This window comes from Rhea pennata, chromosome 11 (assembly GCF_028389875.1).
Source record: "Rhea pennata isolate bPtePen1 chromosome 11, bPtePen1.pri, whole genome shotgun sequence".
NCBI classification, from domain to species: domain Eukaryota; kingdom Metazoa; phylum Chordata; class Aves; order Rheiformes; family Rheidae; genus Rhea; species Rhea pennata.
This window is the reverse complement of record NC_084673.1, coordinates 11,385,446-11,507,500: the sequence shown is the minus strand read 5'-3', so window position 1 is coordinate 11,507,500 and position 122,055 is coordinate 11,385,446. Positions and strand designations below refer to the sequence as shown.

Here is a 122,055-nt window from a genome sequence, read left to right as displayed (position 1 = left end):
CGAATAGATACTTAACTGCATTTGTATTATAAGTAAGGGCATATTTTTGTTCTTAATACAGTGTGTTAGGACTGTAAAGCTATATGGAAATGTTTCTAGCTGTTTGGTCCATTTTAACATTTCTCCAGTGTTGTCATTAGATGATCAGTAAGAGAACTCCTGACTGTTGGCTTGAGGAGACAATTCAGGGCATTTCAGCCATGACTCACTCTTCAGTATCAAGTTTTGAGTATTGTCATAGCTACTTAGTGCATGACTGCCCTCAGTCTCTTTGTAAACCTGCCTTTGCCTTGGGGTGGAATCAGGCTCTCAGAACAGCCCTTGGGCTGTAGTTCCCTGATACTAACCATAATTATCTCAGTAAATTTAACTTAATGTCCTACCATGCAGCTCTGTTTTATCCTAGAGCAATGACAGTGGCAGTGGTGTCTGTTTCTAATCAACAGAATTAATTAAAGCATAGTCTGATTATTTAGAACAAAACCCACTGAGACGAAGTACAGAATTTACTTGCATGCTTACATGCCTCTATTTGAGGCTTACCATTTCCTGCATGTGGCATATTAAATTAAAGCAATGAAAGTAATAAAAATGTTATTTTGGTCACTTACGAGTTGTTACACTTTACTTCAGTAAGATAGATACTGTACCTTATGGAGATGAGTACGACTCTGAAGGTCAGTTGTAGCACAGTATCCTTGGGATACTTAGTACAGCTCCATGTGCATCGCAGCTAATCTCTATGTAGAACACAAACCTTGTGATTTGTTTTGTGCTCTAGACTCAAACCCACTCAAGCACAGAGCAGTATTTAGCATGAAATGTGCACAGTGTTAAGTTATTGTTTACCTAGCTCTGAGAATGAAAACTTACCAAAGAAGAAAAAAAGTTAAATTTTGTGGGGAAGAAGAGTGAGGGAGCCAGAATATACATGTAAGATTGATACACCTGTACCTGCCAGGATATGTCACGGCTCCTTGAGATCACATGGAATTCAAACTGCTATGAAGGAGTAACTGTCTTAAAATAGACAAATGATCTCCTGTTTTTTCACTATAGCTGCTTGACAGGGGTAGCATATGGTCTTGCACTGCCTGATCTTTGATTAAACATGCAGCCGTCTATGCCTTAAAAGATTCTAACACACATTCGCTTTGCTTTCCTGAACTTGACGTTTGCCTATAAGGCATGCAGCACAGAGTTCAGAACCAAATGACTGAGATGTCAAGCTTTCCAGGGAAGTAGAGTGTCAACATGGTAGACTTTTTTTATAAGCTTGATTGTCTGTTTTCTTCATAAAAATGGAAGTATTCCTTTATTAAATAAAGGAAAATAAATTAAATAAATATTATTATTTAAAAAATTAAATAAAGGAAATACTTCTTTAAAATAACTTTGAAAGTAGCTTGTTCAACAGTTACTCAAAAATAGTTTAAAAACAGTGAATACAAATGCTTAATAATGAGTAAGGGTACATTGTGATTTGAATTACTACAGTACATAGTATACTTTTCAAGAGAAGCAAATATCAGTCAAGTGATCAGGATGCCCTTTTGTTGAATGAAATTATGGTGGAGAGCACTGTATAAAATAAAGTGTTCAGTAAGCCTGTTAATCCATTTGAAATTTAATTCCTTCACTATAGTAAGATAAGTAATTGCCATGTCGGTAAGAACAATGTCTCTGCCTGTAGGCAGCTCTAACCCTGCAGCTGATATTGTGAAAACTAATGGCTATTTCCATTTATATTTTACTTTGTTAGTTCTTTTTAATGCTGAAAGGTAAAGAAGTATTATTGTACAATTCTTCATATTTTTATAGTTTTGCGAGTAAGCTAATTCTTGTAATAACTTTATACAAGTAAGAAGTATGTATGTTATTTTCCCACTTGGCTACTTAAGTCACGACATTGATAGGGTGATCTGCTGAAGTCCATACAATGAGTCTGATATTAAAGCAGATCGTTGCTCTGATAACTGCAGAGCATTGCTTTGAGCATTAGATCAATAAATACATACTGAGCTGCATCTATTTTTAGCAGAGTTCACTTTTCATTCATTTTCTGCTTCTTTGCAGTATAGACCATCTTTCATATACTATGCCATCTGACAAATTATTTATTCACATAGGTCCTAAGAAGCTTATTTTGTTCTAGTAAAAGTGAGAAAGAATTGCACTGATTAATTTACTTATTTTAATCTGCACAAAATCTGTCCTTAGGATACAGTATGTGTTGTTTATTAATGTCTCCCGTGAGAAGTCTTAAAAGATGTTTTTGTCACGATACAATTCATCAGCCAAGAATAAAATTATTAACCAATTTAATGTTGCAGTGTTAAAGAGGAAAGAGCTGCTTCTAGAGAACACATTCAATATACTAGGAAATTACTAACATTGTAAATAATTGTTGGGTTTGTGTAAGGGAATAGTTAAGAATACATCTCAGTCATTACAGATTTCTATTAATAGGTATTTTTTCTTTAGTTATGTTTCCTTGTTGATGAAAATCAGCTGTTTCTCTATAAATTTCTATCTGCTGACATTATTTTTAGAAAATGACTTTATTATTGTTGTGTTCTTTTTTCCTATCTTTCAATTATATATTGTATAAGAAGCCAGTAATCTTAAATAAAGAAAAACTCCAGCGGAACTTTCCCCAAAATAAACTATAATAGTCTGCTAATGAAAAAAAAGAATAGTATTTTGGGACAAACTTAATTTAATTACAACAAAGCAAGAAATTAGAAGATCTGATATGAAATGCAAATATGGAAGCACTTTCAATTTATGAAGTCTTGTTTTGGAAACCTAAAGTTTGTATTAAAAAGAACAAATAAGAATGTGGAAATCCCGTATCTACAAACATTAAAATTTGTAATACCAGTATCATAAATCTTGACTAAGTCAGTAGTGTAATGTCATGTCTAGTCTAGCTTTCTGAGTATACAAATTTAATACGATTTATTTCCTAGTACAGGTTTTCATACAATGATGATCATTGTTGTATTTATAGTATTTTACTAGTATTTTCAGGAAATGCCTTGAATAGAAATGGCAGTCAGAATAAATGCAATACGTTTCTTTGCGCAAAGTCTCTGGGAATTGTTCCACACAACATTTTGTACATGCAGCTTAGAGAGGCTTTGATTCTTTTTAAGGTGGAACAAAGTTGAGAATTCTCTGTTCTACACAGCATATTCTGCTAAAAACCCCATATAAAATCGTTGCTAAAATTAACATGTTGGCCTGTATGCTTCACGTTTTCTTTGTGATATAAGGAAGATTGATACCACGATTCTTCAGTTTTTTAGGCAGCAGAATAAAATACAGGAAGTCTGATAGTCCGCTATGGAAACATGCTTCCAGAGGTGTGGATAGGAGTCCACATTTGGAGTGCATATAAATTGGAACATCCTTCACTTAGTTGAAATTATTAACCACTGAATATGTGTTGATATATGCACATCTGAATGATGACTTGTCACAGCCTAAACAGTGTTCAGTTTTTTTGGACCAACCGTTTGCTCTGACTTTTTTATATTTTAAGAATATGTATGTCCTCACATTTATATTAGATATTTCTTTTAAGTATCCCTCTTGTTTATTACTCTGTTAGATGGATGAATCGTCTGGGCCTTGCAGCAATTGGTTACACACCTGATGACAAGGATATTCATCCAGATGAAGGTAACATTTCTGACAATATACTTAGAAGAGGAGAGCAAGAGAGTACACATCTATTCATTATGTGAACAAAATTGGACATTTTGTAACTGACGTGATTATTGTATGTGCCATGTCTTTTAAAACATCAATTTCATGAGAATGCATATCCTCTAAGAACTATATTTAATAGTGCCATCAGCAGAGAAAATCTAGAATAATAGTTTGAAGAAACATTTAACACAAGTGATAAACAGAATGTTAGGTTAAGACTGAGGTATGATCTCTAAATCAGAGACATCAGATTTGCTCATCACCTTAGAGTAATTCAAGATGTCACAGTCACTGAGCTCAGCTCAGGTGACAGACTTTCTCTCCACTAACTATGCTGGAACCTGGTATTTGATGACGGTTGAACTAAATGTTTAGCCTCTCTCTGCTTTGGCATTTGCAAGGAAGTTCTCCTTTGAAAGCGTTTGGCCAGAACCAATTTTTACATATAATAGGAATTAGGTGCCTAACCTGCTTTCTGTAATCATGAAACATTTGAAAGCTCTTCTGTGCATCTATGCATCTTTAAGCACCAGACATTTTCAGAAGTCTGTTCCTTAGTGACTGCCAAGCCACCTAGGTGACTCTGAAATGGTTACCTTTGCATGCTAATGATATTTTGAAAATGATGCATAGGCTTTCTTGTGAGTAAACCCACCGATGAAACCTGAAATTCTTTGTTAGCAGATTACTGGAGTGAAAGCGACCAGGATGACGTTGACGGCTCTCTAACACTGAAGCAGGAAGGCTCTTCGGCACTGTGTGACACATACCATCAAACACCCTCAGTGAGTCATAAGTACTACATCTGATAGTAGGTCACTAAAATATTCGTGTGTGCGTTGATTTGCAATTTTCTTGTTTTGGAATATTTAATTAAAAGGCAGAACAGAGACAGAGCTCACTTTAAGAACGAAGTACTGCTGTTTCGCACAAAGAACTGAATGTTTCCAAAATAAGCCATTACAAACATGGGAGGGGAAAATGTCTCCTTACACAGCTGCTTCTCCAGAGTTGTAACTGTTGCAGCTTTTTGTAGGATATGGAAAACTACACTCAGTACAGAGAGAGAATTCAAATGTTGATTTTACTACGGTGTGAGAAGAGAGTGCTGAATGGGATAGTTTGTGTTAACTGAGACTAGTTTTTATTAACTGAGACTGTATTTCAAGTATGAATATTGGATACTGGAAATTAAGATCAGATCCTATTCACACAATACTAGTATGAACTTTTTTAAGAAGAAAAGTGTCTCCAGAGGTAAGGTTTTTTTTACAAAATGAAGCTTATATAAAATACCATTCTAGTTACAGTATTTTCTGTAACAATATCATAAGATGTTAAGTAGCTGATAAAAATACTACTCATATACTCGTATATTGTGTATGGGGAAAAAACCCACTATTTTGTATATGAACAGGTTCTAGTAGCAGATAAGAACATTTCTAATATACAGAGCATAGACTATAATAATTAATCTATGTTTCTAAGCACAGATAGGACTGTTCTCTATTTTTCTTTCAGATTTTTCTTCAGCGTGAATGACACGATCCTCACACAGCCAGAACCAAAGAGTGACTGAGGCAACAGCATCACATGGGTGAAGTTCAGACTGATTTTCACCCATGTGATGCTGTTTTATCAACTGGGATACAGGTTAAGACCCTCCCTTTCTGTTTTTTCACTTTTTTTGCCTTTCTCTTTATTTTTGAATTAAAATGATGCACAGAGCCAGCAGAATTTAATTAAAATTATTCGATAAGTTCAACAGTCCCCCTCCCCCCCCCCACCAAATTCAAAAATCTTCCAGGATGCTGAAGTATTTCTTTCCTGTTTGGCTGAAATATTTGTCCCCTTAAAAAGAAATCCATTTATGTTTCCTTTTGGGATTTTCATGGATTTACAACACACTGCTGGACCAAGTGTGAACAGAATAGGTCTTTAGAAGACCTGTACCAATGTTCCCAGCACTGTTTCCAGCAGGAGTTGCTCATGGGCAGAGAATGTGCAAAACAAGAATAGGGAGTGGTTGAAATATAGCACTTAGAAAATGGCACTAGTAATGTTTTATTTAAGAGAGGTTTATATTATGACATATCAAAACACATATCAGTTCATTATTAGTATATGTCGTATAGTGTCCTACACAAACAGTGATTTTCTTGGGTCTCTTCAAAATGATGCTGTATAGTCAGATGCTTTTGTTTCTTTTCAGGTGAATTCTTCAAGTCCATTCCCTGAACCCAAACATGGTCGGCACTTTTCAAGTGAATCAACATATTCTCATTCTTCTGCTGAGGATTCTCGACAAGATGCAGCAGGAAGCACACACTCATCAGGATGCAGACCTCCCTACCGTGAAAGACGTTCATGGCAAGATCTGATAGAGACCCCATTAACCAGTTCAGGGCTCCATTTTCTTCAGACTGTTCCTCCTGATACAGAATATATGAGTGGTCAGCCTGGAATGTCACCAGAGAAACGAAGACAAGCAACATTACCAGTTCAGAGGCGTCACAATCATGAACGGGATGGGCCTTTCCCTTTGGCGGAATGTCAAAGAGAACATAGTTCTCATAGGCCGCAGAAGCAACGTAGTCAAAGCCTTCCACGAAATAGAGATGTCCGGGTTAAGGGGCGTATAAAGTCGGTGGAAGTAACAGAAGAAAAGACAGAAGAGAAAGTTCTTATTAGAAGGCATAATAGTTTCTGTGCAGAGGGTAAGTTTTTGGAGAGACTGGGACCGAGTCCCATACTGCCATAGAAAGCTGTAGCAATATTACCATTGTTCTCAGCAGGGCTTTTGTGATTGAACTGTTAAATTTTGGCAGTGCATCAGTCACTGTATTGGAATTTGTATCTAAAATGCCTGGGTAATGCTAAAAAAAACAACTTTGCTGCTGATCATATTGTGCCTTGTTTTATCAAACTGAAAATTGGAAGACTATTAGACGGTTATTTTATATACTGATTTGCAATATTCCTTGATACTTTTAGAGACTTTGTCTTATTCTCTCTGAATTGTTGGATTTGTTGTTGGGTTATTTATTTATTTATTTTCTTTCAGAAAACAAAAATGAAACTGGAGAGAGCACAGATGGTTTGCAAGAGTTATACAAGTCTCTGGAACAAGCTAGCTTATCAGCTTTTGGAGAACAGCGTCCTTCCACCAAGCAGGAGTTCCGCAGGTCTTTTGTAAAGAGATGCAATGATCCAGTTATCAACGAAAAGCTTCACCACATCAGAGTTCTCAAGAGCACTTTAAAAGTAAGGTTTTATTATTAGTTCTGTGTATGAATGATGTGAACTTAATGCATAATTTCTTAATAGTTCCCAAAGATGAGACTTTCTTTGTAGCTAAGAATTAAGTTCCAGAGAAACTAACAATACTGAAAAACAGGTATATTTTGTCTTAAAAAAAAGGAAAGAAAAAAGAAAGAAGAAAGAAAGAAAAGAAATTTAGCAGTATTTGCTGCTCTTTATAGGTGTGTTGCTGAAAGTGCCAAGGACTGAACTGTCAAAACAGCTTAAGCTGTTAGAGTTCCCAAATATAGGTAAAAGATTTAAGCATCAGTACTAGTTTCCTTAGCACTTTGTGTTAAAATGAAAGAAGGCATAAAATAACTAAGTACAAAATGTGGCATAAATTTGATTTTGACATGTACTGTGTCTTTCTGGAATTTGATAGGCGAAGGAAGGGGACCTCACAGTTATCAACAGCCTTCTGGATGATCCCAACTTAACATCAAAGAAGTTTAAAGATTGGAAACTAAAGAACTATGAGTTTTTCTTGGACATTTGTGAGTACAGTGCTGCTCTGAAATCACAAAATGGAGCCTCTGAACTTGCAACCTCAGCACCAATGCTGACACATACACATTCATTCATTGAAACTCACGTGTGATAGGACTAGTGTCATGAATAACTGCTGGGTGCCATGAAAAATCCAGTAAGAGAAACACTGTAATATTTATAAATAATGTACTCAGCAGTATTGTAAATAAGTTGGATAAGAGAATAGTGCCACAGGATGCCTACTACATTGCATGATAAGACAATAATATTCTTTCTGAATTTTTTGTTTTTTTGATCAACCTATGTTGGTATCAAGCTCTGCATTAGAAAGAAGCAGTGCAGAAGTGTAATTGAAAATTAATTACAGTATATTTAAAGTACTGTACTAAAGCTAAGTTTATAGTATGAGCTCCTACAATCATTTTATATATTTAGATATATATATATAAACATATCTATGTATATAAAATGTAACATAGTAGTGGACATTTGCTTTTAAAATGCCCTAAAATTCACATTTTCACACATCTTTCTTGAGAAAAATATAAAATGAAAACATAATGCATTGGCCACTCTTAGAGATGAACGTTTATTTTTGCAACATTTCCAGATAGTGATCATCTTTGCAAAGAAAGGACAGAGTTATCAAAATGTAAACTCCATCCCTATAGTGTGCCTTAAAATGTACACTGTACATCTAGCAAATAGATCCCAGTCTGGCCCTATGGGCATACTGTACATGCCATTTAGATACTGTGTTTGTAAAATAATGTGCCTGCCTTTAACGTGAATGACTATAAGCAAGGAGGTATGGCACAGAAGAAGTTAAGATATGAGTAGAACAATGTTGGTTGTTCGCTAATGCTGCAACTTAAACTGATTTTAATATAATCTGAAGTATTTCATGGTGGAAAAAAACCATCTGCGCTAAATACGGTAGCTACTGCAGGTTTTCATAGTTTATTCACTGTGAATTCAAGTGACACAAGCCTGTGAGTCACAAAATTAAAAAAGGTTCTCATGCTTCAAAGCTGAGAATTAAGTAAAAGAAAAACAAATCCTGAACTTATCAAATAAATTCTGTGATAGACTGATACCTAGAGCTGAGTAAATTATTCAGAATTATGTAATGTATGGCAATAATTTTTAACTGTATGTAGCCCATTAGTGAGTGGGTGTAAGTTACTCAGTACAGCATTTGAAAACCAATCTGTGTTGATTAGCTTTGAGAAGACACACAAGTCACATAGTGTATTTCTCTTCCTTACCTGGATGAGAATGATTTCTAAGAATCAGGTTTTGAAGTACATACTTGTATTCTTGAAAAAAATCAGTCATTCTCAATATTACTGAACATAAATTTCAAACACCTATTTCCAATTTATACTAACCACATACACTTGCTAGAATATTTCTAGAAAGCAGAACAAGAAGAATGCGGATACAGTTGAAGTCATTCACTTACAAATTAACACAGATAGTCACTGAAACATTTACACAACATTAATCTTGCTGTCTTTCCTATGTCAAGAATTATAAAATTTATAAAATTCAATATAATGAGGGAAAAAAATATGTCTCAAAGAGGTACTAGTATCAGGGAAGAGATTTAATTATTCATAAAGCCAGAACAGAACTGAGTGAACAAACCCTGTTTCTTTAGTACAGTCTGCACAAAGCAGCTGAAGAAACACAACTCAGATTTGGTTTATATTCCCATTTGCGCTGGCATTTATTTGAACCCCAGTGGATGTAGTTATTAACCAATAATCTGAAAAAAATCTAAGATATTATTAATAGAGAAGTATTAGTGGCAGTTGTTTTGAGTTTTTTGCATCTCACAAGCACTTGACTCATAGCATCATTGCAACAAATTCATAACAACATTTGCATAGGACATGCAAGATGAAGGCATATTTGGCCTGCTACAGCAATATTGAAGTGAACAGCAAAACTCTAGTGACTTCAGAAGAGCAGGATCCTGTTGTACATGGTTTACTTGAAATTAAGCATGCACTTGAGCCTCTCTGTAAGTACCTGAAGTGACAAAATACAGAAAATAGAGAACAACAGTTTTCATCAAAATCAGAGTTGCAGTATTCATGCAAAAAGTAACAACTCAATCTAAATCTCACTTGCACACCATCTCAGCATTTTAGTGCACAACTGAACAACAGAAGTGTTAACAGAGAACTCTTTCCTTCCTGTTGTTCATATCAGGTCTCTAAAATTTATATATATTTCACTATTTTAATACTACCCTTCATATAATGTGCAAAAATATTATGTAGTGAAGCAAGCAATAGGGTAAATTATATAACCTATTTAGAAACTAAAGTCAAGTGCAAGCAGTGCTAATGGTCGCAGATTAAGTTAAATGGATTGAATTTTTTGTATTCATAAAGTAATTTAAACATGCATTTTGTTTCAAATCTGTAACATGGTGTATGCTTTCATAATAAGCAGATTTTAAAATAGCTTTCAAAAACTATTGTATTATAACTGAAAGGCAGAAATGACAATTGACCACAAAATACATTCAGTGAAGTCATTCATAAACAATGAATCCAATTGTTTCTCTTCTGTAACAGTAGGTAGAGAGATACAGCTTAAAATTACAGAGAAAAAAACATAATTAGGAACACACATTTCTCAAAAATAATACAAATACAGTTAATAAACAGTAAAAAAAGAGTGAATCTCAATTTTCATTTCTCATTGTTCACTAAAATTTAAAAAAGAAGGTATTTTTGAAAAATTGAGATGAGACAACGCAAAATCCTTCCTAAGACTGAAAGACCATAATGGCTTTTGGTCAGATCATGAGTCTTTATTCTGTTCTTGAAGAGTAGTTCTCATCAAATATGTGAGATTTATTATGAATATTCAAGATGAATCATCTAAGATAGTCACAAGGTGAATTGAGATACTTTAGCCAAATTTCCTGTAATGAAGTTAAGATTAAGTGGGATAGATATTTAAACGACTTGTCCAACATTGCTCAGACCTTACAGCAAGCAAAATCGTATTTTTAAAGTAAGTAACACAAAGATTTTGCTTCACAAATGTGAGTCAGCATATTGGAAAAAAAGTCATTTCACAAGAATTTTGAGGTGCTTCTTAACATGCATATACTCAACTCCATATTACAGGCCTTCCATCCTCACCATCAGTTTCTTCTTAGTGTAGCTAGATACTAATAATGAAACTATACTATAGAAATTAATATGCAAAGTCAAAGTAGCACATACTATTTGGAGTTCTGTGATCTTTGAAATAACCAGAATGCCAAATCTGATATACATACTGTATTTAAAATTTGTGCAACAGATCCTGCTTGCATACTATATTAAAAAAAAAGGTCAAATTCTCATGGACCAAAAGGTGCTCTGATACACTGTACAGTGCATCTGAAATTATTCTGGTGGTTATGGTCACACATTTTTGGGTGAGAAAAGAATTTTATTTGCTGCTGAGTTCATCAAAGGAAATAAACAGCACCAACATTATTAGCGTAATAGATTACATGCCTGAACTGTTAGGTAAAAGATGGTTCTTAATATATGCAACTATAAAGAGAGAGTGTTTGGATGAGTTTTATTTGTTCAGATGTTATGAAAGTTACCTAACTTGGCATCTTTATTCAGAATTCCTGCTAGGTAGATTTTTAACCGCAGAAAAATCAATCATTGATCATTCAATCAGTAGACGTCCCCTGTACGTAGTCTTTTGTTACTGGCTTCTTTTATATATATATATATATATATATTTATATGTATGTGTGTATATATATATATATAAAATATAATTTATTTCATGCTTCCCCTAACTACTGATTTCCCTCCCTTTTCTACTACTCTCCTTCTGTGTTCTTTGAATTCAGTTCTTTGGTCTTTGAGAACTGTCTGTCTTAGCACTTCATGAGAGATCTTAAGATTTTTTTGTTTTCGTGTATCTTAAAATATTTCTGAACTTAGTCTAATTAATAGGAACAAGAAGTAATCAAAGAGAGAAGAAGTTCTTACAAAATTCTATAATAGAAATAAGGTCGTAAAAATACTGGGTCCATACTCTGCAACTGCGCATGTAGGGTTACATTTGCCCTCACAGTAATCAAAGCAGGTTGTTTCACTGCATTGGCAAAAACAATGCTACTGTGTCATGAACTTCTGATACAGTCCTACTTTCTCAAACGGATCGTGAACACTTCTTGAACTGCATTATGCTTTAGTACCATAAAGAAAGACTGATCATTTGCTAATGAAGGATCTCTGGAGGATGAGATGTGATTCCTTTTCCAAGCAGGGAATTCTGAATGTGATCAGATCTGGACTACTGTATTTTCAGCTAGAAATGTGGTGCAGATATGAAAATGAAATTACACAAATACCAAAGTGATGCATGGAATTGCTAGCTGTACATGGCAAATTAGCTTTATTCTTATTGTCCTCAGCAATTACAGCTTTTTAGACCAAAATAAGGTTCTTTGATTCAAAGTTTTGTGAATGATGATAAAGGTAACTTTGAAGAGGTTGCTTTACAGAGGCTCTGGGAATTGTTCAGTCTCACTAAAATTTGTAGAGTGTTACTGTTGACTTTTAGAAGATTTCACTTGGTCTGTTAATAGGATAGACACCAAACTTCTGACAGAAAAATGAAGACTTTGGTATTGCTTAACTTAATATAAGTCTGAGGAGAATAAAGAAAATTATTTTCTCTCTTCTCTCTTAAGTAATATAAAACAGACTTAAGCCCCCACACACATTATTGCTCATACTCTGCATCATGTAGTCTCACCTGTCTTCCAAAGTAATAAAAACATACTTCTCCACTAAAAACTAGTGGTACTTATAACCAAGAGTATGTATCTGGGGGCTGTTCAATCCTGGTAAATCTTGGCTGATGGCCTCTTGAGGTTGGACAGCTCTGCCAGACTGAGCTATTTTCTGATACTGCCACAGTGGTTTGGACAAACTCTTCATGTGATTGGGGCCAATGACTTTTAAAAGTAGGTCATTTAAAACAGACTTTGGTTTTGACAGGATGCTGGACTAAGACAGGATGTAGCACAACTGATCAACAAAACTTAAGCCCCAGGCATTGATCAACTTCCTGTCAGCTACACCCAAAGAACTATAATATGAATGATGTTTAACATATAGTTTTAATTACAGTCTAAACACCAATCTAGTAGCTTAAGTAAATCTTACCTCTCCATAGAGACTCAAGCTAGTATTTGTGGAGCTAGTCCAGGAAAAAATCCTCAAGGAGAGCATAACTCCTTCTGTGTAATTGGGACTCTACCCTGAAAACACTGTCCCAAGTTCCAGTAGTGTCATGTTGAAGAAATATGTGGTAAGTTTGTCTCATGAGGGTTAATTTATTTCAGCTTAGTTTTCAAAATAGGGAAGTTGGGCATTTATAGGGAAAACAGAATGGCATATAGTAATGCCTCAGTTTTGAAGTGTACATTTGTAGCAATTTTTCCACATACCACATGCCTTAGACCATTGAGCTTACAATCTCCTTAGAGATAAGCTCTATTCCATATTGCCAAATGATGTTTATTTACCCATAGTACAAAAATGGGTAATAACAGGAAAGATTTAAAGAGCAATATTAGCTAATTCATCCATTCAAAGAACATAAAGTTCTTTTCCTTGTAGAATATTTTCCTCATTAAAGGTAAGGTTGAGAGTAGCAATTTTCAGGCACGCTATTTCCCCCCTGTGCTTTTATCCCACATGAATTACCACTGTGTGACTGTGGCTCTCATTGGCTGTTAACTTGATTTGTATCTGAAAATCAAACCTGAGCCAAACTATCAGGTGATAATTGGAAAATACATTGTTACTTAAAATCAAGTCTTATTTTGTCAGTTGATTTTAAAAACTATGTCCTTAACTCCCGTAGTATATGAACACAGAACTTTAATCAGTTCCATCCATTAATGTGCAGGCAACCAATTCTCTGTTCTTGATAAAACTAATAGATGAATAAGCATTTTTTATTGAAGCTTACTTTCTACATGTTACAGTTTATACCATACTTCCATATTTAGAAGAGGATTAAAATAAATATTAAGATTTTATCAGTTTTTAAGATAGCTGACATACTACTGTGACCTAGACTTAATAGAAGTATTAAAAACTTTTTAAAAGCTACTGCCTGTCATTATCTTCAGGAAAAAAAAATCTGTATTCATGCTTAATGCAGGCCGGTCTTGAGGAAACAAAGAAACTTGTTTGCTTTTATTCAAATACATACAAGCACTAGATGTGACAATTAGGGACTGTGCTGAATGCATTAATGCTACTGTATGAACAGTATTTGAAAGAAAGCAATGTTGTATAAATGATAAAATATATGGACAATTATATTGTTTGACCAGAAATGCCCACTAACTTCTGTCCTCACATTTCTAGAATATTACTCATTCTCAGGCATTGGTGAGGGTATTAATATGGATCTTTTTACTAACTGTAAATGCATCTGTCTGAATGCTGCAGATTAAATAAGGTTACCACATTATACATACTAGCTCTATTGCATTTTTTTTTCACTAGCAACCACAAAACAGGTATGTCTTGTTCACTGGCCAAAATAACAGTGAGACCCTGTTACCAGTTAAGACTTCTGTTTTACTGAAGAAACAAGGATTTCAACTTAAGAATCTAAAAAACAGGTTAGGATACAAGAGAAGTGCACTAGTATTAATAAACTTTTTACTTTTGACACATACTGTATTACAAAGAAAATGTCCTTGTAAGATCATTAATTGCTGGGCCATAGGTGACTTCTGTCTAGTTTACTGAAGTAGCTAATAAAACTTGTATAGAGAGCCTTTTTTAGATAATGCTTACATGTATGAAAATGTATGACACCCTTGTACTATGGCTTGCACTTTACTTGCATTAAACTGTGAAGTAGGCTGTAGTAATGTCTTTGTATATTCAGGGGTTGAAATACCAAAGCACTAGAGTGTCATACTGCTGGTGTTCAACCTGTGCTGTTAATGAGATCTGAACGTGCTCACAATGTGTATTTTGAAAACCCCACTAAAATCTTTAGTAAATAATGCTATGGGGTCTCCATGGTCTTTGTTTCTTTGTAAATATTCTTACTATTCTTACTATTTCTTTAGCAATAGGAGGATAAAAACCAAACTTTCACTAGGACTGTTTTCAATAACAAAAAAAAATCTATAGCGCCTTGTATGAAAATCATGGAGACTCCATGACTCGTGGGCATTTTTTGTTTACAAGCAGTATGTATATATGTATTAGAGGCAGAACTGTTATTTATCACAAAGTTTTGTTGTGGTTAATTCTTTCTAAAATACATTTTCTGTCATTAAGAAAAATAAATATTTTAGTAAGAGCCATCTTGAAAAGAAGTTTGAAGCCTCAAAACTTCAAATATTATTAAATCTTCCATGTTTCAGCCTTGTTTATCTAATCAGCTGTGAGATGAACTGAGAGGTAATAGTAAACTGTCTATGCCAGGGAAAATGTCTGAGTTATATCATAGTTAATGAATATTCCGAAACTTTTATATAATTACCATCTTGATTTAAGCCCTTTCATGAGCAGGTACTACGCAGATACTGTAGTAAAGTCCCTCAGCTGATTTATGCTACAGAGATAGAAAATTAACTGATGTAGACTAATACAGGTAAAACTAGGTTTCAACCCCTGGATAATACAGTATTTCTTCAGTTTCACAACAGTATTTTTAATTTTATACTTGTCTATGTTGAGAGATGATCCAGTAGTTTATATAGGCAGTGAATGTTAGGTTTCTTTTTTCCTCTTTTCAGATGAGTTCTGTGTCAATTACTGTAACTGGCTGCATTTTTTCTATCACAGATTAACTTGTTAACTTTTTGTGTGTCTACAATGAAAATTTATGAATGGAAAACTTCACTGTGTGTTGCTCACTGGGCATATACCTCATGGTACATTGCACAGACGTGTAAGTTGTAAGTTGCACTGCAACATTAAAAAAGGAACATATTGCTCTTTTTTCAAAGATATTAACTTATTTAAGAGATATAGTCTGTACATTATTAAAAGAACATTTATTCTTCCTAAATTCAGACAAAGCTTTTCTTTTGAGGAAAAATGTTGTAAACTTCAGTTGTAAATTTGGACTTCAATAAACTGAATTATCTGCACTTAAATTTTATGCTTCTGTCTTTTTTTTTTTTGTCATTGTATTCTCTAATAACTATAATTAAGAAGAATAAATTCAGGCTTCTGTCCTCAATTTGGAATAGGCACATACAAAGCTATAACCATCTGATGCAACCAGTGCTCTGAATTGTATTGACTGTATCTTCCCTTTTTTTATCTTTTTTTAACAACCGAAACTTTGACTAGTTAACATAAATAACCCTTCAAATAATTCTTCTAGCTGTTTTCTTGGTCAAAATAAATACAGTTTATATGAGGTTTTTTCTCACTTTCATGTTTTAAAATGTGGGTATTTAAAATGTAATCTTAAATTCTTGCACGGATGTTAGGGAGAGAACATCACCTATAAGAAGAAAATGTACAATTATGAGAGATGTCAATTCACTGTACCAAAGGCTGCTACAAGAATCTTGGTGCATCTCTAAAGGCAGTATTAAGCGGTCATACTGCCTAGGGCCCTGTAAACTGTACTTCTGAATGACATGCACTTAGGAAGCGCGTAATTAAAGATAACTTAGCAGTGATTTAGAAGCTATCAGAACTGCTGTTATACCTTGTTCCCCAAGAATTGTTTTTATTTAGTGAAATGCATTCTTAGTGCTGGAATGTTGGTTTTATTCTTGTTAAGACACCTTGAATGTTAAGGTAAGCAGAGAATCTGCTGCTTGGAGGAATGTAAGCAAAGACATTTTGTAGTGTTTGGAAAGAAGTCCGGAAAACATTACCAAGTGGCTCTTTGAATCTTCATGTGGTTGTGAGGAGCACAGAATTGAGGTCATGCTTCTGTGGACTGACACGGGCTTATTAATAGGTCAATTACTTGCATTGTAACTAACGCATCAGTGAGACTTTTGCTTTGTTTTTCAGAGATGAATGGGGACACAGTGCTGGAGGTAGTGTTTCCTTCTGGGCCTAACAGTTGCAAGAAAGCTGGAAAGTGTTAAATTGGCTGGAAAAGGTAACGTTATCTATAAACCTCTAGGGAGAAAGCGCCCACCACATGCAGCGCGTTCCGGCGCGATGAACGCGACGCTTCCCGCGCTGCTGCGCGGCAGCCTCAGCGCGCCGGTCACGGCGCCAGGCTGCCGTTACACCGCCGCCGCGGGGAGGGGCGGCCTCGACCCCCACCCCCCGGTGCGGCCCCGCCTCCGGGCCCCCCTCAGCCCCGGCGCCTCTGCCTGGGGGTCCGCCGGCCGGCAGGAAGGCCGCAGCGGGGCCGAGCCGCCGCCGCGCTGAGCCCGCGCCCCGGCCCCGCCCGCAGCCGGCCCGCGCCCCGGCCCTTCCCGCTCGCCGTAGGCGCCCGCGCTGTCACTAAAATGGCGGCCAAGGTGAGTGCGCCGCCCGGCGGGGGGGAGCGGGCTGAGGAGGCGGGGGGAAGCCACGGCGGCCCCTGCGGCGCGGCGTCTCTTCCTTCCACCGCAGGGCGCGGGGGGGGCCTGGGGCCGCCCCACGGCACCCCGTGCGGCCTCCCCACCGCTCGGCAGCTGGAGCGACTCCCCCCGCATAGCCGGCCCGGCCTGCATCTCTCCCCTCGCCTCCCCGAAGCGCTGGGGCTTTCTCCTGGGAAAGACGAAGGAGCTGCTAGGGGCGGCCTCCGGCGCCCATCTGCGCGGTGACCTGGCCGGGCCGGCGGCCCGGGGCCGGGCGCGGCGGCTGCCCCGTCGGAGGGAAGGCCGGTAGGGTCACCGGGAGAGTGTCACGCTGCAGCGGTGGTAATGCCCCTCGCACTGCTGGGTTGGAGGTGTCTGCACAGCTGCTTTACTCCAGCATGAGGGGGATTACAGGGCTGTAATTAATTTGATCAGCAGCATCTCTTCTGCCTGTGACTAAGGGCTTAGATGAATCCACGTAGAACTTGTGGTAAAAAGATCTGGTTCCTGCATGCGGTTAAGTTGCAGAGCAGGGAGTAAAAGGTGTTGTTCCTCTGGTTGTCCTCCACCTACTTAAAGCTTTCTGAAATGCTTTAACCCATTTAAGAAGTGGAATGTCATCAAGATAGTGTTATATATCACTAAATAAAAAATGCTAAAATCATGCTATTAGTTTGTAACAGGGTCACAGATGTCTAAAGTAACTATAAATAGACATAATATGCTGTGTTTAAACCGGGTAAAATATGCCTGCAAAGATCTTAGGCTTTCTCTCAATGCGCATGAGTTCTCTTTTGCAAAGCAGTTAAGGTGTGTTTATACTTGCAAAGAAAAAGATCATGCAAACAGGGGTAGCCAAGGCAATGAAAATGAACCCTCTTACCTTAGGCTGAGACATGTAAGTGAAAAAAGTTGTATTTGGGTTGACAGTATATTTAGATGGTCTTGAGGTGACATAGCTTAGTACATAAATGTGAATGATTCAGTATCTTTGGTCAAGTGACATAATTTTCTGTATATTGTTATTTGCTATGAAAAGTTATTTTTTTTTTAATTCTTGTTTATTCCCTTCCCCCCCCCCCCAGCATGGGTTATGGTCTGTCAGGCAAAGATTAAAAATAAATCTGTAGAGCATTAGTAGCTGAGCTACAGTAGAACTGCAGCTGTTCCACCTGTATGTCTTTTTCCTATTGTTATCATCAAGACCTGTAAGTAAGTGCATATCCAAATTGAAATGTTAGATTCGGCCTAGAAGCTGCTAACAGTCCTCAAAACATTAATATTGCAGCTTGTTGATGTACCAGTGTTCTCAAGTACATTGCTTATTGCTATTACTTTCTGTAAATGAATGTTTACCACTTGCAATGTAGTATGTACCTGGAATTGTACACGTATGTTACTGATGAATGCTTCCATAAAACATTGCTGAGCATTGTCAATCCTTTTCAAAGTTTGGAGCAGAGGAGCGTGGTGCTACTGCTTTTGCAGCAAGCTGTATTTTATTTAAAATATCTTGTGAAACCATACCTGATGCAGTAGCACAAAGACTGGTAAAACAGTAAATAACTAGCAAAGAATTATATTTAATTGCTTAATTTAAATTGTCACAATCTACAAGGAATACATTTGAATACTGCCAAATGCAAGAAGCATGCACGTAAATACAGAATGTAAGCCACCTAGAGTTTGAGAGGCTTCTCTTTGTAAAGCAAGGACTCAGAGCAAGATTTACTTATGATGACCTCTAAGCCCCAGTATTAGTTTTCTTATCGTACGAGGTTGAAGGAACTCATATAATACACAAGATGAGGATCATCAGGCAAAAACAAGGAAGGAATCTCATCTTTACGTTATTGTAGTAGAGCTTCTACAACACTTTGCCTGCAAAACAAAAAGTATGCAGAAATAGTCTGGGAAGAAAGTCTTCAGAACTGAAAGGAAGCTAGACAAGTTTGAAGACCTTTAATCATCAATATATATATAAAAAAAAAAACTGAAGCCATCAAACTGTCATTGAAATGGACTTTGGTGTAGAGGGAGTGTGTGACTATAGGGCTTATATTAAACTTCTGAACAAAGTCGTAATAAAATTTGCTGTCTAAAAAGTAGACAAAAAAACTAGTGCTGATACAGTCATCTATGGATTTGCTTTATTGCTTTTTGAATACTTCAGAATTTGTAATTAGAACCAGTTTAATTATGTACTGTGTGAAAAAGTGTATCCTTGTATGTTTTTACACCTGCTTACATTTAAAGTTACGTGATGTTTCCCATTCCATTGGTAAGTGGTACAACTGGAAATTCTGATTAGTCCTAGATAGAAAAAATTTACTCTGAAGGTCATCACATACTGTAACAACTTACCCAGAGATCGTGTGGAGTGCCCATTCTTTGAATTGTTCCAGACTTGACTGAATGAAGCCCTGAGTAAACTGATCTAACCTGCTTTGAGCAGAGGATTGGTCTGGAGGACCTCTGGAGGTCCCTTTCAATCAAAATTATTCTAAATAATTCTTTATTCTAAATATCATATTGATTGAATTTTAATAAAATTTTTTACAAGTTCTCAGTCAGCTATGATGTTAGTGACTTCTAATGTTAAATAATAATCTCTTTTTAAAGTTAAAAGCAGTATGACCAAATGCCAGTTGCTAATACTTAGGCAGTTGCTGGTTTTTAGATAGTTATTGCTGGAATTAAATCTAATGTTGAGGTATTCCATGTTTAATACAAGCCTTATGATAAAACTTGTTTTTAATAAGCATTAGGATGTTTTAATGTTAGTTGCAGGAAACATGACAGATGTGTAGGCTGAAGTCATATGGGATAGCAGGTTTTCTTCCAGCACGTCTTAGCTGGATTTTTGAATTTGCAATCTTTGGGAAGGTTTGGTTACTTCTATCTGGTGCCTTCTAGCAATTCAATTAGTTTTTAATCCACAAACCTTCAAGTAACTAATTTGGGGTAATTCATGAGGTTTGTTTCTGCCTTCAGGGCAGACTTCATTATTTATGTACCATTCTTGAAGCAAGTATACTGAATTTGCAAAGTTTCAGAGAGAAACAACACTAACTTCATTTATGCAAATTTCCAGGATATGTATGTTTCTATTATGCTTTAGTTTATATTCTGCCTCTTTTGAGTTAAAGATGTTGCATTCTTTATAGTCATGTAGCTTTCTAACTTTTTTTTCTTAACGAAATCTCTATTTTTGATCTTTGAAAAGTTTCCACTGCTTTGAAGTGAATTGTTTGAAATGCAGAGACTTAAAGACAGAATTATCCAGGTATATTTGACAGCTTTATTATTATATTTTGACTGATCTTACTCTAATTCTATTATTAAAAGATATAGCTGTAACAATATTCTTCTGGAGAGCATAATTGAGTAAGAAATTTCTTAGTTCAGTAAATAATTGCTATTCAGAGTCTTTTGATCAAAAATAATGCCATGTCTGTTAGTTTACACTGTTTCATCCTTTGAAACAGCTGATGTACTTTTTATGCCTGTGAAAAAATAAGCTGCTAATGTTTTGCAGTATCATGGCAGTGCTAGGAGCATGAGGGCGGTTTTAAGGAAATCATCTAACTGTTACAATTGACCTTATTTTTTTCTATCCAGTACATTAAGCTAGTAACTTCTGATATCTGTAATTATGGTGATGTTTAGATCTGTGTTTATATTGAATTCATTACTGGAGGTGGCATCTGGGCGAATGGCTTTTTAAAGGACCGTTTAGTGAACTGCAGGTATTTAGATTTGTTGCCATTAGGAATTGAGTTTCATAGGGTTTAGGTCAGATAGGTTAATTCAGATAAAAACAGAGTTAAAATACAGAGCAGATACTGAACTAAACTGTTCCAGTTAAAAAAAAAAATAAATTAAATTATTTCTTGAATTTTTTTGAATAGAGGGTTTTTATTTTGAAGCAGTTACTGACTGATATTCTGAAGTTATTCTATTAGTTAACCATGTAATTCTAGTGTGTTCATGGCCTGAGTCTGTTGCAGTCATTTCTCTGTGTATTTCTCAATCTGTGTTATGTTCGCACAGTCATGCCATTGTTTAGTTCTTAATACCTCCTCTGAGAAGATCTGATAGGTAAATAATGTTTGATTTCTTTAGATAAAGAATGTTATATGAGGCTTCTAGAGTTCGATATTTTTATTGATTTTTCTTAACTTATGTTTTTTCTTGTTTAATGTATACTGTCCTTTGAATTTATTAATAATTGTTGTCTTAATGTTCCTAGTCATAAGGAGGAAGATGTAGTTAAGCCACTTGAGTGTAGTACAGGTGACAGGTTTTTTTTCTTAAGTTCTTTGCGATTTCAGTAAATAACAGTGAAACCTTATTAGGAACAATTGTGGCAGTGTAAGTTTTAGATAGCAGAGCTGTTTACTAGGATTTTTAAACATTCATGCATTTGTCTTCAGGCATCCAAAAGTAAGGCAATTAATGTCAGTCAGGAATTGCTTTACTTTCATCATTTGCAGTATAGCTTTCTTATATTCTGCGCAATAAACACTGTTTTGACTTTCTAAAACAAATTAATCAAATGTGCTAAGTGAAAAATATAACTTCCTTACACCTTCTCACTTTTAAATTCTGTTTTCTGTCTTGTAACTACTGAAAATTGGTATGTTGTCTTCACAGCATCCTGCACAGAAACAGGATGATAGACTTACGGGATGTTTTAGATAGTTTTCTTTAATAATGTTTAATAATAGTTTAAGAATGTCTATAATACAGACTTTCTTTTGAGGATACTAGTTCCTTCACATATCATATTCTGTAGCCCACACTGTAGCATTTTGCTTTAAACAATATTTTCTTAAAGACAATTATTGATGTGTTAATTGGTTCATATTTTGATTATTGCTTTTTTTTTTTTCTTAATCTGTTTTCCCGGAGCTTTGCAGTACTCTAGGAGAGCCTCGACTGCTGTGTTGCGGCACAACTGTGTCAGCAGAGCCTCCTGGTGATATTTTTCCGCTGTGGTGGTCATATTAGACACTTGTACAAAGGAAAAATGACAAAGTGCTCCTCAGGAGAGCAGTTGTAAATTAAGTTGTTGTAATTGTATTCGATCATCAGGGCTGCAACTCTTACGAATCAAACTGTAACGTTGTGCTTTCTGTCAACATGTGATTAACTAGTTAGAATGAGAAATATTTCACAATCCTAGTCGATACACATGATATCGCGTGGCTGAGTATTATATATAGAGAATAGATGTGTTATGTAGATTTTAATATATATGTTTATATATATGCATTATAGTGATTTTTTTTGAGCAGTTTAACTTGCATGTGATTGTTTTTCTAATGAACTTCAGATAATTCAAGGTGGTGCTTTTGTGTTTCTTTATATGCATTGTGTGAAACCTTATAACTTTTCGTTACTACAGTTAAGTGCTATGGAGCAAATCCTATTCCTTTGAAAGGGTGTTTCCAATTGATAGCTGAGAAAACAGTGAGGCTATAATGCAGTTTTATGCTAGGGAATTAAAATACTTACCCAAATCAGGTTTATTTCCCTCCTGTTCAATTTTTCTGATTTTATGCAACCACCTTCTCTGTATAGATACTGAACACTTTTCATACTTGTTTGCACATTTGTTGAGTTTTAAAAATGCTTCCGGTGATGAGCAGAAACATCTTTACCGATATGGAAGAAATTATAACCTAAGTTACAAACGTTTTAACACATTGTGGGTAGTTTCTTTATGTGCTATATGCCAACATGCTGAATGACAATGCTGATTGGAATCTTACGGCATGCTTTAGAAATATTTTTATATTTACTTGTTTTTGAATTTAAACCTATTGTAATATAATGTATTTTTTTCCAAACTAATGTTTTAAGTAGGCAAGCATATATTTCTGTAATTTACATTATAACTTATGTCATTTGAAATGTTAAGCAGGTGATTCTTACTTCCACTTCTTGCTGTGTAATTTGATTTACCTCTGACATGCAGTTATTCCAAGAAGTAGTTGAAGTGTTCTCTGAACTGGAAAGGAGGTGATGTTTTGGCTTATGGCATGGGGGATTCTTGGAAATAAAATTGACATGTTTTTGCTGAAACAAGAAGTAATTTGTTGACTTGGAAAAACCTGTATGTTGAACAAATTAGAACTTATTTAAAAAGATGATGGAGGCATCAGCTTGGCTTTGAACATGAAATTCTTCCTGGTGTTTTAGATATAATTGTTCTCAGTGATCCCTAGCTTTTTTTTTTTGTAATTGTTTTTTGAAAAAATACTTTTGAAAATACTTATGAATGATGGAAGAAGATTCTAAAAGGTATACTATTGTAAGTAACTTTAAATGTACACTGCAGTAAAATCTGGATTTTACTGGAATGAAATTAATTTCTGTATTAAGACTCCTTTTTTCCATCTCTCTGACCCAGATAGTAAAGCTAGCAGCTGTTTCTTCTGGTCTGCAATGTGCATCTATTACTGTATATGCAGCAACAGAAAAGGAATCAAAAGCCCAGCTGATGAAACCAAATCAGGTAAAATTCTCACTGCTTGTTTATTTTTAAAAGAATATTGGAAATTACAGAATAGCATGTCTTTCCATTGGATTATATTCCTCAGTAAATAAATCTAAATAGTATGTAATAATACAAATTACATTCTAAATAATTTACTAGTATAGCACATATAATCAAAGTATAAAGACAGTTACTATAGTAAGTTACGGAAGTTTCATCTCATTAAAAATTTCCAGACTTAAGCCAGATAGGGTAAAAGAGTATAATACTTGCTAATAATAGCATTTTCTATGGTATAATTTCTAGCAATATATGTGTTTTTCAACTGTTCTTGCTCATGGTTTTTCAGATACAAAATACATTTTTTTCATACTCTGTAATGCTGCTACTTAGGATCTATGTAATACTTCCTATTTTCCTTTCTAAAGAGTTAAACTGTAGTCATACTTTTGTAAAGTAATTTTCTAAATATAAAAGAGCATGATATGATGTGGAGGCTTTGTTTGCTCTAGCAGGAAGAATAAGGATTCAATGTATTGAAAAACACTATTCAGTAAATATTAATCAGTATCCAAAACTGTCTCCCTGCAGTAAATTTATGCTTTTCTTTCCAGCTTCCAATTTACTGTTCACCACCTCTGAAATCTAAATATGTTGAAGAGCAACCTGGCCGTTTGCAGAAGGGATTTTCTTCAGTAAGAAAGACAACCAGCCACTATATTGGGTGGTGCAAGGTAAGAAATACTTGCCTCTAAAGTTTCCTCAATTCATGACAACACTAGATAAAGCATTAAAATACAGCATATTTCACTCTGTTCTTTTTGCATTTTCTTGTATCAGCATAGACTTGGAAGTTAAGATGCAAAAATAAGCCTTTTTCCTTTATTTTTCTCTACTTTTTTTAAGGCCAAAGAACCTATATGTTCTCGCTGTTTTCCAAAAGTAGGAAGATCAAATACATTTTTTTTGGTCAATGTTAAGCTGGATGTAGGCTAACCCAACAGTGTCAGCTTCAGATATTTATGTGGTTAACTTCTAACAGAGTTACCTAGGTAACTTCTTGCTCGTGGAGTTCTACTGTCTGTTAAAAAGTAGGTGTTTGAACTGCTTAAGATACTCAGGTTGACCACTCTTATTTGTTGCATTTTTTGAAGTAAATTAATGGATACTTGGAAAAGCTGACAAAATGAGTGCTAGTATACACCTTGGGTGGGTCACTTATTTCGTATTTTATGCAATAAAACTATTCACTGAGCTGTGCTATGCATTACAGATACATACATTTAATTCTGTATTTGGCAAATCTGCGTGAGAGGTAGGGTTTTTTCAGATTAGCTGATACAGTTGACAGAAGCAAATGTTTTTCGGAGAAGCTCATTTTTCTAGCTATCTTTGGTCAAAAAACATATTTTTTGTTTTCCTAAACTTTGTGTTGCTTTATATCTTTAGCCTGTGACAAGCTGATAATAGAACTACTTCTTAAAAATTTATCTCTGAATGGAGCACAAATGTAATTTAAGGGTAATGCAAATAATTTCAATCCTAAAAATGTGCAATGGATTTCATCCTTTTAAAGTAAAGGGAGTGACATACCTATCGTTGTTGCATAGGAAGAGCGTTTGTTAATTTAGGAATTAAGTAGCTGTAATTATTTGTCCAACAAGATCAAAGCAGTTCCTACCACTGTCATCTCTGCCATCTCTTTAACTTTCTGCTCACAGAATTTCTGTTCTAGTAGCACTGATGGGAGAAGTAAGAGCTTGTCGTAGGATCTCCAGCACCATCTCTTAAATCTTCAGAAAGGACATCTACTACTCCATTTTCACATCATCTAAAGCAGCTTTTTAGCATGACTGCTGTTAGTTATATGAAATTTTATGTTTGTGTTTTCCTCTTAGAAACAAAATGAACTTGATTATTTTGAAAATAGCAAAGCAAAAAAAAAAAAAAAAAGTGTTCCTGTATTTTCTGTAAATTCTGATTCCATTGGTCTGTGAATACCTTGTCAGTGACCACTCTAGTAATTTGTAATTAAAAACAATTCAGTTATAAGTAAATGTCAAACTTTTCTATGCCCATAAACGTAAAGAAGTAAATTAGTATCTTGGAGACTGACTAGCAGTGACCCCTGGTGGTACAAATTCGGTGTTTCTGGAAACAAATTCAATGAAATAATTCGGGATGAAATTGTCTTTGTTAATTGTTCTCCTAAAGAACGAGTGCTTGCTTGATTTGTTCAACAGTCTCAGGACAACGATGCTTATAAGCGACTGCTGGGAGTTTCGTTGTGCTAAACCACACGTACCAAGAGGATATTTTTGTACTGAAAATGTCTACTTTTACAAAATACTTGCATTCATTTAATATTTAATATTTTCTTTTTTATATAGAATGCTTTTGTCTCTGTTAAAAATGGAATAATGGATTCAATTCAATTTGGAAAAGGTAGGCAAGTTATTTTACTTGGGGAGGGGAGTGAAAGGGGTCTGTACTGGAATAATTCCTACAAGTGTGGAAAAAAAAGATTAGTTGTATCGCTGTTCATTTCCTGTATCACTATGGAGTTTCAATTCTTTTCTCAAATGAGAGAAATAAGTAGTAGTTTTTATTCCTTTGATTCTAGTCTTAGATGTTTTGTGATCTTGTAATGTTTTTGTAGGTTTAGAATATTGTATGTACAATCAAAGTGTTAGGTTTTACTGTAATGCTGATGAGTAAAGGCACAGAGAATATTTCTTACACTTCCATTGCCTTGCATTCTGCAGAGTATCCTCTAAACTTTGAGGAAGGCAATGCTCCTTAAACAGGTATCATGGAGGCAATGCTCACTCTTACTATAATGTGTAAACTATTGAGTATTTATGTGATTCAGAAATACTTAAGTCCTCTCACAGTTTTAACTTACAATTCATTTTGTTCTTAGAATTGTAGAACCTCAGAAATGTTGACATTAGAAAGGACATTTAGAGATCGTCTAGTCCAGCCCTACTGCTCAAAGCAGGGTTAGCTAGAGAAGGTTGCTGAAGGGTCTGTCCAGTCAGGTTTTGAACATCTCCAAGGCTAGAAACTCCACAACCTCTCTTAATTAATAGCTTCTTAATTGTAGCACAGACTACAAATAGCATTTGCATTCAAGTTTGTTGTCAGAAATTACAGATAAAAGTATTTTTCCTTTAAAATAGTAAATTGAGAGATTTTGAAATACGGTATCTGTCTATAATAACTTACAGTAAAATAAACATGTAATATTTTTTCCTTTCCTATTATTAAGTCTTACTATAAACATTTTATAAAACAAGTATCTAAAGAAAAGAATTCTTAAAACTCTGCTGATATGTTTGAAAGATTTTTGATTAGAATTCTGGTCCTGTCTAAAAGATTTTAGAGTATGTGCCTAAAAAATAAGGCATCTTCAGGCAGTAACAAAAACCCGATCCTGGACTGTGTTCTACTTTGGATATGTAACAATTTTATTTCCATCTTTATTTCTGAAGTTGTAAATAAGAAGAAGAAATTCATACTGAATTGTTATGATACTTTTTTGTTATTATTGTTCTAAGATGCTTATGTTTACCTCAAGAATCCGCCACCAGAATTTCTTCCCAAAGTTGGAGTAATTACGATATCAGGCCTAACTGGCATAGTGCTGTCAAGAAAAGGTAGGGATTTTCTGCTTATTTTCAAAGATTATCATGCTTAATATGTGGCATATAGAAAGTTTAATGAACTAAAGATTTTTCTGAAATAGAGGGGAAAAAACTATGTAACTGTTTTTTTTAAAAAAATCCTTTATGATAAAATTTGAAGGGACTTTATTATTTCTTTTCTAACTTCATAAAATTGTAAAAATAAATCAAACATATACAGAGCTACTGAATGTTATTTATATGTTAAAGCAAATTCAACGCATTAAATCATTTATTTGATAAAGTTTTATGAATTATTTTACTTGGAATGTAGACCTGTATTGTGCTATTGGATACAATTTCTTTAGTAATCTGAAACGCATAAATCAGTGTATCATGTGAGTTATGATCCTAAGGAGTTGTTAAGGAAGCATAAATCACCATAGCTGAGAGGCAAAATACTGTTTTGACTAAAAACCTGGCTAAGACCAAATAGACAGAGCAGGATTATATGTAATTGTTTTTAATGGTGGAGTCAACAGAATTGCAGGGTAGACACTTTAACTTGAGTTTGTTCATTACTGGTTTTCAAAAACAGTATGTGTATGGGAGTGATTTATAGACAAATTAATATTAAAGATTATTGAGTAGAGTTAAAAATAAGGGAATTTAGAGGAATGCAAGGAATGTTGGCATTTGGATAACAGATGCAAGAGAACATACATTGGAAGGAATGGTTTCAGTATCGAAGCCAAAAGCTTAATTTGTACAGATATAATCTTCTCTCTTTTCAAGATAAATACTAGAGGAATGATACTTCACCTGCTAGAAAGCAATGTTCAGAAAATATTTGTCTGTATTAGCTGAGTATGTATGTGGCTGAATATTTCACAAAATAAAAAGGGTGCACCAAAATTTTGGCAGATTAGTAAAAGAATTCTTACTATATCCCTACTGTCTTTTTTTGATTAACAGTGCGGGGGGGAGGAAGAGACTCGGGCTTTAAAATCTTATTGACAAACAGGAACTTGAGGCTGGCCCAGCTGATGTCATGCTTGAACAGAGTCCCGGTTTCCAGGCTTCTGATTGCTCCAAATTCAGCAATTCATGTCAACAAAAGAGTTCACACGGAGCTACTGAAGAACCATAGCAGCGCCTAAATTACACTGACATTCTTCTCATTTTTCACAATATTGGAAAATATAATTGAGATTATTTCTGAATCAAGAAATCAACCTTCAGAATATCAGTGTTTTTCGCATACATAACTGTAGCGGTTTACTAGACTATAAATCGTATTCTGTCTTCCCTACTCCAGCCGTACTGAGGATATTTGATGTAAACAATGGAATGTATACAACTGCATAGTTTTACATTTCATTAGCATCTAATTATTTACATTTGGTTTTATACAGGTTCCAGATTTAAGAAAATGGTTTATCCACTGGGACTTACTACTTTAGGAATTTCAGTTTGTTACCCAGCTCAATCAGTAGTAATTGCTAAGGTAAGTTTACTTGTATTTTAATACTGAATTAACAGTGATTTTAGTCACAGGATTCCAGTTTCACTTGACTTAACTGTTCAAGGACTGAGAGTTGGAATTCAAATGGATTTTCATTAGTGCATGTAGTGCATCACAGATATTAATTGCATAAGTATCAATAGTGAATAAAATGGCTGAATTTAAAAACACAGTTGTGCAGCATCTCAATTTTAAATCCTCATTTCTCTAAGAACTAAATACAGATGATATGATTATTTTGCTGAAATCCAGATTTTTTTTATTTTTTGATAGATATTTGAAAAACTATATAATTGTGGTTTTTTTATTAGAATTCCCTGTTTTCCATTTACTGTCTTCTTGTCTACCTGGTTAGAATATTTCTTGGCTGCTTATGCAGAAAAGCTGTGCCTTATTTAATTTTCTGCATGTAAGAATTGTTTGCACACAACTGTCTTCTATACAGAAAGTGAATTGAAAAGCAGAATATAAAGTCTCAGTACCTCTTCCTTCAGTTTACAAGTATTTCCTATTTAAAAAGCACCTATTACTTCATAAGAAGTCATCTTAGTTTCTTGGCAGACTTTGTATTTCTGAACTGTGCTTCTTTGTGAAATCCTTGAAGTAGGAAAATCTAGTTCCAGTAGTTCTGTTTAGTTGTAGGATTTCACCAAGAATTTACTTAAATGATCAGACTTTAGTCTGGACAGAAAACTTTATGGAACATTGTTGTAAAATCTGTTTGAAAAACAAAACTAATATTGAATCTGTAACTTGACATCATGATAAAGCAGTGGTGGTTTTTACTAATTTTAATCTGTGTGCTTACACTTCCAAAGTGCTTGAGAAGATAATGCAAAGATCTATAGTGTAGTTAAAATCTTTAGGCAGCCTTTTATGTAACTGCCCTGAAGTGGTGTTTTTTTTTTGATATGCAAATCAATTAAGATTATGGTTTCTCAAAAGATAGTGGGACTTTCTTGGCTCATTATTGTAAGAATTAAATTTCAGGACTGGAATACACACAGATGAATGGGAATGCCACCCAGTATGCTGTGACCTAACTCAGGAGACCAAATCCTTGTTTCCTGTCTACTTACATTGTATGTGAACTTTGGCAGTTTTTGTGGTTGGAGCCCTGAAGTGCTTTATTTCTGTAAAGGTACTCCCTAGTTACTGCAATATTATAAAAATAATCTTCTAAAACTGTGAAAAGACTGATGGATTTTGACTTTTTAAAGACATGGGTTCAAACACAGCAAGACAAGCTCGGATTTCTTCAAAAGCTGATCCAGCCTATTGTGCTAACATTGACACACACTCTTCTCTGATCAGGTTTTTATTTCATTTCAAGTGGGTGAGTGTAGTGTGTGACTGTTACCTTTAGTTTTCTTACAACAGTTTAAATATTATTTATAATTTAGTATTTGTTTGATGTAGGAGAAACATGAGTTGCCCTACATCTTGAAATGCAGATGATTGAAATCTGTCCTACTGAGTAAAGGATCAAGCATATTCTCGTACAAACAAAATCTATTTCATTTGAATAGTCTGTGAATTGTAGTGTTTGTTAAGCTGTTGTTAAAATTCATTTTTAAAAAAATAGGTAACGGGGAAAAGGGTGTCTTCTGTAAGCCATCAGACATATGAAGCAGTACATTCACTGTGGGTGAAAAAGGAAGATATCACTAAGGTAGGGCTTGCTGAAGTAACGACCAGTAACTCATAAAAAATAAATCCAAAGTACCATTTTGCTGACGCTGTTTAAGATTACTAATGTGTGTTAAATGAGGCACAAAAACCCTCTGATATTTTTATAGCTACAATGTTTAGGTAAATGTTTGCTAATGTTTAATCAATAATATTCGTTACACCTTTCAGGCTGATAGATTCTGGGATTCCTTATGTACTCCCTCAAAACACACAAAATGAACAAGAGAACCCTGCATTTCCCTGTGAGCTCATTTTTGAGGTTGTCAAAAGATAATGCATTCTGATTCAAGCTCTAGTCTTAAGCTGACCACTGAATTTAAGATAAAGAAGATCTACAAAATTAGAGTAGATATATGACAACATTTTTCATAAACACGCAATGAAGGAAATTTCATAATCCTTTCAGGTAGTGCCTGTCTTTCTTACCCATTGATATAAATTGTCTCAGATTAAACTGATTTTTTCTTACCCTGTCCTCATGCAGCCATAGTAAACAGGTGATCAGTGACCTCTTTATAATGACCTCTTACATATGGAAAAATTATCATGAATTTTGACACGATCGACTCTCTCAAATAACTTCTTATAGAGCAGGCTTTCTAGCTTGTAAATAATTTTTGTCCTGTTCTGGGCTTTATCTATTTTACCTCTCCTTTTTTGAGTAAAGTGCTCAAAATTGGACATGTTACATAAGCTGAAACATTGCCAGCGCTAAGTAGGGAGGAATATTTACCTCCTGTAAATTACATATGGAACCTGAGTTAGTACATCCCAGAATTGAATTTTTTTTTTCTGCAACCCGAAAGATCCCCCCCATGGAAACCCCAATTGAAAACCCTTAACAAAAGCAGTACTTTCTAGGGAAAAATTCAGCTTTGTGTATAGTATGTCTTCTGCTGTTTTTAAAGAAAATGAAAATTCCTTGGTCATCTTTAACATTTAGAAGTTTGATTTGTATTTAAGAAGTACATTTTTATGCAGTCCTCACTTTTCAGTGAGGAGCACAAATGGAATTCTGAGTTTTGAAAATATGATTCAGATAAATGCCAAAAAACTGATATGGAAACAACAGCTCATGTGGTAAAGACAGTTTCCATTAACTCTTTTTTCTGAATGAAGTGTGTTCCCAAAACAATGTATTGTTTTTCATCAATAAAGAATAATTAGCTAGGGTGTTAACATAAGATGAGAAAATAAATCATGATAACTTTGGTAAGGATACTAACTGGTCTGTAAAATCTACATATTAGTCCTGTGTAAGACACCAAGTTCTTCATTTATGAATGAATAATAACTTAGACTTCCTTATGAAGTACTTACAGGGTCTCAGTGGGAAAAAAAAAAAGAAAAAAAATAGCAGACTTAAGTGTACACTTGTGACAAAATAAACTTCCGTATAAGTAAATTTGAAGTTACTCTATATGAACTGTGGATTTTTTGATGTGCTTTATTTTTTTCAGCTGTGTCCATTGCATGCTGCTGTCTTGATGTTACTAGTTGAATGTCATTTTATGATGTCATATCTGAAAATAATTTGCTAAAAGACAAGCTTTCAGATAACTTTACTTTGCAGTAATATGTTAAGCATATACCCATGCACATGTTTTTGATTTGTCTGATTCACAGCTGCAGCAAGAGTCAAAATCACTTGCACAAGAGGATAAGAAAAAGAAAGAAATTTCTAATGTGTCACCTGAATCTGCTGTGAAGTCAAGATCATTTGACAGACCAGAATCTTCTCCAGAAGAGTCCTCAAATACTAAAGATCCATTGCCTTCGTTAGCTGAATTAAAAGTTCCCAATATAATCTCAGGTACAACATTCAACTCCAAGTCAAATTTGTAGTTCAAAACTTCAAAACTTTATTTTGTAGTTATCCTTGCTTCAAAATAGAACAGACTTTCTTAGCATATTGATCTTGAGAATATATAATTTTATATATACCTCAGGGCTTCAAGGAGATGATTTTCTTTCTTTGGACTGTGCCACAATATCAAAATTATTATTTGATATTTAGTTTTACAAATAATATAGTCTACACCACAGGGAATGAAAGACAATCTTTCTTATTGGTAGAAATTACATGATACTTCTAAAGAGATAACATCAAGTGCTTTCATTAAATACTTATCTTGTATTATCTTTTGATGTCAGAAGACCATAAGAACAGTATTAAGGATTGCAGCTGGGTTTTTATTTGTGAAAGTGGCTGATGTGTCTCACTGCTCATTCCTCTGTTTTCGTATTGATTCTGTTATATCTTTAGACATTGGTAAAAGAAAAATATATAATTGACAAATGATGCACTGTAGACATTAATGTTATTTTGCTAGGTTTTGTGTGGTGGTGTTCTTCTTGCATCTTAAGTGGCTGAGCTAATCAAATAGTTAATATAACAGCATATTTAATATACAAGTATTTTGGTAGGCCAATTGTTAAGAAAAATAGAATTATCTATTAAGCAGAATTTTTTGTCACTGAAAAATGAATTTATTTTAAAATGTAATAATTCAGGGCAATTAGGGCAATTTAGGGAAATATTTGAGCTATCTGTTACACTTGTTTACCTCTTTTTATTGTATCCTTTACTAGAATTCTTTTCTGGAAAGCAAGCAGAACATATTTGGCTGAAGTTTTTTCTTTTCACTACTAATACATTTGCATCTTTCTTTGCTTTGTACCTATATTTTTTTCTGATTTAGTTAGTAGAATACTTTGATATCTTTTTACGTTTGCTTCAGGCCAAGCTCATTAACAACTTTATGTATACAGATATCTTGTATCTTTGCTTTCACAAGTTTAGTTAGTTCATGTCCCTAATACAACCAGTAAATGTCCATGTCCTTCATTAATCTGAGTTGTCAGAGATGTTCATTTTCTCTAGTGTAAACAGGGCAAGGGTTTCATGAGGACGTAACATCCATTATTAAACCAACTAATGTAGCTGGAAAAGAAGCAGACCAATATTGGGAGGCACAGTTCTAGAAAACTGACCTTTATATATCCTTAATTACATAATTACAATGTCTGTAATCATGCCTGTCTTAGTGCCTTGACATCCAGGATAGGTGGAAAGCCGTAACATTTTCGAAAACTTCGTTCACTGGATTTTGGAAATGAGGAAGTGAAACTAGATGATCTTTTTTGCATTTATTTGGAATTTTTATCGAAATACTAGTTGCTTGTAGCAGTGCAGCAGCTTCAAGGAAGATGCTGATTTAGTGGGATTTAGGAGACAGCTGTGCTTCTGCAAATGGTGGGCAAAGAATGAATCAAAGCTTCTTCCAGATCCCAAACTTTCCATTCCTTTCCATCTGCATTGCAGAACATCATTGTGAATTATATTTCCTCCCTCACCTGCCATGTTCAGGAAGTAGTAATAAGGTATAGAGAGTAAGAGGAAGGCCCACACTCCATCCACTGCTCTGCGCTAAGATTCACAACATGCCTTCATCAACCTGTATCTTTTACAGAGCTTTAACCAAAACATACGTGTTTTGATCATTCCTAAGTGTTTGGTAATGTGGTAATTCTTAGAATTGTTGGTAAGCTTTTTTCTAAAGCTCAAATATACCTATATACATACAGACACACACACACACACACACACACACACATATATATATAATATTTCTTTAATATCTCTAACAGGGGCAGTGAAGACTACAAAATTTAAACCTGACCCAGCATTTATGGACCATGGTCAATCCAGCCCAGAAGATGTGGATATGTACAGTACTAGAACCTAAGACATCTGCTTACAAATCGTTGCAAAATATTAAAGATAAGGGGTAGGGGAAAGGGCAAGAAGTAATCCTTGTGATACATACCCTGTAAGGTATAATTTAATAAGGTATTTTCTTATATCCCGATTTGTACTGTTGATTTATGTGACTGTATTTAATGAACATTTTGTTTTTCACTACTAAGAGGCAGTTAACAGACGTGTTATGCGTGAACAGTAATTATCTACTGAGAATTAGTGAGAATTCACTCATTATCAGTGTCATTAGTGAGACACTGAAAAAAATGATATTTGTCAGTGTCCTCACAGTGATGATTGTGTGCCAAGCTTGTTAATAAATGTCACTTCACAAAGGGTGTTTAAAAATGTAAATATCTCTATACTTCTGCTCATATGTTCCTGATTTAAAAAAAAGAAAGAAAGAAAGAAACCAATTGATTGATGTGGCAGAGGCTTCTGGTTTCAGTTTTCTTTCAGCTCTTAAATAAAGTGCAATTGTAGTACTTAAGTCACCCTGCTCAAATACTAGAACTAATGTATAGCCTATAAAAGATTTTTAGTTTTCAACTGCTTCTAATACTCTGAAGAACTGCATGCAAATTATCTAATCCATGAAACTGACATTGTTTGAATTTAAATAGAGTGCACTAGTCATGTTTAGAAAGTTGGAAACCACCTATGGTTTGGATGTTAAAAGTAGAAACCCTTTAATTGGTTAAAGGTGCAGATAAATATTTAAAAAAATGCAGAAGTAGTAATAAGCAATGAACATTCAATTCCCTGGCATTTGTATGCCATATCCGTTGATCTTGATAGGATTTCTGTGAAATCCTATCTTTTTGTCTAAGAGGGTTAGCAATTGGTTGTTTACTATAACGAAATTTTCAAGCATCATTTTTATGGTTGCGTGTATCATTCTAGTTTTGTTCATCCTTCATTTCTCTTCAAAACATTCTTAAAAGGTTTGGAATAGATCTGGTGATCTTGCCTGAGCAAAGCTCAGCTAGTTATCCATATACAGTGATAATCAGCCTACTATCTAGAGGTAATCACATTTGTATCAACTGCAGTATTTTTCTAATATGCAAACTGCAGAAGGACATTGTACTGGTAGTTTGTCCTTTGATCTATTGAATTGTCTTATCTTTCAATTAATGAAATATATGCCCCATGCAAACAACATTCCTAGTGTCGCTGTGGGACTAAAAATTTGTTAGAAAGTATTGCATAGTGGAATGTGCACAAAGCATAAATGATGACTGAGCAAAAGCACAAGTGAGACTTGTATAATAGCCTCACTTATGGTGAGATTATTCAGGTGTGGTTCAGGAACAGACTGTATGTATTGGTGTTTTGGAATCCAAATATCAGGCAAAGTGGTGTATCTATATGGAGTCCAATGGAAAGTAGAATAAGTACATTATGGGGTTTCAAGAAGAATTCTGCTTTGAGTTCAGTTAAACTTGCTTGGGACAGCTGAGTTAGAACTATATGTGTTTTGTTTCTTTAATCAGTTCTCAAGGCCTAGGCAACTGTCACAGTTCAGGCAGCAATTAGAGGATTTTAAATCAAACTTCAAGGAACTCCTGGGCAAGATATATCTGGTATTCCATCGGAGAAAGAGGAGTGGAAGAATTAGATGGCCAGGCTTCATATGCTAGCTCCAGGGAAACACAGGAAGACGTAAGGATGGAGGTAAAGATGATGAAGAAAAGATCATTTTCAAGTGCAAGACTGGATGGCAGAAATCATATTATGCATTTCCATATCTCACCAGATTCTGGATTAAAAATATGGGAAAAAACCTTCTGCTCTATTCCTAGATTTTATTTAAATTATAGCTGATGTCCTTTGAGTGATGTGCTACCATAAGTCAACAGTAAAAGGTGAGATGATCTAGATAATTTGTAGGAGTTTACTGTGGTGTCATAGTCTCACACTGTGTCCTGAATAATGCAGAGGAATTACTTCTCGGTGAACAGGGGAAGAAGTAATTTGGATAGCAAAGGTATGTCTGCCCTTTCCAGGCCAAGAGTGGAATTTAAAAGCCTGCTCTCTACCTGTAGTGCAAAATGGTAGTCTGTTCCTTTTCATATGTTGGGGCATTTGTGCTTATACATCTTCTCATGGTACAATCTGCAAAAGGTACATTGCTCTCCTGATGGTTAAACTGCCTAGAACTAGATGCTTCATGTAAGCAGTTCCTGTCACAACCCTTGATTTCCCAAGCAGTTCATGCTGTAAGTGGACATGCTGCACAAAGCTTTCTCTAAGCTGTATTCAGTCTCAAATTACTCCCCATGGCAAAACTGCAATAGAACTGTGCTTCATGGTTAAATGGGAATTGAGCAGTCTCAGATACCATTTTCTAGGAAATAACTTCAAAATTATTGCTCATATCCACAGCAATGGATGATGAGTGTGAGAAATACAGTTATAGAGCTCATAAAACAATATTACTGTGTGCAATGTTATTTCTTATCGGTGAAAATGAGGAGTGAGCCACGGCCTGAGAATGTGAAAGCTTTTTTCCAGTAATAAGGTTGTCTTCTGTCACTTTTGAGGTTTTTTTTGTTTGGTTGGGTTTTTTTTTAGTCACTTGTGATTCCTTTATAGTTGTTATTCTCTACACAGGGTGGTAACTTTTTCATTTTTCTATCAACTGATTAGTCAATAATACAAAAGTTCTTTAGAAATCTTCACATTTGACAAGCTGGGACTAAAGAGCTTGGGTTTCAATGCAAGCTGGGACTAAAGAACTTGGGTTTCAATGCAAGTTGAAACGAATGCAGTCAGAGAAGACCTTTTCCCTATGTGCAGCCAAACAAAATGGGGGAAAAGTATGAAAAACTTGGCATCTTGTTTAGGTATGTTCTCTCTTTCAGGATGACAGTAGCTAAACTTTAAATTGTATTTCTGTGTCCTAGAAAATGTGAAAGGAACTTTTCAGTAAAACCTGGTTTATGATACATTGAAATAATGCTTTAGTAACATCAGTCAATCTTTTTCATGTCCACCTATGTGAGACAAATTGTAAGAGACACTCATCATTCCAGAGGTACTTAATACCCCCCAAAAAGATGCAGATAACTGCAGAGATGTTTGGGCTGTATTTGCTAAAAGGAAGGCAGATTATATCAGGTTATTAATCTGATTTTGTGCAAATGATGGAAGGGTGACTGTGACTCTTCGTTACTCAGCTGCCATTCTGAGAAGCGTTTCTTTGTTGAATCTGAAAAGGTGCCAGCCTTCTTCCGTTGAAAGATCTGAAGCTCCACATCTCATATAATACTCCACAGATGGCTTGTTCCAGATAACTACAAGGAACTGCATACAGCTACAGTTGGTCTGCAGTGTTGTCTGTTGGAAAGTAACATAGTAAAGATACTATTCTACAATATTGATAATTAAAAAGCTGCAAAGATCATTGGCAATAGCATAAAGTGCTGACCACAGTATTCTACTGTGGTGAATTTTTGTGCTTGTTAACAATTTGCTAATGATACAGTCAGAAACTGAAAGAAATTTATGTTTGACCCAAGTTCTCTATAAAGAATTCTTGTCATCTTGTGTCGTATTCAGAGAAAAGGTAGGAGGCTGATTTAGACTACTGTGTTTATATACTAGGAGGAAGAAGGACAGTTTAAGCTTTAGTCCACATTCTAATGCCTGGGAATTGTAAGGATCAAATAAGTGGCAATGTATCATATATCAAAGTGTTGTCTCTCCTACTGTAGGCTAACAGTTACAGTTCTACTGTGTAATCTAACTGCCTTCCTAACTCTCCTGATTATCCTTCCCTTTCCTCCGTTATCAAGGAGGGTAATGTTCAACAGCAGTTCTCGGAGTAGAATAGATGGAAATGGCTGATAAGGCCTTGCGGCATTCTTTCAAAAAGCTCTGATTCTGTTTAACTCTGTGTACCTGGTGAATAGCACTTATGCTAAATGGTTGAAGAGTTAGGTGAATAAAAATGGGTGATATATAATGTAAGCAATAGTTTAATGATACAAAAGGGGAAAGTAAGCAGAACTTCAGGAAAGAAAATCCTCACTGGACAGTGGAGTGCCCAGTGGGTTATATAAAGCCTTCCCAAGGTGAAGGGAGAAATCTGTTGGGAGAAGAAGGGCTTAGGAATTAATTTGGTGTTGGGATTAAAACCAATTAAAAAACCTCTTGATGGGAGTAGTCTTGCACTGGTGGAAGTAGCACACCTACATGGAAACTTGTAGCCACATCTCTGTATTAATTTGTAGTAAAGATACTATGCAATGTTTGTATTGTTTGCAATCTTGTTTTCTTTCCACTGATCTTTTAAAAAGCAAAATCAAATGTGCATTATGCCATGCTCATGAATCCTCATTCTAAACATACGTGCCTGGCTTAATATCTTTAAAATTTCAGATCCGATGCCCAAACCTGTTAAATAATAGAAAAATTAACACATAAGTACATGTGAAAAGTTGCATTGTAGGACATGGATTTGTTTGTGAAACGCTTCTATTGATACATTTGAGAGGCATTTTATAGTCACTTCAATTACAGTTTGACCTAAAAATTCAGTAGTTTCTTTCGCATTACAATAATATGCGCTACACTATATGTACACTACATAGCACAATGGTACGACAAAAAATGAGAATATACGCTAATTTTTATGTAATGTAGATTATACTTTTGAAGAATATGTCTTTTAAAGAACTGGGGCACATAACGATATAAGGAAATATTTTTAATTTACTGCATGCTTTTCATTTATGGTTGATTGTATTAGTTATGTGGAGATTTTGGATTATTTATATTCCTTTTTTAATTTACAGAAAATTGATTGTGATACATTATTTTGCGATATCATTGTGAAGCACCTGAACATAAAGGGTGACAAGATACTTATTTTTGAAAATGAAATTTTGCTTTTGTATTTTGTCTCAACTGTAGGGTAAATTGTCAACCTTTTTTTTTTAATGCATTTTAAAAGTTAATTGATAATCATGATTGAATCACGTGTTTTGCTGCTATTGGAAAAAATCTTCACCAGTTAAGTTCTGAAATTTCTGTGACCTGCATTCCTGAAATAAATCGTCAAAGTGATATGCAGGAGATATTAATACTCAGTATTCAATTGTATATGCCTCTAAATTTTGAAATTTGCTTCTATTTACTTCTTTTGATAATTTCTTTTTAAGAATGGTATGGCTCAGAAGTGGGGGGAAAGGGGGGCTTTATCCATGTAGGAAGAATTACTCATGTAGTGTTAAAAGAATGAGACCAATAGCACTAAATTTACCTTGATAGGGTTCCATGATATAGAAGTCTTCCAGGTAAAGTAATTTACCAATCCGAGGATCATAAGTAAAGTAGTACATGGCGTAACCTACAGTGTAACTCCCTGAAAGAAGAAAAATATTGTGAGGGAGTAAGAAATGTCGCTATTTTACATGACAGATTTTATCCTTATGATTCCTGAATAACTGCAGTATAGCTATTCAAGAGTCAGGCTATGTCATAGTAAAGGTTTTGTGCATTTCTGAATGACGTTAAAATGCAGAAACTGTACTTAAAGTGGAGTACTGCAAAGTTTGTACTTACTTTAACTGGAAACATTAGCATGTACTGGAAAACATAAATGATATAGTTCTTATTTTAAATAATTTATAAATACAATATCTATAAAAAAATTTTTTGTATTGTAATATACTTTACAATAGTACACTGTTAGTAATATATTACTCATTGCATATCATTAATACAATGAAAATTTAATATTTTTATTTTTAATATATTTATATAATTTTGCTTTTATATATTTTAGAATACATATTTATAAATAAAGTGTAAGTTTTTATTATGAATAATGCTAATCTTTATTTCAGGGAATATACTTTTGACATCTGGAGATTCTAAGAAGTGAACCTTATATGTGCTTCTAAGCTATAGTCAAGAAGATAGACTGTAATCAAAAGCATTCTAGAAGTTATTTTATTGTTACCACAGCATTGATGAGCAAGTGTACAGACCAAACAGAAATGGTAAGGAGAATTACATCTAAAAGTCAGAAAATCCTATTGCTTTACCCATTTTTTTTATTTTATTTGAAGAAGCTTTAGATTTTCGAATCTTGTGACCAGACCTATTTTGTATTGCAGAAATGAGTATGTCAGTATATTCTAAAAGGTTGTAGATGGAGAAAAGGAAGTAGGAGGAAATAAAAGTTTCATCATTAAGAAGAAATAAAGGGGGCTTGCAGGAGTTCAGAATTTTCTGAGGGGCAGAGTCAGAAAATCATTATTCTAAGACGCAGTTCATTCTGTGACCGTTTTCTTTATGGGTTGATGGAAATTGCTTTTACTGAAACAACTGAAGAAATACCATGCATTTCTCATGCTGTGATCAGATAATAGGTCTGAACTGAAGCTGAATCATATTTTTAAGTGTTGGTAACCTTTATATGTTTTATTTGCAAGCCTTCAGACATTTGTAGCTTACTTTCTATTTGTTCCTCATTTTCAACCTCTGCAACTAAACAGTAGTAGAAAGGGTGTTCTCCAAAGCCATCTTGAAGCAAATCTGAAATTAAGATTAAAGCTAATGAGCAACTGAACAGCTACCAGCATTAACCTTGTTCTGTAATTTTATTTTAGTTGAATAACTCAGGCAATAAAATTAGTCCAGGCATAGTCTATGCCTAGAATGTAGTTGTAAAATGCCTAACTCTATTTGATACTGAACATTTAGAAGTTGAGAAGATAAGAGAAAGAAATGAGTACATGGAGTTTAATGCAAAAAGCTCTTCAGGTTTATGAGGGATAATCTTAATCCATTGTTTTATTTGTTGTTATCTAGCCAGGCACTGAAAAGAGAACCTTGCTGATGACCTCTGCAGTGGTTCTGTGAGGCCTAGCATGAAGTGCCTAGCACCTCTTGCATTCAGTAAAATATCAGCATGCAATAGAAAGTCAGTAGAATATTAACTATATTAAAGGGATTTCATGATTTCATTTAATTAGAACAGCTCACCAGATTAAAAAACATTTACATTTATGCATCTTTCTTTTAATCAAATTTAAAAGCACTGGGTAAAGGTGTTCTATTTAGCACACAACGTGAGGTTTCTATGTTTGAAAGTTAGCATTCAGCAGCTATGAACTTGAACCAAAGAGGAAATAAGTGTCAACTAGAAGAATATAGCATGTGTACAGACAGGAGAGCTGGCTAATATTCAGACATCTATGATCACTTCCTCCAAGCTCAAGAGCGGTGCATCACTATGAGTAAGAAGTGCAGCGATAGGGGCAGGAGACCTGCATGGGTGAGCAAGGAGCTCTTGGCCAAATTCAAACAGAAGAAGAAAATACACAGAATGTGGAAGAAGGGACAGGCTAATTGGGGGAATTATAGGAATGCAGTCAGAGTATGTAGAGACACAGCGAGGAAGGCTAAGGCCCAGCTGGAATTGAGTCTGGCAAGGGATGTCAAGGACAACAGGAAGGGCTTCTTCAAATACATCAGCAGCAAGAGGAGGACTAGGGGAAATGTGGGCCCGCTGCTGAAAGGGGTGGGGCCCCTGGTGACAAGGGATACAGAGAAGGCAGAACTACTGAATGCCTTCTTTGCTTCAGTCTTCACTGCTAAGGGCAGCCCCCAGGAATCTCGAGGACTGCGTCCAGTTCTGGGCTCTCCAGTACAAGAGAGAGATGGAGATACTGGAGAGAGTCCAGCGTAGGGCTGTGAAGATTATCAGAGGACTGGAGCACCTGCCCTGTGAGGAACGGCTGCGAGAGCTGGGCCTCTTCAGCCTGGGGAAGAAAAGACTGAAGGGGGATCTTATCAATGTGTACAAGTACCCGAAGGGAGGGTGTCAAGGGGATGGGGCTAAACTCTCTTCAGTTGTCCTGTGTGACAGGACAAGAGGCAATGGGCAGAAACTGAACCACAGGAAGTTCCGCCTGACTGTGAGGGGGAATCTCTTCCCTGTGAGAGTGACGGAGCACTGGCACAGGTTGCCCAGAGAGGTTGTGGAGTCTCCTTCTGTGGAGATCTTCAAGGCCCACCTGGACGCAACCCTGTCTAACATGATGTAGGTGACCCTGCTGAGCAGGGAGGTTGGACTAGATGATCTCCAGAGGTCCCTTCCAACCTTACTGATTCTATCATTCTACTTTACCTTCATGCATTGCTTCTAATGGCGGATCGCACCACTTTTAAAATTCTTTTTTAGTAAAGTATATGTGAATTTCTTTGCTCTTAGATGAGGAAGCTTAGTGTGATTCAGAAATCTGCTGTGAAGTAATGTAATGGCAGGGTGAGGAGGTCTTAACTCTAAAGAATCCACTCTGTTAAACTGCTGTGAGGTTGGGCCTCCAAACAAAGAAGTAAACTTTAAAAATCTGTGATATGCTCAGCATTGATTTTTATGGATAATTATTTGTTGAAAAGTAAAGGTTGAAGTTTACCTTCCTCTGTTAATGTAACTGCATTTGGTTTATGTTCATAAGCAGCTCCTTCCTGTCAAAGGAAGAAATCTGTGTTGAGATTTTATCAGTTACAGAGAAATTTCCGGAGCACCATCCTACAAACTAATGTGCATGGTAACTTCAGTCTGAAGTTAATCCTTCATGAACTTTGTGTGTATGCCAATTTACTCCTATATAGGTCATTAGAATGACAAGAGGCATTCACACAGAGGTCATTGTAGATTCAGGATCTTGTTTTGCACTCACTGTTTTTTTCAGGGAACAATTATTTCTAATTAATGTAGATTGAAACACAGGAAAGTGGACAATTTTGGCCTACTGCCAAAACTGCAATGTACAACACTGTGTAAACTGAGTACAATGCAACCGAAGTAATTCTTGGCATTAATATTGCACTTTTTTTTAATTAGAGACACTAAAGTCACTGTAATTTTGGAATTGAACTACCTGAGGAAAAAAAAAATCTATAGTTTCAAGGAGAAATATCATCCCAAATTCTCTTCAGTTTATTTCCAGATAACTCTGTAGGAAACAGTGATCTTAACTACTCTCAAGCTTCAGGAAATTTTATTTGCATCCTCGTGGCTGTCAAACTATCATTCAGTTAAACATTTTCATGCAAATGTGACTCCTTGGCTTTCAATTAAATGTATTTACAATAACTAATTTACTTCCTCATAATCATATGATTTGGCATTACTAAGAATAAGGAGTATTTCTAGATTAATCTAAGCAAATAATCAGACTTCAGGATCTCAGTGCTTGGAATACTAGACAAAGAATCTCCATTCTCATAGTGTATGTCAAGACCTTCAGTGATGGCTGTGCCTTTTTAGCCTTAACATGCTCAAAACACAGATCTTGTTGACTGGGATCTGACAATCGAGTTTCTCATATTCAGTACTGTCACAGCTGTGACAAAGGCTGAGAGATGATTTCATGGGATACCTTTCTGCTTACAGCACATTCAACTCCATTTATGCTGTTGAAATGCAGCATGAAATACAGTTCTAAAGCTTAGGAATGTATGAATTTAATAAGATTAAACTTTTGCAAATACCAGCCTTTATATCTTGAAGAGCACTGTGGTATCACTCTTGCATGTTAGCCTGTCAACCTTTATTTTGTAGGTCAGTATTAAAATACTCTCCCTTGTTTGCAGTCTAGTATACAGTGGAAGAATTGGAAAAGGCATGAAGCTGAGTGTGGTTTGTTAGTTTTATTTTTCCCTTTCCCATTTTAAACTATTTATTTAGAAAGAATGTTACAGTTTGTTGTTGAATATAGAAAATTTTGAAAGAACTTTCTAAAAGAGAAAAGGGGGTGAGGTGACAGTTTAGGGGTGTGCAGAATTGTCAGCTTGTTTGATTGCCATTCATCCTTGCCAGAGGATTTCCTCTTTCTCAGGAAACAAGGCTGAAAAAAGAGAAAAATTAAACCAGAAAACTAATGCTAGATACGGATATCAGTACAGGATTCTGTTTTTAGCTCCAGTCTCATCCACATTAGTTAGCTTGATGGCCAGCCTGCCCTGCAAACCTTTCTAAGCATACGTTCAAGTCTCAAAGGCTTGAGAAACTCTTCCTTCCCCTCTTCTTTCCCTTTGTCACCTGTTTCGTAGCTTGGCTCGGGCTGACATTCAGGGTACATGTGGCAGCTGAGGCCACTTCCCTCTTCCCAGAATTCTTTTGAATTTACAATCCTAATGTGTCTCTTATCACATTCCTTCCTGGTCATCATAATATAAAGGTCATTAAAGCTTCCTGCTCATCATAATATAAAGACTGTTAAAACATTTGAAAAACAAAGTGTTCACTGTACAGTGTATCTTATCAAACTGTTGATCTATAGCTTATTCATAGCTTCCTAGAAATCATCCATTAAACAAATAATAGAAATAATTTTAATGATAAAAGGAATATAAGTGATAGCAACTTGGAGTTGGAGCACCTTTTGCCAATCTTTGTTTCCCCTATCTACTCTCTTCTCCCTCAATTTTGCAGCTTCTGAAGTCATTAGCAGGGAGGAACAGATTTGTGTGAGTGCTTACAGAAGTAAAGATTGTGTAAGGAATCAAAAAGTAACAGGAGTTTGCTTTTATGGGAATTAAGTAAATGTTTGGATAAATACTTCATCAGTTGAGGGAACGAATGCCCAAAGAGAGGAATAGTGGATCGTGTTCTAATTTTTTTTTTCATGTCTCAGGGAAACTGAATGACCAATAAGTGTTCATGCATAAAATTACTGTCGGTGCAAAGTAACGTCGTTTAATGTAATGTAAAATTACTCACAAATATTCTGTTCTCAGTCTAGCAGCAGGTTGCACAGTTTGTTTTAGAACTCGCATATAGGCACAGCTCACCTATAAATAGTAGCTCTATCAGTTCAAAAATGAAATAGTATAGAAGTGTACTTTACTTTTAAATGTAGTTACATGCAACCCAGTTTTAACACAAAATATTGGTAGCACTGGGTTGAAATTATGTATCTTGTCTTACAGTTTATAATATGCAAGCTGTATGTGGAGTCACGGAAATCAAAGTTCAGAAATGTGATACAGCTCAGCATAACAGTCTATGCTGCTAGTTGAGTACCATCTCCTTTATTGTATATTCTGCTCATTTTTTTTCTTTTTCAATTTTAAAGCTTCAAATTAATAGAGCCTTTGTTACCTTTTTAAGATTGTTGCAAGCCATAGATCAGAAAATTACAGGTTTGGGGAGTAAGAAAAGGTTAATGACTGTGAACATCAGGAGAACTACTTTTGTTGTTTAATCATCTGAATTCATTCCCATATTTACAAATCACAGACAAGAATTTATGGGTTGAGAGAGCGGTTCTGTGCTTAAGAGTTTACAAAGGCACAGCATTCTAATGTAGATGGGGGAAGGTGACATTTAAATCATATCTTTTTATCTTTTGTATTTGGTAACTCTCTACGTTTTCTCAGCTTATTTTCCCTGGTACTTGCACTTGGATTAATTTTTGCATACTTTTAAAATAAAATCCTGAAAGAGAGAAGATTAAAACATCATTGAAGGAGGACAATCTTGGAGGAAAGGTAAGGAATGTATATGGGGGACAGGTAACAACTTCTACTGAAGTAAGTGAAAAGGAGAAGTAAATTGGCAATACAGAAAACCTTCAGATTGCTATGTGAGAGCTGTGAGCATATCTTGCATTCTTAACTGTAACATTGTCAAGATCATTTGAACAGTATAAATAACAGCTGGGAAAAATGCTCACTTTGGTAATGGCGAGGAGCAAAAAATTCTAGTACATATTTAAGAAGTAATTTAGGGAAAAGATACTACATCCCTGCCTCAGATGCCTTCCTCTGTCTTACTTTGATGAGACGCAGGATTTCGGGACAGTCCTGAGGTGTTGCTGGACGAATTCGAAAGTGACTCATGGTGCCAGCATCAAAGCCTGGGTTGGAAGAAACTTGTGCCAGCAGAGAATCAGATAGAGAGCTGAACCTCTGGGGTGTAACTTGGGATGTGGTCTTCCTCATTCAGCATGTCAGAGGGGAAACTGAGTAGGTGATAAACAGAATACTTCCTTCCTCCTCCTCTATTTCCTGTACTGAGGTACTGATTTGGTCTCACTCTTTGCCTCCGTTTTGGTTACATCTTATTTCTGCATCTCTAAGATCTTCTTTTTTCTTTTAAGCTAGGACCATGTAAGTAGTTGGGAAGTCACAATGGAGACTAGCATCACAATCCTTATCTTTCCCATGGCCTAAGGCTCATGATGGCAGGCTGCTGGAATTGCTAAAATCAAATCCTTAAAACTGAAAAAAGCAGAAGGCCTGTAAAATGCTAGACATGTGCTGTGTAGAGCAGCTGCTTGCAAATGTGTCTGCCCTGTGTTTTCTGTCCTACTTTCTGTCTGTCTTTTAATTTTTTTGTGAATCTAGAGGAAGAAAAGCAAAGCATACTATAAAGTCAATTTTGTTTCAGTTGCAACTATGGTCAGTTTAGCAGCAGGTTGTGATAGAGACTAAAGGGACTGAAATAAGTCTAAGAGTAATTCCACATTTGTTAAAAAAAAAATAAAAAAGGTTCAAAAAAATCAGAGTAGCGGTAGAATTTTTGTCTAGCCAATACAGAAATTTCTGAGTTAAGAAAAAGGTCATGAGATTGGAAATTATGAAATCATGCAAAATTCAAAAAGATAGCAAACAAGTTTTCTGTCAAACTGGATGTGGGTTGAAGGAAGAGGTGTCAATAACATACGCTTGTGCTCTAACATGCCTTGCAACCAGAACTGCAATAATTATTTTAACAAGACTTAATTTGTTGTAGGAACAAAAACGTCTTAAGAACACGGTCCTTAGGTTGCTTATCTGTCTTTGATGCTTTTTTAAAAACAGAATATATTCAAAGAAGCTTGTATTCAAATACATTTGAGGTTTGTTGTCTTTAAAAGGTAACATAACTCTAAAACAAGGACAAATGAATGCGTATGACAGACATCTTAGTGTGTGGCAATTCATGTCATTAAAGGGATGCTTTGCGTATGTATTCAGATATTGGGAAGTTCAGAGGTTAATGAAACATTTTTATGGAACTACTCAACGGTTGTAAAAAAAAAAAAAAAATGCTGAAGACGTTACCAGGAAGTTGCATCTGATGCAAGTTAATTAGTAATTCTTTATAGAGAAGGATGCTGTAAAACAAGCTCAAAATCCATGATCCTTGACTTGTTGCATGAAAAAACAGTATCAGAAATAAAAGTATGTTCTGCTACTGACAAAGGCCAGAAGAAACCGTCTGTTACCACAGTCAGCTTCAAGATGTCCAGTGTTAGAGTCTTGCTTCTCATTCTGTTGATGGCCAGTGATTCACTATGTCAACAAGCTTCAGAACGTAAGGAATGGTTGTATTTTTGCTTTATAGCTTGTCAAAAAAGGAGTGTTTCTATCAAATTTCTGGCTTACCTATGATATTAACATATTGCAATACCATTGGTTTTGCTTTTGATAAAATTCTCCTTATGGCTTTGGTAGAATTTATTTTTAAATATGGAAAATCAACAAAGATCTTAAGACCTTTGTGTGATAACTGCCTTACTTGTATGTTTACTGTTACATGTTTTGTAGTTCTTGTTCTCTACTGACATGGTGATGTTTTGTAGAGATACAGGTATACAAGGCAAAAATGCTTGAACTTTCACCTATTGTTCTGTATTTCTGTGCATTCAGAAGATTACAGCATTAAGAGCATGATAGAATGAACAGAAAAAAGAAATGTCTCTGACTTAGTGTATATAGTATTGGGCAGAATATTTTTTAATGGGAATATTTTATAGTAGCTTGACGGTTGGTTTTCTTACTATTTTTTCAATCATCAGTTACTGATAATTAGGTTATTTTCTATTCCCTCTGCAGTTTTTGTAACAGCACTAAAAGAATTCTACCACTGGTTGTACAGTTAACTAAAAAATGTTACTGTTTTTTATTTCCTGCCTAATATGATACAAAATACTACTAGGGTTTTTTTCGGTGTTCTGCACTTTATAACTATGAAGTATGATCCATATTTACGTTGTCTTAGAACATGCTCTGATTCTGATGCCCTCTTGAGAGAAAGGGATATGATGTTTTTAACTAAATTTGTATGAATGGAAGCCTTTGATCACTGTGTAATTGTAATTTTACATGGAATTAGAATAACTACAAAGATACGCATTTAGATTCTGATTTACAATAACTACAAAGATACGCATTTAGATTCTGATTTACAACAAATATTGGATTAGATTGTCTTGGGAAGTGGGGAGGAGGGAAGAAGACTTTTGCAGCTGAAATAAAGACTGCCTATAGCATATTCTCTAGCTCAGCAATGCATTGTTCATGAATTTGCTAATCCACCTGTTCGTAGTGTAGAATCTCTGCTTAGAGTAACAACACAGTAGCGGTCCTACCTATGCTTTGATATAGTTTTCTCTTGCCTGTTACCTGGATAGGTTCAGAATGATCTTGAAGATTCCTTCCAGTTTGGACCTTATGGCTCTGTTCTAAAGGCGTATCTTCTTGTTCTGAATAGCATATCCAAAATAATATTCAGCTGTATGGGTTGTTTTGTTTTTTTGAGTATCATAATAATGTCTGGCCTTGCAACGTACATATTTCTAGTTTTTATTCTCTCCTTGAATTTATATGGTAGTGTATTGCAATTGTTCATTCAGTTATAAATTGTATGTCAAAATTTCAGGTACATCTGCCTTAATTCATAGGCTTTACTGATTTTATACCAAAACCTCTGGTCAGCTTGTAGCCTGCTGATATGAATGATGATTACAGCATTCAGTCAGTCCTATATAAAAAAGAAATGGGTAGCACAGAATATAGGGTTTGAGTGTCAGACATAGTGAGTTTTGATGTCAGATTAAGATTGCTGAGGAGGAAGCTAATTTTAGACTCCAAAGTACTGTAAGCACTCAGCTTCTAGAACATAATTTACAGTATACAATGCTTGCACAGTAAAAGAGATGGGGCAGAACTCACATTAATGCAAAACAAATCCTTTTGTATACCACCTAAGGAATATTCCCAGTGCAAAACACACCGAAGGTTTTTTGAGAATTATATATAGAGGGTGTGACTCTCAATGGTTTTTCAGGTTTCATGATTTCTACTCTTTGCCAAGAATTCAAATGTTATACACAAGACAATTTAGATACAGCCACACTTGAATGTTATGATATAATTATGATAGAAATCATAATAATATGAGCTATACAATTTACTGGCTAATGAAGGATGAAGTGGAAGATGAGTGCAAGTTCCGAGTAAAGTGATTTCAGTGGGTAAATATTCATTCCTCAGATCATTTCAAAATTGTGAAGGTGCAAGTCATTGAAAAGTAAGATCCAGTATCATTTACAAAGTATGACACCTAAATTTCAGATGTAATTAGAAATATAGCCCACTAACAATACATTACATATATTTAATCACATTCAATAAATGTTTTTTTTATTATTATTTTGATTTACAGCCAACTGCAAAGGAGTTGATGACTTTCAGGACTGCCTGGGTAATACAGATAACTTCTGTCCAACTAATATTTCTTGTCAATGTAAAGATGAAAAACCTTTTTGCAAGTAAGGGTTGTTTTAAATATATGCTATGTAAATGCAGTTTATGAATTATATTATTAATGATAAACTAAAATTAGACCCTGTAATGTGTTCCATGAAAGTGGATGTTGATCTTCATTCACAGTCTGCATAAGCTCATAAATCTGCTACAAAACAGCAGATTACGGATCTAAGTGAGCATTTTCCTCTTTAGAATGTATGTAGATCATCAAATTCATAGTTTAGATTAAATGTAATTATTATGATCCTCAGTTTTGACATACTAGATATTGTCTCAGACATTTTACTTATAAACTGAAATAAGCTTTGTAATGACAAGTTACTTTTTTTCCCCGATTTGATCCAAACTTCTTTAGAGTTTAAAAATCATTGAGATACACAAAATTCTTGTTACCAGTTATGTTACCAGTTACTTATTTTCTTTTAAAAATACCTAGTCATTTGAGTGGAAAATGTTGTTCCCTTATCTAGTATGTGTCTATTTTTTTTTTTTTTTTTTTTTTTTTTACATAATTAGACCCATAGACTTATTGTAGCAGGAAGTCAACAAGAAAATACCAGTGTGGAAGTTCATCTGATTACTGGAATGATTCAAGGAAATAATTTCTCTATGACCTAGTTACAGCATTCTGTTGTTCATGTAAATACAACTGAGTTACCATTGTAGCCAATATACCAGGTCAGGTAAATGAGTATGCTAATATCAAGTTGTCTAAATGTTAGCTCAGTGCAATTCCAGACTAACAGAATGCTACATTCCTGAAACTATATATATATGATGGAAAATACGTGTCCATCTCAATATAAATACTACTGCACATAAGGTAAGACAAGTATTTTCACCACTAGGGATCCAATTCAAACTTCTAGAAAAAGTTACCCAAATCCAGAGTGTTTGCATCAGCAAGTGACTCAAAATCCTTTTCAAAAGTACCTGTCCATCACAACAGTGGCTAGGGACATTCCATTCTAGTGATATCCTTTCTGTTAGAAATGCAAGTGGTGCTTTGGGAGGAAAAACAAAGCCCTGAATTAAAGAAAGTGATTCAGTTTTAAAGAAAAAGCAACAGTCTCATCCCGTTATCATTTTTACTATTAAAAGCAGAAGAAGCATGTTCTGTGAATTCACTATCCGTTGTGTTACTGCTTTTTCATTGGAGATGCATCAGTATCATAGTGATAGATAAGAACATGATATTTCAGTTATATTTTCATAGGCTATTCTGGAATTATGCAAACTTTGTCATACTTGCAGCTGGCCAAAAATCTTTGACCTGAATCATGCAGTGAGTAGGGTAATATAAGCTATTTTCAATAAAGTTTATTTTCTTGGACTCACTGCCACATAGTTCTTGGTTCATGGCAAGTGACATGGCAGAGTGCATATGCACCAAATCTAGAATAAGATACGTAGATATTATCACAGATAAATAATATTTTCAGATAGTAAAAATATTTAGTCTCTTGACCCTCTTAGTATTTAATAAACATAGAGCAAAATATTTTTTTTTGTATTACTTATGTTTAAATTATGATAAATCTTGCTAAAAAATAATATTTTTATTCACAGATGTAATTACTTCAGAGTGGGCTGGAGGGAATATTGGTACATGGGGCCCAAATGCAACCAACTTTGGAACACACTGGATTTGATTCTAGTAACTGTTCTTCCTGCAGTGGCGCTGGCTTTCGTAGTTGGTGTAATATTTCAGTGTGTATACTACTGTAAAGGTAGAAAAGCCAGGTAAGTTATTCTGGACACAATTAGAAGTGTTTTTTATAATCAAAATGGAAGTAAAACGAAAGAAATCTGGTATTCTGATTAATTTTTAACCTCAGGATATTTAAAGCAATAAAATCAGCATATAGCATGCTCTGCCAAAATATTCTTTACATAGTTTAGAAGTAAATCAGGACATTTTACCAAAGCATTTTATAGTTACTCAACTCTTTACCATTGCAAGCAGAAGTTCACACAGAATAGGTCATTGTTTCTCCTCTTTAAGAGTAACCAGGTAAGCTTTAAAAATGAGTAAGTCCTTTAATTGGGTTACTGCTTTAACTGAAGGCTACCAAATCTGTCTCACTGATTTATTTGCTATTAAGCATTGGCTGTCTTTCTGCAAGTTACAAAAACTGGAATAAGACTAATAAACACTGACCAAGAGTCCTGCAGGTTAAACACTATTTCTCCCATTCTGTGATCCTAGGCACTAGCAGTTTTCAGCAGCTGATTGCTTTCAATGCTTCCCCCCCACACACACACTGATGTCTGTCCTAAGTATGTAGAAAATGTGAGGGGGGTGGAGGGGACAGTTCTTCTTTAATTGAACCCTCTTGGTGTATACTGTTGGTGCTTCCTCTATCATGGAAGAACTGCAGCAATGTGTAGCGCTCTCATACTCATTGTCACTGTACTTCTAAACCTATGATACGGCTGTTGAACAAATCTGCAGCGCAAAAAGATTAATGAAGAACCTCAAAACTATTGCTAAAGCTGTAAATTCACATTGAGTTTTTCCCACCACCAGGAAACAGACAAATCTTCCACACCATGAGTCACGGCATAATCCTGCGTATTCTGCTGAACTGGATGATAACTTGGGACATGTTTCTCAGCAGTTGCCAAGGGTAAGAGAAGAGATGTCATTATGTGGTGCACATCACGTGCTCCTGATTCCAGTGGAAGTCAGGCATGATTTTGTGACCCAGTAAAATGGTATACAAATAGCGTAGAATTGTCAGCTAGTGAAAAAGGATAATCTGAGTTTAAAATCTTTATTTAGTCAGTGCTTGGTTTCCAAGATCATCTCAGTGCATATGAGAAAGTGAAATTCTTCGTCAAGGATCAAGTGTATCTAGTTTGTACTAGACAAGAAAACAAAGAACTAGGAACTAAAACTTTGTTTTGCTGCTCACTTGTAATCATAAACAGAGGAGCAGCTAGGGATTTTAAGAAGGCAAAAAAAATGAAGCAACATTATGAGGCCAGTGTACAAATTTTAGTTATGCCCACATTTTGACTACTGCATGTAATTTTGAGCCCCCATCTCAACAGGGGATGTAGTACATCTCGAGGTTCAGAGACATCAATATTGACTTCTGCAGGAGGACAAACGGCCTAAGAAATGACTTTTCCCTCTTTTTAATGCAGGAACTGGGCAATGTGGAATGAAATCAGGCAAAGGTTTTAAACAGAGAGAAGTATTTTTTTTTTTGTAAAGTACGGAATCCAGCAGGATGTTGTCATGGTATAAATTGATGTAAAAAATTAGATGTATATTCTGAAGGATATTCAGACTGGGTATGTGCTTTGAGGTAGATAATTTCTGACTGTCCTGACTTACTGTGTAGTAGCTCACATCTCAGAGTAGCCTGGGATTGCACAAACTGATTCCTTTCCAATTAAACAAATTAGAAGACATGTTTTAACCTCTAATGAACATTCAGTACACAGGCCAAACTAGACTAATCCAGAGCAAATCCTTCTAGAATGCATAAAGTCAGTGTGGGTTTCTACTTGTATTGGTCCACTTTATCTGCTTTTGCAGACAGCCACGGACTCTACACTAGCTCAGTCAATTAATACCTTAGATGCAGCTGACTGGAAGTTATGTCAGTGTATCAGTAATACTCTGTTTATGCTGTTTTCATATTTTCTGCTTATACTTCCACAACTGGCCATTCTCAGTACGTTAGATGACCTGAATCAGTGAGTCTCTTCCTATATTCTTATGTACGATAATAGATTTTGCAAGTACAAGATACTTGTAAGAGTACAGGTAAAGAAACCTAGTAAAGATTTGATCTATGTAGTCTTCTTCAGAGACAACGGGTCAGGCTTATTTTTGTTAAAAAAAAAAAAAAAAAAAGTGTGTATGGTGATCAACTGGTGCAGAGCAGCATAATTACACAAATCAACTAAGACAAACCAGTTGTTACGAGCCTCAGCTCGTAACCCTCTATGAATGAACACCACACAGTTCTGTAAGCCCATAATCAAAGATTAGAACTTTATGTGAATTAGAAATACTTGTTTCATATATATTTTAGTCCACTTTCAACTGAATAAAAATTCACAGGAGGTTTAAATTGCAATAATATGACTCTTTCCTTTTCATGTTGTGAGTAATGCCATCCAACAACATTTTTGGAGATTGGGGGATCAGCTCAGATAATCAGAAGGATATGGCCAAATATACCAAATGTAATGTTTGTCTTTTCTCTGCTGCACTTTCTATGAATAATAGTGTATAACTACTTAATGTATAAGCATTTTTGGTGCAGTTCTGGCCATACACATTTAAAATTCATTGCCTAATGAAATAATTATGGGGGCTAGAATATTTAACCATTTCCTATTTTGATTTTTTTTCTCTGCAAAAGAAGAAGGCTCTGAATCAAATCTGAAATGGAATTACATGGATCACCTTTGTAACAGAGTATTTCATTGGGACCTATACAACATTTCTGTGAGATAGGGTAGATTGGGTCATTTGCAAGGTTACAAAGGTAACCTGTGCCAAACCACTGCCATTTTGACTAAATTAATGATCTGGCAATTATCTGTATTAGGCAAAATGTTCTTTGTAGTAGAGCTCATCACTTGTATTAATGAGCATCACAAAAAAAAGATGGCTAAATAAATTTCAAAAAGGGAACAGGAAATGAGAAATACAGAGAAAGATGAACAGGAATTTATTTTATGTGTGTTCATTCCTCACTCTTTTTTTGGAGCTATACTTCTAAGTGATCATGTATAAAAGGAGTACATACTGTCTGAGAAAAAAGCAGTGTCTGCTATATGCAGAAAAAAAAGAAAATGATCTGATATATTCTTTCCTGTTAAATACACTGTAAAATATTACCAGCTTGGAAATGCTGTGAAAAATAAATGAATCATGAACTTAGTTTCACCAGGAGATGGTGCTGTTTAGTTTAATACGTAAATAATTCTGAATTTGGTATGTATGATGCTATCATTTTTCAAGGTTTGAATTCAGCCAAATCCTACATACTGTGTTCATGTGAAAAAATTGTAAAGTATAAAGAATGACTTCAGGTAGAGTCTGCAGTACTTTCTGCTTTACCATGGTTCAGATTGCAACTTGCAGCCCAAAGTAGTCCATGGAATATTTCTGCTTGCCTTATCTCCTGCGTAGATATTCTAAACCAGGAAACACAAGCTTGTAAAAAAACCATTGTTTATTATGTCAAGCTTTTGCTTTCATGACAACAAGCCAGACTAGTGCATGCATTGCTCTGTGGTCTGGGAAACTGTCACCAAAGCTTTTGCCTCTGACGGAGGCAAAAGAGGAAGCTGAAATTTGCCTCTAATAGCTGCAGCTCCTGCAGATGAACTACGCTGAATGTTGCACCTCTCCTGAGGTTATCTTGTTTTGAAAATTACTTCAAGTCTTTATATTTTTGTATAAACAAAGATATATTTAGAAAACAAACATAACTTATTAGTTTTATGAACAATATAGAATATTTATGTTGATTTTTTTCATGATGTTTTCCTTTTTTCTCTAGCAATACATTTGTGAAGACAGAAGCCAGTCTTTAGCCGTATTACATCGATCTTAATTATCAGTCACTGTATTTAGTTTAATTTTGGACTTAGTTTTGAATAAATCAGGGGTAAACCCACTATGGAGCAGCATCATTTTGAAATGTTTAATTGACTGAATCAACAAAACTTACAGGCCTTGATCCTTAATACCTAGTTTACTTATACAGAGACTAACCTTTGGACTGTTGCCCTATTATGTCTTAGAGATGTTCTTCATATTACCTAAGCATGTAAAGGCCTTTCTTCCTCTGAGTCTTTTAGATAAATTGCATTTCTATATATTAGATTATGTCAGAAACAAGTAGACTAAGGCAGTATTTTGTAACTACTAAACAACTGGGTTTATACACTTTTTTATATCAAAGATAACTTAAAACGTACTGCGCGTGATAAGCTACTTCTGTAACTTGTCATTTTGCTCTATGAAACCGTCTTATCCACTATATATAGGATATTTGGGCTGGGCAAAATACAAGAATGCCAAAAGTTCAAATGACAAGGCAAGATTTTGATCGGCGCTCATCCCCAAGTCAGTTAGAAGATTACAGGTATGCTGCTGTTCTGTCTTTTTTGCTCATTTACATTCTACTTGGTCTTTGGTTTGGAGACTGGAATTACTGTGTAGTTCTGCCGGTGTCATGACAAAATGACAATGGCTGAGCTTTTTTGACTGCATTACTCATATAGGTTATTTTACAGTTTGAGTCCTTGACAGAGATTTTTTTCTGAATTTGTTCTTATCTACCTTTCATTCAATTCAGATAGTGTTACTGTAAGAATTCTAGGACTATTCTCTGCATCAGCACTAATGTGAGCAAGTATACAGAACTAAATTTATCAGCTTGCTACATAAGACTTCACATTACCTAGGTTTTATATAATATTTCTGAAGTATGATGACCTATACTCTGTTTTCCCAATGTATCGCTAACAATGAAAAGTTGGGGTATATGTCTCTTGTTTCTGAAGCTAAATCCTAAAATACGGATTTATTCGTAGGCTTGGAAATGAACATGTGTGGTTTTCCTTTAAAAATTAAAAATGTATTCATTATGACCATTTGGTTGGAAATGGTAGGAAAAGAGGAATCAGAGTTTCATTAGTTGTACGTTTTCACTTCAGTCCTCCCCACTGACACCTACCAACTGTTGCAGTCCCTACCTGCAACATTTGCAGAAAATGTATTTATCGTGAAGGAACTAAATGATAGCAGAGCATTTTCCTCATAAGTGACAAGCTTCCAAATTCCTCTACAGAGAAAGACTAGAGCTTTCTGATACTTTTGTTTATTGAGAAGGCTTTATTTTTTTAATATGCAACACTGATAATGTTGAAGCTACATCAGGAATTTAATGTGTCATCAAAATAACCACAGAACCCTGCAGCTCTAATAGAGTTTACATAAATAAAGGTGGCAAGTAGAAACACCCAAAAACCATACAACTCAGATCTTAAATGTGTGTATTTTATATGTTAAAAGTTTTAGTTATTCAAAGATGGTTTATGTGACTAACTACAGTGCCACTTCGAGTTTCTGTTTATATCAGAAACTTTGTATTTCTTTTTACTTGTAGAAGAGCTTGGCTGTAGCTTTTATGTTCTAGAAGAATGTATGCTGTACATCTTTTAGAATATTCCTGATAATTTAATTCAAATTATTCCCAAAAGGTATTCGTTTTTTAGGGAAGATTTTGTCATGAGAAATATAAGACTTGAGAAGCTGAAAAGCGCAAATGAATAGCGGAGACTACCAAATATGATACAGTTTCACTGTAATCTAGCTGATGCTCAGTGCAATTGGGCAGAAAACAAGAAAGAGTTATTAGCATTTTGCCCTAGTATTCCTGTATCTGGTGTAATGGATATTCTACGATTAAAAAATATTTAACATGCGTTATCTTTGTAGAATTCTATTTACTATTGTGTTAAATGTGCAAAAGGACCCAAATTTGAAAATCACATGTTACAACACTGTTTGATGACATAAAACCAAATCAAGATTGGTGCTATGTCACAACAGGATGTAGTAAAAACATGGAGATAGATACAAGCCATATATTTAAAAAAACTATATATAAAATAAAAATGCTCAAAGAGAATGTCTTGTATCTGTACATTCACTTTTATCGGTCTTTGGAGGATGAGAGTCTGGGGGTAAAATGAACTTACACAGGAGAGGACATTTAAGTGTCTCAATGTCATGCAAGCAGTAATCCTGAGCATTATTATTTTTATATTTCATTTTAAATACTGAATCCAATTTGTAATGTGTTATTGTACATATATTTTAAATCCTTTTTTTTTTTTAAAAAAAAAAAAACTTTTGCATAGTCCCATGCCAGCGAGGAGACCAGATCCAATAAGGGACTACTCTCCGACACACCAGCCTCATCAATATGATAGATTTGCCTATCCAAACAATAATTTGCCTTATGCAGAATATGCAGAGGAAAGACGGTATCCGGTATGTATAAATAATATATGTATGAGTATATATTATATAATCTTGTGTCTTTATACTGAGAACAAGTTATCATCATTCAAATTGGTAGCATTTATGTCACTAAATAAAGATGTGACCAAATAAAAGGTCTACAAATACCTTCTGCTATACAGGTATTTTCCTCAAGGTTGTTATATATCTACTAATTCTATGCTAGAGTGGAGAAAGTTTGCAATGATTTAATCATTTTCTAAGTCATTTGCGACTAGATGTGACTACTCATAAAAACAGGTTTTCACTGAACTGAGCAATTGTTGCCCAAAACAGCCCTTTCAGTGAGAATAGATACTGGAGTGAGTATAGAAATAATCCCTGCAGCTATAGCAGAGGAATTACAGGCATTCTGTGTTCTAACTCACTGTAAAATGAAGGGAATTTGGTTGATATGAAAGCTAAGCACTTAAAAGCTCTGTGCCCATTTCTCCAATGCTATGCCTTTTTTGTGGAAGCCTAAGTCTAACTGTAAAAATAAAATTTTTAACATTTTACGAAGAGAATACTCAGTTCAAAAGGATTTGTGTTTGAACTGCAAAAGAATGCTAAAAAAAGATGGTCCTTTGGAGGAGGTGAAAATTAATTAAATTGAGCTGAGATGTCCTTTGATCTTAAGCTGAAAATATTATCTATGTATTTTACTGTACAAGTAAATTTATTGCCAGGCATACATTATATCAGAGTCTGCAATCTAATTTACCTATCTTGGATATATAAGGGTTTTATTATTATTATTATTATTTCTTTAAATGTCATTTAATAGCTACAAAAATAATTTCATTAGCACAAAACTTTTTTAAGATGTTCTGACTTGTAAGTGTGTGTGTGTGTGCGCGTCTCTCTGTTTTAGAATCATGCATTCCTAATTGCTTGCTATTAACTCAATGGAAAAAAATATGACAGAAAGAAAATACAAGAGTCTCCTTCTAGAGTAGTAGTTTTCCATGTGCTATCTGTAGGCTTGTGGTCAGTGGATTACTTAAGGATCAGCAGAAGGTCAAAAGAAATGTAAGTGGCCATGTCTGGCCATGTGTTGTCCTTCACATTAGCTCTATAATTCTTTTGACTCTCTTGAAATGCCACAGAAGCCCTCTCAGTTCTTAAAAAAATTAATAGCAACAAAATGTTCTGAAGCTGCTGCTTCTGAAGGCACTGCTGAAACATTTTTAATTTTTTAAATGTTTCAATACCTGTTTTGGTTTCTGCCCACAAAGTCTAATATATTCAGTAATTGGCATGAAAATAATCTTCCAAGGATATTGCTGAGTACTCATTCATTAGCACATAAATTCAGAAACTAACACTCAAAAGACATATATAAGCATAGTTTAATAAGATTGTTTTAATAGCAAGCATATGAATAAGTGTATGTCAAATGCTAACAATTTAATTCTAATCTTTTTGCAGAAATATGATGTAGCAATGTTTCCTAGATCTGAAATGTCTCTCAATGCTGCACGACCAAGGGATGATCCAAACGATGAGAGATCAGTAAGACCTTATAGGCTAGGACACGCAGGAAGTAGATACTAACTACTAAAAATTCTTATAAATTCTTGCAAAGAAAAGGTATAGAAAATAATTATAGAACAAAATATGATGTTTATGAAAATATTATCTGATTTATTTACTGTGTAATTGATGACAATTTAATTTTTTCTGAATACTTGATTTTACATTTAGTTCATATAGCTGCTGTTAAGTAGTGCTGAAGTTCTTGCACATCTGTCAGGATCCCTGGGTTCTTTTGTGGTTAACAGTGTTCTCCTTTGCCTGAATGACAAGAAGTACCTATCACAAAAAGCTTTTCCTCAGGAAAACTCATGAGAAAAGAAAAAGTATTCTCAAAACTCAGTATAAGAAATGTCAAATGTGCGTGGTAATCATCATTCTTCCGTTGTTGCTTCCCAACAAAGGGAAGGTTTAAATCCTCATTAAATGGAAAGCGGGGTGGGGAGGCATTTTTTTGTTTGTTTGTTTGTTTTTTTTTTTCCCCCACAGTAAGTCTTGTTCAAAGACAGCTTCTGCCAGATAGTTTTTCTTCTCGGTTTCTATTTGACCCATGCTTTTATTTGTGATGTTTGCTCCACTCTGTGTCATGATTTCCCCCTTCATGCATTCTTCCGGTTCCTCACGTAATGCTTTTACTAAGACCATAAGTTTCTCTGTTGAAAATTACAGAGGTTCTTCAGCACAGCATAGCGTTCAGAGTCAGCAAACAGCAGACTCTGCCTTTTATTTGTTTTTTGTTTTTTTTCCCCCTTAAAGAGTCAATATTTTAAGAAATTAAAACCACAAATCAAATACGGATTTAAACTGCATAGTAAAGTCTGTATTCTTGTGTACGTGGATGACCTGCAGAATTGAGGGGAAGACTCTGTTCTCACGCATTGCCGCTTAGTCTTGTTGAGTATGGCACAACTGTACAAAGATAACCAAGGTACTTGGCTTTCCAGTATTCCAAGATGCAATCAAATACTAAAGTATTGACTGTAGCCACCTGAGCCTGTGAGCACATTCCATTATCCCTTGTTTGTTTTTCACTTTGTGTCTTCTTTAAATAGTTATCTCTTTGATCCTAACAGCTCAAATGTTTTGCACTTTGAAATACAGTGGCTTTCATTGTAACCTGTTTTATAAATAATAAACTGTGGAAGATCAGCTACCTTACAATTAACTGATTAATAAATAAGGTACTAAAGTCTTGGATATCTTTCTGATTTTTCCAGAAAGTCTTGAGCACATTTTAACATTAATAATAAATGATTCCTTTCCTTAGCTTTAGACAATATCTGAAACTATAAAAAAAAATGAAAACAAAATATTAAGGTTTTTAGAAAGGTGAAAATATTGGTATTTCTTTTCTATAAATCACAACACTCTTCTTTCAACAGCTCTATACTCTTGCTCTGTGCCATCTTATCTGCATCCTGGCACTCTTCATGCTCTGCACAACTTTCAGTTATTGCCCAGAGTACATTGGCTTTGCTATGCAAGTGTCTTAATAGAGAAGCCAGAAAATTACTCAGACTCCTCATTTTATTTTCCGTTCCTTGCAAGAGTTAGTTGAGTAGGAACAGCTTCCTGCTGGGGGGGAAAGGAAGGGTGGCTCTGAAGCTGATTAGGTTTTCTTAGCTCTGTAATTTATGTGCCATCCTAGCTGGTGTTCTCTAAGTTTCCAGCCACTATCACTTTTTCTAGTGTCTCTCCCAGTGTAACAACTATCCAAAGTGGGTCAGTTTCTCTGTTTCTTTCTCTTTTCCTGGAAGAGACCAGTGAACATGTAAATGTGGACCTAACACATATTGAAGGCAGATTTGCCAAATGTTAAATTAAATTGTCTAACGGTAGCAGAGGATTTTTTTCATGGACAACTGAAATCTCATGCACCAAAATTCTTTTAAAAGAATCCAAAGATTTTCTGAATGTGGACTGCTTGTGAACCTTTGTTGCAATGCTGAGACTGCAAATAGCCTGGAACCATGTCTTTACATACATCATTACCAATTTTGTTGCTGATTAAAGTACAAAAAAAAGACAGAATGTTCATAATAATATATGTGTAGCCAGTTTGAAGAAGCATCCTGTTCTGGCATCACAAGAGTATGAAGCATGGAAGAATACCGTTGCTTTTACACGTCTCGACGACTGTCCTTTCTATGGGCATGTTTAATGAAAACAACCTACTGTTACTCTTCAATTTCTGTTAGAAATAAAAGAAGTGAAGATGGTTTTCTCTACATTATCTTCAGAAACATACAGAAATGATGTTGTGACTGTATCTGTTTAGATTCTAGGCTGTCAGTTTAAACTATTGGTACCCCAGAAATTCAGATTCTAGTGTATAAGTCTTACCTCAGAATTGCTTCTTTTTCTCTCACTTCTTAGTTTCCAGTAGTGCCATGATTTAACAAACTCTGGTTGTTGTTGGCCTCTAGCTCTGTCCACCAACCTGTAGATGATCGTGATCAGTTTGATATTCCACTGCTCCTTTGGAAAGGAGATGAATAACAGGAGAAAGACAAGTCAATCCTGTCAAGTATATGTGGTACTGGCAAGAAGAGAGCTATCTGGAAGGTATGCACTCATGCTGCCTAAAGTGAATAAGGTTTTGCACATAGTGAAGCTCTTCTCATGAGGCTTTTGCTGTCTCCTGTTTAGTCTCAGGGTCTAAGGCAGATCAAGAGTTGCCTCTTGACATCAGGTACGCAGATAGGCACTGCTCCTGATACATTTAACTGCTCACTGTCAGATCAAGAATATTGACATCAGGCAGTGTATGTGAAGAAGCTGCTTGAAAAACTTGGATGTCACATCTAACAGTAACTATAATACCTCTTTGGAGATGCTGTCTGCCAAGCATCATGCTTTGGTTATTTGTGGCTTTTATCTGGAAACCAGAGAAACTCCATAATTCTTTGAAACCTTTATATTCTGAGTTGAAGGATAAGGAGCAGCGCTTGTCTTTTGCTAGTTAGTGTAGTTACGAAGGTTTACTTCCCTATCGAGCAGTGTTACTAAAGTAAGTAAATTCTTGGCAGGGGTGTTTGATGGCCATGTTCTAATACCTAAATATTTGTTTGTCTAAGGAATAGATCACATAGCATGTCGTCTTACTGTTGATGACAAAAGTGCCATTTTTTGGAGAACATGCTGCTTTTCTTATTGTTCATCATTAGGTTCCATGGGGGGCAGGGGGAAGGAATAGCAGGATGCATCAGCATCCAGCCATGACAATACCACTTTGATTATCTAAACTTAGGAGGATTTCACTTCAAGCATTCTGGCATATTTAAGGTTGTTTCAGCTTTTGTGTATTCTTGGTCATTCAGCGCTGTGATTTTTGATATTTGGATTTCTGTGATCTTTAGTGTCTTGTCTTTTTTTCCTCCTTTCTTCTGATCAATATTTTGGATTGGTTCTCCTTGTAATCGCTGCCTCACTCTGCAAATTTGCATGTTGTGTCTGATGTTGAATGTTGTGTCACACTGTTGGCAGTAGGCTTGGTTTTGCATGTTGATGTTTTATCTCATTTTGTTTTTGAAATTTTTCTTGATGTTACTCCAGAAGATAGAATCCAGCACAGATGGGATTTTGTTGAAGAAAGAGATCATTAATCTTACTATAATTCTGCTTTTCTGAACGTATCACCTTGTAAGATTGTTGCTCACTTCCCTAGGTATTCAGTTTTGTGAATACCTTTTCAAGTGTTTTTTCCTTTCATGCCTTGTTCTTAGCACTGTATTTACATTGGTGAATACCTTTACAAGTGGTGCGTTATGGTTGGTAGCTTTACTCCACTATGCTGTTACCTACAACTTGAAAGGGGGGGGGGACCTTCAAATGTCAGAGAAGTCTCCAGATGTTATGCTAATGAGGTAAAAGTCCAAAAGGAAAAATCTAGTAAGAATTCACAAAGAAAAAAATTGTAACTCTATTTAACTATGAATTATAGTTGTATAACGCAAAATGAGATTTACTTACACGTTTTATAACTGTTTTGTGCCATCTTTGACATTGTGTCCCTTCATATGACTCCCTGCTGCCTTTCCAGAAGAAGGCAAGTGTCTTGTTAGATCCTTTATTGTATCTGCTATGTCTGTATTAGACACGTTAGGGCTTCTGCGATGACATTAGATATTTAGGCAAGTGAAGCATACTGTCCATGAACAAAGTGTGCTTGAAGTGTAACTTTATAGGCAAAATTTTACAAAACAAAGATCCATAGAAGTATTTCTATGATTTACCTAATTTCAACGAGATGAAGAGAACAATTACTTATGTTTAGCCAACAGCGCTGGAAATTCAAGCATTACAATACTAAGATCTAATCAACAGTTTGTGCACTGATGTCATTTTCTAAAGTAGAGAGATGCGTGTATACTAAAATTGTCTTAGCTTAAAGGAGGTTTAGAAAAAAACAGTTACAACACTTAAATTGGAGAACAGACTTTATGGGCTTCTATTCAAATCACAGGGTTTTGCAAGTTTATGCTTTTAAGTGTACTCCATTTTTAGGTGTTGAAGAATTTTGCTAATATGGTTATAGAGGTATATTTACACTAGCATGATCCTGTGGATACCACAGGAACACACCTAGTTTTGCTTCAGCTGGGAATAGGTACATGGGTTGTACTCAATAACTTACTTTGATATGAAATTGCATGTTTTGACTATGCAAAGCAAAAGAAAATATTTCCCAGTGTGCCTGAAACGAGTTAAACATATTCTTTCTAGGTATAAGATTTAAGTTTTGAAAGATACAAAATTATGTATGTTTAAAATTTTTAAAAACTTTTGTTATTTTTAATATTTTTTAAAGAGCCAAAGTTTGAGGGTTTTGCTGTATGTTATGTATGCAGGTAATGACTATGTCAATTATCAGTAGATTTCATCAATTTAGTTGTTAAAGTAAGTTACTAAACTGTAAATTCTTAGGACCTACACTTCCAAAGGGATGTGTGTTAATTCTCTAAGAGGCTAGAGTTTGTTTTTGTTTTGTTTTGTTTTCCATACTCAAGAAAGTACATAAGCCATGTTGTTAGCAGTTACTACTGTACCTTATGACAGCAGTTTCCTGATTATATAAGGGTCAAGTTTTCTTAATTTTATTCTTAAAACTAATAATACTGGCAAGAATATATTTTAAGTACAAAAAAACATGTCATGAATGGCTTAGTACTATTTAATAATGAAGTAAAGACAATCACAGCTGCCTAGCTGAGATAGCTTTATCTTTCCAAGGAAATTAAAGGTGGATGAGAGGACAGCGACTGCTGCATCACAGTTTAGGCTTTCCAGTGCATTCCCTTTGAAAGCTGAATTTTGTACTCTTTCAACTGAAATCTATGTGTATGTTTAGACCTACCTGAAAACAGTCAGAGATAAGGCTAGATCTGAGCTTGTTTCAGCAGGCAGTTTCTAAAATGTACTGTCTTCTGCATGTGCAGAAACACACATACAGAAAATAGAATTCTAAGATGTCACTTTTTGTTACAATGCTTTTTTAGAAATAGTGAAAAGTAAGCAGAAAAGGAGTCATAGTGTATGTTTTATCAAAAGAAATATCCGTATCAAAATATCCTAGTATCAGAAGAAGTAGAATATTATAAGCACAAATAATAAATTCTAATCATTAATAATTGTAGTACTTGCTTATGTGTTTAGTACATGCTTACACACTTTTGAAGTTCCGTTAGTCTGTCACTGCTTTGCAATGAGACTTGTTACACTGTGCAGTTAGTATTTGTTTTTCAGAATACTTATTACTAACCAAAACATCGTCTGTCTGTTGTAGGAATAAGCAACTATTGTTCCTTTATTTTTTTTCAAGAAGTGCAATGTTTGATGTTTTATTTCACTTGTGTGGTCTTACTTACACCCTTTGAAGCAGGGAGGAGCTGGTTTTGTTAATATTTTTCCAGTGAGAAAATGATGCAGAGTAGGTAATGGTCAGATTCTTAGTACTTCAGAGTATTTAAATAATGAACTGAAATTCAAAAAGCATGTGTGTACCTCACACCTAACGAACTGCATCAGTATCTCGGTGGTAACTACACGCATACAGGTTATGCAAAAGCATTTCAGAGGGGCACAATTCAGAAACGTGTGATCTGTTCGGAACTGGTGGTTCCGCCATCCCCCCCCCCCCAGCCCCCTTTGCTGCAGTGGTGCATTACAGGGCATCTCTGGAAAACGTGCTGGGGAGTGACTGGGAGGCCTCGGACGTCTGACCCTGTGGCCGTCTGGCTGCAACTTAAGTACGCGTGGTGCAGAGGGCAGCTCCCGGTTAATTTTCAGCCTGGTGTAGCGTGCTCTCTAGCTGTTCAGTGATAAAGGGCTTTGTCTGATACGACTGTTTTGCCGCTAGCGGGCCGTTCCCAGGGTGTTTTTGTCCAGACCGTGCCTGTGGCGGGTGCCTGGGCCGAACCGCGCCAGGCTCGGACCGGCGTCGAGCAGGGGCCGCAGCGCTCGGCGCGGGCGCTGCGAGCCTGCTCGCGGCCAGCCCGGCGCCGAGCCGCGCTCCCCCCGCGGCGGCGAGGGCCTCTTCCGTGCTCGGCTCGCAGCAGCGAGTCCCCGCGGGGCGCGGCGCCGGTGCCGCCGTGCCCGTGCCGACGCCGCGGCGGGGCGCGCTGAGGGCAGGCTCAGGGCAGCGGCTTCGGCGGCGGCGGCTGCGCCTGCTCGGGCGCCGGGCAGGCCGCGGCGCGCGCTGACGTCTTGCGGCGGCGGCGAGGCGAGCGGCGCGGAGGGCGGGGGAGGGGGAGCGGGAGCAGGCCGCGCGCGCTCGCGCCCCGTTGCCTAGCCCAGCCTGTGATTGGTGCAGGCCCCGGACCCGGCGGACCCGAATGCAAGGCCCCGGCGGCGGCAGCGGCGGCGGCGGAGTGCTGCGGCCCGACCGCCCCCCGCGCCCCAGCCCGCGGCGCGGCCCGCTCGCCGCGGGGACCCGCACAGGTGAGCGGGGGCGATGGGGGGCCTGGCCCGGTGGGGCGGGGGGACAATGGAGGCGGCTAGGCCTCGCCGCAGGCCGCGCCCGAGGCCTGCGGGCGCGCTGCTGCCGCCGGCGGTCCCGGCCGCCGCCGCCCCGCAGCCGGCCGGTGAGTCCGGCCCGCCGCTGACCGCCCCTGCGCCGGGCGAGCCAGGCGGGCGTCGCCGGCGGGCCCTGCGGGAGAGGGGCCTTTTCGGGCGGCCAGAAAATGGCGGAAAACAAAATGTCGGCCGCCGGGGCGGGGAAGCTGCGGCTCCGTGGGCCGTCGCGCCGCCGGGACAGGGGTTATCCCCGCCTACCCGTCCCGCGGCCGGGATGGGACGGCCAGCTCCTGCGCCGGGGCCGCCCGCGCCCGCAGGGGAGGAGCGGGCCTGGGGAGGGGAGCCAGGCGGAGGAACGGGGGCTGCTGCCTCGAGCAGAGGCGGCGAGGAGCGGCGGCCCCTTCCCCTGCGCGCCCGCCGGGCGTGCGGACGGGCAGAGCCCCCCGGCCGCGCCGCCGCCCCGCGCCCATCACGGCCTCCTTTGTCTCCATGTCGCGCGCTCCCACTCCTCCCTGTTTGTCTCCTCCGCCCCCGTGGCGCAGCGGCAGCGCTGGTCTCCTGCGCGCTCCGCACCGGCTCGGGGACGGCAGCCTGCGGGCCAGCGGTGCCCCCGCTATTGTTCGGGTCGGCGGGTGCGAGCAGGGCGCTCCTCCGCGCCGGCCTCCCCCGTCCCGCCGCAACTGCGGGCGCCGCCCGCCCTGGCAGCGCCGCCCGCGCGCTCCCGCCTGCTGGCGGCGGCGCGTGCTGCGCCGCGCGCGCCGCCGCGCGCGCCGGCCCGGCCGTTACGGCCGTTGAGGCGCGGAGGGCGCGGGCGGTCCCGCGCCGTCACGCACGTGCCGCCCTGCCTCGGGGCCGTTGCGCAGCGCCCACCCGGCTCTGCCTGCGCCTGCTGCTGCGCGGTGAGCTGTGTTACTCTTGTAGATTCGGTGTGTGTGCTTATTTTCATCCGCTCTGGTAACAGCTTTAAGGCCATTTCCGGCGATAGAGAAAATGGCATTTTTTTTCTCTCATTTTAAATAAGCTCGCACTTTAAGTTTTCACAGACATCTTAGAGGTGAATGTAATGTGGGACTGTCTAAATGGATATGTTAATTTTTAATACCTTTTAATACCTTTTTCATGTATTAACCTGCACATGATTTCATAAATTGGCTTCTTCCATGTGAGGTTTCTCCCTAAGCAGGATGTTTTATATTGCATTTCTGTTAGTTACTGCATTAAAAATAAAATTTTTTGAAATGTGTTTAAGGGAGGGTAACTTGTATGCTTTTTGAACTTGAGTATTAACAGATAACTGAACTTGAAAACATCTATTTTGAATTTCTCAAATGGAGATGTATTTATTTGTTACATTGTATAAGAATGATTACTGATGTATCTGGGCTTGGTCCCTTTCATTTAAATGTCAGATGCAGTTTAAGAAACGCTTGCAACTCCAGAGAAACTGATGTTGTATTTTACATTATTATATGTAAACAAGACTTCAGTATTTCAGAAGAAATTTCATATTTCAAAGGAATACTTCAAAGCTGACCATGCAAACGTGGTTTTGAAGACGTGTGTAAAATTGTGAAGAGATTTAGTATTTTCAGGGCCACACCTTTTATGGATATAATAAAGTATATTAAATACTGTTGATGTATGTAGCTTTATTAAGTTGTACTTTTAGATTATAATGTTTGACTCAATGGCTTTTTGTGGAAATATTTTGTTGTACTTTAGGCAGTCTGTGGATTGGGAGCCTCATTGTACCTCTGGGTACAAGGAAGAATGCCTTTCATTCCCTAGAAGATGTTGAATTTTAGAGGGATTCTTTTTATTTTCCCTCCTTTTTCCTTAAAACACTTTGCTGAAGATCTCTTGATTTAGTGTGTTTTGTGAAAGCTTTATTAAAGAAAATTAAAATATAATGGCTAATTTTAGGTTATTATTATTATAGGAAGAGTAAGTTACCAATAAATCAATGAGTGTATGTGTATATTCATAAGAGGCTGGGCCCTTAACAGTTCTTCAGTTGAGTGTGCAGTTATTAATAAATTATATATAAGTAGTTCTGAACTGCCAAGCATAATCTTTGATTAAAAAAAAAAATGTACTCCTGCCTGTAGACAGAGAGGCCGTAAATCCCTTTTGTATTGTACACTTTCTGGCTTGATCTCAACTGAGCTCTTTCTAAGGAAGAGCTTTGGCATAAAGAACTGAAATATTTCTGCACTTCTGTGTAGGTTGAAATCAATCTTCTTCTGAAGCTGGTTAAAAAGATTACGGTGTTTTTTTCAAAAAAAAGCAAAGTAATATCAAATAAAAAGCATACATCTTCTAAAAACTTAAGAGATGCTGCAGTAGGTGTCTTAGGTTTCATAGAACTTGCATTTTGGGATCTGTGGGTAATGTACTTTCTGTTACAAGATAGTATGCTACAATTAAAAAGAGAAAATATTAATGTATTTTAAAATTAAATCACTTTATTGTGTGATGCCAGTGAAGCATTTTCACAGCATTTTTTCAAATATGTGGGGTAGAAGAGAAAGGGAATTGAGAGGAAAACTTGAAGTCTTAATTGTTTGATTGAACAATTGTTTGTTTGTTTGATTTATTTTTTCAGTATATTGTTTTTTCAAGTTTAATTTGACCACCTCTTCCAAAATTGCATGAATGTATATTGTGGTCCACCTCTTCAAAAATTGCATGGATATGTATTGTGGTATACGGCAGAAGGAAACTGTAACAAACCACAGTTAATCACTTAGCGCCTTTTCTGCTGCTTTGTAATAAGATTTGCATACATACGTAGTGCATGAAATAAAATCATCCACTCTACTGAAATTTATGAGCAGAAATACCTAATTATGATGGAGTTGTGGGTCTTAGCTGTTGTTAATTGCTCCTATATTAGCTACTAGGGAATATCCTGCTGTCTCCATGCCTCTAAGACCCCGAAGTAGATATTAAAAAAATCTGTAATTTAATAGTTGTAGCAAATCCGTCCTTTTTCTGAATTGAGAGTTTATAATAGTATACTCAAGTAATGGCTTAATACCAGTTGCATTGACTGAGATACAGCTTCAGTGTGTTTATAGCCAGTGTGTCATCATCCATCTCTGTTTTTAGTGGAAATTTAAGATTCATTGTACATTTGCAGAAGGTACAGTTGCATACTGTTTTTTTTTTCTCTAAAAGCTAGTGTTCTAGATTTAAAGACTTCTTGAGAGAAGTAGGTTTGAACTAATAATAGCTGGAGAAATTGTTGAAAGGATAATAGTGACACTAGATGATATAAGTTCTTTGATTCTTTTGTATTCTCAGTTAAGTTGGAACCTCCTTGGGGTGGAACGGTGACCTTTTTTTTGAAATTGGCATCATTACGGACTGCTTGCTGCTTCCTTCACTTGAGGATTTCAAGAGTATAAAAGAAGGAATAATCGCTGCTCAGTTCCTTCCTTGATAATGAAGATGCAGTAAGCATGGATTGTGTTTTCCATCTTTTGTATTTTTAAGATTATTTGTTACTTTGTTTTATGTTTCTTCATTTAAAAAAATAGCAAAGACAAAGTTGTTCCCATATGGCACATATATCTTGGCCTGTACCCACTAGGAATTCTGTATCACCTGCATCTAACATAGTCATAAAAACGAGGCAAACCCATAAGCACCAACATTGATTTGGGGCATCCTGCCATCCTAGTGGCTTTCTGCCTGGTTAAAATGACATCTGGAGTTTCAGTTTTAACAGGCAGACTTGAGCCTGCTGCCCAATCCGGTATACAAAATACCAGATTCTGTGGGTCAGCCCAGTGCAGCCTGGTTCTTCCCATTGGTTTAGTGTCAGCATCTCCCATACCTCTCTGTGGCAATTTAACTCAGGACCAAGGATCCAGTGCAGTTGGTTCTGGTGAGCCGAAGTGTTAATTTAAACACAGTAAACCGGCATTATGATGCTTGGTTTGTTAGGGTCTTTCACCATGGAATCTAGTGCCCATTATTGATAGAGCTTCCCAAGTGTTCTACGAGAAATTAATGTTATGTTTACTGCAAGTTTAATTTACTTCTTGCTTAGTGCATTGGCATAGGTCCCTGGCTCTTTCTGCGGCCTTTTACTCTGGCTTAGAGGCCATCTCATAGAGAGATTTTAGGCACTACAGCTATTTATTTTTACAGATTGGTCTGTTTCTCTTTGAGCTTAACTATGTTAGCTCTTAACTGTTGCAGTGTGTTTCACTGCAGTAGGATTGTCAAATGTGTAGCCTCATGAAGTGCTCGATATTTCTGTTACATTTAGATTTAGATGAGTAGACTTAAAACAATCAAAATCTTGTGATAGGAGATGGTGAACTTCCTGTGAGATCCAGAAGAGCAAAGTCAAGGTTGATACTACAACACTACAAGAATCATATTTTTGAGACTGCTCTTAAAAGCATTCATACTTAATTCAGTCACCTCTGCACCATCCAGTGCCAGGTAGTTCTGATTTGAGCTCTTATTCCGCCTTCGCTTACTACAGCTCCTAAAATTCTTCATTCTCTGTGTGATACTAATAGTCATTTTGGATTATTTGACATGAGGTCTTCCTCCTGTCAGCCAGTAGAAGATTTTGTCTTGTGCAGTAAAGCCCTCTTAGGCTAGAGATTTGTTCATCTGTGAAAGCCTTGCTCTCTATATAACTCCATAGCTGTTTCTGCTGAATCACTTCATCTGGGCTAAGAACTCTGCATAAAACTGCCTGTTGGAGTTGCAGCTAAGTGCCTTATATTTAGAATCTTCACACTTTAATGCTTAGTAATGTAAATAATATGGAGAAATGCTAATTTACCTTTATCCCTTGTATTTTTTGGAAGATCTCTAGCAAAGAAATGTTACATGCGTTCACTTTCTCTGAAAGCAAGTTTGGGTACCTGCCAGCTATCAATGGAGCTTTTTACCAAAGGTAAAAGAAAGCAGGTTCTGTGCTTTGTACGAGAGATTTGGCATCTTCAAGACAGATACAATACCAGAAACTGAGATCTCAGTAAAGTTGAGTTTAGTGAGAAAAATCTCAACATTAACTCTTACTATGCTAAAATCCTTAGAAGTAACTTGAATTTTACTTAAAAAGAGTGCTAGAATCTCAGAAGACATGCACGTCGTTGAAAAAAACTAGTGTGGTTACATGGCAAGGTTTGAAGAGCTGATTGAAGTAAAAAAGACAGAAAAACACAGAAGTCTGACACTAGAGAAATCAGGAAACAGACTCCTAAGCTTTAATGGGAATTAGAAGAGTGTAAGCAGAAACAAACAAACAAACAAACAAACAAACAAAAAAAACCCAAGCTGTAACTGTTAAAGATAACAGCAAGAAGTTTATAAAGAATTGGTGGGTTTATTGTATCAAAAGCCTCAAACTTCCAGTTGTCTAGAAGAGGAATACTGCAGATAGCTTCATAGAACTGGCTGCTTTTTCTGGCAGCAGAAATGAGGCAGCAGAGAAGGGACAGTGTCAGAAGAAAAGATTTCTAGAATAACCTGACAATTTTGAAATAAAATGTCAAGCAACATGGATCATATAGTCCTAACACTGGAATGGTAAACAGAGGTCAGTAACAGTATCAACACACAAGTCTGCTAAACATTTTCACTTCTTCAGTAAGTATAATGGCAGTAGAGACCTTGAAATAAGTTGGCCTTCTGCTTATTGTTGACTATCATAATTGGTGGCTATACAATGTGTGTGCAAATCTAAATGAGTGCCAGTTACATTTTTTGCTCAGCTCTTTGTCAGACGTTTTTTTAATGATGCAGAAGAGGTCATACACAGCTGCTGAAAGAGAAAATCAGCTTCAACACTTTTGTCCCTGTGCAACTTTCTCAAATCTTACCTACAATTAAACAAAAAAATTAATGACATTAACCCATTGAAATTCTGTTTTTAGAATAGCTATTAAGTGTTTACAAAATCATGAAAGAATCTGAAAAGTTGCTACTCTCAGTGCAGTTCTCTGCTTTCTTCAATGCACTCTAGCTGTGCATACACAGAATTACTGATCTTGATAATTAGTTGAAAAAGCGTATTTAGAGGATAGGGATAGAGCAAAGATAACTTTTCCATGCATGTGCAATGTTGTTATGATAAGGCATATTGGTAGTGATAGCATGTGGGTGCTGTTCAGGTGACTTACATTTCTTGGTTCTACATGCAGTTAGCTACGTTTTGTCTAAGACAAAGTTAATTTGTTTCTTGACAATGTTCTCTGGTTTTGTGTAATAAGCTCTGTGTAACTAGATTTAGTTGTTTACTAATATGTGTTATGTTGTTTTGTTACTGTGGCAAGATGCTCTTGCCAGTATTGCTTTTGAGATTTTTGCTTTCAATTTGTGAGCTGTTATCCTATGGAGAGAATCTCATAAAACTTTGCACAGTATTTTAATGTTCAGTTCGCAGTGGAGAAAACAAATGTTTAGGCTTTTTGGGTGCTTATGCTCCTTGAAGTAAAGTAACATGGTAGTGTGTCCTTTTGCATGCTGAAGATACTCCAAAGCACTTGCTGGTAAGATTCTACAGGTTATAAACCAAACTGTCCTAGACAAGGCAATACTCAAAGATTTACTTAAAAAAACAATGTAACTCCTTTCCAAAGATTACTGAAATTTCTGATTTTACTCATGTGAGGAATTCTTTTGATTGATTTGGAACTACTTATGCCTGGAAATATTTGCAGGATTTTAGGTCAAAAATATGCTTACAAAAACATAAAACAATAATGCAAAATGAATTGTATGAAGTACTGCATGCTTTTCTCTTGAACTTTGGGAGAAATGTTTTTCTGTATTTGTCAGTGTGACACATGAATCCTGTGAAGCTAATCAACACAATAATTCTGTGTTTAACATAAATTCTGATTTTGCTTTTGCAGTTATTTGTGAAGGAACTTAACTGAATATGGATCCAGGTGGTGGAAGTCTTGGATTGCAAACACAAGAATCCAAAATGCCTCACACTATGATTATGCAGGATTTTGGTAAACATTTTAACTATTATACTTTTTTTTTTTTTTTTTTTTTTTTTTTTTTTTTTTTTGCTATATGTGTTTAAACAATGCTATTTTCATGGCATTTTGAAGAAAATTAAATACAGGATTTAAGCTGATGTATCATATGTCTTTGTATATTTTGGTTGCCAATCCTGAAATATTCACCTATTTTGAAAACATAAGTAATTCTTTAAAAAAAAAAAGAGAGAGAGAGAGAAAAGGTAACTCTGTGGCCCAGAGTGCTCTAGATCAACCAGAAAATGTTACATAGAGTTCTGTGGATTTTTTGGTCTGTTTCTATTTTGAAATATGCTGGCTATCTGTTACGTTTACAGCATAACAGTATAAGCATTTACGTCCATGCTTTTCTGTGCAAAAGTATGATGAATTACTGTCTCCAGTTCCTTTTCAGGGTATTTCAGTAAATGAGGTGGGAAATAATGACTTTGTATGACAACAAATAACTTGTTATGTAGATAACAACTTACAAATTTAACTGTATGTTCTATATGTTCTCTCAAGAACATGAGTCCAGGTGCTGTACTGATGTAAGAGAACTTGTTGATTTTTTGAGGTTGGTACTGTTTCTTTAGATGGCAATGCCACATAACTTGAGCAATTTTGAAGGTTTAGAGAAAGTACAGCAAGAATTCTGTACTCTGTGGGTCTACATTTCTGCATTGTGGCAGGAGAAGGCCTTAAGTATTGGGAAGGACCATGTCTTTGTGCTAATGTGAATTAATATCTTTTGGAGTGTACCGAAATAATTGCACTTGGATTACAATGCTGAATAATTTTAACTCTTCTGTTTTTTATTTCAGGAAGAAATATGTTCTTGCATGTTTTATTCATTAAGATTAAAACTGATTTGTGTGGTAAAATAAATCATTGTGCATCCTTTTTACATATAGAAAAATAGTTTGCAAATTTGACTAATCCATCAAGTTTTTTCATGAAAAACAGAGGTTTCTACTTCCAGCCATTCCTTAAATCATGTCAAATATTTGGAAGTTATATTATAAATCTGGCATACAACTAAGCACTCAATTTTTATCAAAACTCCTTAAAATATAAAGCATGAGAGAGTCCTTTTCATCATAACAGCAATTAATGCCTACTTACCAAACTTACAGTATCATGCAAGAATTTTATCAATGTTCAAATTGCTACCATAACCAAAAATTTCTAATTAGAATTAAAAAAAATAAAATAAAGGATGGAATTGCAAACTGATCTTTGGTTTTTAAAATATCAGCACTGTAAACCCCTGAACTTGAGGCAAATTCTGTTTGAAAGATAAGACATCTTTTGTTTTACTTAATTTAAAGAATATAGATTGTTTTGTATTGTCTTTATCTGATGAAAGAAAAACGTAAAAATGTAGATTGTTGAAAAGCAATTGTTGATCTGTGTTTATTTTGTGTATAGCATTATTACATTCCTTAGATAAGTTCTAGTAATACAATAATTTTAACATTTTTCTCCTCATTCGTAATTGTTTCACAGTGGCTGGAATGGCTGGCACTGCTCATATTGATGGAGACCATATTGTTGTATCAGTCCCTGAAGCTGTCCTAGTTTCTGATGTTGTTACCGATGATGGGATAACTCTTGATCACGGCTTAGCAGCTGAAGTTGTCCAAGGACCTGACATCATCACTGAAACTGATGTTGTAACAGAAGGTGTAATTGTTCCTGATTCTGTTCTGGAAGCTGATGTTGCTATTGAAGAAGCTTTAGATACCAGTGATCATGTTTTGACTTCTGATCTAATAACAGAAACTGTTAGAGTTCCTGATCAGGTTTTTGTGGCTGACCTTGTTACTGGTCCTGATGGACATTTGGAGCATGTGGTGCAAGACTCTGTGTCAGGAGCCAACTCACCTACAATGGTTTCGGAGGAAGTTCTTGTAACCAACTCAGATTCAGAAGCAGTGATTCAAGCAGCTGGTACTGTTCCTGGCTCCACAGTGACTATAAAAACAGAAGATGATGATGATGGCAAGAGTACATCTGAAGACTACTTAATGATATCCTGTAAGTGAAATAAAGGTAGATATGAGCAGGAGATTATCAGAAGTCTAGTGGGGAGAGAAATTACTAAAACTGGACACTTGCTACACTCTGTAACAGAACTCTCAAATAGTAGTCTGCTGATCAGTTAATTGTTGTCTGGGTTTGAGTTTTCTTAATGAAAAATCAGTTGTCAGCAATACAACAAGAAAAAGAATGACATTCATGCTGTCAAGTGAATGGGGATGTGTGTGTGTGCATGTGTTTCTGAAACTAGATATTCCTGGAAATTGATACATTAAAAGCAAATTTGAAAGTTAAGCATTCTATATATTTTGAGTGTGGTATATTCTTAAAATACTCCAGGATGTTACTAAATTATGTAGGTGTCTGTAAAAATGTGTTGGGTTTCATCAATAGAATCTAACAAAGAAATAGGTTTTTAAGATAACTAACTTATTCAAATTTGAATTTCTTATTTTCAACAAAATACTATTTGTTTAGCTGTTTTAAAAATTATAGTAGCCCTTGCATTGTATGTTGCTCTGTTCTAGACTCTACTTGACAGTAAGGGGTTGTGTGCATTAACTGATTAGCTCTCTAAAAATTGAAAGTGGTTGTCCATTTCATTTCTGCACAGCATTCAGACCTGTACCGCTCCTCAAGGAAGCTGTATGCTCTTACACTATTTGTTGAGTGAGAGCAACTAAAAGAGTTAATGAAATGCTATCCTAGGTATATTGTGTCTCTTCAGTGTTTAAATTATATTTATTATATCAGTTTTTACTGTTATGCAAATTTGTTAAAATATATGATAATTGATTACAGACTTTTGACTTTTCTGCCTTAGTTACTGAAATATGAATAGGTCAACACAGCTTTCATTTAGTTAGAAGGAATATGTTAAAAATAGGCAATGCTAGGTGTGTCTAAGTGTCAATCTCTTCACAGCAAACTGCATTTATTAAAAATTTCCAGATGGAGGACATTACTAAATAGTAATTATAATGATTTCTTTATTTTATAGTAGGTATTTTGCTCTTCTGCAAAATCTTTTTTTAGTTTTTCTTTTTTTCAGTAGAAGGTAGACAGCTATGATTTTTTTATCATATTATCCCTATTGTAATGCCATATATCGCTAATGCAAGTTAAAAAGGGTTTTTTGGAGCAAGAACCAAACAAAAACATTCAGTCTGAATGCAAATTAAACTACAAGAGCAAAATTCCTGTTTATTTATAAATAAAGGAACACCATTTTTTTTCCAATTTTGTTTCATTGAAAAAATTCCTCCTTTCTGACAGAGTACTTACGATGAGTTGTATTCTGTAACTGCGGTATTACCAACTGCACCTTTGTAATTGTAAGTAAAGTCATCCTTGGACTTCCTTCTAAGATAGATAAGTATGATTTGGTAATAATAGTCACTGAACTTAGACCAGAGTATCTTAAACTTCCAGTAACAGTTACTTAATGACCTCAGCTCTATCTGATTATTTGAGATACAGAGTATTGTGAGGTGTTCTCAAGCCTACTGAAGGTCTTGGCAATGTTTGCAAACCAGTTTGAGACAATTTTAGGCATTACATGCATGTATAACTCTGATAAGTCTCAGAAATCACAGTTGGAAGCTATGTTATTAGTCTGAAGTTCTGTTCTCATCATTTTAGGTGTGTTAAGAGAGTCTCTTGCCTCTATTAAGCTTTGAGGCTGTATTGGGCTGGGTATGCCACCTTAACCCTGCGAAGTCTCTGTTCTATTGTTTTTTGTTTTTTTTTCCCCCAGAATGGATCAGTTTCTTGCAGTTTTTTTTTTTTTAACGTTTTCCAGGTTAGCCTTGAATTTATTATATTTCTGAAGGTAATCTGTTACATAGGATAGATAAACGCATCTGTTTAGCAAAGAGTTTAAAACACTTTATTTTTTTTTAATTGTCAAATGTTCAGTAAGTATTATAGAAAGGTATTTTATGGTTTTAATTTCTTGTGGTGTGTATATGTAGAGTTGTTAACTTTTTTATAACATGAATCACAAAGTGATCATTCTAAAAGTCTCAAATACTGCTTAGCTGTCTTTAATGAAATTTAACAGCTAAAAGAGGGGGATTTACATGAAGTGACCAGGTATCTCTTCATGGAATACCACCAACTGTTCTGTGGAACACAATCTGTGAAGTTCTAAAATGTTATATTTTAGGGTATAAAGCTGAAATGAGTTTGGAATTTCAACTTACAATTGTCTTATTTTGTTGGGAATTATGGTTTAAATATACTGAAAGGTTTTTTTTTACCATTTTATGAATACATTCCTGTGTAGGTATTTTATATGCTATTAGTAATTATATTTTTATATAAATACATTTGGAAAATAATGTTTAGTTTGATAGTAGTTCTGAAAACAAGATGCGTATAATTTTGTAACTGTGAATTTTCACTGGAAGATTGTCACCACTCAGCTATCTCAGTGCAGATGAATTCAGCTTGTTAAAATCAGCCTTATGAGCATGATACTGAAAAATCATTTCGTGATACATCCACAAAACATGCTACAGGATATGCATAACCCCCTTCTAAATCTCTCATTTAAAAGGGACTTGCTAAAAAGGAAGTTAGTTCAAAGTTAATGCATAAGATATACTCATGCACATCTCAGACTGAGATGTGAAAATTATATACAGTACATCCCATTTTGTCCAGGAAGAGTTAGCACATTTGTAGCTTAAAACATACCCTTTTTTGTTTTTCAGGTTTGCGATATTCAGACCCACAGCGGATTGCCAGCTCCCGATCCGTGTGTTGGCCCTGCATGCACTATGCTGGTGACCTCATACCCACCAAAGAACAACACTGGAGCTGGCTTTTAGGGGTAAGGTACTGTTCCACCACCACCTCCTTTTTAGTATCTTACAATACAGTGTTACATAATTTGCTAGATATTTTAATATTAATATTCCTATATTGTAACCTATGGGATGTAAAATAAGTATATCAGACATTAGAAAAATATTGTAGAACCTTGGGACTTATCTTGCCCTCATGTTATCCCTGTGGGCTCCTATGGTGGGTGTGATATCACCAGCATAGTGCATGCTGAGGCATCACATGAATTGGGAGCTGGCAATCCACGGTGAATCTGGACATCACACACCTGAAAACAGCTAAGAAAGGTAAGTTTAACACTGCAAGTGTGCTGAGTTTTCCTTTAAATCATGTTGCTTAGGAGAATTCAGCATATATTTATAAAGGTTCTCTGTTGTGTTTTTTCAGTTACTTTTTAAAGTGTGGAGATAATACTATGCAGTGCTTCTGGTGGATGAGTCAGATACGGAAGACACTTTCATAGGCTTTCATTGACATAAACTAAGCATTCCTGTTCCTGACAGCTATCAGTTGGAAAAAACATCAGATGGTTTAGCATTAATGAGTTAGCAGTATGTAATTGGGGTCGTATTACTTAGACAATAGAATATTTCCATTATCTATTTTAAAAAGCCCTAATACTTTGGAATTGAACAAAGATTTCTTGCCCAACTGTGTTGATTATTTTTTCCCTTATGTGAATGTGTTCAAAAAATGAATTGAAACTATCAAATTTACTTTGTGTAAAATGGTAGTTTAAACAATAGCAATTGCCAGTTCAATTTCTTTTGCTGTTGATATAGTTGAAACAGAAGGCAACATCTTAAAACCAGCAGTCTATATCAATATCATTTTATCAATACATCTTGTATTTTTCAGATTTTGTTATATTGCACTTTTAGAAACATTATTTCAGAGGCCATATGTATAGAGGCTTCGTGATACATTCCCATAACTTTAGCATAAATTGTAGAGACTGAAGATCTTTGAAAACATAGAGAATACTTAGTGGTGTGGGAGTTCGCTCCTCTAAGACAGAGTTCCCTATTTTATAAGGGATATTAAAAATTCTGGTGCCTTGAAAGGTAAAATACAAGCTTATACACTATATTGTATTAGTTTATTTTACTTCATATTTGATTTAAAGTATTCATATAAAATTTTTAAAACAGAAAATTTTCTTTTTTTCTTTATGTAATCTTTGTTGTATTGCAGTTGATGTCCTGGTAAGGCAGCTTATCTAAAATTGCACGTTTACGCTTACATTATTTCATCAGATAAATAGCAGTATTCAGTCACTTTCATCCAATGTCAGTTAAATGAACAATAGGAAAAGTTTGAAATTCTTTCCCTAAAGAAAACTTCTATCACAAACAACTGTTTACTGCACTGCTCAGTAGGAACTTTCTGTTGTTAAATAACCTTCTAATACTGAAATACTAAATTTCTGATACTGTGTTATGTATTACGAGTTTAAAAAAAGTTGCTGTTGCTTGATTTGCAGATTAGAAAATAAATGTATCTTAAAAAGGTATACTGTCACCAGCCAATTTTAAGATTACAGTAATTGCAGAGAAATAGTGATTTCTTCTCCCCCCCTCCCCAGATTTTAACTTTTCTTTCTGCATTTTGACAGCGACTTTAGTCATACAGATATATATCTAATAATTCCTATCTTGTACCGTTAATTAAGCTTCAGTCCTCCAAAGACTCATAACATGCAATGGAACTAACATTAAACGCGTATCTATCACTTTTGAAGAATTTGGATGCAAAACTTCTATAAGTGTTACTAGCTGAACAGAAAAAATATATGATAATGGTTTTTCCAAGATAAGTCTCTTTTAGCTTTTTCTTTTTTTCTTTCCTACTAGAGGGTGCATAATCCTCTCTCTTAATAAACCCATTCTGACAGCATAAAATAACTTCTGTGAGCAGCTGTAGTAACTTTCTCATATTGGATATACGAATGTGCTAATAACTCATGCTGTTAAACTGACTTGTCAAAGGAATTTGTGGATTTCTCTGTTGTGGCTTTTTTGTTTGTGGTGTTCATACTCCTAGTGTTTTCATTGTCCTGCACTGCCTGTCTGATTATAACGGGTAAAGGTATTGATATTGCTGGCATCAATGTTACTAGTAAGAGATTTAAAATGTTTTCAGTTAAAAACACAAGATTTCCCTGGAGAAATTTTTAACTATTTCCACTAGTCCAAGTAGTGTTGTGGGATTTTTTTAACAATGCAATTAGTCTGTTATTTACAAAAAAGAGTAAATCGGTTTTTAAGGTTTTCCCTTTATTTTAATCAAAACGTATTTGAATTTTAATGGTTCTTTAATTAGATCAAATACTTTCTTAGTAATTGCCTGATTTATATCTAATTCTGTTCTTAGTGGCATACATACTGTTCTGACACAGTCTAAGACTTTTGAAATAAGTTTCATCAGGGTGGGGATGAAAAATGGTTTAATTTGGATAGGTATTTCCCTGAAATCCTGTCCGTGGATCATTTGGGATTGCTGTAGTGGATTTCCCTCCCTGGTGCAGGGAGGGCATCTGCTCTTTCTCTAGCAGGTTCTGAACCACCTCACAGTACTGCCTGAGGTACTAAGAAAAATTTTAAATAACTCCAGTTTACCTCAGTACACCAGGCTGTAGCCTGAAGTAGTAAGCAGCTCTTCAAGAGCAGTCATCACTGCACTGAGGGCAGGAAACTTAGAGGGGGATTGGGAACTACTGCAGTCATCCCAAGGTAAGCCATCCTTTACTCAGTAATTGGAGCCCTCAGTTGTGTGCATTGAGTAGACACTAGTGATTGTTAGACAATCTTACTGTCATTGTAAAGCACTTAAAATATCAATTTTAATTCTTCTTTTTAACCTAATGTGTACATATTTTAATGTTACACATATAATAAATTGCTGTTTCGCTATAATGTATTTAATACAGATTTTATTTTCCTTTCGAGGAATTCTTTCCTATTTAGAAGACTTCAGTGGGTGTTCAGTATTGCATAGGTTTGTCCTGGCCATCTGCACAGGAACTAATTTTATCCATTGAGAGAAGCGTGTTAGCAATGTATATGTCAGAAAGATGCTTGACTCAGTGGCATCTGTGTTGATGGTGTGCCTCCATATATATGGATGTCTATGTGAACACATATGTTACCAAAACAGTGTCACTTCCAAACTTACTTTCAGTTTAAATGTAATTTTTAAAATAAATAAAGTCAGAATTTTGAATATACAGGTCAAATATATTGGAATAACTAAGTTGCAGGCATAAAGAATGAGACCTCAGTTTCACATAGCATTATTTGGATTTATTTTCATGTCATCTTTTAATGAGCTATACGATATAGTATGCAGTGATCTTTGTTAATTTGTAGGTTTTTAAGTGATAAAGTAGTTAAAACCATAGTTTGTTTTAGTGTGAAGGTGTAGTCAATTTTTTTGACACACACTTCTTTCACTGGGAGATTACTTAGAATCAGCACCCTTGATCAGCTACTAGGTGTCACTCACCAGTATTTTAGAACAGTGAAACTTCCTGGAATTCGTATTAATTGTAGCGGTCAATTCTGGGTTGGTTTTTGGATATATGTTTAACTTTACTTACTGATGCTTTTTAATTTTTAACTGTTAATAGTTTTAGGCATAACCAATACCCACAAAGTGCTTTATTGCAAGCTCCCTTGTGTGTCCTTAATTCTACGACTTGTGTTGCGTTTCCACAGTTGTGACGTATTGAATATTGATCTTCTGGTATCTCTTTCTCTTTCAAATTTCTTAAGATGACCTGATTTATAAGGGCCATTTATGAATGCAGTCTTCTACTGGGCGTGAGGGTAATAGTAGAAAAAATCTTACTGGTTATTACTTTGACTTTTAGAAAATGTGTTTGATCCTCATTATTATTCTCTTATTTTTACAGTGGATGATGTTGGAGAAAAATTGGACCAGATAGGAAGCACCCCCTTAAAAATCAGTACAGAGGTGTCAAATGATGATGTTGCTAAGGATGATGGGTTTGGTTCAGAAGTTATCAAAGTTTATATATTTAAAGCTGAAGCTGAAGATGATGTCGAAATAGGTACCTTTTAAATTCTATTTATTCCAGAAGTATTTTTGGGGTATTCTTGGTGTGTGTCTCTCTCTCTCTCTCTCTCTCTCTTTTTTTTTTTTTTTTTTTAGTTTAGTTTAGTTTAGTTTAACATAATCCGCTGTCTGGAATTTTTTGTGGAATATTACATTTGTGGAGCAGTTAATAAATGATGTGTATTAATCCTAAATTAAGGTTCTTTTTGACTAGAAGTATTTATTTTCACCTGCCTATGCTACAGGGTTCCAAAGCCTAAATACAGAAGTGGTTGGACATCTACAGGTGTTTTTCAACTGCTGCTTTTTTATGACTTTACAAGACAGAATGCTATGAGTCACAGAGTTTTCTATCCAATGGACTACTTTTCTCTTGTTTTAGTGGTTCAAAAAAAAATTTTTTTTTCCTCAACTGACTTAAAAACATACTGGTCTCTTCACCTTTTCTGCTCCTCTGTAGTAGAGAAAGACTTAATTATAAGGGATTCAATTTACCAGACTTTATAATGCAGTCATTGTCCTATCTGTCCTGCCTTGAAGGCTGGTTTAAATGTAATAATTTGTAACCTGCTTGTGATTAAACTGCTGAACCATTGCTATTTTCAGCCTGCTATGTTAAGATAAACTGTAATCAGTCTCAGTTTAACATACTGAAAACTACAGCAGTTAAAGAACTAGTACATAAGTAGATCAGATATCCTTGAATTAGAGGCAGCATTTCCACAAGCAGAGTAGGCAGCTGGGGTTTCAGAGGCTGATTTTCAATTTGCAGGTAGAGTTCTGGCAGAACCCAAAAACCTCATGGTTATAACAGCTGTCTGCTCCGTAGCTGTTAACAGTGGATGTTCTTAATATCTCACCTCTTTGATCCGCTGGCTGCGGATTCCAGCAGGACTGCTAGTAGTGTTGAAAAAGGCCTCTGTGTGTGCCAGGCGTTAGTTTGTTCTGCCTTAATCTGCAGCTTCTATAATCTCTGTCCCTGAGATGCTGGAAGACAAATCTACATGCTTATCTTCCACCTTTCTATAATTTAAGCCTTAGTATGAAGTTCCAGTTTGAAACACTTCTTATACCTACCTTTGTTAGAGTAAGTCGGTGGGCCAAAGCTTTTGAGTCACTTGGAGTGCAACTGTCTGAACGGTTCTTCTTTGTTCTAACTGGTACTGTGCTAACCTCAAGGATTCAGTGCAACACCTCACATCCCTCATAGTCCGTCTTTTCATATGATGTGCATGTTCTGAAGTCGTCAGAGTAGCAGTTGCTCTGTAATGGTTTGACAAGTGTGGCCCCAATATCCAGATGATCCAGTATAATGAGTTTGGGACGTACACAGGACGTGTAGGAAAAATTCTCCAAAAATCAGTTTCTGAAAAGCGAGTAAATGTGACTTTTGGGAGATAAGAGGGGTAAGAGTTCGCTATTCATATCTCAAGAGAGAATTTAAAGGCTGTGCTCTGCTAGGGCAGGATTAGAATTACAGTCTTTTTTTGATGGACATGGGCAGCTGTGTATTACCTGTCATATCTGAGTTCACTGCTGGCATGCCTAAAAAGCCATTGATCTCACTTGGGTAGTAGTTGCTCGATTCTGAATTTGTCAGGAGACAATGAGAGAACACAGCTCGTTTTCTCTGATCTGCATTGAAGTATCAAACTTGCATGTTTTTATGACAAAGAAGGACTTCAAAGTGTTTGCTTAGAGATTTATGGAATAGCATTGTTATAAATAAGAAAAAAGTACTTGCATTAAATCTGATCTTTATATTAACAGTGGGTTTGTTAACATTTACGTACTTAACTTTTTTTTTTTTTTTTTTTTTTTTTTTAAGGCGGGACAGAAATTGTCACAGAGAGTGACTTTCACAATGGACATTCCGTAGCTGGAGTAATTGAGCAAGGAGGCGTTGGTAGAATGCAGCGAGAAAAAATGGTTTACATGGCTGTTAAGGACTCTTCTCAGGAAGATGAAGATATTAGTAAGCATAATAAGAAACATTTTCGTTTCTCATGCTATTTGGTACAGCAATATAAACATCATTCTCAAGGACTTTTTTAATTTTTCTGAAGGATTCTTCAGCCTCAAGTAGTAGAAAACCAAACTGATCTTCCCTAAATGTAAAGACAGGCTATAACTATTTTAAAGAGATGTGGATAATATGCACTTTATGCATTCTGTATGCAATCATTTCATTATTTGTATTAAATTTAACATGTCCATGGATGAAGTTAATGAGGTTAGTCAAATTTCTCATTTTTATGTTTTCCTACTGTGAATTGCCTTGTTTAAACAGCTTTCTGGCAAAGTGGCAAATAAACGTCATCAGTTACACATTTATAAGTTTGCATGTTTGAATTTATATTGGTATTTATTTTGGTGTTTATACTTATTGATATTTGTTTTTTCTCTTTAAGGAATGTCTGAATAAACAATGATCCCCTAAGGGAAGGGGTGGCTCTAAATGCCAAAGGAAGGAAAGTAATTTATAACGGGTATCAATCAGAATGAGAGCAAATTAAATGAAGGAAAACTTAAGATGCGCAGAGTAAAATTAAAGGTTATTCTTCTCCTTTAATCCAGGCTGTGCTGAAATAGCAGATGAAGTTTATATGGAAGTTATTGTAGGAGAAGAAGAAGCTACGTCACTTCCAGACACACAGCTTGAAGACTCTGGCGTGAATAAAACTTTCGTGCCTGTTGCTTGGGCTGCTGCTTACGGTAGGAATCTTTCTGCTTATTTGTGAAAATCACTTACATTATTTTCTTCCTAACCTAACTTCCAGAATCTTTATGCAAATGTCATAATTTCTCAACTTTCCCCAGGGATAACTGGTAACAGCTCCTTCTGATCTCTTACCAGTGTCAGTTAGTGAAGTTGATAAAGTGATGTGAAAAATTCTTTTTGACATCATTCATAACATTTTACGCATAAGCTTTTTGTAGTTTAGATATAAAGAAAATGTTAGTCCCATTTATACACTATTGTCTTTCTCAACTCTAGCCTACCAAACAGTCCTCAGGTTATTTTAGCAGTTGGTTTGTCTTGCATATAATGAATGGCTTGCTACATGCTGAGTAGGAAGGAAAAAAAAAAGAAAGAAAAAGTTGGAGAATTTTGATCTCTTTTTCTTAGTACCAGCTCAGAAGTACAGAGTGCATGTTTTTTATATAGTTGTTGAAGATTTGACAAAAATGAGAATAGCTCTTAAGAATTTTACATTAACTAGGAGAAATAAGTTGAAGAAGAGAATAGTAGAATTAGACATGTAAATATGTTCCTAATAATTTTGATTCATATAGCAAGTTGTGAACCTGTTACCCTTTCAGATTATAAACAAAAGTAATATTCTGTGTGCATCTTATTAGGATATATTGCAAATTCTGAATATTCTCTTTATTTTGTATTTATTGTGTTCTAGGATTTTGACATCTTAAATTTATGTTCAGGAGGGTATGAGGCCAGCACAGGTTTATGTTATAATTAGATGAGCAAGTTGAGCGGGTAAACTGTATTGGTGGAGTATTTCTGAACATAGTAGTTGGGCTGATAAAATGTTTTTGAACTGCAGAACCATAGCACATAGCAGTCAACACTTTCAATAAAAAATGAGGAATAATCTCTTAAATTACTACTTGCCTATCTCTTAAAAGTTTTTAGTTCCTCATGTAGAGAGTGCTGAACAGCTGATAAGTACAAAGGTAGGAGCCTTGATATCTACTTAGTTCTACTTTGGAAACATAAGTTATTTGTATTGCAAGATTAAATGTGGATTTCAGGTATTCTAATTTCTGAATTGTTATCTGGAGTTGCATATGAGTTTAAAAGTTTGCAGAAACAAAGCATATAGCCAGTGAATGATTTGGCATTTTTGGAGAGAGTTTGGGACAGAGAGTTTAATGGTAAATAACATCTATTTGCCCAGTGGGCTCTGTACAGAGAGCATGTGCTCTGTCATGCATGTACTTACTGTTTCTATGAGACTATAGTTTAAAAAACAGTTTTAGGCCGCTTAGTTTGCTATAAGCCAAAGTACGAGCAGCAGGGCAGAATTCCAACATTAATGTTCTTTTTTCTTCAACTCGTGTGTGTCCTCTCTGTTGTTCAAATCTTTGATATTCTTAATTTTTTCTTATAAAAAAAAGAAACAAACCCTAAATAGGATTTTTCCTGGCCCTTGCAACCTTAATTATGAGAAGGAGGAAAGACAGTCAGCATCATAAGCATGCAAAAACAAGTTTAATGGATGTAGCTATGCACAAAAAGTTGATTTTTAGTTTCTGGGACAAGGTATTGAACTGATACGAACTGCACATCTCAGTTTGGGTAGAGTTAAGCTGTTATTTCTTCTTTGGTTGTTCTCTCATTCTTAGACTTTCAAAGCCCTCATCGTTAGAAAGAATTTTAATTTATAAATAACTAATACACTATTTTCTGCAGGAGATGAAAGGCGACTACCCAGAAGATATGAAGATGGTCAAACGGCAGGTGAGAACATGTGATTGTGTTTTGTACAGTATTAAAAGGAACTTGCTTCCTTTGGAAATATATATGTTTATGTATCATAGTTCTCCTAATCATAAATGCCAAAAAAATACTTGTATATGTTGAAGGACTCTATGGTCTTTCTCCACTGTTTTCAATTTAAAACGATTCTAGATGTGTTTTAGGCCTTCAGAGCTGGTGGGGAAGCTGGGAGGGTCTGCCACTGTTTTTATATGGTTTTGTAGTCAGAACAGAGATAGTGTAGATACTGAGAGGTAAAACAAATTAAATAATAAGAAATGAATGTCTTGAAGAATAAAAGAAACCAAGGAGTATATCTGAAAATTAATTAGATATTTGAATAATTCTATTCTTGACTTTTGTCAACATCTAAGACAGATACTGCCGTATATTGGCACTCTATCTTCTTTTTATGTGTTCACTGTAAAGGAATGGGCAATCTTTTTTAAAAAAAAAAGTTGATTATGCTACTGTGCAATTCCAGTCACCAATCTCAAAGAAGAAAGTTGCTTAAGGTTTTTATGGTGTCTGATTTTTGTTTCTAGGAAATAACTTGGATACACGATTAGAAAACAAAAACGGTAATGCAACACAATACCTGCAGATTTGTGATAGCATTAGCACTAATAGAGTGCTAAAACAAAAAGCCAAGAAAAGGAGGAGAGGAGAGGCCAGGCAATGGCAAACAGGTAAACACTGTATGTTTACACGTATTTGTCCTGGAATGGCACTTATTTACTTTTCCTTTTTTAAAAAACTGGTGCAGAATTTAAAAAATTAAATGATTTGCATATTTCCTGTGTCCTTCCCCTCTCCAGTTCTGTGCATAGAAAATGTAGTAATTTTTACTGTCTGAAGTTAGTAGACTTAGGGTTGGTGCAATTCATTTGAATTTCACAAACTACTGAAAAGCTGTCGTGGATGTATTCACAGTGCATATAATATTACTGATCTATTTGAGCAGTTTCTAAAACAACACTATATAAACTCTCGGTGCTGTGGATTGATTGTTTTTAAACTACTGAACCATTCTCTGTCTGCTGCAAGTGTAAGTGTGTGAATCTGAACAGCAGTTGGCTGATTTAATTTCTTAATCGTTAAATTTGTTTCCTTCATAACATGTTTTTGTTTGTTTAAAAACAGCTGTTATAATAGGTCCTGATGGACAGCCCTTAACAGTTTACCCTTGTCACATATGTGGGAAAAAATTTAAATCCAGAGGATTCTTGAAAAGACATATGAAGAATCATCCAGATCATATGATTAAGAAGAAATACCAGTGTACAGACTGTGACTTTACAACTAACAAAAAAGTAAGTTTCCACAATCATCTGGAAAGCCATAAACTTATAAATAAAGTTGATAAAACCCATGAGTTTACAGAATACACAAGAAGATATAGAGAAGCAAGCCCATTGAGTTCTAATAAACTAATACTGAGGGACAAGGAGCCTAAACTACACAAGTGCAAATACTGTGACTATGAAACTGCAGAGCAGGGACTACTCAATAGACATCTACTTGCAGTTCACAGTAAGAATTTTCCTCATGTATGTGTGGAGTGTGGGAAAGGATTCCGTCATCCTTCAGAGCTGAAAAAGCATATGAGGACCCATACTGGGGAAAAGCCATACCAGTGTCAGCACTGTGTCTTCAGATGTGCTGATCAATCCAATCTGAAAACCCACATCAAAAGCAAACATGGGACTGATTTGCCGTTTAAGTGTGAGCACTGTCCCCAGGCATTTACAGATGAAAAAGAACTGCAGCAGCACACAGAATTATTTCAAGGGCATAAGACTCATCAGTGTCCACATTGTGACCATAAGAGCACCAACTCAAGTGACCTGAAGCGACACATTATTTCAGTTCACACAAAGGATTTTCCCCACAAATGTGAGGTATGTGAAAAAGGCTTCCATCGTCCATCTGAGCTCAAAAAGCATAGTGAAACCCATAAAGGTAAAAAGATACATCAGTGTAGACACTGTGACTTTAAAACGTCAGATCCTTTTGTACTTAGTGGGCATATCCTCTCAGTTCACACCAAGGACTTGCCTTTTAAATGCAAAAGATGTAAAAGAGGATTTAGGCAGCAAAATGAACTTAAGAAGCACATGAAGACCCATAGTGGAAGAAAAGTTTATCAATGCCAGTATTGTGAATATAGCACTACGGATGCATCAGGCTTTAAACGACATGTAATATCAATACACACAAAAGACTATCCACATAGGTGTGAGTATTGCAAAAAGGGATTCCGTAGACCATCAGAAAAAAATCAGCATATAATGAGGCACCACAAAGAGGCCATACTGTAATATATGATCTCAAGATGGAAGCAATTTAGAAACTGTGATATACTAATTGGGGAAAAAAATCTCATGAACTGTTTCTCCTGGTTTCAAAGCTTGATATTAAATCATAACTTCACATTCTTTGTATTAAAAGTCTTAAAAGTATTAGGGTTGACAGGGGATCTCATAGCCCTATGATTGTTGCTTATCAGAACCTAAAGAGCACTATAGAATGCAGAAAGATGGATGAATGTCTGAAATATTGCAGAAAGATTGCTGAATGTCTTCAGATTAGTAGTATTACACATTGTTAAGCTATAGAAGACAAAACAAAGATGATTGTGTTATCCATTTTGTCAATAACAACATTTGTCTCCAATATGAAAACAGTTCAGATACATGGTGGGATTACTTACGAAATGTTTGCTAAGGTAACCAAGTCAAACTACTTGTGCAGTTTTGAAAGAGTAAGAATATTAGTCTATTGCTTGGTCATAACATTTTTAAATTGTGCCTGGAAATTATTATATTCCAGAACAGGTCAAATTTGGGGGGGTGTCGTCGTCGTCTTTTTTTTTTTTTTTTTTTTTTTTTTTTTACATTTCATTGGGAAACTTTTTTGTTTCCTTTATTAGTTTAGGTTTGATGAGCAATTTTTAAATGGTTTTCAAAGCTGCTAACCTATTTTATTGCAGGATATGATGTTTAAAATATAGCATTATCTTATGAGCTCAAAGGTGGTGTTCTGGTGCTAAGGTTAAAGATGTATATGTATATAATTTCCCTTTTTTATCTGAAACTACAGTTGAATGTTCAGTATGGCACATACGACAAAACTAACTTTGAATATGACTTATTTTTTTTAAAGGAAAAAATGGATGCAGCTCATAGTGTTGTGACTCAACACTAATTTTTTTTCATGTTACTTTAAGATCTTCTCTAAAAAGAATATTAAAAACAAAGTCAAAGAAAATAATAGGTTTTTTTTTGAATTAAAATTCAACGTACGTAGAAGTTCTTTAGGGCAGTGTTCATAACAGGTATGACTATTATTGTCCTACCTCCTAATATGAAATTTTCAATATAGATATAAAATTGCACCTTTTAATCAATTCTTTAAAAACCTATACCATACTATAAACATGCATTTTCAATCTGTAAGAAAGTATATATGCAGTATTTAACCAGAAAAATATGCTGCCGTTAGAGTTTGGAGGTGGATCTTCAGTTTACAGTGTATACATTTAAAATATGCATCCCTTTAAACAATGCTTTGTGTTAGCATGCTGCAAATCAAATGATGCTTAATATAACAAGCTGGTCTAGGGCTATTTAATGAAAAACCTGTTCATAAATGTTATGCATATAATGTGTATTTTTTACTCTTTTTAGTTGCTTCATGTTTGCACACAGCTGTTCACATGATAAATTGTAACTTCATGCTATATTGTGGCTTTGTGTTTCAGATAATGTTCATATTTTGTTTTTGCACCAGATGAGAATCAGTTCCTTGAGAATAAATTTTTTTTTATATTTCTAAACTTCAGAAAGTTAAATTTGGGAAATCTCTTAGAAAAATACGTGTTTTATGTGGCTGTAAAAAATGATGTACACGCTGTAAAATAAGATTGTCACTGTTATGTGGGATTATTATTTCTAAATGTGTTACTCATCGTAACGGGCATACAATAAAATGCATCTCTTGCACTCCAATTTTTTTGGAGTTTCCTTCTCATTTATGGATTTAGGAATCTCTCATTCTATGCATATTTGCCTAACATTTTAATTAAAATACTATGCATAAAGTAATATGAAATGTAGTAATACTTATCTTAAGTATCTCAAGTAAACTGGTTACTTGCGATACTGTTACTGTAAGGGATGGATTGGGGTTTTATTTAAGTAACAGTTGAAAGTTACAGTCCTTAAGCATACTTCTAAAACTATTATCAATTGTGTTATTGATATTCTTTGAAATTTTTTCCTTTAAGTAAAGAGAACATTAAACTTCGCATATATTTTGGGAAAAGAAAGGTAAGTACCTTTTTTAACTGCATAAAAAGAACAGCTTGCAAAATGAAATGCTGAAAGTGTTGCTATCTTAATTTCCTTCTCTTTTAAGAATATTTGACTTAAGACATCAATAATAGATTAAAAACTTGAGAGAAATTTTAAAAGAATTCTTCAGCAAGGATTTCCAACAGGCTTTTAGCCAGTGAATCCTTAGGTTTTGTATTAACAAGTAGATATGATTCGGACCTTATGAATCAGTTCATCTGTTTGTATTTACATTACTTTCCTTTTTTATGTCCAGCAGTCAAAGAAGGGGGCAGTACCGTTCAAAAAAGCTTAGGGATTAAAATTTTATTTCCTTGAAAATGTTAATGCTTTATTCCTGAAAATGATTTTGAATGCATAGACTGAAGGAGATTCTTCATAAGAGACTGAAGACGATCGTTCACCTGATCTGACTCTGTGACCAAGTACAGATCACTGCTGGCTTATTTTTCCATTGTGAGGATGGATGGAATAATCAGGTACTTTAATATTTTAAACATATTGTATAGACAATTTTGTAAAAGGACTTAATCCTGCATTGCTTAAGAATACTTCAAAGTTCCTGTGGTACAAAACAGGACATTAGGGCTAGAAATGAAAGAAACTAGGCTTTTGGAAAGAAGCCAGCTTTTTAGACCATGGACTAAAATCTGGATTAGGATAGGGATTGATGCTCTTAAGCACTACAGAAGATACTGAAATCGTGTTTCGATACCTCTTATTGTACTGGGAAAATATGTTAACATTTACAGTGATTTAAATTCAATTTTTGAAATGTACTGGCATGTGCAGAAAGTTGTGTTTTTGTTATGTACATAACTTGTCATTTGCTACTTGTTAAATAATACATGATTTCCACATTGTTCACTGAAAGATAGTTAGTTATACAGTGCCAGCTTGTATTCTTGCGTAGTTCCCTGTGCGCAAAATGATTGGGTACGCATAAAGAGGCAAAAGGACCTCTTTGAGGGCAGGTGAAATGCCAAGATGCTTATTGGTGAGTCACGAGTGAAATGTGGCATCTTTGTTTCTGTTTGTGCACCTGAAAATAATCACTGTAAAATATGAAAGCATGCAATCTAACTAAGGTTAAATATGTTAAAGTTGACTTCAAAGATCATGACTTAATCAAAAGGGAGGAGCAGTTGGCAAGATCACTTGTAAGAAGTTACAGTGTCTGGAGTGCACAGAACTGTCTGTTTGAGGATAACTAGTAGTGTCTTTTTCAAGGAATGCAGCGGAAAGCTTTTTTTCCTTTTGCCACAGGAAGTTAATCTCATTTTTTCAGTGTTTGAGAAAAGATGTGGTAGAAAGCTATACAGTATTTTTCTTTGTTTGTGTAGGGGAGGATATCTTTCTGCAAGTCCCAGCTGAGGAACCTCCATAAATGATGCTTAGTTGTTACGGTTATGGGATGTGTCAGGACTTCTTCCTGTTAGAAGGGACTGTGTGCGTTCACTGTCAGTTGATGGTATTTAGTGTTTTTCAGGAAGTGGTGTTTCAGGAGGGGGTGGCAGCCTCACTATGTACGTTTTCTATTGCATCTATTTTTTTTCTTCCCCTAAAAGTACATAACCATGAAGTGCACTAACTTTTTAAAAACATACTTAATGATAGCAAAATATTTTGTGATAGCAGAAATGAAACGGTTTAATTCATCTTCAGCTTTATTACTATATTCTAGGAGGTTTAAGAGTTAGCAATATTCTATCTAATGAGATGTCTTTCTAATCAGGAAGAAGAATCTCATATCTTTTCAGAACATCAGAATTTGTGAAAGATGATACATTTTTCAAGACAGGAGTTTTCATGACGAAAGGGAGTAGTGGTTGGAAAAACTGTAGTTGTAGTTTGTTATTATCAACTAAATTACAAATACAGCGAAGGTGTGGAGGACTTGCGGAACAAGCATAGACTAGTATGATCTTCTGTGAACGGTCCTGCTTTCTGTGGTATCTAGAGAGAGAAACTGAGTTGTTAAGTTTAACCTATTGGTTACAGTTAGCCTTATCCAAAGCAAAGTCTCAAAATGATCATTGAGACTTGTGCATGATTGACTGTTACCACCTTTACTTGATCAGCTTATTAAACTATTTCAGACATTTCTTTCTTTAAATTAATTGTTTGTTTCTTTTCCAAGGAGTGTATAGGCAACAAAACATAGCTAAGAAGAAAGCTTGTGGAAACAAGGTCTGTCTGAGAGAGAAGCAGTCTTGTGATTTAACCCACGCAGTATTAAGGTTTGCTACCCATCTGTTGTTAAATGTCGAAGAGTTGAAAAATGAATTTGTTGGCTTTGCTGCTTGAGCAGTGGTTTTAAATTCAGTAGCTTCTGGCTATGGGAGAGTGTGTACTTCTAACTGGCCTTAAGTTGGTTTGGTCCGGTGTTGCTCAGGCGTTAAAGACTGAGGCTGGATTTTCTATCTGTTACTCTGTGTTTTGAAATTCCTACCAATGCTTCTGCTGCTTCTTCTAGAATTGGCCTCTTCCTACACAGCTCTAGATGTTGAAGCTCCTTGGAACTGCCTTGGTATGTGATGAATAGGCAAAGGACTGTGTTGATGTTGTTAGGTGGGCTCTGGTGGGTTAAAAAACACGTATGGACAGAAAGGAGAAGGAATCAACAACAACAAAAAAAGCAGTTCTTGACCACATCTCTACTGCCAGTATCATGCTGTATGCGATGTATAAGCACATCATGCTTGGTTGGGCAAGCAGCAAGTTTCACATACGTGCGGAAGGGTTGCTTTAAAAATGTAAAATTTATTTACTCTGTTTTTTTATTTGAGTAATGGACCAAGAACTCCTAAAAGCCAGATGTAGTTAAAAATGATTCACGTTGTGGTATCTGTATTTTTTTCCTTCAGATTTCAAATGCCCACAAGTAAAGGTAATAAAATAGAGACGGTAACGGTGAGAAGATGGAGCAGCACTAGCCCAGTCCTCTGAAGGCAGAGGTAAGTTACCTCCATGCAGTACTCAAAGCGTGTATTGAGTCTTCACCTAGAGTAATAGAGGCGTCAGTAACTTTTAAACTTGGACTGTATTTGGCTTACATTTCTTTTGTAGCTGAGGCTTAAAGAAACTGAGTTTCTTTACACATTGAGTCGCATGGACGAGTCAGTAACAGAAGACAACCATCCCCCCCCCCCCCCCCCCCCCGGTGTAAAAAGACCAAGAAACTGTGTATGCCCCTTAAAAAAAAAAAAATGTGTATTGTGGTGAAGTGACTCTCTCTTTCTTATGCAGTTATGGAAAAGAATATAAAAGCAACTTAAAAATAATGACCAGTGGAAGTCTAGATAATTTACCTTGAACTAAAGACTCAGTTTTCTGAGTATTACCTTCACTTCAGAGAAGTTAGGGTTTATTTAATAAAAACTAATGATAAAGACATAGCCTGATATAGCAGTACTTACATTGTTGCTCACCACTGACGTAAATTTTTTTGATTTTATTTTTTCCTGAGAAAATTCAGAAATCTCAGTGGACTGTTACATTTGAGAAATGCTTGCAAGATTCCCTAGCTGGGGAAAAAAAGTAAATTGTGTTGGCCTGTAACCCCATGAACAGAACTGAAATGTGACATGGTAAATAACAAAATTCTGTAAGCAAAGCTGGAAAAAATCTAAAGTAGAAAACAAAAAGAATCATATTCATATATTTCTTTGGGAACAATGTTGGAAGAGAGATTAAAAACTGTAAGCGGAGTCAGCACAGGGCCAATAAAAAACAGAATCCGTACTTTTGAACGAAAGTACTGCTGCTAAAATAAGGTGACTAGTGACTGCTCTGTTGAATAGGATGCACTGGAATGGTGCATCAGATTCTTTCTATGTAAACTGTTTAACAATTTATTGATTTACTGATACTGATTTTACTATTTTAACCACATAAGCAAGGAAAAAATACTAAGCTTGATGTGGGAGTCTTTTAGTTGCACATCAATAGAAATAATATAATGATAAATTTGGAAAATGATGAATTAAATGAGATATTGGAACATTTTTTCTGTATAAAAAAATCTCAGCAACTATAGATAGATTTAATTTTGAAAGTATTAAGTGGGGACAATTTCTGTCCAAAAAAATTCATCATTAAACACAGACATTACTTTTTATACTGTTGTTCCATATATTTTGAAATTGTGTATATAAAAACAAAATGTAAAAAAAACCTGCCAGGTACTTAAACTCACTTTTTATTACAAGATGTGCAGTATAATAGTGCAATACTAATTTTGTTCCGGAGAAGAGCTATGACTATTTTAATAGAAAAATATGAACAAATTAGCCTCACTTAAAATGTGAAATGTCTTTGAATGTTGTAATATTTTCATCTTAAAATTGTTGAGAGAAAATTTCACTTTTACCTTTTCTATTGTAATAGCAGAAAACAACATTTCAGTGAGTAATGCTTTTGCTTTTTTAAACACCAGGTATCTTGAAGATGCTATTTTTATGTATCAGCTTTTGGTATTTCATATGGTTTGTTTGTTTATTTTATTGCAGGAAAAGAAGGAAAGAGAAAGGAAAAATTCTAGCTACATAGCAATGAAGACGACTGAAGAAAGGGAGCTACTGTCATGTGGGTATTGATCTCCTGAAAGGTTCCTCAGTAGAAGGCAACATACTTCTTTTATTTTATGCTAAAAATATTTTAAAGGTAATGTATTTTAAAGTAAGAGATTGTTCAGAGGCCATTAAATACATTTGTTTTAATTGCAAGAAACATCTACCTGTAACTTTAGCACATTTACTTCTGTTATGGAACAGTTGAAAAATTGTCACTTTCATTGTAAATACCCTGGTCAGATTTGCCATCGTTTGTATGCTGTTTCCATAATGATTTCCTTTTAGTGAGTTGTAGCCACTCCTGTATTTTTTTTTCATCAAACAGAATTCTTGGTTCTTCTTTTTATCTAAACATACTATGCCTGCACAGGAGATGAATGGCATTTCACAACAAGGGGTAGTAGGAAGTTTCTGTATATATTTGATGATCCAAATACTCTGAGGAGGAGTTCATCTGTTCTTAATTATAGAAGTTTTTAACCTCTTAGTTTCAGACTAATTTTATATTTGAGCTTTGTAGAAATTGCCTTTATAAATTTTTTGTATTTCTTAAATAATTTTGAGTCTTATGATATATTGCTCTGAGCAAAGGCTCAATTAGAGAAGATTCTGGGTTTGGGGGTGGGAGGGATTTCTTGGCTTTCATCCAAGAACTATATGCGCTACATGGCAGACTGCACCTTTTCAGTAATACCTACCTGAATCAAGACAAAAAAATAAAGTATACTATTTGTAATTTCAATAACTATGCTTTAAAGATGAGAAAAAATGTTTCTGTAAACTCCAGCAGAAATAGTTAGGTAAATCAGTTTTAGTTCAACAGAAAAGGAGATAAGACTGCAGCTAGTATAATGCATTTTTATAACAAAGGAGACAAATGTTAAGTTAGTTAGTTTACTTTTTAGAACTGGTTTGAAAATAAAACCAACCCCTAAATGATTAGTCTAATTCTGTTTTTTTTGACTAGGATGTATTGCTTCATTGTTAGCTGTGAGTGAAATATGTTGCTATGCCAGAACTGTATCAATTACAGTACACAGAAGCGTTAAAAAAACAAGCCCTGGAACAGCTCATTGACCTCTGTGTCTTCCTGTTTGGCAAACTAGGCATTTTTATTAGTATGTTTTTGCATTTCTCCAAGTATGGGAGACACTGAATCAGTGTGTTTTAAGCATAATGCTGCCACCTGTTCATGCAAGACAGTTCATTTGCCTGATCACGGCCTTTTTCATGCAATTACAATACCCAGCAATTGTGAATGTATTCAGAGCCTGCATCTGCCTGTCCTTTTAGGGCATTTACTGTTTGCAGTATGCTATTATACAGTCTTAGTCATAAAGAGTTAAAAGAAACAGTGGTTTAGTACTACTTGATAAAAATAGCTAGTAGATTTCATGTACAACCTCTGTAGTAGCAGAAGTGAGTGCTACTACAGTAAGAAAGTAAGTATGTATGTGAGAAGTAAGTGAGAAGTAAGTGAGAAGTAAGTAAGTATGTATGTCCATTAGTAACTGATGTTTCTACTCTTCACAGCTTCTCCTGAACTGTTTGCGTAATGTTTTCGGCCAGTCGGCTCAGCTGAGATCGCAGCAAAGACAAGAGTAGGTAAGTCAGTCAGTCAGCAGTTCCTTTCTCTCACCTTTATGCCAGATTAACTAACTGCACTAATCGCAATGATATTTTAACTATGCTATTAAAAAAGAAGTGATTGATTAATTTTTCACATACTTTTTCTTATGTATGTTTGGGCTACAGAAGTAGAAAAGTCACTAGACAGTGTAACTAACATTATTAGGCTGGAATATACTTAGAAAATAACCTGTGCTGTCAGTTGTGATACTTGCTGTGTGTATACACATGATGCTAATACAGGAATTAGGTCATTTTAGAATCTGTACTTCATAACTAAACTTCCGATTATTGTTTCAATGGAGAAAGCTACTCTTCACTCAACTGAGTATTTTTTATAAATGTTTGATTTTTTTTTCATCAATTCCGGTCGTCTTTGATAGAGCTAGATTAAGAGGTTGTATTTTAATGGTGCACGCTCTTACTTCATGTCTGAAACCGCAGGCTGATCTTAGACTGGATGTACTCGAACAAACAGCAGTAAAAGGAGCAGGTATTGTGTTTGTCTCTTTATGCCCATTACAGAGAGCATGATGCCATCTTTGTCTTCACAGCATCAAACTGACTGGAGGACTCAACTCAGACAAAATTAACTTGTAAAGATTCGCGTAGAGGCGTTGTAGTTGGCGTTCGCCAGGTATCAAACCACTAAAACAAACCCTGCTAACTGATCACATAGACATTAGATGTTCCCACTGCAGTTGCTCACAATCCAGAAAGTTACGCTTAACATTTATTTCGTAGTTACACATAGCCTACAGGGTTCTTTCACCATTAAACATTGTCTATGAGATACACTCTATGTGACTAGAAATACCAAAGCCTGTGGAAATACAGCAAAGCAAAAACCCTGTAATGCAGAGCTAGCACCTTTTGATTGCAGTTTTAATATTCCCCTATGAGTCTTCTCTTAGTACTTTACCCTCTCCCCCAAATGCACTATGTTTGTTAGTTATTACTACTTAATTATTCATACAAAATCAATTGAAACAACTTGTGTAGTCCTGCCTGGAGCAAAGATTGTAAATGAAAGGTTGTTCTGATGATAGTAAAATTTAGTCCAAGAGCTATTTTCATACTAAGAAGTTTTCCTATATAACAAATTATTGAAATCCTCAAGAACAGCCACTGTAAAATAAATAGTTATGGCTAGTTTGGGGGTTTATAAGAGGTTCAGCTGAAACATGTCCCAGTCATTTTATGCAACTATAGATAAGTTAGTTTGGTGTTTGCTAAGTGAATAACTAAGTTTGAGCTGAAGAAGTTGTTGTGGATATGGAGCAAGTTAAGTAATTTTCCTTAATGTTTTAGCTTCTTGTAGGCAAATCTACATTAAGTGTTTTCCAGTGAGGTGTCCTTTAGTGTTAAAGCTCCCCATGAAGGTTGTTTTGGGGTTTTGCTTCATCTTGGAATACAGAGCAGTAGATAAAATGAAAATCTTGTATGAATCTGTATTGAAACTAGCCAGTATGTACATAGTTTAATTAATTTGTATCATTCTCATCTACTCTGCATGAGTAGATAAGACAAAAGAACAGGACAGGAGTCCTCCAAAAGAGGTATCAGATTAGTTTCTCTTTTCTCTCTTAGAATGCTGCAAGACTGACAGAAGAAGTGAAGTTAGTCAAGTAGTGACTGTCAGAAAAAAATGAAGTTACAGAAGCATGGTAATATTGTTCTCTACTGAGAGAAAAGTGTAAAGGATAACATACAGTTGTTGTTATCAACAGATTATGAAGAACACAAGGGAACTCAATTCTTTATAATAAGGGCAAGACAGCATTTTCCGTAGTCTTTTTTCCTGTTTCCGTGTCCTTAACACATTCCCCACTTTCTTTCACTATCAGACAACCTTTTACTGATGCAAAATAGCAGAAAATAAGACAATTTTAGTCATTCGGTGTGAACTCCTTTAAGCAAATCTGGCTAAAGGCTTTCTTTCAATCCTGAAAGAAAAAAAGCAGTCTGTCAGAAGATATGCACATACTTACTTACCCTTTCTATGTATAAAACTGTTAGGTATATAGAGCATGCTTCATTTGAGACAGTATTTATTTCTCTAACATAATCTGATTTTCTAGTAAGTAAGTAAGGTGTCTTAAATGGCCAGGGAGCTTTTCCTCCATAACAAATGCCACCCATGTCAGTGCTATAGCAACCAGTACTATCAAGGTCAAAGTCAAATCATTAAACTGTAAACAGTTCTGTTTAGCAAGGGGCAGATGTCAGAACTGGCTTGATTCACTGTCTCCAGGAAACAGAAAAACAAGCTTTTTCATCAACCAAGAGCAGGAAGTTATTGTATACCTAAATAGTAAATATTACAAAATTTCTACCCTAGAAGTTAGAATTCTGTAATATAAATATAAGTAAGTAAGTCACAAAGAATGAAACCTCAAACTTCAGATGCACTGAAAATCAAGACATTTTGAATATCTATCACTTAGGCCTTTGAATATGCTAAGAAGTGAATCAGCACACTAATAGCTAGTGGAACAACTGAACCACTTTTTGTACTTTTAGTATGTAAGCCGTGCTATTCAGTTACATTTCAGTATTACTATTCATTAATGACAGCATACAAACACAGAATAAAACTACATGTGAAGCTTGGAGTAGAGGTGAAATTAGCATTTCTCAAACTGTTACCAACTTCATCTTGCATCAGAGTAATTTTGTTTCAGCTGAAACTTAACATACCAGCAGTTCTCATTTCCGGACCTTGCTCTATTCAAATGTCGAGTACACTTATCTTCTTCATCTTTATAATGAAAAGTATGACTAACTTTTCAAAGAGAGAGAGGTTTTGGCTGCTTTTTGCAGTAAGGGTTACTACCTTAACATTTCATTAGGTACAGCAATTCTCATCCAGTTGCATTGCCACTGATTGATTATAGAGATCAGTAATAAAACTCTGCTGTTTGCAGAAGCTCTTAATTTTAGTCCTACCTCACATATCCTTTTAGAACCTGCCAGCTGCTTTCCCCTTGGTCTGTTCAGCCTGCTCACAAAACTTTCTTTTCCTTGGTTGTGTCTCCCACAAAGCTACTGCTGCTCTCTCACATTCCTTTATTTGTGCTTCTCTTTCTTTGAGACTTCGTCCTTTGATGACTTCATCAAATTCCAGTATTTAGAACACGTTCCTGTAAACCAACTGAGTTCATCTTTCTCAAGCCTTTACCTTGTATTCAAACTTGACATTGCTTTGTGCCCTGTAACATAAACAGCTTCTGCAGTCCTGCTTTCTACTTTTACTCTAAATAACTTTATAAAAACGCACTGCTGCTCCGCACTTCCTGGATCAGGCACTGCTCTGTCTCAGTGAAGTTTCCATGGTGCTTAATATGTTTTAGTAATAATGCAGACTAATTAATATTTAGGATTCAGAGGCATGCTACCTACTTAAAACATTGCATCTGTAAACTCTCTGTCTGAGAGCAAAACACTGAAAAACATCCTAATTCCCTAATCTGTTTACACTGATGCCCAGATGACTGCCATGTGCATGATGGCAGAGGCTACTGTTTGTTAGAGCAACACCACATTTTTGTTAAGTGTAATTATGTGCCAGTGAAAAAATACCAAGTTGTTATTTTTGTATTCTACCTAACAATTATTGCTGTTTTGCAACAAATACAGCTCCTTGAGTTTAGTCACTTTTTGCTTTTTGCAGCCCAGTTAAATTAACTCCTGCTTTTTCTTGCAAGCCAACTTTGGCTAATGTTTTCTTTGAAATACTTAAAGATTTCTGAAATAGTATAGTTAATCTAAGTAAACTTACATGTTTCCATATTTCTCCAGTCCTCTCAATTACAATAGTGTGTGATTTATTGACTGGTGATGTAACCTTGTAGTCATCAGACAAGAGACCTAGAATTGGATACTGATTCCTGTACCTGCATTAAAAGAATTGAAATCCTGTAAAACATAACACTAAAATCTGCATACCTGTATCCAAATTACAGATTTTATAATTCTTCTAGTTTAGTTATCAATCCCCAAATATTTTTACTAGTAACTAAAAAAATGTCATTTAAATAGCACTTTGACATACTGGTTACTCTTCAATTGCTGTTACAACGCTTAGTGGGAATATCTGTACATATTCACCCTAGATGGGTCTTCCCAGCTTGACTTTTTCTCCTAAAAGCTGAGTAGATAACGTTAAGAAATTTGAAGGATGAAATGACTTAATTAATAGAAACTACACAATGGAAATCAAAAGAATGCATTTTTAAAGAAAAGTGAGTAACTACATTACTTCTTAATGATGGTGGCTGTTGTACCAGGGGACTGATTGCATGATAATCTCTCTTGCTTCAATCTGAAAAGGTCCTGAGAAAACAAAAAATAAACATTTAAATGAAATTATATTTGCTAATTCAGCAAAGTCACAACAAAATAATTGCAGAACCTCATCTCAAAGAACAGTCTGAAATATTCTGTCCTTCCAAGAAACTAGCAGGGAAACAGCATCATCAAATATTCAATTAAAAAAAAAAAATCCTATTCCTGATTCGGGATGGTGTTACTTCTTAGTAAAATGCCATCTTCATAGTAAGTTAACACTTAAACCTAACATTCCTAAAACAGAATTATGTTACTTTACCTCTTGTTGTTGCTTAATAAAAGCATCTTTCTCCTCCAGCATTGATGTCAGTTCATGCAACCTTATTTGCAAGTCACTGTTATTTCCTTCTCTTCTTGATATGTCTTGCTGGAATTGTGATAACTGAGACTAAAAATAGAAATATGATAAAGAAGAGTTAAGTAAGTGTTCTGTGTTCCTTGCAGGTGACCTTTAAGCATGCATCTATGACTGGATATACTTTTCCATTACACCAAACATGCTTGAATTAGTAGAATTTCAAAAACCTTGTTTTTGAACACATGCATTTACATAATATGTAATATATAGATATATGCAGATTTGCACAGACTAATCACTTTTAAATGAACAAAGGTTGAGCTGTACAGTGAATTCAGAGAGTACCAGTTGGACTCAACTCTTTCAGTATCTGTGATAATTCAACTAACAGATTCATAACTTGAGAAATTTAACACAACACTGAACAAACTGGTTTCCTGGATGATTAAATGTTAATACTAGGGATTTATCTTTATTTTCTAGATTTTTTTTTAATCACAGTTTTATGTTCTACACAAGGGTTTCAGAGTGATTATTAGTATCGTACAAAGTAATTGCAGAAATCTAAAGAGTATATTTGCTATATCTTTCCTCTTTCTTAATTAAAAAATAACCCATTTACCTGCAGTAATACACAGTGAGGAATACACCCATATCAGGTTAATCAACATACCCTAAGACTGCGGATCTCACGATCTTTATCCTCTCTCAAGTTGTTGATCATCTCTACGTAACGGCTAGAGAGTTCATCTGTGGTGGTCTGAAGCGTTGGATTAGAACAGGTCTATAGAGAATGAAATGGCTTTTATTTTTAAAAGATTTTTGCAAGCTTAATTGCTTTACAGTTGAATTTGTGAGCAACAGCTACTGTAAACAGTAAAATGAGCCTATTACCTGTAGTCTCAAGTTCTGGATCTCTTGCTCCAAGGCACGCTTGCAGTACTCCAGTTCTTTTAATTGGCAATCCTTTTCTCCCTCACTGAGCCGAAGAGAAAGGAGCTGTTCTTCCAGAGAGCGACATTTTGCAGTACTCTCTCTGAGTCCTTGCTGGAATATACCACACATTAATTACTCAAAATCCTCAAAGACTGAAATATGGAGTAGTTTTTGGTTGACTAACTACATTGAAAATGTTTCTAAAGTCACCTGCTGCTGACGATTATTTTCTCTCAAGGAAGTCAGCATAGTTTCATACTCTTTAACTTGTGAATCTTTAAAAGACAAATCCTTCTTAAGACAGACATTGTCGGTTTCTAATTTCTGTAAGACAAAAGTATTTTATTGTGAATAGCTGCAATTTTTCAGTAAACCTTTCCCCATGTTCAAAATTCAAAGTAATGAGTAATTAATAAGTGATGACTTAGAGAAAATTTTTAGTTTATTTGGGACTGCTTTGGGGGTTTTTTTACTGAGCTCAGAGCTGCTCATAACTGTAGTGTGTGTGGCTTCCTGTTGTGTGGTAAGCACTGTAATCTTGGATAGTGCTCCTTCAGCCTGTCCCAGAAAAGACTGACTTGTAGTTATTAAACAGAAATCAACAAAAATCCCAAGCAAAGACCGCTTCACTGCACAGACTACTTGTTTTACATTAATGATGTGAGGGGAAGCTAGCTAGCTAGCTCTCTCTCTCCCTCTCCCCTCCTCCCCCCCCAACACTGCATTTCAAAAGAGAATGTTGTGAAGTTTCCAGGCTGGCTAAGAAAAAGTTCTACCATGAGACAACTTCTGCTTTCAGAACAGCAGCTATCTACACTCTGTATCAGAGCTACAGAACTGCAGCTTCCAAGTTCTGATATTCCACTCTGGAGACTCGCTCGAGTCCTTAAAGGTACCAGCTGACAGCAACTCTTCTGTAAGTGGGGAATACAGCTTGCACATAGGAGTGAATGGAAGTGAGGTCTCCTGCTTCCTGGAACAGTGCTACTATATAAGCAGTTGGTCCATATTAGAACATTAAGTAATGAGGTAATTAAGTAAGTAGTAAAACATTAAGTAACGAAATAAAAACATTAAGTAAAAGTTTTAGAACTTTGAATTACCTCGTAAGTTCACTATTCAGGGTCTTTCCTGCCTTTGAAAATATGCGTTTGGTGGTTTTGGATTATACAAATTTAAAACTTGAAATCCACTGATGAAAGAAATCTTCTAACCTCATCCACTGTACAAGTCATGCAAGGCTATTAATAAATTAACAGTTCATATTAAAGCAACTAAAAGCCTGGACTTCAAAACTTCATCCTAATGGACTTTCTTCACTGACAGGTATCAACAAGGGAACTGAGAAGTGTGGCTTACCCCCAAATCATCCTGTAAATGGCAAAGCTCTTCACGTAAATTTTTAAAAGTGGAAAGCACAAGCCTCAATGATTTATCTGATGTCACTCGCATCTAGGAGGAAAAGAAACAAATAAAAAAGTATGTATTCTGATTTACTAGTGAGCTTTGTTTACAATAAGCAATGTGTAGGAGAAGAGAACTGCTATACAGCTGAAAACAACTTTTACTCCTAGAACTATTGCTCAAGTCATTGTAGAAACTGTGGACACTTTAAAGAAAGATTCATTTTCATGCAGTGTGTTCTGCAACTAGCACAACTTTTGAACTATTGTGCTTTCTAATACAGAACAGAACATTTTTAAAAAGAAAGGAACAGAAGAAAGGAGAACTGAATGGGTTAATATCTCACAATCAAGTTCAGAGCTCTATGTGTTATAGTAATGAAAAAAGGAACCACTCTACCTGAGAAGCCACAGAGGAATGGATTCATCATCTTTGAGAGCTGTTAAACCGAACTTTCAGCCCAAAGGCAAAGCATTAAATGAAAATAAAAATAAAAAACACTCAAACTACCGACTTTTTCCTTTAAAGGGAAAAAAGTTCCCAAGGATTAAAGGAGTCACCTAGATGAAAAAGAAAAGCAATAATGCTCAATAGACTAACCCTGTCTCCTTTTTTTTTTCTGTTAATACATTGTAGAGAGCTGTGTATTAATTCATATTAGAACACAAATTGTTGCATTTCATGGTAGTTTTCTAATATTTGAGAGAAAAAGTGCACAAAATAATCCCTCAAACTTTTGAGAAATCTAGAAAGGCTGGACATTCTAGTTAAAAGATTTATTTTTAAATACCTGGATCAAAATTAAATCTTTGTCCTGTTTTTCTTCCTCTAGTACTTGTCTTAACACCATGCAAGAAATATCTTAATAATTCAAACTGAAACAAGCTATTAGAATCTCTATCACTGATTAGCCCTTCTTACATTTGTCAACCGTAGTGGTGCTATTATGAGACAGAGGCTTCAAACGTAATGTTTCTAGTGTAACTAACTGATCTGTTTTATTGTAATTAAAATGAAACTTCAGTTTTGACTTACAGTTTTGTTGTCTTTTTTGTGAAATATGCTATTGAGATTACATTAAAAGAAGGAATTAAGTCAGAGTGGTTAAATTTAGAATGTAAAAATACAAGTCCCCCCCTCAGAAACTGCTTAGTGCTAGAGATGGCTAATCTCCGTAGGTGTTGTGTACTTTCATAGCAAACAAACAGCTACCTACAAAAACACTTTATATAGAAGGTCAGTATCTCCTCCCCTCCCCCCCCCCCCCAAAAAAAAAAAAACAAAAAAAACCCACCACATTACAGAGACTACAATAACGCTAGGAAGCAACAAAACCAAAACCAGCAACCAAACATTATCAGAACTTCCCATTCTCGCCTGGTTACCTTTCAGGCAAACCTATGTGGCAGTTGAACAAAACAAAAAGGAAAAAAAAAAAAAAAAAAAAAAAAAGGTTGTGATGGCTAGGTAGCTAAAAAAACAAGACAAGGAGAAAAACTGAAGTCATTTATAAACAGAACCAAAACAGAAATGGTTATATATTGTTACTGAATGTCATAAGCATGCACAGGCATGAGCAACATTGTTATACATGTTTAACCAGAATACTTACGGAAGATGAGACATAAATTATAAACATGAGATGTAGTTGGTAATTGATATCCAATTCAACATTCAATAACCTTTAACTTTTAAAGCAAATTCTTTTAATATACATAAAGCACAAACAAATAAAAACAGACTAGTATTTTCATATAATTATCTGTTAAAAAAAATGGTTTTCAGTGAAACTGCAAGAAAGCTCCAATAAAGCTGCGTTTAAAATACATAGTCTGTGAAAGCAACTGCCACATGTCACTTGAAGCCATTTGTATGATCCAAACATGTTACTTCATATTCTACTTATTCCATTTATTCTAATGTAAAGTATGTTATGTACAAATTCCCTGGTATGTGTAAGCCAGCTTCTACTGTTTGAACTTACTGTTCACCTACACACACCCCCTCTGCCCCATTCACATACCTGAAGGAGATAACGAATCTGTTGTTTTGTTGCCTCAGACAGTCCTTTGGGAATTAAATCTTCAACATCTTCAGTCTAAGCAAAGAAGGGTGTGGGGAGGAGTTACTTGTCTCTGACATCTTGATAAAGAACTATGCCTGCTAGATCATAATGCAGTTTCATTAACTACAAATCTTTACTATGAAAAACTTGTTTTGGACAGGGCAAAATGCAGTTAAAGTACATCAAAGGGTACCCACAAGATGTCCAAAGTCTTATATATGTGTGACATTAAAAAGAGATGAACTGATACGTCAAACATTTTCCTTAAATGAATATTCAAATCATTAAGTTTAACTTTTATTTTAAGAGCAGTATTCAAAATGATCCTCTCTCATAAACAGCAGTTAACACTAAAACAGTACTCCAAAAAGTTTATGATATGATCAAATCTCATATTTCTAAATAATTGACTGTCAAGAAACAAATGGTGACCAATGTGCTATAAGAGATACTGCTAGTGATTAAGTGGCATTGCATCATGTAATTTGATCCTGAACAAATATTTCTGCCATATACACAATGCCTTTAAAAATAATAAATTTGCTGATGATATGATATGGTGATGTAATGATATGGTATCATCAGATTCTCAAAAACGAATCCAGCATGGCTGGAGCTTTTTGTAAACGTAGAAAAGTGTTTTCTCAACTTAAGTTCCTCTTCTTTCTGTGAGGGGCAGTATTCTCCACTTCTCCTAATGCATGGCAGTACATGTTGCCGAACAACTTCTTTATTGGCAAGAAAGTGAAAGACCCTTTACAATAAATGCATACTGTAAAAATCTGTAACTATGCAAGAATACTTTACAATTAAATCATTATTAGCACAACAGGAAAAACTTTAAAAAATTGACCCTCGTAATGTACTGGAATAATATAAATAATTAAAGTTCACTTGTAACGTTTGCAAACATGCCTATCAGTAGGTTCCAGAATTTTAATGTTATTAACAAGCAGGAATCATTAACTAACACAGAGTGTCATCTTCATACTAAACAGACTAGACCACATCCTTCAGTTAAACTGGACTAGACTTAACTTAGTTCCAAACTGAAGATCCACGCAATTCTTACTAACATTAAATGTTACGAAACAGCTTATAAGAGCACGTCTGCTGCTTACCTGACTGGTAAGTTCAATGTCATGGTTCCTAGAAGACAAAATTCAAGGGACCAATTAACTGAATGCTTCTTGATAACTACGAATGCATGACCAGTCACAACCATAAAAAGATTATCTTTTAAATTACTAACAGAACTCTTTACATTCCTTCTAAAGTAACAGGCAAATACGAGGTGTTAAATATTAGTCCATATATAGAGACAGCTGAGCAGACTGGAATACTAACAGGAGTGTAGTTAGCACATTGCTTCCCTTAGACTATCTCTGTTTCTTTGGGTAGTTATCCCAATTACGTCAGGTTAACCCAACTACCCTGAGAACTGGCTTGGGTAATGGCGTTACCCAGACTGTGCTGCAGTATATTGACATGCCTGAATTTAACAGTGTCAAGGTTTTTCTTGATGTTCAAATTCTTTTTACATACTATGCCAATTTCTTTTTGGATCCCTTTGGCTTATTTCAGTGGAGTTAACAGCAAAAGAGAGTGGGTGAGAAGAGGGGGAAAGGAATGAAATAATGGTGACTGTGAGAAAAGGGTAAGAAGACCTGTAAAGACTCACAGATTACTGACTTTTGAGAGTGCGTTTCTTTTCAAAATCAAATAATTTATAGGCCCCTGCGGAAGACATACTTAACATCAATTTGCATGTAGACAGAGTGTCACGCTATGTGATGACCATCTTTTCATTCATGATATAACAAAATTAATGAAATGGCAACTTGAGTCATTTGGGTTGTTTCGTTCTTCAGGACCAGTAACAGAACTGTATCATTAAATATGTCAAACAGCATGCTGCAGGTGTATTTAAATTTGTTCTATCTACTGTTTTAACCAACAAATAATTTTGTATTGTGTATTAAACAATTTGAAAAAGCACTGAATTCAATTAATTCATTTAGCTTACAGCCTTGTTTATATCCGCAGGTACTCGGCAAGTTATATTACTATAAAATACACTTTGAATTCTATTTGTCTGAAAAGTTAGCATTGAGCTCTCACTGTGCATTCCTAGGATTTCTGGAATACTAAAATGAAAGCACACATAAAGTGACAATACCTCCCGCCTATCTTTTCCACATGCTGTAGTAAACAACTGTGCAAGTCATTGGTCTTGCGGTTCAGTTCAGCAAGCAGCTCACCAAAGTAGCGGCAATCCAGCTGGTCATTATTTTCCTGAGGGCAACTCACCTAACAGAAGATATATAAGAACATTATAGTTGAGTTCCCATCTTCAGGATGAAAACTGAACATCAAAATGCAGCATGAGTGATGGATTTGTCTGCTGTTATTAATCTGCAATCTATTTACACTATTCTTTTCCCAGGTTTTGAGTCTTATATGTCTTCTGTTTTTCAATGAGCTATACAGAAATAAATGACTTCCTTTACAGCAACAAGAAATAGGCAAAGTAGTATCTCCACCTATAGCAACATCATCATCATTATTCTAACATAGAGAGAATTAGCAAATCTTTCATTAATGAACATGCCTCCACACCTACAGTGGATAATCCTTGTTAGCAGCACCCAGATAAACTCAAGTGCAAGATTCCCCACTGCAAAAATCATGTTTTTACTACTATATTCTCACTGCTTTTCCTTATGTTTATGCATTGGAGTATATCTGATGGCTGAGTTGAGAAGTTCCTGGATTCCTTCCCAAGGACAATTTCAGAAGCATTTATAGAAAGCACTGGCATACAAGACCTCTTTCTTAAAGCCCAAAAAGATCTTAAAGTACCTCCAACTTAAGTTCAAATGTTTACGCATGCAAACAATAAAAGAATTAAACCTAGCCCAAACTGAGTTTACCTGAGTTACTTTACGGTAGAATCTGGCCATAGGAAATACGACGTAGGTCTAATACTAAGGTCACTAACATGTGTTTCTCTTGCCACCTGTATATTGAATAGATGCACAGGAAGGGACTTCCTGCACTTCGGCTCCCCCCCGATGGAAATAGCACACATGTATATGTATACACATATATGGCAACCCTTAGAAACTCCAGAAGGTGGAAACTGCTGTAAAATGAAGGGTGATGGAAGCTAGTTTTGTACTTCCAATGAATCTATGTCAAATACACCTACATCAAATTGAAATATACTTCAAATCCTCATTGATCAGTTTAGACAAAGAGCAATTCTGAGCTTATGCATGTCCATTTTATAAAGTAATTTAAACTTTTTTCCCAAACTAAGGTTATAATTCTTATATTATTCAGTCTTACGGTGTGAAAGGCACAAGCTTTAAATTAATGCTCAAAAATTAAATGGCTCTAAAGCTGTTAAGTGTAAAGTTACAGCTATCTAACAAATGTCTGTGCATCAGACATGAATTTTATATATTTTGCTCTTACCTTACTGTAAGCTATATGGTTAAAAGCAACAAAACTATTTAAAGTTCTTTGTTTTAAGCTAAAAATCACGTCCATCTAATTCCTTCGAAATCTATAAACCTGATTAGAGGGCATTAGAGGAGTACCCTTCCTAGGCAAAACACAAGCAGTTCTAAACAACATTTACAATCTCAGCATGCAAAGACAGTATTTGCAACAGATGAACAAACTTTGCTGTTTACTTACAGTGCATTTGTACTTAATTACTGTGCAATGATTTTGAGCAAAAAACTGTTGAGATCAGGGACGAATAATTTTATCCATTTGTAAAGTTTTATACTCTCCATTAAAAAAAAAAAAAAACACACACTGTGAATAGTAAAATATTCAGCAAGTGATTCTTACCGGCTCACATGTCTGGACTGTTACCCTCCTCACGGTATTTCCTCTGCAATCATCACTCACAGAGACTGGGATTATTTCGCAGGGGCTACCAGTCTGTGTTTGCTGGCACTGATGAGTGACCTGGGACTGTTCAGACTGCTGGCAAGGCTGGATAACATGACATTGATCTGATTGCTGGGGAATTTGATATTGGTGTGAAAATTGATACTGCTTCTCCTACAAACAAAAAGTATTCTTTTTAAGCCACCGAACACATCTTAATGAGATGAAAGCATAACATGAATACATAAATGAATAAAAGTTGTTTTTGCAGGGAAAAATAGGTGATGGTTTCAGATATTTTAATAATCCTAATAAATTGGGGTTTTTTTCCTATTTGAACATGAGTTTGCCTCATTCTTTCGTAGTTTAAGGTTGTAATTCACCAGCTCCTGAAATTCTAGTAGCTGGAAATAAAAGGTGCAGAAGATACCTTTTGTTTCTAATTTTACTTATGAGTTGTCTTTCATTATGTTGTTGTTCTTAACATATCCACTCAGGAAATGGGAACCTCCATTAAAACGTGTATATCCTGTTTCAATAAGTATCTTAGAGAGTGAAAAAAGAGCTAGTTGCTCTAGTTGAACTATTTACTGGGTTCTTATTACTTCAGTTAGAAAAACATTTAGTACAGATCAAGATACTGCTCCATAAATCCTTTCAGCGATTCCATTTTCAGAGTGTGCAATATATATGGGACATACGCATGTTGTTTTTACAATCCAAGAAAAATGCTATTTCCGAGGAAAAAAAAATCAAAGCCCCAAAACACAGAAACTAGCAACTAGTATAGCCTCCAGTCAAAACACTGAAGGTTACTGATTTCATCAGAATTGATAGTTTTTCAGTGTCACAGTCTTTACAAGTTTTTTCCCTCAAAAAATGTATTCTTTATATTCTGTGTAGAAATATATAAATGAAAGCACTGGAACAGGTTGCCCAGAGAGGTTGTGGAGTCTCCTTCTCTGGAGATACTATTCAAAACTTGCCTCGTGCAACCCTGTCTAACATGCTCTAGGTGACCCTGCTTGAGCAGGGGGCTTGGACTAGATCATCTCCAGAGGTCCCTTCCAAACTTACCCATTCTGTGATTCTGTGAAAATTCTAGGCTTTAGGTAGTTTTGACTTGAATTTAAAATGCAGTTATATTAAAAAGGTTGAATCAACATCTCATTCTGCACCAAAGTCAGAGGGACAGAGAGTACATCCATATTAGCAAGTGGCACAGGAAGAGGACCCAGTGTCCAAAATATTCTACATATTTTAGGAGGTTTTATTTCACAGTAGCTAAAGTTTGGTCTCAAAGGACTGAACACCCATTAACAGTTCAGGTGCACTGGATGGACTCCTGTGAGATATCGTTAGTTTGCATGATCCATGACCACTGTGCAAAGTAAACCAAAAAGCAGTAGGTAGTCAGTGACAGGGAAATTATATTCAAAACTGCACTCATGATTTGACTTAAAATGCTAATATAAATGCACCGTGGGTAACAAAAAAATCAAAACCAGAAATAGGGTTTCCAGGCCTGGATTCCACACTGGGTTTTTATTATTTTCTTCTTAGACTATCAGTAGAAAAAATGAAAAGAGTATTATTCACAATTACCTCAAATTTTCTCCCTTTTCACTTTTGAGAACAGATGTCACATGTATTTCATCTATTCTTTACAGTAGAAAACAAAAATCCAGAACTGCACAAAAACTTCATTTTAAAAATGAAGCAACAAAAAAAAGAGATTAGATACATCAGTCTGAAATATGCTTCATTTCAAAAACTTGAAAATAACAGTATTTCAGAATAATAAAAAAGGGGATAAAAACTGACAATTTTCCTATTGACTAAACACCAAATCTGAGACAAAATTTCAAAAGGCTTTACCAAAAAATAGTTTCTCAAGAAAGAGTGAAAGTCAAAGCTAAAAGTTAGTCTTTACACTCCAATTTTTATAAAACTTTATATAGGTTATTCTGTTGTGAAGCTACTGCAAGAAATTAATACTCTGTCAATATTCACATGAAGAGTTCTATGACTATGTTCAAACTGAGAGCTTCAGAGATTCAATAGCAGCTTTCTTCACTAGCTTGAAATAAGAAAGTCTTAAGAAAAGAATTCTGCTGTTCTCATGCACAGAAATTGTTTCATTTACTTTGAGAATGTTTCTTATACCTGGACAACACAATTCTCAGGAAAAAAAAAACAGTTCCCAAAAGAAACAGAACTTTTCTACTACTGTTTCAATTTTCTTTTGCAATAAATAACATACAGAAATAACTTACCTGGTGAGGATTTAATAGCTCATATTTTCTTATTGTTTTTTCATAGATGACATTATTTCCAGGATAGAAATTCCCTCCTCTAAAAAATGGGGATAATGGCTCCTGTAAAACACATTAATAAAAAACATTCATATATGTTGTCAAACAGCCAATTCAGTTAGTGGCATTTTGACTAAAAATGATTGGAGCTTTCCTGTAGTTTGAAGACACATGCACTTAAAATTCTATAAAGTAAATATCTTCTATTTTCACAGTTCTTTGAGATACACTGTTCCAATATGCATATTTGAGTGGGTGTAAGTTTCAGTCTTGAACTCAGATTTTTATGCACGTACATACTGCATCTCAACTACACACCATGGGGAAAAAACAATAAATTACACTGTTTTTTCTCACAGAATCCTGCCGGACTCTGAAAAAAATGATCAGGCTACATAATATAAGGTGGACAGTATGTCATGGTAACTAGAGTTCATCAAGCTGTGAAACTTTCTCATTGTAGTCATTCACCCACGTAGCACTGAGAGACCAGCAGCCAATTCAGGCAGGTGATAACTATTACAAATTTCAGGCAGTCATGCAGAGCTGAGAGAGATCAGCAGTTAAAGCACTGTTTTGCCAGATATATGCTATCTGATCTGCTGCCTTCTGAAACCGCTTAGTGTCTCATAAACGCGAAGGTGAGAGCTCCAGTAGGTTTCTCATATAGCTGCATTTTTGAGCAGCGCTGTTCCCTGAGGTCAGGTTGAGTGTGTGCTGGTTGTCATGGAAGACCGCCCAGTAGACTTCTTACAGCTTCTTTCTGGAAAATAATTTTAAGCATTCTACTTGATGACTTTTACCCAGCATATATACCTCTAATTCCACCAAGAAGTCTATTACAAAAGAATTAATCAAAAGGCAAGAGAGTTTCCAAACAGCTTTTTAAAAATTGTTTTAAAATTCCTCTGTCACACTACAGATTTTTCTATCAGTCAGCTCCACTTGGAAACAAAGCAACTGTGCTTCTATCTAGACAATAGTTGAAATAAATTGGGTAGAAACAGTTAAAAATTCATCTCTTCACCAATTATATTGAAGTATATTAATACAGACCTAACTACTAAGAGCTGAGAAGCCTAATTGTGTGATGATTCCATAGTATTTTTAATTCCTAGTAATTTAATCTCAGAATCAGAGTTACGGCCATGTGAGTTAAAAATACTTAGCAGCCCATGGTGGTGGTAACTGAGCACTTTACAGAATCAAGATAATTACAAAAGAAAGACTTGCACAAACAGAACTAAATTGTTTTCCTACCTGTTCAGGATTCTCTATAATAATCCTCCGAACAGTGCCCTGCAAGGAAGAAAACAAGTAAAGATTCAGTGATTATTGCAGTCTGAGCTCCAAAACCTTTTTATGCTCATACCTCAGATTATACAGATTCTCAAATTCATCTGAATCAACTATAACCATATTGAGAACCATTAGCTTGTATCACCTAGAAATGTTTTCAAACCATATATAGCCTTTCCAATCAAAAGGAAATAAATCCCACACAATCTGGACGTACAGAATCTGGATTCTCAGCTTTAAGAGTGTTTTTTTTTTCTGTTACCTGTCTGCAGGTCTGAGGGAATTAGTCTTTACTTTTCCTAAGTGTCAGAAGAATAGAATACAAATTAGAGTGAACACACTGGACTAGTTCTTCAACGATGGCAAGTCCCTATACCACAGAACACTGTCTTTTACTTATAGTTGTTTATGTTACATAGTAAAGCCAGCTAGTGCAAACTGCTGTACTTTTAAGATACAGTTTGTTCCAGTCTGTAGTGCTTTTTTTTTTTTTTTTTTTTTTTGAGAGAGAGAGATTAAAAGACAAGAAAATCTGGAGAATGAAAAGAAAGGTATGCAGAAACTGCCAAACAAGCCAAATCAGACCACTATTCAGTGTACTAAACAGCAGCAATTATTTCAAAAAGTGGTCAGATATGCCACAACTGACGCGAATTAAGAAGATGCCTACAGGGAACATTTGCTAGTTCTTAAACGACAACAAATACACGTTTTTAGATTACAGAAATTCACAAATGATGTTACTTTTATTCATTTTCAAAAACAAATGTTTCTTTCTTTTTTCCTTCTAGTACTGTCTACAAGCACCTTTCATTTTGTGGATAAACAACGATTTATATGTGCTACTTGAAATCTCCATGTCCAGTTCTTTATCCAAATAAGCCAAATTCCTGTTGAATCTCATCTAAGGATTGAGCAATTTGTTAGTTAACTGTAAAGCATACTATGTATTCCTCCTCCTCCTCACAGCACAACCCTTCAATTTTATTAACCAGTTCTTCTCATAGCTCGTTGGCAGTGCTTGGAAATTTGTATTGCTGATAAAAAGTCCTGGAAACATTCTTAACAGGATAGAACTCCAAAGTTGGTCAAATTCCCAGTTTGGAACTGTTGCATAAGTTTAGAAAGCCTGAAGCAGTTTTCCAAACCTCCCAAGAGTGAATCATAACAGCACCAAGAAAAGAAATCAAAGTAGGGAAGGGAAAAAAAAAAGTGTTTTAGCATCTATCATGGTAATTAAGAAATCTCAGTTTTAACTGCCATGGAAAATAACTAATTATTCCTCCTCTACACACTCCATTTACTCAAGTTAGATCCTTTAAGAGGATCTAATCAAGAGAGCAATCCCACAGAAGGCAGCAGAACTTTCTATATCAGGACATAACTCTGTAAAGAGACAGTATTTAGGTCTACTTTAAGTCTACTTAGGCCTAAATTCTAGATAACTCTGACACATAAAAAATCTGAACTAAAAGCTATTTTAAAATGAATGCACATTGATATTTTCTTCACATAAGTTACACAGCAGGCATCTCTCTGACTCAGAATATTTCCTTAGATCTATGCAAGAGAATTCAGAATTTCTGTGTAGTGCCTAGCACAAGGGAGCCTTTGCCCAGGACTGCAGTACTCAAGTGCTATGATAATACAAGTAATACGAAAGAGAAAGATTTTTATTCAGATGTGAATACTGTTGTACGCAATATACACAAGATTCAAAGATAAATTTTCAATTTACTGAAAAGTTGTACAAACTTGCCTGAACTGAATTTCACTGCCACAGGGCCTTGAAATATGTAACTCATTCTATCAGTTAGAGAGAACAAATTGTAAAATTCATTTAGCTAGGTACCTATGTATTCTCAGAAATATTTAGAACTGAGATAACCACAGAATTTTAACTTGAAATACACTATTGTATAATATTCAAAACGGCTTAAATCCTATGCAGGATAATATAAAGAGCCTAAGAATATTTTGTTCGGAGAAAATTATGTTTAAGATGCACAAGAACTACCTTTTTCCAAGTGACTTTGATGCAGATTTCCATTGCTTCAGTACAAACACAGCCATCCTCCCCATACCAGCCAAACAGGTCAAACTTGCACAGGCTTGGGAGATAATTGAGAGACCAGAAATCCTGTAACCTTAAGCCTGCCTCAACTACCCCAAAACAGTTCCTTGCTTTGCGCATCTAGCGAACATGTCTTTTCAAGGCCTCCACAGCCAACAGCTACTTCCTTGGCAGCATAAGCAGTAGTACACCAGAACGGGATACAACCTCAAGTATTACAGATTTTTCCATCGTTCCCAAGGGAGAGACGATGTATGCCATCTCTTAAGGCTCTCCTCTTTTAATAGTTTCTTACAATGCTTTGGAGAAGGAACATTTTTTTTTTTAACTGCAAGAAGGAAGTGATGGAGGCAGTCCAAAACTGCCGTGGATTTCATTGGCATGACTGGGTTTGGGATTTACACCGGCGCAACTAGAAATAGCAGTTAGAGGTCCCAGGCCACTACATTTATAGGGATGAAAAGATCACGTGCTGATGCTTTCACAATGATTTCTGCTTGTTTTTAAGAAACAACAAGTTCTCCTCAAGGGTAAAATTTTAAAATAACTATCTATTCAGTTATTGCCTGGAAATTTTAGGAAAAGTAATCAAAACAAAAACTTTTATTTCAATAATTTTCCCTTAGTTTCCAGCAAACTGATAAGTGAGAATCTGGTTTATGTAAGTCAAAAGCTTACATGCATAAAACATTGTCTGGTTAATTATAAGCAATTCAGTCATCTAACGAGAATTTATGAATTACATTTGGAAGCTGGAAAAAAAAAAGCAGGCTGTATTTGGAGGCTGTTTCAAATAATACAAGCAAATTTCACCAACTGGTTAATGATTTGGTTATTGTTACACCAGATTCAAAATGGCAGTTGAGAGCACTCAGTACTTCACTGACTCAGGACGTGAAAGAAAACTTACAAAAATTCTCACATGAATAACTACCTCATACCAAGGATTTCAAGATTTTGCCTTCCACACTGATGACAGACATTTTGTGTGTGTTAATTCATGTATTATTATTATTTTTTTTTATTACCATGGTTAGAATATTAATACCTATAGGCCATACTGCAAGAGAAATTTATTCTATACAAGCAATGAAACAAAGCTTTGGGTGTCATCTCTTTCAGAATTTTTTTCCATTTAGTTCAAATGGAGAAGAGTAAAATTTGCCTTGAGTTTGCTATTTCATGAAGCCACTGGAATTACTCCAGATGAAGCCTGCCATGTCTGGGAGCACCATTATTTGGTTAGACAGAGAAAACAAAGAAAACTGAATCCTGAACACATTGTGACCATAAAAATACAATCACGCATACTATAGGCACATGCCATTTCCAAATTTTTCTTCCTTCTAGTCTATTAACAATATATATAAACACAATGGAAGACATCAGCCACATGAGTAAACAGCACAACAGCGCATCAGCAACAATGTAGATGTTCATTATCATTATGCTGCTAAAGCTTTGCAAAAGAAAATGAAATATTGCTCAAAGAAAGCTCCTTGGTTTATCAACAGTAGAAACCTTAAAGCACAGTATGAACCTACCATTAATTACATACTCTAACATTAAGCCTAAATGTCTATGCGAGTTAAATACTGTTACATTATTCAGTTTATGCAGCTATAAATGATCTGCAGAAAGGGCAAGAGAATCAAAAAGCGCAATACGCAATCCTTTGGAAAGCTTGATATGAAGTAATCGATGACTGCTCTCCAGCAGAATCACTGCTCTTCAACTGTTCTTCCCAGTGCTTCTTTCTGCCTACTTCCATTCAGCATGAAGTAGTCACTTCTGTCTACTCTCTGCTGACCTCCCTTATTTGTTACCACTTTTGTCTTGAATAACTGCTAATTAATCTTTATTAAGTACCTTCCTGCTCCACCACAAAAATTACAACCTACACAAAGCCTGATTTGGACTACACCCTATTTTGTTTTTAAAGTCTAATCCAGCAAAACACTTCAGCAAGAAACTATTTTTCATCAGCAGGACTTCATGGACTCAGTGACTAAACAGACACTGAAAATTAAATCTATTTAGTAGGGCAGAGACAGCATAAGAGACTATAATCACATTGTTCATTTAACATCCGAGTAAAGGAAGCTCGGGACTGCAGTATTTATTCTAATTAATATTTAATTAACTGAATGGAATTCAGACTACCATCTAGCCCAGTAATATCATTTATCTGGGAGGTGAGACCAGTGTTTATGCTCCGACTCCACACCTTGTGAAAGATGGATCATACACGTGACAGAGCAGGGATGAGAGTCTGTCATACTCAAAATCATACAAAGCTGTTAGTGAAATGCCTTGCTTTCCAGAATTTACAAAAGCCATCCCGTAAAAGGCAGCCGTGTAGTATAGAAGTGTGGCTTTAAGAAACAATCCAACTTCCTGTTTGTCTTAATCCCTGTTCTTTTTCATGGGTAAATATTTTTATATCACAGGAAAGAAAGTTAACTAAGAGTAGAAGTTTAAACAAATATACGTTCCCATATTGGACAGGACATTCCAATCTTGCTTCTACTGATGTTAACAACAGTCTGTGTAAGAGAAAAACCCGATACACAAATTCTAAACTCCTCTTCCGTTTTTATAGACAAAACTATTCTTAGGTTATTGATTTCTGGTTTTCTGTTCCTAAGATTTAGCTAAGATATTAACTATTTATGTTAAAACTGTTAAATACCATCAATACCATCAAACTCTTCCCTGTAAACACAAACAGTAACAAACCTGCTGAACTACATCACAAACTTTTAAATCAATGCTAAGTGAAGATTCTCTAATACTTCTGTACCTGCTTAGTTTCGTGCATGTTATTAGTTAGCATGGTTGATTCACAGAGAACTACTAAACAGACACACCTTTACATTATGTTTAATAGCATCTTCACATTTAGTAACACCAGGCAGGAAAAGTGTTTTTGCATACATCATGTTAATGGCAATGGGAGTGAAACAGAAACTGCAGAAGCAGAAGTGCAAGGTTTAGAATGAGATTATTTCACAGTCCTGTTGACAGAATGGGCAAAATGTTGCAGTAGATAGGATATTTACGGGTTTAAGTTAAAAAACGTAAATTTAGAGTCACCAAGAAAAAAGGAAACAAATATGGACTTGATTTATCCATTCAAAACAAAAAGAGGGATTTAAATAAAAAAATCATTTTAAGAGCTGTAGATTAAAACAAGTTATTGTGATATAAAGCTCTTCACTCACGAATAAAACGGTATTTATTTAATTACTACCCTTGGTGAAAGATAGGATCTTTCATGCTCTCGTCTTTCACAGGTTCCGAATGTAACTGCCACAGTACAACACGCGCTATCAGGACGGGGGAAGGTAAGCCCAAGGATCACCTCGGCGACGACACCCGAGTCACTAGCAGCTTTCCGGAGGCTCACCCATCTCCCTCCCTCGAACAACCCCCCCCTCGCCACGAGCGACCCGCTCACCGCTGGCAATGAGCGACTGACGCGCACTGTGCGCCCTGTCACACGCGGAGCCGCCGCACGGGCTTCACGGCGCTCGGCGCCCCCTGGGCCGGGCCGCGGCGCAGCCCCCTCACGGCACGCGGGAACGGCCGTTAGGGGCCGCCCCGCCTCGCCCCGCGCCGCCCGCCGGCCGTTGGCGGCGGCCTCGCGAGCTTCCAGAGGGGCGCGTGCAGCGCCGCGCCGCGCGTCCCTGAGGGGCCGTAGCTGCACCGACGTTTGCCCCCATCAGCAAATCGGAAGTCGGAGTATTTTCGCTTTGACGTTTGTAAAGGAAAACAACCTGCCACACGCAGCTCTCGCTCGTGGCCAGGCCGGGCCCACGGCCGGCACGCAGACAGCACAGCGCCCGGCCCCGCTTCCGCCGACGGGGGGGTCCGGCGCGGATCCTCCCTTCTGTGGGGCCACATCCCCTGGCGGCGCGGCGGAGCCCCCGGCCGGCACGAGTACCCGTGACTCGCGGTCCGGCGCCGCCTTTGCACCGGCGCCGGGCGAGCCGCGGCGGCGGGAAGAGCGGGGCAGAGGGGACGCGAGCGAGGCCGGGAACGGCGCCGCGGGGCACGGGACGAGGCGGGTAGGAGGGCGAGGCGCGGCGGCGCCGCTCCCTACCTGTTGCGGCGGGTCGCAGCCGGCGATGACCTGCTGGTAGCCGTGCGAGCTCTCCAGCGGCGAGCCCGCGCGGGAGGAGCAGGAGGTGCTCACCCGCCGGCACCCGGGGCCGTAGGTCCTCACCCGGTCGTACGCCACATTGCTTTCCTGGTGCTGGTGGGACGCCGGCTCGCGGCACGGCAGGGGCTGGGGCAGCGGCTCCGCGCACGGCGGCGGTTCGCGGCACGGCAGGGGCTGCGGCCGCGGCAGCGGCTCCGCGCACGGCGGCGGCTCGGGGCACGGCGGCGGCTCCGGGCACGGCAGGGGCCGCGGCAGCGGCTCGGGGCAGCAGGCGGGCCGCCGGCTGGCGGGGAGCGTGCTGTAGTGCTGCTGGCGCCGGTAGTAGTGGTGCTGCTGCTGCTGCTGCAGGTGCGGGGGCAGCGCGACGGGCTGCAGCTGCTGCTGCATCCCGTACATGCCGGCTGCGGGGAGCCCCCCGCGCGGCCGGACTGCGGCTCCCGGGGGAGCGGGGCAGCAAGTGCAGAGAGGCGCCGGGGCAGGGCGGTGATTAGTACCTGCGAGGGAGCCGCGCCTAGGGCGGGACACACCTGCGCGTGCAGAGCCCCGCGGCCGCCTCCCCCGCTGCGGGCAGGGGGCCAGCGGGCAGCAGGGCGGCGGAGCGCGGCCGGCGCGCCGCTGCCAGGCGGCCGGGCCGGGAGCGGGGCCGGCCGGGGCCGCCGCCCGCGCGAGGGGGCGCGACGGGACAAGATGGCGGCGGCCCCCGGCGCGGGGCGTCGCCGTGTCCTTCGCGAACGCTGCGCTCCTAAAGCTGCCTCAGAGGGGTCCTCGCCGATGGGCTTCAACCCAGTCGCTTACGTGTGAAGAACTAAGCTGCTTATCCAGAATGTCCCTCTGCAGAGAAGAGCATGAACTCCCGTTGGTTTCCCGCTTTGGGTTCCTCTTGCGTTTCACATCACCCAAGCCCCCAGTGAAAATACAGCTTTTCTTCTAAAAGCTAATGGAGTAATGGCATAATTATAAAATCTTGTATAATAAATATTACCCTTTTTGATTTTTTGATTTTTTTTTCCCCTACATGCTTACTAATTGTTTTCAGGTCACACAGTAGGACTCAGAAAGTGATACAAATTAATGCTTAATATTAATATGTAGCGTCTATTTGGAAGGGAGACCGATTATTTTGCAGCTAAGTTATTTGATATTTGCATTCCTTACACTATGAAATCCAACTATAAAAGCATCTGATTCATACTGAATTTTTTTTAAGCTCTATTTACAACCACTAGTAGAAGGCAAAAGTTAAAAAAAAATACAGCAGGCCTCTGTAGCGTGGGAAATTAATCATAATGTTCCCAAGATGTCACCAGAACAAAAAATAGGCCCTATAGTACCATGTAATGACAAAAGATCTTGCACATAATAGAACAATAGTGGCTATTTTGGTTATTCTACATGGCATTCCACTGGCCATTCACTGAAAGCCTTGTCTCAGAAATTAGGAAGTTCTCACATAAAATTTGCTCTGTGGGTATCAGCAATGGGTTGGGAAGGTAAGAATTTTAGGATGAAGTCCTGCCACAGTTCAGTATTTAAGTTACCATGATATCTTGGGACATACTCAAACATACGAGCTTCACTTTTCATTTATGCATTAAACCCACACAGACACATGTACTGTACACGTAGAGTACATGTACATGTACTCTAAAAAGCATTTAGAGTAAGTTCTCTCTCACTGGCTTCAATGGAACTATTATGCATAGGAAAATGGTGGTCATGCACATAAAGGGAAATACACCTGTCTTCCCTTGAAAGCTCGTTCTTGCTTCAGAAGCATTGAAAAGCTAATCAATTGCTTCATACAAAACAATTACAAAAAAACCCACTTCTTGAGGGGCAACAGAATCTGGTTGCAACAACCCAATCT

The 122,055-nt window shown here is 36.2% G+C and overlaps 5 protein-coding genes and 1 long non-coding RNA gene across 12 annotated transcripts in view; 4 read left to right on the top strand and 2 right to left on the bottom strand.

Moving 5' to 3' along the window:
- The window catches only part of LOC134145213 (connector enhancer of kinase suppressor of ras 2-like), a 206,653-nt gene extending 199,035 nt beyond the window's left edge, over positions 1–7,618 (top strand). The window contains 5 exon segments of the mRNA XM_062584516.1: positions 3,617–3,687; positions 4,399–4,502; positions 5,930–6,434; positions 6,782–6,981; positions 7,403–7,618. Of these exon segments, the coding sequence (XP_062440500.1) occupies positions 3,617–3,687; positions 4,399–4,502; positions 5,930–6,434; positions 6,782–6,981; positions 7,403–7,618 (1,096 nt within the window).
- Positions 7,619–16,943: 9,325 nt separating this feature from the next.
- Positions 16,944–39,275, top strand: APOOL (apolipoprotein O like). Of its 3 annotated transcripts, none has more exons than XM_062584476.1 (9): positions 16,944–17,032; positions 23,493–23,597; positions 24,194–24,313; positions 25,970–26,024; positions 27,140–27,238; positions 28,621–28,712; positions 30,316–30,402; positions 32,049–32,235; positions 34,074–39,275. In XM_062584476.1, the coding sequence occupies exons 1-9, from the start codon at positions 17,021–17,023 to the stop codon at positions 34,169–34,171; spliced, it is 855 nt and encodes a 284-aa protein (XP_062440460.1). In that variant the 5' UTR covers positions 16,944–17,020; the 3' UTR covers positions 34,172–39,275. The 3 variants fall into 3 exon arrangements, with proteins under 3 accessions (XP_062440460.1, XP_062440461.1, XP_062440459.1); XM_062584477.1 differs by lacking the exon at positions 16,944–17,032 and adding an exon at positions 17,136–17,380; XM_062584475.1 differs by lacking the exon at positions 16,944–17,032 and adding an exon at positions 20,316–20,360.
- SATL1 (spermidine/spermine N1-acetyl transferase like 1) lies at positions 37,360–46,053 on the bottom strand. The gene is made up of 6 exons (XM_062584478.1): positions 45,988–46,053; positions 42,621–42,672; positions 40,654–40,734; positions 39,455–39,556; positions 38,546–38,586; positions 37,360–37,527 (listed from the first exon to the last, which is right to left on the bottom strand). Exons 1-6 carry the CDS (start codon positions 46,051–46,053, stop codon positions 37,360–37,362), a joined length of 510 nt encoding a protein of 169 aa, XP_062440462.1.
- Positions 46,054–66,097: 20,044 nt separating this feature from the next.
- On the top strand, positions 66,098–90,828 carry ZNF711 (zinc finger protein 711). Of its 5 annotated transcripts, none has more exons than XM_062585101.1 (10): positions 69,714–69,804; positions 71,182–71,270; positions 73,234–73,338; positions 74,857–75,387; positions 82,154–82,312; positions 84,146–84,292; positions 84,895–85,032; positions 86,753–86,800; positions 87,364–87,399; positions 87,962–90,828. In XM_062585101.1, the coding sequence occupies exons 3-10, from the start codon at positions 73,260–73,262 to the stop codon at positions 89,137–89,139; spliced, it is 2,316 nt and encodes a 771-aa protein (XP_062441085.1). In that variant the 5' UTR covers positions 69,714–69,804; positions 71,182–71,270; positions 73,234–73,259; the 3' UTR covers positions 89,140–90,828. The 5 variants fall into 5 exon arrangements, with proteins under 5 accessions (XP_062441084.1, XP_062441085.1, XP_062441080.1 ...); XM_062585096.1 differs by having other exon boundaries at positions 87,364–87,507; XM_062585097.1 differs by lacking the exon at positions 69,714–69,804 and adding an exon at positions 70,717–70,804 and having other exon boundaries at positions 87,364–87,507.
- Positions 90,829–98,763: 7,935 nt separating this feature from the next.
- Positions 98,764–105,394, top strand: LOC134145529 (uncharacterized). Its single transcript, XR_009959621.1, has 2 exons — positions 98,764–103,989; positions 104,287–105,394. It is a non-coding gene; the product is annotated as an uncharacterized LOC134145529 (long non-coding RNA).
- POF1B (POF1B actin binding protein) lies at positions 100,947–120,584 on the bottom strand. The gene is made up of 14 exons (XM_062585102.1): positions 120,129–120,584; positions 113,911–113,949; positions 112,612–112,713; positions 110,294–110,509; positions 108,609–108,739; positions 107,551–107,578; positions 106,388–106,462; positions 104,320–104,412; positions 103,171–103,284; positions 102,919–103,071; positions 102,698–102,808; positions 101,986–102,114; positions 101,638–101,711; positions 100,947–101,272 (listed from the first exon to the last, which is right to left on the bottom strand). Exons 1-14 carry the CDS (start codon positions 120,582–120,584, stop codon positions 101,026–101,028), a joined length of 1,968 nt encoding a protein of 655 aa, XP_062441086.1. The 3' UTR covers positions 100,947–101,025.
- Positions 120,585–122,055: the final 1,471 nt, after the last annotated feature.

Coding starts and splice junctions, on each gene's coding strand:
- APOOL (XM_062584475.1), top strand. CDS start 20,331: ATGCAGAGACTTAAAGACAGAATTATCCAG. Junction 26,025..27,139: donor TTCAATTCAATTTGGAAAAG/GTAGGCAAGTTA, acceptor TATTGTTCTAAG/ATGCTTATGTTTACCTCAAG. Junction 28,713..30,315: donor AATCAGTAGTAATTGCTAAG/GTAAGTTTACTT, acceptor TTAAAAAAATAG/GTAACGGGGAAAAGGGTGTC.
- SATL1 (XM_062584478.1), bottom strand. CDS start 46,053: ATGAGTCACTTTCGAATTCGTCCAGCAACACCTCAGGACTGTCCCGAA. Junction 40,735..42,620: donor AGTTACATTAACAGAGGAAG/GTAAACTTCAAC, acceptor TCTTAATTTCAG/ATTTGCTTCAAGATGGCTTT. Junction 39,557..40,653: donor AAATGAGGAACAAATAGAAA/GTAAGCTACAAA, acceptor TTCTTCTTTCAG/GGAGTTACACTGTAGGTTAC.
- ZNF711 (XM_062585100.1), top strand. CDS start 73,260: ATGGATCCAGGTGGTGGAAGTCTTGGATTGCAAACACAAGAATCCAAA. Junction 73,339..74,856: donor TATGATTATGCAGGATTTTG/GTAAACATTTTA, acceptor ATTGTTTCACAG/TGGCTGGAATGGCTGGCACT. Junction 87,508..87,961: donor GGCCAGGCAATGGCAAACAG/GTAAACACTGTA, acceptor GTTTAAAAACAG/CTGTTATAATAGGTCCTGAT.
- POF1B (XM_062585102.1), bottom strand. CDS start 120,584: ATGTACGGGATGCAGCAGCAGCTGCAGCCCGTCGCGCTGCCCCCGCAC. Junction 102,809..102,918: donor TCCAGAACTTGAGACTACAG/GTAATAGGCTCA, acceptor CATTCTCTATAG/ACCTGTTCTAATCCAACGCT. Junction 101,273..101,637: donor ACAGCCACCATCATTAAGAA/GTAATGTAGTTA, acceptor CTTTTAATGCAG/GTACAGGAATCAGTATCCAA.